A 144,179-nucleotide genomic window follows, 5' to 3' on the forward strand; every position below is an offset into this window, starting at 1 on the left:
GCTTGGCAACACTAAGTGACACAAGAAGGCTGTGGCATCTGGCATGAGTGATTTTTTTTAATGTTAGCTACCTACATACAGTGCAATTGTGGGTAAAAGCTATGTAGATAATTTGATTCTCTAAGGCTAAACACGATTAATGGCGATGACAAAATATATCTGGATTGAAACAACAAACGTTTTAAATGGCAATGTACTACTAAATGATGTGATGTAACCAACTGGCTAATAGGCTATCTGCAATCAACGGAGCCAGCTAATTTATACATAGCGACCTAGGGAGACAATGACAAGTCCTGTCATTGCAGATATAATACATTACATTTATTACAAATAGCCTATATAAATGTAAAAATATTTTTTTTAAAAAATTGGCTAGTGGCGTGGCCAGTCATTTGTGTGTGTGTGTGTGCGTGTGTGTGTTGGGGGGGCTGGCCACCCCTTGGAGGCGCCCCTGTTAGCTGTACTTTTTATATGCTCTTGTAGTCAGGTTCACAGTCCTTTTGGGAATCATCTGCCAACCTTTAGGTTAAAAAGCTGTTGGCAGGAAATATACAAAAAAAAGCACCCATGATGCGTGCATGTTGTCACTAGCAAATGAATATAGCAAGAATAAAATCTTTGAGAAAAGTAGTGTTTCCAGTGTGATTTGATGCAGACTAAATACATTAGCAGATGATGATTTATTTTCACATGGTGCAGGTCACATGAAAGTCTTTCATCAGCTGAGTCACAGGCTTGGGAGATTTGTGGATCCCAGAACAAGAAAAATAATCATGTGCGGTAGGCCAACCTTTGGGCTGAAATCTGTAAGCATTCATTGTAAGAGTACAGTTTTTAAGTGGAGGTCTTACAAAAACATTTTTTCTGACACAGAGGTATCTCTCAGCATCACTTGATGATGAGGTTTGTGGTCAAACCAAAGCTGACAGCAGTTGGTATGCAGCCATTTGTCCCAGCATTAAACACTGGAGGCCACAGGGAAGCTGAAAGTGAGCTGTTCCAATTCAAAGCTCAGTATCAGAGGGCAGCAGTCACTGACATACCCTGTTGTGAAGATGTCTGATCACATGGTGATATTTGGGATCAAATAATTAGTCAATTATGACAGGCTTGATGTTTGATGATTTCTATATGCACCTTATAATTATTAAAACAGTTATTAACAACTGAATCTTCACCACCTTTCTTTTTTAAATAACATAACACATTTAAAGCAACTTGGTAGTGTGTAGTGTTCTCATAGTTACTGTATGATATTTCCTTACTATACTGTCTGTGTATTCCTGTTTTCTGATTATCTGAAAGTGAAACAATGTCAGGTACTTTCCACTGGAAACTCCCAGCACCCTACCCTTTACTTCCCTGTTTAAATGAGCCACTGGGTACTACATGGTGGTGGTTTTCATTATGTAACCTAAATAGGCTTTGAGTTGTGTTGGTTTGAACTGAATGATATATTTGCTGGTATTTTTCTCTGCAAGTCAAAATCACATGCAGATCTCATACCTCTGAAAAGTTTCAGCTGCCTACCTGTTGTTGCATTTCTTAATTACTGATGTAATCGGTTGTTATTAGCACTGAGGGAGACATTGTCCGACTCAGCATTTAAATGAGAAATAAGCCTCATGAGTCAGGTGTATATAAACCCTCACCCTGCAAATATCTATTGCCATCACAATGAAGGGCTTTCCTATTGGCTGTGGCCATGTGAAATGGCCCTGTTCTAAGGACAGACCGTGCCCAGTCCAGTCAACAGATTTGGCTTTGTTGGGGGTCATCCTGTGGGTGGATTGCTCCCATCACACTCAGATGCTACACACAGTGGAATCCCGGGCTGGAGAGTGCCCAGAACCTCTGACCGTTTGATTGTGTCAGGCTGGGCTTTGTGATGGGAAAATGTGTTGAATTATTTATGTGTGCAGATCCTGGTGTTCTTCCTCAGAAGAGGTCACCCAGTTCAGTGAACCCTTTCCATTAGTGGGCAATGCCTGTGAATGATATCTGTGAATTCAGTCACATGTTTTTTTTTTTTTTTTTTTTTATGGTGTGCACACTTGGGAGGTATGTATCTCCACTGCCCTTTCTGGAAAAAATGAAATCATTTCAAAATGGCAAAAATCTACAGTGACAGAAAACAAGCAGCTCACCGAACACTGTATTAAATTACCACATACCTTATTTGTGCTATTCAGTAACCACAGTCAGCAGCCTTTGTATGAAAGACATGTTAAAGTTTTATTGCTGTACAAGTAGAAGACAATATGGACTTCAGGGAGCTGTACAAGTAGATGGGAATGTGGACATCCACCAGGTGTTTGTTATGGAATAATAACTTACCAAAACTCTTCTACAATAATTCCACAAATCTGTTTTCATGTGTTTGCTCAGGCCTGCTGGTTTTGAACATGGATATTTTTGCTGAAGATTGGGGAGGTTTTATTCATATTGGAGTTTTATTCATCAATTGTATGGTTTCTTACATCTGTTGTATGTCAGGGAATCATGATGCCATTAATGAGAACCTTTTAAAGAGTCAAATGTTGAAACTGTAGACTGAGACAGTGCAATGCTATGTAGACAGACTGAGGGGCCTCTGCACAGTCTCACTGAGATTCAGATTAATGAGCTGGCTTCATCATGCAGTCAGTTCAATCGATGCTGGGCACTCTAGCTCCAGGCCACAGACTCAGAGGAGCTATGGCATTTTGCCTTTCGTTACTCTGTTTAATGTCTGTCTGAGAAGTCACACATCCAGACCAAAGCCTAGCATAATTTTCTGAAATTGATAGAAAATATACTGTAAAGGAAAAGGCTATTAAAGTCAATTTCAGATTAATTTCTTATGAATCCAAACAAACCTTCAGTTTTATATGGCAGTGGAGAGGAGGAGATGTGTTTTGAAGTGTGCACACAATGTGGGTACCAGTTTGACTAGTGGTGTGTGAGACAGTATTACATGTCTAAGTGAAGCCACATTTCTTTCACAGAATTTAGGTCATTATTGTTGACCATCATGTGAACAATGACAATTTTTCCCAAATAAGGAAGAGTTTAGATTACAAAAGAGTTTTTCAGTCACACAGTTATAGAATACTATGGCAGAGTGTCACAATTTCACAATGTATGATGCATTGTGATTTACATCAAAAACAGAATTAATACATTTAATGGGTAATAAGAGGATATGATAATGTATTGTAGAGCATGGTATCACGTAACAGTTCTGTACTGTACACTGCAGTGAAGAGTATGTTTACAGAGAAGTCATCAAGAAACATGTGGTGTATTGATTAGAGCGCTTGACTTTAGGAACATGTGTTTGAATACCAGCCAGAATCCTAACATTATACCCTTGTTGCTGTACCCTTTGCTACATCAATGTAATGTTGCAAAAAAGATAAACAATGTATACAGTTATTGTATTGTATTGTATAAAATTGTTATCACAGGGCTATTACCCCAATGCATTTCCTTTCCTTTCATGGTGAGATGCCAGCAAGGGCAGTGTGCACTGTATCATCATGTGGATAGGCATACCTCCACTCTCTTGTAGTGCTAGCAGTCAGCATGCTCACATTGATGCTTTCCATAGTGCACTTTTCACCTTCTCCTCCACTTGAAAACAGGAAGTGGGAATACATGAATAAAATAGATCAGTATGGACTAAAGTTTCAATCCATTTCAAGAAACAGTGCTGGAACTGTAACATAGTAATGTCTGTATATAAGTATGCTGCACCTTGAAAAAGTATTCAGCCCCCAATGCTGTTTTCATAATTTATTGTCTCAGATTCAACATTTAAAATACATTAAAGTAGGATTTTATCAAAGACAAAACATTTAGAAAAAAAGAACTAAAACTTTGAAGCTTTAAAAAGTATTCATACCCTTCATAATTATAAGCCTAACTTTGCTCAGGTGCAATATAGTCTTAAACTCATCGGCTGCATCCGAATACTCAGTATGCACTAACGTCGGTTAAGAACGTATTACCCGACCATTACTGTAGTACGTCCTATGGGTATGCGAGCGAGTAGTAAGGACACAATTCGGACATACTCCGCCGCCATCTTACCTGTCCTTTGACCCGGATGTTTACACATGACGTATACCCACGTGTGCGAAAATTTAAAGTTAATTTGTAGTCAACTTGGTCAAGCTAACAAATAAATTGGCTTGTTACGTAACGTTAGCTTTTCGTTTTACCTTAGTTTGACAGTCAGCTAAGTAAAGCATGCTGATTTTTAAAACATTAATGATGAAAAAGGAAATGAAAAACATCTTACCCTGCTCTGTGTAAAAGCATAAAAAGCTGCCTGTAAGTCACTCTTCGCGAAGGTGTACAATGACGCCTTTGAGTGGCTCTGTCAGTGTCAAGTGCCATTTTCGCAGCATAAGACATTTTGTGGTATCATCAAAGATCACTACTCTGAGGTAAATTCTCTGAGGTGACTTTAAATTTTCCCGGGGAATTTTTCTTCTTCGGTTATTTGGGCTCCAGCTGACTTATGGCATATGCGTAGTGTGGTTTGCACACTTCAAAATTTCAATGGATGTAGTAGGTAAACCGTGCCACAGACTCTTGTACGTGCGCATGGGATTGTGGGTGCTTTAAGGACGCTGAGGATACGCGCTATGCATCCTTGAAAATTGTCTGAACGAAGGACTCAGTCCTTGGTAGAATTCAAAGGATCCTCAACATCAGAACAGTCCTTCGGCGGGATTCGATGACATAGCATCCTTGAAATGCAGCCGTTGAGGATCCTTCCTTGACTTTGAGAAACACCCTGAGTATTCGGACACCCTACGGATTGTGACGTACTGTTTTTTGCGTACTATATAGTAAGGCAGTATGAGTATGCAGATGCAGCCATCCAATTTGTTGATGGTCTCCACCTGTGTAGGAAATTAGTGGATCGCCTGTTTTGAATTACTTCATGAGCATGAATACCTTTCCTCTCTACAAGGTCAAACAGTATGGTTGGATTTTCCATTGAACAAACCAAAATGAAGAGAAAAGAGCATTCAAAACGGGTGAGGGATATAATTGTGGAGAAACACAAATCTGCAGAACATTTCAAAGGCACTGAACATACCTCAAAGCTTAGCGTAGTCCATCATACAGATCTGGAAGAAATATGGAACTACACCCACACAGTTTAGGGTAGGCTGCCCCCCCAAACTTAGTCACGCAACAAGACTGGCACTTGTCAGAGAGGCTACTGTGATGCCAACTGTCACTGTAACCAAGCTACAAGTCAGTGGCTGCAACTGAAAATGATGTCCATGGCTCAACAATCTCCAAGCTATTGCACAAAATAACTTTTATGGAGGAGTGGCAAGGAAGAAGCCCTTGCTGGAAAAAAGCACATGCTTTCCCATAAAGACTTTGCAAAATGTCACTTGGGAGATACTACAAAGACATGGCAGAAGGCCTTGTGGTCTGACAAGTCTAAAGCGGAAGTTTTTGGCTCAAACAGTAAGTGGTATGTGTGGTGTAAAGCTAACACTGCACATCAACCAGGAAATACCGTCCCCACAGTGAAATACGCTGGTGGTACCATCATATTATGGGAGTGCTTTTTAGCAGTAGGGACCGGCAAACCTACTCCCCTCTGCCAGAAAGTGTAAACTAGGGAGGAAGTTTGTGTTTCAGTAGGGCAATGACCCAAACCACACCGCCAGAGCAACACTAAAATGAAGAAAATTGACATCCTTGAGTGGCCCAATGTTGTCTATATTTATAACGCCTTCTTCTCCAGCCTCATCTGAGGGCGAGGGCATCTGAGGGTCAGTCTTCATCCTCCACATAGTCTTTAAAGTTTCTTGCTTTGACTGTGGTTTTGTTTCCCTTGTACCCTGTGCTTGTGGAATTTATGTCCCTCCCTGTGGATTTTTCCCCTGACCAGGTTTGGGACTAGGTTAGTCTGGGGTACCCTGTACACAACCACCCATACAAGGATTCGCTGTTAGAGACAGTAGGTAAGAGGTGAATGCCACCCCCTGTGTTTTTGTTAGTGTAGGTATTTAACCCTTGGTGTTAGGATAAGATAGAGTAAACTGAATTTTGTTTATTTCATTTCTTTGGCGTCATCTGTGATCCCTTCCCCTCTGTCAGAGCCCACCCCAACTTCCCTATGTGTACATTCTGTGTATATTTTGCATCTTTTTTGTAAATAGCCCACTCTCAATAGCACCTTTGGTAAATAAACACTGCGCACATTCCCACACTCACTGAGTCTCTTTCTACCCCAACATGCTGGGACGGTGTTGCCCCGCTGAGTTTTACCACTAGACAACCAGAGTGGGATGTAACACCTCATCTGAGGGCAAGCTGAACACAGAACAGTGGATACATTTTAGTATGCTGATTCTTACAGTGCATTATGATTCTGTAATATCCACACTGCTAGAGAAGTGTCACGACCCTGTCTAGGGTCAGGAGCATGAACAAAAGGGGTGAGACGACATTGCCGGCAAAAAGAAGATGGCAAACAAGACCCGGTATTTTAAAGTATTTATTATAGAAAAAACAACTAAGGCTCGCAAAACTACTAAGTAGGCTACACAACCAATGCCGGTTGTAAACAGGTCAAACAACAGCAACAGGGCAAGCCTCGCGTCTCAGGCCGTCAGCTCAGACTCATTCTGAGTACAGTGAATGCGGCTGTGACGTCAACGGTGGCGAGGTGTGGCTCCAATACGATGTGTCTCCGGCGTGTTCCCCGGCATCGCGAAATTACGCCCTTTTAATAGAACAGAACTCCCAATCGCACGTCCACAGGAGAAGCAAGCAATTCGGCGCCATCCGTCCACGGGACATCCTGCAACATACGGGAAACACAACAGAACAGAACAAGACAAAGCACGCAAGGATGTAACAAGCAGGTAGGGGGGTATGACCCAGAGGCCTAGATAAGGCAACTGTGACCGGGCTCCCGCTAACTCAATATCCACATGTTTACATCCTGTGTAACCGCCGTATTATTGAATAATTATTTCCGGGTTGTCTCAAGGGGGGCGTTCCACGCTAATCTGCTCATCTGCTCCAGTTAGTAAATATAGGTGTGGTAGTCGTAGGGCTGATGAAGCCGCCGTGTTGCAATTGAGTCTCGGTGTGCTGTCCGTTTGCCTTTCCTGACTCTGGAGTATGGGTAGGTTTTGGTTCTCCTGTGCCTTATGACCAGTAACATACGTTATAATTGAGGTATGCCGTATTCATTTTATTTTGTTCACGGCTGTATCACAGCAAGCCTTTGCAAGTGTCATGCTTTCAGTAAATGTGTAAACCATGTGGTGATTATTGTTTTAGATTTATTTATTGAGACTTGTTGCTTTGTCTCAACTTATGCAGATACAGAGCTGTGTCCTACATTGTGCAGTGGGGAGCTGCTAGTGGACGAACAGTGAGTATGGCTACGGTGTTAACCTGGTATAATTTGCGTACCTTTGTGGGTTAGTCGGCAGCCATAGTAGTTCAAATTTCTATTAATATTATAGTTTTGGAACTGCTTGTATTAACCTAATTGTCATTTGCAGAAAGAGTCGCTGCTGTTTTTGCCCTGCTTTATGGAAAGTGAATTGTTTAGGTTTTTGAGGGTTTAGTTTTTTTGTGGGTTGTACTGCTTGTCTTAACTCATTTTGTGATACATATCCGCCCGTGGTCCTTTGCATATGAGAGTCGTGTGTGTGTGTGTGTGGCGAGAAGGTGTCCTCTCCCTGGGTGGTGGTCTTCTCCCCCTGCAGGCGGCCTACCCTGTGTAGTAATTTGGATCTCCCTGTGTAGTAAGATAAAACACATAAGTTACTATCTTGCTTTTTTATACAAACTGCATGTTTGTATTATGTTGTTATAATACGTTGTACAATTGTTAGTTATCAATGTTATCAGTTATAAATGTTATAAACGCACATCAGTACACCCATTGAAAACTACTGTATGATCACTAAGCCTTCAACACGCACAACACCTTTTGCCAGTAGGGCAAAAGAGGCTCATCCCACCCCTTCCTACAAGTACCCTTTGAGACAATTGGCCAATATTCTTTTATTTTAAAGAATTCCACCTATGCAGAAGTGGTTATACTATAACCTGCATATCAAGATACAATAATTACAGTACATACTAAGCTCTTTGATTTAGATCTACGGGGCCAGGTTCATACATATGTCTCCTCTACCTCTATTCAGCACTGTTCAAATGGTAAGAATGAACTACCTTCTACATTGAAGGCATTGAAGGTACCAAATTCTTCGCTCCTATTAGCCTGCTCTGGTTCCATTAGAAATCCTCTTTCCAATTCTCCTATTACTACATGTGAGACAGGAGGGGTATCTTTAGTCCACACTACTAATTTTTCTCCCATTGCAGGTACTAGACCACACTTGGGTAGTGTAGCTGTGCTTACTATGGATGACATTGAGTCTTTGTCCCCCACATGATCTGACCAAAGTATTTTTCCATAGTGGAGCTGAGAAAATGGATATCTTTACAAGAACCTCAGAAATACATATTGGGAATAACAAAATGATGATGGGAAATTCCAGAGAAAATGATAAGCTTTCTGGTCTAACCTGATCTGAACATCTACATGAAGGTTCACTGAAGCGATTAATTCTTCACATGATACCACTGATCAGCTCCAATATTCCATGGCACATCTCCATAGCCAAAGAAAAATACACAATTGGAATTTCATAAACTCATCATGTTTACTGAACATTCTAATCTGTCTCATATCACCCATTATTCTGCCCCATAGGTACAGGTGGACAGTTTCGCAGGGGTTATGTTCCATCATGTTACTGGGGTTTTGAAAAAGTTCCAACATTGTTACTCAAAAGGTGACTCTTTGGGGCTTAACAATGGCTTACTTCCACAGCAACCAACAACAATAAAGCAACTACAACAACTGTTACAGTCCTCTGAGTTGGTGTTTCCAAATGCTTAGGTGTATGTTCCTATTGTACACTTTTTGATAGATTGCCTCTCCAAAATCTTTGTCATCTTAGGGCTCTTAATAAATACCTTCATACAAATTGTCTGGAGTTGGTGGGTATTCATATACTTCGATTCCAGGTAGAACCAAGGGACCCAGTACATTGGACTAGTTAAACTGCTGTAGACATATTGGTTGCAGCAGTTAAACAGGTCTGAGGGGATAGGTATGTAAATACCACTCCCCCTCATTCAAAAATCGCTAATCATTCCATTTCCTTTAAGCTCCTAGAACCAGAGCGGGAACTGCTGGAGAAGGGACTGACCTTTATTCCAATCCCTTAAAGAGATACACCAGGGAGAATTAAAACAGGATTTGCACATTTACCATAGAAAATGGATATTATTGGCCATAGTCTGGTTATAGACAAAATTTGGACTATGTACCATTCACAAGGCTTTTTACATGGGAGCCTAGATATCACAGAATGTCCCATAATATCCAAACCTTAATATATACAGACACACAATCTTTATCTAGATTTAGACACAGACTAAGTAAAGAGGACAACCTTACATAACTCAATGGAAAGCCATGGAAACCTTGAGATAGAAACCTGACATTAACTCCAACATTATTAAGCTTGTGGACAATATAATCTGTTGCACGATTGTCTCTGCCATTACAATCCAACACACACACATTGGTAAAACAAGCTTAATTTAAACAAATTTATATCAACAAAAATACTTTAATTTTAAACAAGTGGTATACCTGATGGACCCAGATATGCCTAGACCAAGTAAATTTTACTTATCACCAAAGATCTAATATTGTCCCAGTAGTGTTCCCCCTGGATGGCCTATTTCCCAAGTCAGCCTGAATTGCAGAGTACATTGACTACTTAATTAATCCCCTCTCTCAGCTACATCTGAGCTATATTAAAAGACACTTATACATTTTTACACAGACTTAGGGAAATGCAAGTACCTATTTCTACACAACTGTTCCCATTAGATAATGATGGCCTTTACACCAACATTGATACCCAACGAGGACTACAAGCAGTCAGAAGCATTTTCCAGAAATATCCAGATTCTAGTTGGATAGTTCTGTTGGAAATCAGTTTGACCCAGAATGACTTCCAATTTAATTCTTAACATTTCTTCCAAATACATGGTACAGCAATGCGAAAGCAATTCTCCCAGGCATATGCCAATATTTACTTGGCGGAGTGGGAGCAAACCACCTTCCCAAAGTACACACATCTCCCTCTGTTATATATCAGATATCTTGATGCTATATTTAAGCTCTGGCACCAATTTGATGATGAGTTTAAGCAATTTGTAGAAATCCTGAATAATCATCATCCAGCTATTAATGCTAAACATAAATTAGAGAACCAGAAAATTGAGTTTTTGGATACAGAGGTATTTTTCACAGAACTGGATCAGGTTACAAAATTGATAGCCACAAAGGTTTTCTTCAAATCAACTGACAGGCATGTTCTCTTACATAAAACTAGTTATCACACACACACACATACACACACACACACAGAAAAGTCTAATTAATTCATATATAGTCACATATAAAGTCACAATTAATTCAATTTCACAAATTTGCACTCATACTCAGAATGTAGAGGAAGCTAGTAGAACCGTTTTTGTTGCTTTGAGGCCTAGGGGAAATTCAAAGAGGGATTTGTATACTATAAAATCTGAGGTGAGAAAATCTTTTGAAAAGAACTATGCATATAGGGCAAAAGAGGACGAAAGACAGATTATCCCATTTTTCAGTATTTACTCCCACAGTACAAGTACAGTGCAGTTTAATTCAGTTATAAACAGTAATTTTCAACAAACCCAACAAAGTTTGCAGCCCCTCCAGCAGTTCAGAATTATTTCTGCGCACTGAAGGTGTCAGTGCTCCGCCTCCTTAGCTGTTGTGCTTTTGTTTTCCTTGTGTTTTAGTCCTGCCCCGCTCCCCGCCCGGTCTCCGCCCGCCTGATTGCCTGCACACCTGCTTCCCATCCCCTCGTCAGCCCTGCCCTATATCTTCCCTGCTTTTCCCTGTCCTGTTGCTAGTTCGTCACAGTGTTTTTCTCCTGTTTCGTCCCCGCCGTTTGCTTTTTGCTTCTGTCTGCGTGTTTCTCGTTTTCGACCCTGCTCGTACCCTGACCTCGTTTTTGCCTGCCTCCTTGCCTCGTTCGCCTGATTGCCTGCCTGTCTGGTTCCCGCCCTTGCCTGCTCCGGTTTCCCGATTCTCGTTCTGTCCACGGACTGCCTTCCGGTTTTCGACCCTGCCCGTTTCTGATTTGCAATCTGCCTTACGATTCCATTAAAGACGCTTGGAACCCGAAGCTCCCGTGGTCCGCGCCTGAGTCTTTGCCTGAGCCCTGACAGAAGGAGCAAGAACCTTGGCAATACCTTGGTGTGCTCTTCATTGGATAAACATACAGACATACAATCAAAGCATTTCAAGTGTCTCCACTATATCGATAATATACATGCTGGTACTGGTGCTCCTGTGCAGCAGACACCCCACATTTGTTGACCATTAATGTGGTTTATGTGATAGAATGTACCCATTGTCATAAATTGCATTATTTGAGAGACCAACAGTATTGGTCTATTCCCCTCCCCTCAAATGAATATATTATAATAATAATTATTTAAAATAATAAATTGGACATTTTACTCCACACTCTTTTGTACAAGTTGTTTACATCAACTTGTCTTACATAAACCCAACTTATTTACCTAAATTTATTTATTTCTTCTGTAGACCTTATCAACTTGACCTTATCAAGTTATGACCTTTAGATGATAGTCTTACTAACTTTAATGCTTTTTCTAACTGTAATATAACTCTAACCTTAGCCTTACATAACCTTAACCCCTTTCCTGATCTCAGCCTTAACCCAGAGTGGTGGGTGAGATACTGGCCCTAAATCACCTATCCCCTTGCACTATATTTTATTATAATCTCTTTATATTACCTATATATATAAATACCCAGTGGTGTCGTTAGGTCCAATCATTCGGGGCTATAGTTCCGAATATTTTAAGCCTAGCCCTGAATATTTTCGCCCTGAAAAAGGAGGTGTTTATAGCAAAACAACAGACAGACTGTGTAACAGAGCGGAAATTGACTTGCAGCGTCTAAAGGTGTGATAATATTTATTTATTATAAAGGTAGATATAACCTCCCCAACCTACTGATGCCGATCTCCCTTCAAAAAAAAAACAAGCCCCAGGCAAACTTGACTTAGCCCCTCATCTTTTCAATAGCTAGAAATGCCCCTGTAAATACCCATAAATATTTATTTATAGGTATATATAGGTATACCTTTATACACCTACAGGACCAGTCAAAAGTTTGGACACACCTGAATAAGATTATAGGAAACATGCATTCAAAGATACTTAAACCTAAAGGCTTATGCCTAAATGCTTGACATTTGTTTCTTAGACAAATATAAATTGTGGAAATGATGTCTATGTATGAATTTCTGTCCAAAAAACATTTTAATTTAAAAAAATATATTTTGGCTATTTTGAAGAATCTAAAATATAAGAGTTTTCATTTGTTTCACATGTCCAATCTTTTGACTCGTACTCTATATCCAACTTCAGCCATTTGTATATAGTCAATGTAGCATTGGTTATCTGTCAATTCTTGATTTAAGCACTAAACAACAAGTGTATTATCAGGTTGTCAATGGAAGTTAATGCTATTCTGCTCTTGAGAAGTGTAGAGTAACATATACAGTACCAGTCAAAACCACCTTTCTTTCTTTAGTTTTATTATTGAACACAGGTAATAAAAAGATGATATCTCCCTTGGTCAGTATTGGAAAAACAAATGATTGTGCTTAAAACTGAAGTGTAATGTCATGATATATGATCTAAGTCATCCTTTCATTGTTACAATGGAAGACAAGCCTTTTGAGTTTTTTTTCCAAATAGCAAACAAACTCTTGAGGTGATGTGATCAAAGAATCTCTCTTACGTGTGGAATAACAGACATTGGGAAATAAATCTATTGAGTCTCAAAGAGAAATGGTGTAGTTACCTTGAGACTGAAACATGTAAATGACTTAGTAATTACTCTCATTGTAAATGTGCTTAATTGTACTCTATAGATGCTATGCAACATGTGGAATGGCAATACATTACATCAGACTACTGCAGTTTTTGACTTGTAGATGAATATATTTAGATGGTAACACTTGTTCAAGGTTTAATAGAGCTAATTAATTACGCACAACACATTTTGACATTCTTCTTGTTTAAGCCTGTTTAAGTATGGCATGCCCCTGCATGCAGATATAAATTGACTAGCCTGGTACTTTCCAGCTGTTCATTCAAGGTTAGAGCTCCTCCCTACCTGCAGTCCACCCACAGGCCCTCCACACCAGCCTGAGCTTGACACATGTCAACCACGGGTGGTCTGGCAATTCCTACACACTGAAGTCATGCATGTTATTCACACTGGACCCCCAGTGGTGGAATCAGCTACCTGCAACCCATCAGAACTGAAGAATTGCTCTCAAACCCCTACTGCCCACTACTGACTCAAACCTCATCTCTTCAGGGTGCACCTTGGTTCCCCAAACCATATCATATTTTTTATGCTTAGGCCCTCACTCCTCAGCACCCCTTCCCCGCTCTGTGAACATACACCAGTGGGATGCACTGTGTGTGTACTAAAGCAATGAAAGCTGATGTAGAGTAGCACTTTTCTCTTTTTGGAACTTTCTAGGGTATGAGTAGGAAAGGCTTTCCTTGCAATCCTTTTGTATTTGTATATTTGTGTCTCATTGTAACATATTTGTGTCTTATTGCTTCTAATTCATTGAATGCTTGCCAGTTATTTCACCTGTTTATCATGTGTTACTTAGTATTCCATACCCATGCCCCCCTAACTTCCTACCTGAAGTGCCATGATGACCTTGGAAGCCTCTCTGGACAACAGCATTGGCAAAATGAAAAAAATAATCCTAAAGAATAATCAGAGAAATTTTGTTTCACTTTTTGTGTCTCATTGGTGCTTGTACTTTCTTCAGCTTGTTTCAAGGTTAGTCTCCACACATACATTTTCTTTTACTTTGTTTCTCTCCACTAACTCCCTGTAGCTTCCCGCATCAAGTACAAGGCCTTGTTGCTTGCGTTCAGAACAGCCAACAAAGCTGCACCTACCTACCTGAACGCTCTACTACAGGTGTATGTTCTCTCCCACCTTGCAGCACAAAATCACTATCCAGAGGAGTGACCTTCCACACTTCATCCGGTCTGCCAAATCCCTCACTATATTTAAGAATACACAACTCTTCCGTGCTCACCTGATCACCTGAAACACTACCACCTAAAGGAATTTCTTATATCCTAGACTCTGTTTTCCTTTAAAAAAATTTAATGGTTTAATGCACTTGTGTCTCTTCCACCTAGCTTGCACCTTGTCTGGCCAGCTATTGAAACTTGGTCATGCAGCACTTCTAATATTGTGATTCTGTATGTGACTTTTGCTTGTATTTGTCAGGGCTCAGGCAGGGACTCAGGCACAGACAGGGAGGGAGGATACACAATGAATTTATTAAGTCCAAATCAGAATCCAAAAACAAGGTCAAAACAGGCAAAGTCAAAAACCAGGAAAACACAGCAAACAATATCAAAAACAGATCCAAATAATGCAGTCAAGAGAAACAGGCAAGATCAACAAAACAGGCAGGCAGAACAGGAAAACCATATCAAACAGAGTAGATATAGGGCAGGGCTGATGAGGGGATGGGATGCAGGTGGGCCGGCAGGCAGGTGAAGGCGATCAGGTGATCAGGTGGGCGGGGACCGGGCGGAGAGCGGGGCAGGGCTGGAATACAAGGAAACAGTAAACAAGAACACATGGACAGGGAAACAAAAACAAACTGGCTAAGATGCTGCAGTAATGACAGTGTTGTACTCTGCCTCACTTGTAAATTCCTTTGGATTAAAGCTTCTGCCAAATGAATAAATGTAAATGTAAATCTTTTACTCATTACACTATTATGAATCTGTACATTTGGCAGGCTGAAGATAAATTTCAATAAATACCTGCACTTTTACTGTTATTTTTAAGTCAGGCATTATATTATTCCAGTAACATATCTCCATTGAATTTTTGGTTTTAAAATGTTATTGAAAAAATATATATTAAAATTTATTTTATATATATGTATTTATATACCCATACCCATGGGTATGGGATATAGCCAAGAGCACATATGGCTACAGGTTCAGAGATGGAACCACTATCAGCCACCTCCTCTACAGGGATGACATCACGCTATATGCCAAGAACGGGCGAGACATCGACTCAGTGACCGACCTCACGAGGATCTACAGCCAGGACATTGGGATGTCCTTCTGACTGGAGAAGTATGGCCTTATGATAGCAAAAAGAGGAAAGATGATTAAGACTGAAGGGGTGAAATTACCAGAAGACCACATAGCAGACATACAGGAAAGTTACAAATATCTGGGGATTCCACAGTCACATGGGAACCACGTTGAAGAAGTAAGGAGGACAGCAACAGGTAAGTAACTTCAGAGAGTTAGACAGGTCTTGAAAAGCCAGCTCAATGGTAAGAACAAGATCAAGGCCATCAACACATGCAATACCGGTCATTAGATATCCAGCCGATATAGTGAGCTAGCCAGTGGAGGGGATGGAAGGTGCTGATATCAAGACCTGGAAGCTCCTCCATGGGATGTACCATCGGCAGATAGCAGAGGTGGCTTACATTCAGAGGTCCTACCAGTGGCTGGAAAAGGGTTCCCTGAAGAACAGCACCAAGGCATTGGTTATAGCAGCACAAGAGCAGGCACCAGGTCAATGGAAGCAGGGGTGTACCATACCCAACAGGACCCAAGGTGCAGATTGTGCAAAGAGGCCCCCGAGACGATCCAACACATAGTGGCTGGGTGCAAAATGCAAGCCAGAACAGCATACACCGAGCGGCACAACCAAGTCAATAGAGTCTGGCTGCAGGCTCCACTGGTGGGACATGTCCTACCAGTGGAGGTTGCAGTTAGTGGAGGTGGAAGTGACGTAACAGGACATGTTTTTTCTGTGTATTTCATTGGTCAGTCGTGTTCTGAGGCTTGAGACTATCGGTTTGCCTCATAATAGCCGATATTTTCAATGTTTATAATCAGAAATGAAGAGTAATTGTGCTTAATTTCTATTGATAGCCGGACTAGCCATGTCATGTCTCATGTAGGTGTTGGCTAGGGCTAGACATGAAGGATAGTCTCCAATGTTTTTATTGATTAATTTGGGGAAAAGGAGCATAGTTGCTAACCTAACAATGGCTATCAGTAGCATAGCAATGTTGCTTGCCTTATGCATTTTTAAGGTTTGTAGCATTATTATTATTATTGTCATCGCTATTGTGCTTACAACTCATTTCATTTTAAAACATCATCAGCTAACAAGCTGACTAACTGCGTGCTTTTGTTAGTTTGGTCTGTACTGGAATTGTAGTCTCATAAACCAGCGTTTTCAAAAACCACAAGCAGAAATCGGGTTTATTAAATTGCAGCGGCACTGTCTGGGAAATGCAACTTTGCAATGTCATTGTTGTTTCTGTGTTTTCCCAAATGTTTCGCTAACGTTAAGCATTGTTAAAAAAATATATTGAAACAAAAAAACTTGTGATGAGTAGTTATTCTGTTTGTTTGTTTAAGTTTTTTGTTTCAATATATTCAACCATGTTTCATGTTTAATAAATACTATGACAAAAATGCATTGTGTTCTCAAAATGTCATAATACCATATATTCTCGTTATTTGTGTTATTAATAGTAGTGGTATTACCAATGCTGCAGCAACTTTCACGAAACGCCATGTAGCAGACGTTGAAAGGGTAAGTCTTAATGGAGAACACCTCAAAGGGTGGCTGAGAATGACCAGGTCAAGATCCTATGGGACTTCAAGATCCAGACAGACAAGTAGTCCTGGCAAACCAACCAGACATTGTGGTGGACAAGGACCAGAAGACAGCCGTGGTGATACACATAGCTGTTCTGAATGACAATAACATCAAGAAGAAAGAATATAAGAAGCTGAAGAAATATCAGGGATTGAAGGAGGAACTACAGTGGATGTGGAAGGTAAGAGCCAAAGTCGTCCCTAAGTTGGGAGAGTGGCTCCGACAGATCCCAGGAACAACATCGGAGCTCTCAGTCCAGAAAAGGGCAGTACTAGGAACAGCGAAGATACTGTGCAGAACCCTCAAACTCACAGGCCTCTGGTAGAGGACCTGAGATTGAGAAAGAAAAAAATACAACCCCAGGGGGTGACATATATATATATATATATATATATATATATATATATATATATATAGATGCATTGATGAGCCAAACCATTATGACCACTCACAGGTGAACCAAATAACATTGATCATCTCCAAACAAGGGCACATGTCAAGGTCTGGGTAGATTATATGGTAAGCTTATGGTAATCTTGTAGTCAACGTGTAAGATGCAGGAGAAATGGGCAGGAGTAAAGACCTGAGCGACTTTGACAGGTGACTGGGTCAGAGCAACTCTGAAACAGCAAGGCTTGTGGGGTGCCCTCAGTCAGCAGTGGCGAGGACCTACCTACAGTGGTTCGAGGAGGGACAAACCACAAACTGGTGACAGGGTGCTGGGCGCCCAAGGCTCATCAATGCGCGAGGGCAAAGAAGGCTATCCATCTGGTCCGAACCGACAGAAGGTCTACTGTAGCACAAGTCACAGAAAATTTTAAAGACGGGAGGAATGTGTCACAAAACGCAGTGCATCACACCCTGCTGCATATGGGGCTGCGTAGCCGCAGACCGGTCAGACTGCCCATGATGACCCCCGTCCACCGCGATAGCGCCTACAATGGGCACGCGAGCGTCAGAACTGAACCTTGGAGCAGTGGAAGAAGGTCACCTGGTCCAATGAGTCCTGTTTTCTTTTAGATCATGTGGATGGCTATGTACGTGTACGCCGTTTACCTGGGGAACTGATGGATGCAGCCAGCATGCACTGTGGGAAGACGAAGTGAAAGGAGTGAGATGCTCTGGGCAATGTTCTGCTGGGAAACCCTGGGTCTGGCCATTCATGTGGACGTCAATTTGACATGTGCCACCTACCTAAAGATCGTTACAGACCAGGTACACCCCTTCATGGCAATGGTATTCCCTGATGGCAGTGGCCTCTTTCAGCAGGATAATGCGCCCTGCCACACTGCACACATTGTTCAGAAATGGTTTGAGGAACATGATGAAGTGTTCAAGGTGTTGCCCTGGCCTCCAAATTCTCCAGATCTCAATCTGACTGAGCATCTGTGGGATGTGCTGGACCGACAAGCCTGATCCATGAAGGCTCCACCTCGCAGCTTACAGGAATTGAAGGATCTGCTGCTACTGTTTTTGTGCCAGATACCACGGGACACCTTCAGGGATCTTGTAGAGTCCATGCCCCCGCAGGTCGGCGCTGTTTTGGCGGCACACAGAGGACCAACATATTAGCATATTAGGCAGGTGGTCATAATTGTCAGGGCTCCCGCCCCCTAGCTGTTGTGTTTTTGTTTTCCTGTCCATGTGCTTTTGTTTTCCTTGTGTTCTAGCCCTGCCCCGCGCTCCGCCCTGTCTCCGCCCACCTCATCGCCTTCACCTGCCTGCCTGCACATCTGCTTCCCATCACCTATCAGCCCAGCTCTATATCTACCCTGCTTGTCTCTGTGTTGTTTGCCAGATCATTTCAGTGTTTCTGCCTGTCTTGTTTCCTGCCTGTTTCTCTGTTTGGATTTTGCTGGTTTTTGCCTTGCCTGTTCCTCGACATTGTCTTTGCCTGCCCTTCTGTCCTGATTGCCTGATCTGCCTGCCTTCACGGTTTGACCCTGCCTGTTGCTGTTTTGATCCTTGTTTTGCCCTTGGACTGCCTACCTGGTATTTTGACCCTGCCTGTTTTGGACTGCCTGCTTGTTTGACGATTCTGTTAATAAACGCCTGGAATTGGAGCACTCGTGGTCCGCGTCTGAGTCCGTGCCTGAGTCCTGACAATAATGTTTTGGGTCATCAGTGTACATATAAATATACCTTTTCCTTCTCAAAACAGTTTATTTCCAAACACTTACATGTTCTTACCACAAAGCAGTGCAGTCTGCCTTATTACACTAACACTCCGTTCATATTTAGAATGGATCGCTATGCTATTTTGCATTGAGGACTGTGTGTTGCTTGAAGGAAAAGGCAGGCCTAGCACTCTGTATTGTATGTGTCTGCCATGGCACAAGTGCCAGCATGCACACTTATCCTCCAGCCTAGATCACATCCATTAGACTGTCTGTGCAGACAGCTGAAAGGAGGGATACAGAGAGATCTCCTGGGTGCTTTTCACAGGGTAACATCACTCTTTTTCAGTTGTGTTGGGTATTTCTATGAGTACTCTGGATGGATAATCTGCAATTGCTTCCTGTTTTTCAATGCCTGTCTCTCACACACATGCTTCTCCCTTTTTAAAGCATAGCAGTAGCCTGTTTTGGCCTGACCTGCTATAAGCTACAGTAAACTCCCTCTCCAAAATATGTCCACTGATACCATAACGTTTTCTGTTTTAAATGCTCTGGTAAACTGGAAGCTTATTTTGCTGGGAGTTAGATATTTTAGGTGAGGAAATGATGGGCTGCTTTCAATAAACTGATTACATGTCTGTGTGAGCATTTCTGCAGAGTAGCACTCTGACACTTTTCTGTGGCTGAGGTGGCTGTGTGAACGTGATGCACTTCCTGTTGTGACATGACTGGCCAGAGCAGAGGGGTTCTGACAGCTCGGCAGGGGCCTCTCCAGCAGGGACACTCATGACCTTTCAGAACATCTTCCCACCTACACACTGTCTCATGGCATACTCCTCTTTAGAACAGTGCCTGGCATTTCTGCGTGCAGGTCTGTATGGCAGCCAATGGATTTTCACACCAAGAACATGGCTTATATTCTTCAGAAAGAGACCCTTCCGGTAAAAATGCTCCTTTTTATGATTTCCTTGAAAATAGCATTTCACGCCGAGGGAACTTCTGGTGTGGGAGTAAATTATGGGTAATTTAAAACTAAAATATGCAAAGGATGACTGTATACGATTGAGGATATGTTTTACAGAGATAGCGCCTCCAAGAGGGCATGCTGGGTACCACGGCAGCTATGGCCTTCACAATGGCATTTTTCAATGTACAAATCAATATGAAGGTTATTGCAGGTTGTTAATATTGACATTTTCTTTTACCAGTTCATTATCAGAGTCTATCTCCTCCCAGTTTCTTGACTACTTGTAAACTGCCCTTTTTCCTAGTCTGTGTATTTTTCCTAGTTAAAATTGCTGTAATAGGCTAGAATATCCACAACATAATCATGTCCTCTCAAAGGTAAGCCAGTGTTCTGTGAGGCCAAAATGCTCCTCTTTAATACTGCTTTACCGCTGTCTTTAATATTACACATCACATTACCACACATCATCAGTATTCAATTCAATTCAATTCAATTTTATTTGTATAGCGCTTTTTACAACACAAGTTGTCACAAAGCAGTTTTACATTGATCCCAGTCCTGAGACCCCCTGAGAGCAAGCCTAAGGCAACGGTGGCAAGGAAAAATGAACCAATTAACAGGAGGAAACCTTGAGCAGAACCCAGCTCAAAAGGGGAGCCCATCTGCTTCTGGCTGGCACTGGGCAGATAGAATTAGAGAGAGTCTTAAAGTTGTACAATGTACTTTAAGACATTTGGGTTAGATAGACAGCAGTAATTAACGACATAGTTATTATGAAATCAATCCTATAATGTCCGGTTCTTGCCATGCAGTTGGCTTGATGGGCAGGGCAGCGAGGTAGCAGGACTGTTCGGTTCTTAGCGTGCAGTTGGCTTGACGGGCAGGGTAGTGAGGTAGCAGGATTGGAAGTCGGGGTGTCACGCTTGAGCTACAGCTCCAGGCTGGAGCCCGGAGCAGGGGTAGGAAACAAACAGAGAACAGTGATTAGTGGATGTTAAGTGTGGGAATGGAAACAAAAAGGCATAAAGGCAAAGGGGGGAACAGAGTGGGGAAGAGGGATGCATGTGCGTAATAGGGAAAAGTCCCGGCAGATAAGGACTATGGCAGCATACCTAGGGGACGAGAGGCAAGGGGCCAGCACAATCATGAGGGTGACCCTAAGTATTCATGATGTGTAGCAGCGTGGTATAGTGGTAAAGTGCAGAGCTCATAAATGAAAGGTTGCAGGTTCACTTTCCCCTTGGGGCACTGCTGTTCTACCCTTGGGCACGGGGTGCCCAACCCACAATTGCCTTAATAAATATCCAAATGGAGCACATGTAAAAATTGTAGCCTATGTAAGTCATTTTGGATAAGAGCACGTGCTAAATTCTGATAAGGTAATTCATAGTTAATTTAGTAGTTAATTTAAGTAAAAGTTGTATAATTTCAAATCATCCTGAAAAATTACATTTCCATTCCATTTCTTGTCTGTTGTGAAATAAGTCTATCGTGACTGTATGAGGGATATGACACATCCAAAAGAAGTGTTTCACAGGAAACTCCACAAAGGAATCAGTAAGAAATATCTATTTTCCTTACACTTGATCAAAGTGTTAACATTCAGCATGTTATAAATTGCTAGTTTTCAGTGCAACATCAAGGATGGCAGTTTTTCTCTGTTATTTTCTGTTTGCATGAGTACATTCACCTGCATTATTTAACACAAATACAGAGGTGACCAAAGTCATTAAATATTTGCAATTCATTGTGCCTCTGTTTTTATGTGTGAATCACAGCCACATATTTGTAAATAACATCTGTTAGACTGTGCTATTATGGTTAATACCGGAAACTAATACTATTTAATGAAATGCAGTAAGGTATAATAGGGGTTCCTATGACAACACTTACTGGTATTAACTGGGACAATTTGGGAGAGGGAGCTCTTAGAAATGCATCTATCATCTGAACATAAACATGGATGTTTATTACAGAGAGATACAACAAGAATATTATTATCATCTGCTGCATTTCCAATGACCAACCTTAGCTGCCTGTAGGTCAGCTACTCCCAAGGAAAACCTGAAGCATTTCCACAGAAAATCGACCTGGGCAGAGGCTTAACTACCTACTTATTTAGATACATACAAAACCCTATTTAGTGCCCTATTCAATGTCGCAGTGTTTGAACAGAATACACGTTTGACATCCCAACTGCAGTAAGTACGGTTCCTGTGTTGTCGACTCATGTTGGTCTAAATTACAGATTGATGATTTACAATTTACTGTGTCACATACTCCATATTTAACACTTCAGAGTTAAAGTTAACATTTATGTTAATATGTCCTGAGATACTCCAATAGTAAAGTTAGCCAACATCATATAGCAGCTAACTGCTCAAGTATATAGCTGTATATAGCTAGTTAACTAGCTGTATATAGCTAGTTAACTAGCTAACTAGCAACCTAACTATCAAACTGTGATATCTTGCAGGCGAAACAATGAGGCACTCCAGACAGCAACTGGATTAAAGTAAACGCTCTTTTCTGCAAGACTTTTAGGCAGAGCAGTACAGCACAAGTCTCTCTCTAACATCAAATAATGTTGATCCGAAAATAATGAAATAATGCTGCTTCTCTTGGTGCAGGTGAAAATCTTCACCTGACCTTCACTTCTCCTGTTGTCTTGTGTTGGGGATACTCCTGATGCCTGCTCCCTTTGCCTCTGAACAGTGTGGGAAAGTCTTCCCCTTTATCTTGTTTGGCAATGATGTATGTGTTTACTTAGAGGAGTTAAGGAAAAAGCATAAGAGAGAAGTGCTTTGGAAGTTGCTCCGCGTGGACCAGCCCGGTTTACTGTATGTGATTTGCGCACATATACAATGAACCTATTGCATTAGACTCTGAAGATTATTTTTCGTACTTATTTTCTGCGATTAATTTTATTAACATTGTTTAATTCAGAATTGTTACAGCACAAATTTGGAGGGAGCCTCCAGTCCGATTAGCCTAGACTGGGAGAGGTTTTCCGCCACAAGGTCAAGCAAAACTTTTGTAGATATGTTCATATAGTACAAAGGTATCTTTAACAATGCTTGCTGCTAATTATGATGCATGGTTTTGTTGACATGTAATATATAATTCACCCTATACACAAATGAACTTTTTTTCATATGTTGTGAGATGAATCTGAGGTCTTCCTGCTTGGTCCCTTCAAAATAGTAATGACAAAACCACAAGCATCAAGGTTTCTGTCCCCATCAAGCAAACTCACAAATTTAGGGAGCAATCTCTTTTATTTATCTCCTAATTATCCAATAACTAAAATGATATTAGTGGGTGCAGGCAGGTCCAGAAAAGTTCAACTCAAAAGCAGCCCTTGAGAACCAAGCAAGACTCCATTATTTGCAAATATACTTGGTCACATCAAAGCACATATGCCCCCAGTCTATTGTTATTCAAAGCACTTTATTTCAAAGGAATAATCACCCTTTTTATTGCTGTAAATCACAAAAGCAAATTTGATTTTTTTCCCCCACAAAGCTTCATATTTCCCTCCACTGTAATGGAACTGTGGTGCTAGAGGTACTACATGCCCACAGCAAGTCAGTCAGACCACATCACGTGGCCCCCTAATGCTGAACAATGATTCTCTCAACATGATTAAAATTGCACTAATTCAATAAACCAGATGAAGGTGCTGTTCACTGAACTTTGTCAACTTTGCCTTTTAACATGGAGCATACTTCACACACTAGCTGAAGTACATTAGAATTTTTGGGGAAAAAAAGGTTGGAACCATACTAATGTATTGCACTATACTGGTAGTTAAATATGTCTAAATTTGTTTCTGATATGCAAACAAAATGCTTAGTGCACTGTCAAGTTTTAATATTTGATTAAATAGCAAGTGATAAGGGAAGTCAATTACAATGTACAACCCACTTTCCTACCGTTATCTTCTGAGAACAGCACATACATTGCCTATCCAATATAAACAGCACTGTCCTAGTGTGATTGTATGAGCTAAACACAAACATGAGTAGAGATATGAAAAATGCTGATAAATATCTAGCATTAGCAAGAGTACACAGCACACATACGCAATGAGCCTTTTTTCATTCACTTTTCTTACCAGGTGTTTTGATTGGATTTCAAACTTTTTTAAAAGTAACTGACACACCTACTGCACATTCAGGGAATATCTGGGAAAAGTCTCCATTAAGTGTGTGAGCCCAGTACTGGGAAAGCACTTGTAACCATGAGGTGTGGGGCACATGCAATGCTCAACTACGCCACCTTGGGAGTTTCGCCCAAGGAAATAGTTTTATGTACGTAAACCCCAAGTGTACACCTGCGCTACAAGAAAGGGTTCCCTCTAGTTCTTTTATAAGGATAAGACAGAGACGTGATTCTGGGAAGCACAATAAATTTATTGAAATTAAGAGAAAAAGACAATTTATTTAAATAAATTCCACAATTACACAGTTTAGATATATATATATATGAATACTATACTATTAAAATTGGGCTAAGAGCTGGTTGGGGAGAAGTATACTCACCACTAGGGATGCCCTCATGTGAAAGATACTCACCCAAGTGCTCTCTCAATCACTCTCAAACCGAAAAACGCGTGCCTGCGTGATGAAGTGCAGTTAGCATTAAGACACACAGTGAAGGGGAATACCAATATGCTAACCGCCCCACCAAACAGCTCCTTGCCCACTACACTAAAACCATTCTAAAAACAAGCGGTTAAAACTACCTATGACCAGTTGGTTAGAGTTAGATTGCGTGTAGGAACATAAAACACTAGAAGTTCCCGCCGTCTAACCTAGCCCACTCCACTGAGGGCTGAACTATCTAGAGGCAAAACAGCAGCTAGTGTTGCAGGGGGGGACAACCTCGACTAAAAACACAGCAGGAGACACTACTCCCAAGAGCTCAGAGACTGAGGCAAACTCTATGGCTCCAGTACTGGCCGACCAATACTCTATACACCAGATAGGGTAAAGATTACCTCAGTAGGCAAGCACAGGACAGCTGACAGCATGCGGTCCAACACCACTGTATAAACAGGAAACAGGAGATGCACAGATCCGGAAGCAGAAGCAGGGTCGCCAAACAGGCAGGTATACGCAGCTTAAATAGGAAAAGCTAAGTGGCTATGCTTAAACTACCACACCCCTAATTATCTAAGCCATGTAAAATAAGAGGACAGCCTACCCAGGTTACACACTGAACTCCCTTCCTTTCCTGCTCTCATGATAACAGTTCTGGGATCAGATGGCTCACCCCTTCATACCCACTCGCTCCATTACACTGACACTGCACTCTCCATTCCTGAATGGCAAAGGAAAAACAAAACTACACTTAATGGCCGTTAAATGTTTTCATATGGAATTACAGTATCAATAAATGTGACTGACAAAGGTTAATTTGTCAGCTCCTAAAAGTTGAGATAAATACAGGCTAATGCTAACTTTACCCTCTGTGTGTGCTCATTCAGTTTACAGTAACAAGTGTTGAATCAGACTTGCCCTGAAAGTGGCCCTGAAGTATTTTCCTACTCAGAGGTTTTCCTCTGGAGAATAAAGCTCACTGTAGTATTTCCTTTTTCTAACTGAATGCTTTTTTTCCTCAATCATGCCAATCAATCATTCCTGTATTTGACAGTGACATTGGCATGAGCTTGTGAAATAGTGAAAGGGCACTGATTTGACTGCTGCTATGGTCTATCATTAATATATACCTATTGAAATGTACGGTGCCATTTTTATGTTGATCAAGTTACACTCTACAGTTCAATAAACTTGGTTAAATAAGTTATGTCTTGTCCAACAACTAAATGATAAATTATATTTTGAGTCCTGTATGTTGTTCCTTGTCAGTACAACAGATAATATTCTAAATATTGCAATAAATTAATATCACAATGTCCAGGAACATTTAGAAATATTATGATGCCCTTAACATGATACCATGTGATTTGGATGTAAGGGAGTGATTGAAAACAACTTTGTGAACATAGACTGAATGTTTAAAGAATGGCGTAAAGTCCATAATGATGAACTAGGAACTGATAAGATGTGTTATGTGTGTGTTGATTCCACTATATTTAATTGTGATAGTATCATAGTCCAATAGAGCTGCAAGTCTAAGCAATCATGTGCTATACTGATAACCCACATATCTGCTCTCATATGAGGAACATCCTAATTATTCTATGCTAACCCAAGGCACCAGGTTCCTGAGGGAGAAGGGATCAAACCACTACAGAAACTGTATCAGAGGAAAGTCAACCCATATCAATGAGAGGCAAAGCAAAGGCCAACTATTACAATACATGTTGAAGTTTTTTGAGCTGTGGAAATGCATGTGTTGAATATTCACCTAAATAAATAAATAAATAAATAATTTTCTGAAATATTGTCCTCACCTCAAAAAGCCAGCACAGATTAAGCAGATTAGACACAGATTCAGTGATTTTTCACTTTATAGGTACCTATTCACTTTTGATAATACATTAAGCACAACTCCACACAGGCTGCAAACAGAATGTATGGTACTTTAAAGTTTACATTTACACACATAACATGTTGGAGTACAGTGTAGCGGTGTATAGTAGGTGCATTAGACTGAGCAGACCAGAAACAGAACAGTGAGGAACAGGGAGTAGCTCTACAGTCTCCCCTCACTCCTTCTCTTAAATTCAAAGAATTTACTCACTTTTATTTTTATTTGCTACCTGATATACTGTACTTCAATTTGTAGTATCTGAACAGTCAGAAGTCAGAAAATGTGATCAGAGCTAGATTAAACCAAAACTGATTTACTGTTCTTTTTCAGAAATATTATGTTTGTCACCTCTATCTCACCACTATTGTCCAAGGGAATAGAATGATTTTCACATAGATAATTATTCTGTTACTATTTCTGTTTACCTCTTGATGGGTTCATAATTTTTCCTCTCATGTGCCCAGAGCCGGCCCTTGGCATAGTCGGTATAGGCGAATGCTAGGGGTGCCGTCCATCCATAGGGGCGCCCCAAATGAGGGAAGAAAAAAATGTTCAAAATTTTTAACTTTTACTATTTTTTACTAATACTATTTTAATACTATTATTTCAAAATATTACAAAAAAGCCCACAACAACATAACTACCTAACCTATTTTCTGGGTTGCCCGCAGCATGACCATGAAACGTCAAATGATTAACATCAATAGCCTAATTCAAATATATCATGTCAAAAAGACCAGAGCCGTCTGGGGCCCAGGGAGAAAAAAGAAGAAGAGGAGGAAAAATGGGAAGCAGACAGAGGTAATGTGATGAATGAATAGTTTATCCATTGTATAGTAGTTATTGTTGGAGCAGAGTGTTACTAGCTTAGTTTGGATGATAGTAACGTTCGCTAATTTAACAAATGGTTTAAAACCACAATTAACCGTAGAGGTGGAATTGGCCGCAATGCAAGGGGCACCAGCTAAAATCTTGCCTAGGGCACCAAATTATGTCAGGGCCGGCTCTGCATGTGCCATATTCCTGCCTGGTATATCAGCATAGCGGTTGCATGGTGAACATACCTAACTATGTGGTCACTAAATATGTAGTTATATTGTCATAAATTTGTTAGATTTGTGAGTCATTATGTCTCCAAAACTACTAGTCAGGAGATTGAAACTTAGTATTAATGCTTTCTTTTTTACCTCTTACTCAGTTTTGTATTGTGATTTTAGGGAAGACGGGAAGCACAGTGTGGCAGCCAAAGCACTTTAGACATGTATTTGATAATTGTATATCCAAGTGTTGTTGTTTATATTACATATAAAGTTTACAGGGAACAGTAGCATTATCATAAACAGTAAAGAGCGTATTAGTTATTGTTAATACATAATATTCATATAGACGACACAGGTAAAAGCTGTATTGTTAATTTACAATTAATAGGCTTAGGACACCTTTCTTTACGTTTGTATTTATGCTCGTAACTTTTTTAATTCCATGACTTTAAGACAGGTCGGTATCGCACTTGCATTTTTCATTGAGTCCGGTTTTAAGGAGGGAGTTGGGGGTTTTTCGGCTGCGGAGCAGCACAGTTTTCTTACCATAATCGCGTGTCGTATCAGGAACAACTTAGCTTTAGAGCTTCTCTTGTTAGAGAAGTTTTGTTTCGACAAACACCTTTATCTTTTACATGGAGTCCTGTGGAAGTTTTTCCTGTGACGAGCGCATACACTCAAGTTGAGGAGTTGCTTCCTACCTCAGAAACAACCGTCAGATCCCACACACAGTATGTGTTAGGTAATGGAACAGGCTGGCTTAAGGCCCAATCTATTTAGTTGAAACACCTCTTTAAAAATGCAAGTGTGAATACCCGTTTCAGTTCTGTGTGTAAAACAAAGTGCTGACTACCTAAGGGAAAAGTGAAGAAGTGACTCACATAGATTTGTACCGTGTGTGTGTGTGTGTGTGTGTGTGTGTGGGGGGGGGGGGGGGGGGGGGGCGACACACATAACAAAAAGTTTAAAAAAAAGTTTCACATAACAAAAGTTCAAAAGTTACAGTTTTGTGGGGTCAGATCTATGCCATTTCTGTGCTATTGGATCTAGGACATACGTTAATAACATCATCCCTGATGTTCCGCATAAGGTTTTCAGGAAAGCTACATGTTGATGGCATGAAATAAAGATGTTTTCATAGACCTGGGTTTTAGGTCGGGTGGGGTGACTGCTCTCGCCCTTCGCTACACGTACCAGGACTTTATGGAAACCCTGTATAAGTAAAGCAACCCACCCATTTAGCTAACATTCACAAGTTATTCACTTGTAGCTAGCTAATGTGCTGTTGTTATCCAGCGTACATTGGATGCAAAAAGTCTACATACTCTTATGAAATTGCTGGCTTTTGAAATGTAAAGACAGAAATAACAACAATGTAAATGTCAGACTTTTTCCATCTGTAATGTGATCTTCCAACAAACAAAAATGGTAATTATTAGGAACATTTTAAATAAAAAACTACCACACCCTTTCATAATGGGGCTCTAGCTGTGTTCAAAGTTAACCAGTCACATTCAAAATCATGCCTGTAGGTAATATCACACCCGGTCCCAGTCAGCCAGCTCAGCCACGGCCAGTTCAGCCCAGTGCAACCTCACTCACTCATCAAGCGCACCTGTGACTCATTCTTCAGTCGGGTCCTGGCTACATAAGGACTCAGTTTGTGTTGCCTCATTGTGAGGTATTGTTTCTTGCAACGCTACCAAGCCTGCTCTCTGCCATTCTGTATTTTGAATGCCGTGTTTGACCCTCGCCTGTTCTTTGGAACTTGCTTGTGTTTTTGGATCTGGTTTTGTACTGCTGCTTCCCGTGACCAACCCGTTTCGTCCCTGACTACGTTTTTGTCTTCCATGATTAAATATATTATTGACCGCACTTGGATCCCAGTCTGTTTTCATTACAGGTAAATAGCATACACCGGCCATCAATGAAAATGATTCTGATTAAACCCAGATTAAAGTCAGCTGTTGCTGTAGGATTTGCTTGAATGTTTGAGGTTGCATCCTACTGAGAGAGCCATGGGCTGCAAAGAGTTGCCAAAGAACCTGCGAGAGATAATTGTTGAAAAGTACCGATCAGGAGAGGGATATAAAAAAATATCGAAGGCACTGGATATACCATGGAGCACTGTCAAAATCATCATCAATAAGTGGAGAAAATATGGCACCACAGACACATTGCAAAGATCAGGACAACCCTCCAAAGTTGATGAGAGAAGAACACTTATCAGGGAGGCTACCAAGAGGCCATCTGTAACACTGAAAGAGCTATAGGAATTTCTGGCAGGTACTGGTCACTCCTTGCATGTGACCACCATCTCTTGTATTCCACACATGTCTGGGCTATGGGGTACGGTGGCAAGACGGAAACCCTTTCTTACAAAAAGGAACATCCAAGCTCATCTAAATCATGCCAAAAGATTCATTCAGTTACCCCAAAATGTGCTATGGTCTGACAAGACAAAGGTTGAACTTTTTGGCCTACATTGTAAAAGATATGTTTGGCGCAAAGCCAATAAAGCTCATCATCCAAGGTACACCATACCGCCTTTGAAGCATGGTGGTGGTAGCATCATGCTTTGGGGCTGCTTCTCTTCAGCTGGGTCAAGGGCTATTGTCAAGATAGATGGGATAATGAATAGCTCCAAATATCAAGATATTTTGGCACAAAACCTGCTGGTCTCTGTCAGAAAGCTGAAGATGAAGAGGAATTTCACATTCCAACATGACAATGATCCAAAGCACACATCCAAGTCGACCAAGGCATGGCTTCAGAAAAGGAAAATCAAAGTCTTGGAATGGCCCAGTCAGAGCCCAAACCTCAATCCCATCGAAAACCTGTGGAATGACCTAAAGAGAGCTGGTCACAGGAGATCCCCTCGCAATTTGAAGGAATTTTAACTTTTTTGCAAAGAAGAGGGGGATAAAATTCCCAAAAATTAGGTATTAGTTGGGTGGGGTATGCAAACTTATGTAATCAGGGTGCTTTTTTTATTTATTTTTCCTAATAATTAACTCTTCTTTCCTTCTCTCGTTTTTTGCTTGTTGGAAGGTCACATTAAAGATGGAAAGAGTCTGACATTTATGTTTATTTCTGTCTTTACATTTCAAAAATCAAAAGAAATGGTAGCACAATTCAAGTATTATCCTGTAAACAAAATATTATACATAGAGGTAACTTGATTGTTTTTAACATACAATCACAGGGTTTCAGTTTATACTATTGTAACACGTTTTTTTTTTTTATCTTGTTATTATTCGTGATCAAACCAGACTGTACAAGACTGCAGGGATTACTTGTACTCTTACTCCTGTGTTATGTAAGTGCATGCCTTAATTGATGATATGATCCTGATAAAACAACATGTTATGGTACAGAGGGCTGCTCCTGTAGCAGTTTGTTACATGTTTATGACAGACAGGTGATTCTGAGATTGTGCAACATGCTGGGCGCCATGCCTTAACTCAGCATGAATTGCAAGCTTAAGGGCAGCAGAGTGGAGTAATGGTAAGGAGCAGGACCCATAACTCAAAGGTTGCTGTGCAAGCTATACAGGTTGCTCTAGATAAGATCAGCTGCAATGTAAACATAATTTAGTATCCATAGTCATCCAAGGACATCAACACTTGACATCAATGTGAATTGGTCCCAACAAAAGGAGCTACTGATTAGTCACTGACACTCTTAACAATTACTGGATCATTTTTGAAAATAGTTTTTAGTCACAAACTTAATGGGTGTTTTATGTATATATACACCACAGCTGGCATTCTAAATTCTCCGCTTTATAATTTAATGACTCTCATTTACATATTTCACCTTGTCCTACCAAGGTCATCTACTTGTCTAATTTAGCTCCACCACATTGAATGTGATTATTACTATATAATAATTACCGCACTGTATGGTGAATTGCTATATGATTTACGTAATATCAGTGCTTTTTTTTCTGGGCGTGCGCGGGTCATGTTGTTTGAGCGTGTCTTTTAAGGGGCACTATAAACAACAGACAAGAGGAAGAACTATGGCGATGACGTCTACGGGAAATCCCTCGCTCACGCCGCACAGGGTATTTATCGTCGCAGGCTGTTTATAGCCACAGAAACTGGCTTTTCAGACGCTTGCACAAAGCACCCTTGGAACTTGTGTTTTGCACAACCAACCGCCAAAATCATAAAAGTCAGAGTCATAAAAATGCAAAACATGAAGCAAGAATTAAACAAATCTACGTTCAAGAGCGAAGCCTTGAAAATGACTTGTAAAGGTAAGTTGTCTGAACCAGGGTTTAAATCGATGCAGATGTGTTAATTTCGACTCGTTGCTTATTTCTTTCGTCTATTTTTACGTTTCCTGAAACTAAAACAGTTAATCTAACCTATCTTTCTATCATCCTCTCCAGATCAAAAAGCCATCCTGGAATGTGCGCACCAGTTGCGCGTAATTGGAGAGGTGTTCAACTTGAAATATAAGCTAATGGCCATTTTAGCTAAAAATGGCATAACAGTTGTTAAAATTAAGTGAACAGCAATATATCAGAAGAAATGCTTTTCACGTCGAAGTATACTTAAATGGCTGGAGAGAACAGCAAAAGGCTGTGAAAGCTGAAAGCTGCGACAGCAGGGGCATCCAGGAAGCTGTCGCAGGGGAACGAAGGCGATTTTTGAGGCCATGGAACTCTGATCGCGCTGAGTGAAAGAGGTGCGTCTGTGAAGGTGCCGACAGCTTCAAGAAGAAAACGATTATGTTGCTCTCTTCATCATTTACATAAAATGTACAGATGGAGTCCTTGAATGTGTCCTTATTTACAAATAGAACTTTGTGGCATATTACTTGTGAATTGAGCAGATTCTGCTTTAGAGTAGTTATTCAGTGGTGTCCAATTAACATGAAACAACTGAACTGTCAGTCCAGTTACCATGGATTCTTCTTGGCGCTGTCTAAATATAGTTGGTGAGAAAAATGCCTAAATGATGCAGAAAAGCATGGGTATATTTTATTCACTCTTGGAAATACTCAGTCCATTATTAAACCATTGTTACACCAGTACACGCATGGCATATTGCCATTGAAAACTTTCTTAAACCATTGTTACACCAGTACACACAAGGCATATTGCAAAGCAAAGCTTTATTAAGCCACTGTTACACCAGCATACCGTATAACACATGGCATGGCACATTTTCCATTATCTTTATCGATTTTTTATTTCCGAAGACAAAAATAAATATCAAATCTTACTTGATGATTGAACGTGTGACATGTATTCAGTACCCATGTATTGCACATAAAAAAGAAATGCATGCAGACATATCTGAATTTATATACAATTTAGTTCATATAGGTGGTAAATTATATTATTTTCATTTCTCTTAACACTACCTGTACTGAACAAAATGTACTGACAATTGTATATAATACATGCGGAAAATGTATTTATCCTAAAAAGGTTAAGACAGTCTACCATCTTATTTAAAACAACTGTCCAGCATTTACAAAAAAGAAATGTGTATTTGGGTCAATGAAAAACCACATTCAAAACAATAAAGCATATTATCTCAAACCCAATGTACAGTTCATTAAAAAGTATGGTACTCATCCTGATAGAAAAAAAGAAGCACCAATACCAGTGGAATAACTATTTCAATTGGTGTAAAATACAGTACTTTCAAACTGTTCTATATTGCTTGTGCTTAATAAGGATTGGTGGCAAGCTATTCATTTCAGGCAGAATGGATCTGTGTCATTCACAACAATATGGAATATTAGGTGTGCAAAACTCTCCATGAGTAGTTTTTTTAGAGAGTACCAACAAATATGTTCACAACAAGTGAACAATGAAACTGAGGATTACTGCTAAGTCTGCATATGAATAGGAAGATATCACCAGACCCCAGCATGCTCCACATGGTATTGCATGGTACAGGGATCTGATTCCATCATCTTCCGTGTAGTATGTTAGCTGCTCAGTCAGAGCTAGGTCATTGGACTCCTGGCTAGCAGTGTTCCTGGCAGTGAGACTATTAATCAAATCCCTCCTCCTGCTCATACTGTACCAGTCAAAAGTTTGGACACACCTGATTAAGAGAATGGGAAACATGCATTCAAAGACATTTTCATCTGAAGATAGATGCTTAAATACTTTAAATGTGTTTCTTAGGCAAATATAAATAGTGAAGTTGATGTCTATGCATGAATTTATTTTTAAAAATTAACTTTAAAAAAGATAGTTTTGATTTGTTTAACACTGTATGGTCACTGCATAATTCCATTTGTGTTATTTCATAGCTTTGATGTCTTTACTATTATTCTAAATGTGGAAAATAGTAAAAATAAAGAAAGGCATGTGTATACTTTTGACTGATACTGTATATCATATAGTGCCAACTTCATTTTAATTTACCATATTTCAATCCAAAAATGTATTGCACAGCTTTGCAATGAGTGCAAAGAAACACAACCTTAAATTTGAACATCAGTGATGCCAACGTATGCTGAGAAAAGATGGCGTAACATACGATGCACTGATGTAGGATAGCTTACACACAACACACTGATCTCGGGTAGCTCATGTACAACACACTGATGTAGAGTAGCTCACATATCATTGCTCTAGGCAGGGTATCAAACCTGCTCAGTGATCATCACCCCTCACAATTTATCACTGTATGACCGTGGAATTCCGGATCTGAATTCCTTTCATTACAATGACACCATGTGACATTTCTCACTGGCAAATGCAACAATAAAATAAAGAAATCTCCTTAGACACAGGGTACATAAAACTTAGCCCATCTGCCTGGTGATGTCATGTGAAAACAACAGAAAGTTTAAGCTATGATTTAACCAGGAGAAATTCAACCAGGATTCACAGAAAGCAAAAATACAATTCAGGTAAGAGAGTGTGTGTTCTTATCATATTGGTGTCCTTATAAATTCACATTTTCTTGAAAACTGCATTTGTTTTAAATATATAGTATCTTTACAAAGGTTAAAACATTTTGGCCACATGTTTAGCTGTCATTCTTGTTTTCTATGCCCAGGAGCAGTTCAAGTTCAGCAGCTACTCCAGCTCATAAACCCATAAACTTCTGGTCATAGGCTGGGAACCATAAACACTGCTCTAGAATGTCATAAAGGTTTGGGTTGACCCATGCCCAGTCTAAGCTATTCTTCCTGGACTTATGATGCTGAAACCAGTATCAGGGTGAAAGGCTCAGGAAAGTTTAATTTCTGTTCTATATTATCATATACATATATTATACTTACATACTATATTACCATCATTTGTATTACTTATGAAAAAATGGCTTATTTCCAGAGAATACAATGATATTTTTTGGTGAATCATACTGAAATGCATTTTGATGGAGCATTACTATACTTACAGATACTTATAAACATTCATTCTCAGGGTGTGTATATATATATGAGCAGAATGTCAGGTGCAAAAGGACAAAGTCAAAGAGGAAGTAGATGGCTGACACTCACACAGTCCACATCACACCGGGAAGTATCTGAATATTCTCACTGCTTTGATAAACTTTCCATGCAATTCATTGTAATGCCTCAGCCTCAGGAAACACTCTGGGCCAATGTCACAGCTGGACTACATCCCATGTCACCGCTACATTTTAGCTGAAAATGAGTGGAAAAGGACTGAGCACATAAAAGACAAGAGTACACATAAAACCAGTCATTTTTTTTAATTTGGCCTGCTGTGAATCACAACCTTGAAATTTTTCCAAGAGAGAAATCATGGGAACCCTCCTCAAATCTTCATTACATATACCCCACTGCATTGTGTGCAACAGTGCTAGTGCCTTTGTTCTTCACACATTAATATAAATACAATACACATACAATACACAAATGTATAAAAGTGAAAATACTTGTCTTTTTATTTACAATTACAACTGACATGGACTTCGTCATTTTGGCACAAGTGAGATTTGGTTCTATTGCTAATAATGTACACAAACAATAGAGCAATGCTCTCGTCATACAGAGGTCCTGGGTTTTCTTATGAGCAGCTGGACAGGGCCCTCTGACACAGATTTGATAATGTTCCAGGCATCATAGTGCATAAGTCCCTGAAGAGACCTTCCATTAATGGCCAGGACCTCATCTCCAACATCAATGACTCTGGACAGCTCAGCAGCGCCCCCTGGAGATGGAAAGGAGGACAGGACTTAAGGTCAACAGCATGGCAACAGGAAGTACTGCAATATAGTTTGCTCTTACATCTTACAACAGCATATGAAGTTCAGTTGTCCTATTGTAGTTTTACAAAATTGCCATAATTTTAAGTATTATAATTTATTAACAATTAGTATAAATTCAGGAGAGAATAAGCATGTCTGTTATGCAAATAAGTAAGGGGTCATATTGACATTGAGTGCAACTACATAAAGCATACATAACGTTGATATAAGCACGCATAATACATCATACTATACTATATGCAAATGAATGTCACATCAAACCCTAGCAGTGTCACATGACATTGAGATAGCCGATATATGTCATATGACACAGTTGGCAGGGTTTTGAGATTCACTTCTACAAAACACATTACAATATTTCATAAAGTGTGTTGTGCACCATGCATAATGTTTTATGAATGCTTATATAGGTGTCATGTAGTAGTACGTCATGCACAATGTCACCAAATAATGTAATGTAATAACAAGTGTTCTTGTTCAGTTCCTGTTGAATGCAAATGGTGACATAATATCAAACTTTCAACAACTGAAATCATAAAATCAAACACAATTGATTACAAAAATGACTGTAAGTATAAAGTGAAAAGTTGACTTGTTTGAGACACTGTGGGCAAATGATAAAAATGCAGTTGATAAATAGCGATCTAGAAGATCCCTGGATCTTAGCAGTTGGATAAAACACACCTGCAGGAGAAGGCTCTGTTAAACTTACAAATGATGACTTGTCACCAGCTATAGAACATTGAGAGGCTGTTTCCTCGGTCTCTGTTCACTGTTTGAGAGTCGGGGGAGAATGGGGAGAGGTGCTAGTTACCTCTGAATATGCGCTTGACGTTGAGAGGTCTGTCCCCCTGGGCGGAGGCTTTGCCCCCCTCCAGGCTGAAGCCGAGGCCTGCAGAGGTCTTCTGGAGCTCCACACTCATGGCTCCGTCTGGTCCCACCTCCACAGCTGTGACATAGAGCAAATTATAATGAGCAGTGTAGCAGGAAGGAAATATGGCACACACACATGGGTGTGTAACTGCACCAGATCACAAGACAGTGTGTGTTTTACTTTTTTGATAAAAACTTTAAAATGTGTCCAAACTATAACAACCGGCATATTAAAAAGTGTGTAATGAGTATGTTCTCAACATGATTGAAAATTGGGTGACCATTTGCCTGTTTTAGTAATATAAGCCACTCTACTTTCCAGTATTTCTGAAAACATTTTTTCAACAGAATTCATGAGTACAAGGCATGTTTCCGGGCCCTGTTTTCTTGACTCATTTTCTCTACCTGGTGCTGTTCCCATGGTGATGTCTGTGGAACACTGAACTCTTCTTCCTGTTCCAATGGGGACTTCCTGTCTGGGTGGGGAGAGCTCACTGTCCCTCCCCCTCCTGATGACCACCACAGCTTGCCTGGGGAGGCGGGCTTGGTGGAGACAGGACAGGGCCTCCCCGTGTCTCACCCCTCCCAGCAAAGTGCCATTGATGGAGATGATGCTGTCCCCCCGCCGAATGGTGCCCTCCTTATTAGCCACCCCTCTGGAGAACACCCTGTGGACCTGGCCAGTACACAGAGATGTATGTTATGTAAATTCTGATAAATCACTCAATGTGGAATTCAGTTCAAGATTCCAACTACAAGGGTATCCATGTGATAAGAGTATGTAATCCTTTATTTGAGGCTGCCACTAAATTTTATATTTCTGAAACTTCTAAGCAAGCGTTTTTAAAGGCATTCATCTGATAAGAGCCACCAAACTGTAGAAAATGATCGAGAAAACTGTGCTACTTTCATCTTCATACTGTACTGTCAGAATGAAGGAAAAATCCCCCAGGCAATCAGCATTGATTCATATTGTGCTGTCAGTGCTCCGCCCCCTAGCTGTGGTGTTTTTGTTTTTCCCTGTCCATGTGCTTTTGTTTTCCTTGTGTTCTAGCCCTGCCCCGCTCCCCGCCTGGTCTCCGCTCGCCTGATTGCCTCATCACCTTCACTTGCCTGCCTGCTCACCTGCATCCCATCTCCTCGTCACCCCAGCCCTATATCTTCCCTGCATGTCTCTGTCTTGTTGCTAGTTCGTCACAGTGTGTAGCACCTGTTAGTCTCCGCCGTTGTTTCTGTCTGTGTTTTTCCCGTTCTCGACCCTGCCCGTATCCAGACCTCGTTTTTGCCTGCCGCCTTGCCACAACTGCCTGATTGCCTGCCTACCCGGTTCCTGACCCTGCCTGCTCTGGTTCCCGATCCTCATTCTGTCCACGGACTGCCTTCCGGTTTTCGACCCTGCCTGTTTCTGATTTGCGATTTGCCTGACGATTTCAATAAAGACGCTTGGAACCCGAAGCTCCCGTGGTCCTTGCCTGAGTCCTTGCCTGAGCAAGTGCAAGCATGTGCTGTTTTGGGCTTTGAGAAAGACATAGTAATCTGAGACACCATTATGCTGGGTGGATTCCTGTCATAGCGTATAAAGCCAGCTATCTTCATGTAAACAAAGAGCTGTCACTGCTTAATGTCAGAAACAAACTGCACCTATTATTCTAAAAGCATGCATCAAAGCACACTTGGTAATGGAAATGTGGCTAGAGGCTTTGAGATTATACCGAATGAGGCTTGCAATAAAACACCCTCTGCAATAAAATTCACCACCCTGACTGCAGTTTGTTTGTCCAACACAGAGGGGAGCCAAAGAACATCTTTTCAGATATTGTACGTATATTGTTAATCCAGACATGATTAATAAAGAATATTTCTCAAGATATATTATTTTTTTGTTTATGTAAGGGGCTCAACATCAATAGGCATGATCTGTCCCCAAAACCCCACACATCTCCCCAAGCCGATAAACTACACTTTACTTACGGTGATGGATTTCTGCTCCAAGTCGACTCCCCCAGCAATACTGAATCCCAGACCAGAGCCTTCCTCTTTAGTTAGAACCACAAAGTAAATATCCTCTATCACCTATGTGGTCAGACATGAACAGGGCATCAAGAAGAAAAATATGGTTACCTCGTACAGCTATACATAGTTATAGCTGTACATCTCAATGACAACAAAAAATCTGTCAGTAAAATCTGTTTCAACTGGCTTGTAATCAAAAAAATGTTTTTTCAAGAGGAGGGGAGAAAAAAGGCCTCCAATGGCTTCCTTTTGCAAAACCTTAATGCCTTTTGTCTCAGGGATTGGACCAGCTGCAGCTTCTGCCATGTGCTGGCATTACCAAGCACAAAGCCTGGTTTTAAATCTCTTAAGTAGTCACCAGTCATGTCTGTCACACAGGCTTCTGAAATAATGCAAGCCTTGCAAAGATTAATTCATTCAGTTATCTTTGCATTCTGTAATATTAACACAGAAGACTGTTTTATAGGTGAAGTAGTATGAACAGGCATATGACATATGACTAGACTTGCCAAGATTCAGTGTTTAAGTTGGTCAATGGTCTTGTAATGTTCCCTCAATAGTAAGCTGAGAAAAATAATTTCTTGATCAAAAATATTTAATCCACTAAGTAGCTTGTGAAAGAAGTGGACTACTTTAAAATAGTGTTTGTTCTGTTATAATCTAAAGTAGGTAAGTATAAGTAGAGGAAATTTGGCTGCACTGATCCGAATTCTGAATATAAATTGAACTGAATCATTCACCATCAACTTATTTTTACATCTGTATCTGCATGTAGAACCGTTTAACAACACTTGATTTCCTGTTACAAGGCTCACTGAAGGTAAGCTAAAGAAGTCTTAACTGCAACTATCTGCATAGTATCACTGTAATTAGAATGCAGTCACCACCTAAAGGAAAGTGTAGGTGATGAAAATATAACTCAGTCTCTGCCAGCCTTATCTGTATAACCCAAAGCTTAATGGTCAATGCAGTTATCTCTGTGCTTATTGGCCTGTGAAAGTCTTTTAGTCACTGAGTTGCAGTCACTGAAATGTTCTGTAGAGGGTGACAGCATGGTGGGATCAGACTACCTCAGCCAGAGCCTTGACTTCCTGAATCATGGTCAGCACATCTGTGTTATGCTTCAAGGAGGTAAGAACACTCTGCAGCTTACTCTGTTCCAGAGGGGAGGTGATCAGCTTGCTCAGACTGTCAAACAACAACACAAGACACAAGCACACAGACTTCAGTTTACCAATGCACAAACCTTCACACACACAAAAAAAATATATAATCAAATATGAAAAGACAGATTAAATGCGCAGTTGAAAATCTAATAAACCCTCTATTGATTTTTGAAAATGGCAAACTTTCAGAGGAAATTCTTTATTTCCTGTCTGCTGTTAGACCAATATATAAAATGGCATGACCACATTGTAAATTCCAAATTTCAGTACTAATTCATATACCTGTGGAAATGTTAGTCATTAACAAATACAGAAAGTGGCTTTACTACACTAAATTCCAGTCAGTGAGCCAGTATTTGGGCTGGGCTGGCCACATCAACACAGTGAGGGCTTTCATATACACTGTGGGCTGGCCATCTCTGGGACCAGCTGGCTCTGGTTGGGATGGTCACAAAAGCTGACCCTGCATGGCAAGACTAACCAAACTCAACATGGCTCTTCACAGGCTACACCAGCATCTCCCTTTACATAAATTGAAGGACACATTTAAAACCACTGCGACATTCAACTACTTTTTAGAAACCAATGCAAATTATTATTATTAAATATTTCCATTCTGAAGGAAATAACAGTACAGTGAAGTGCTTACAGTTACAGTACTGTTAAAAAAACAAATCAGTGCAAACACAACCTTTTCAAAATGGTGAAATTGTTTATCTGTACCTGAACCTTTTTTATAACTTCTTTTTTTTTAAATCTACATCCAGCATTAATTCCCCTCCAGGATTTGAGTCATCGATGGAGGTGGATGAATATTACACTCCTCAGACTAAGCCAAGTGTATGTGGTCGGAAATTGGCAAACCCACTCACCCTCCTAACACAAGCCTTTTAACACACTGTACTTTATTTCAGCCTTTGATCTCCAAAACCATTCAGAGCATAGCTTTCTTACTGAAACTGAGCATGCCTGACAATTGTTAGCCAACTGGCACTTGGAAAGTATGGAGGCTTATTTGCTGAGGTAAGGAAGAACACTTATAATGCACTCCTCTAACAAACTTCTTAAAGTTTGATAAAAGCTGCCATCTACAGTATAATTACAAAACAGTTAGTCCATTTCTATGGGATTTCCTTTTGCACAGGGTCACATTTCTAAATATATGACAAATCAATGACTCTTAACATTTGATTTATTTACCTGATGGACCAGCTAGCATCTGTAGACTGTGCACCATTGGTCTCTCTCCCCATGCCCCTGTTGGATGTCCCCCTGTTCGCCCGTGTGAGGTCTGACCCACTGGAAGATGTGGAATTTAACCACTGAGGGCCCCCAGGTGCCAAGGACTCCCTGGGTCGGCCCTCGAGCTCTGTATCGGCAGGGGCCCCGCCCACATCGCTGGAAAATTCGCCGGTGCACAGCTTGTCAAGATCAGGCATGCTCAGTGCCCTCAGCTCTCTCAGTCTGGTGCGGGCCAGGCCCGAGCTGGCCCGGGAGCTCCGGGTCTGCACCACAGATGGGGTGTGGAGTGGGCAGTCCTGCTTCAGCTCACCAGGAACACCAATATTCTTCCCCTCTGCTTGGGCCTCTGTGTGGCTGTCAGGTTCTGGCACATCAAAGTTCAACAGAGCCACATTGGATGGAGGAACTCCCAAGTAAGAGCTTTCTGGTGGAACCTCACTGACTTTGTCAGCATAGGAGCTTGTACTCCTTGTCAAGGACTGGCATTCAGTGGACTGAGGGTTTCCTGACCCCACGTGGCCAGATGATTTCCTGTTTAGGGGAGCTTTGCTTGGAAGAGCATAGGACTGGACATCAATGCACACAATGGCCGGCCTATCAGGGCCAGACAGGTTCTCAAAGGATTTGATTCTCTGCTGAACAGAGGAGGGATTGGGGCCTGGAGGCACACTGGTCTCTGTGGAATAACTCCGTCTCTCTGATCTTAAATGGTGTGATTTGGACCTGCTGGCTTTGGCATTCTCATCTGTGTCCAATTTGGTAGTGTATCTGAAAGCACCATCCATTTGGCAGTTGTTTGTATAAGCGTGCTGTTTTCTTGCTTGACCAACTGCATTTGACACTGCATTATTTATTGTTGTAGTAAATGTGTCTTCACTACATGAGCTAGAGGGTTTTACCTGACTCTGATGTACTCCAGCAGTTGACCGTGACAAACCTGTTTGTTCACTTAAGTCTTCCTCCAGTGAAGGCGTTATTGACCCTTCAGTAGGGTCAGAACCTATGTTGTTGACAGTTTTCTCCAGGGATTCCTTCTTGCCTGAAGCATGTGTAGATACTAAAGAGAAAGGTGAGGATGATGATGAGAAAGACAGCTGCACTTCAACAAATGTCCTCTGGGTGGCGCTTATATCCTGCTGTTGTTTTGAAGCACACTGAGACTCTTGCTCCTCATGGGCTGAACCAGGGTTCTTCTTCAGTTTTTCAGCAGTGGAATCTCTGCTCTTGTCCACGAGTGGTCCAGTAGGTAAGTGATTTGTCTGCGAATGTGCTGGTTCTGTGAGGAAGGTACCTGGACGGAACGAGTTCTTATCTTGTCTGTGGTTATAGGTTTTTGGTGACGTGGGGGTCATTTTCTCCTGCTGCTTGCTGGTTTTTAAGTTGCATGCTGAGGACATTCTCTTGGACTGGACTTTGGGAGATTGCAATGGGGACAGTGTGGATTTTTTCTGAAGCACATTTGCAGTCCCTGCCGGCTTTGTGACAGGTTGGTCCTGTGCCTTACCTCTACTTTTGATGCTGAGTCCCTTCAGCTTGGTGACTGAGCTTGCTCTCTGTGTTCTGTCATGAAGTTTGAGTCTGCTGTTTATCTGAGTTGAACTGAGGCTGTCATTTTGTGATTTTATACCTGGCATCCTAGGAAAATGGCCAGTGGCATTACCCTGAGTTTGTGACAATGCGGGCCTGGATTCTACACAAGTCTGCGCACGTTCTCTGTCCCTGTCTTTTGATGTCAGCACAGTTGAGGCTCTCCCACCAGATTTACCTTGGCTCTGATGGCAGCTGTTTGACACTGTAGATGATGTATGGGATAATGACTGTGTATTAGGAGATTTATTTGGGATTGGTGATGTGTGCACAGGCAACTTCCCTGTTCCATTCTGAGTCTTTGGCATGATGTTACTATTGGTTTGCATGGAAGCAGATTCACCTTTTCTTATCAGGGCCTGGTGCACTACACCCTGCTGTAAACTTGGTGAATCTGTAACAGAACATGACTGACTGCTAACAGTGGAGCTGTCTTTCTTGGCACATGCTGGTGGGGACTGAGTTTGCATATATTCACCAAGATTAACATTGTGTTTACTTGTGTGAGACGGGGAGGTTGGGCCTGAGGAGACGGATTTCTGCACAGAAAGAGGAAGCTCTCCCTGACACGGGTCAAACAAGTGTGATTCTTTCTCATGATTAAGGGATAACGCAGAGGACCTTTCTGTGACCTTGTGATCCTCAGTGTTGCTTCTGCTGTTTTTACGATAGCAGATCTCAACTTGCTCATCATCAGAGTCTGCCTGGAGAGGATCAGCGCAGGGTGATCTTGCCGCTTGCTGAATGCTCTCCGTGGCAGAATCACTCTCAGACTCACTATCGTCTACCATGCTGTACATGCACTTCAGAGTCATGTCATCTCTTTCCTCAGTGGTTCTGTCTGTCTCAGTCTCCTCTCCACTGAGATTGCTGAAGTTCCTGGAGTAACTGTTTAGAAATGTTTTACCAACAGGAACATGATGGCTTTTATTTCCTGTGTCCAAAACAGAGAAATCCAAAATGCTTGGTTGCAGTATAGGGTGAGATGAATTGTTTTTGTTGCCTTGGGGGGTACTGCTTTCGGTTGTAGCTCTGCTAAGGGCATTTCCACTCTCACATACATCAGGACTGGCAAATGTGGGCACAGGGTTTAAAATCTGATCTGATGAGTTTATCTCGGTTATAAAATCATCAATGTTGGTAACTGGCACATCGTTCTTGTGATTTGTTTGAACAGAGTGATTTGAATTGGCATCTGCAGCCTCTGATTTTTCAGGGGAACACTCCATCTCTGGATCTCCAGTGCTCTCATCCAAAGCAGTTTTGGAATAATCCACCTGAAAGGGTCCTTCACTGCCTGATGACATCTTCAAACTAGACAGTCGATCTACAGCTGTGGAATGAGAAAAAATACTGTAACTGTTTCAATCAAAATGTGCAAAAAGTCCTAATATCCTGCTGCCATTACTATTGTGAACAAGGGATAAAGCTCAACAATTCAAATGCAGTGGACCTTGTGTTATTAAAATAGGATTGTTTTTAATAATATTGAAAAAATGTGAAAATATTCTTTAAACTAATGAGCTATAGTTTTTACGTATAGCACTTACTATAATTTATTAATGATGTTTAAATTTAGCCTCAATGGTTCCTACAATTCAATCAAAACACAGAGCAGTTTGGGTTTGAATTTCAGTTTTGGTATTATTTGTAGATTTCAAATTGAGCTGCTACAGAAGATAGACAAGTTATGACCAAAATGAAAACTGCATGGAACTTGTATTTGAACACGAATGCAAAACCAATCCAACCAAACTAAAGCATGACAGCTTCATTTCTATGACTTTACTATCTAGCGGGTGGCCAAAAAGCTATCAAATTACACCCTAAATCAAATACCTAGTGTAATCTTCCATAAGTGAAACCCTTGATTGTTTCTAGGTGATCTAATAAATGCAATATAATTATATGAATATATGAAGAATATTATACATCAAAGTAGGATTACAGTGAACGGAAACCTTTTAACAGCCTTAGCATCTGTTTGTTGAGCTCTGTGGAAAATGATATGACTGCTAGTCTGCTCCTTAGCAGAGAGTTCCTCTGAGATACAGCGGTAATCAAAAATGCATCATCTGCCTAAAGATAGTATTTTTATGTATTTTTCATTAGGTGACAGAGAGAGGTCTAAAATCTATCAAACCACAAATGCTAAACTGCTGTGTTGCACTGGACAGTCAACTTGTTCATAGTTCAATCTCCTGACAAAACGGAATATATTAGCATTTTTGTTTCCAAAATAACCTGCTAGCAAAATGGCATTATTAGTTATAATTAAATCATTAAGCAGAGTATGAGGGAAACACACTCTGACAGAATCAGGCTATCTTGCAATTTAACTCTGAGCTCACAATGCAGCTTTTTAAGCTTTTCTACTGTCAACTCACTGGGCATGCTTACAGGAATTAAATTAATGCGCGTGGGGAAAAAAACACTTCTCTTGTTTTGTTCTCTTCCCTGAAATTCTTTTGCACACAAAACAAGTTATGCAACACTGCATATCTAAGCTGATTACGTATAATAAACTTGCCATCCAACTGTCATAAGTTTTATTCTTTTTGCTCTTGGAAACTTTGTTAAGGTAAAGACCTTACATCTCTCAAAATTGTGATTATGCATTGTGTGAAATGATCAGAAGCTCCATGGATCAAATGGTCGCCAGGACATTTATCAGGATTTTCTGTACTGAGTCCACTCGCTCTGAACAAAATCCTGACATTAAGATAGATCATGCACAAGTATATATTCCTTGGTTTATTTAAATTATTATTATTTCAACCACCCCAAACTGCTGAAGAATGATTCTTGAAACTGGGAAGATATGTTCTTGAAATATCTAATTGGCTCTATTTCCACAATTACTTACATTATAAGTTGTGTCACCTTCTTCATAATCAACTAAGTAAAGTAGCTTACAAAAATCACACCAAATGAAAGAATGTATGATCACGAGACGCTAGGGACTGATGACAAAGGAGGGCAAAGGAAACGCAACATGCCTACATCTTCTACTGCATCTGCTGCTGGCAGCTGCCTTTGGGCTGGAGCAAGGGGCTGCCAGCATGGAAAAGCCTGTTGTGCTCCTATTTCATAGTGCAACATGTAGAAAGACAGATATTAATCCATGCTGAAAATAAGCTTTTCTTTACAGGTCTGAAATTGGGTCTGCTTAGAGCACAACAGAACACCACAGACTTGGGAGGTGAATCTAGGAGCCTATGAAAATTTGACAGTAAAATCAGTTGCTGAAGCACAACATTTGAAGCTGATTAATATTGTCATTAATAACTGCAGGACACAGCACTCCTGTGCTACATATACCCTTTGAGAGGAGACACAGCAGGAGACACGCACTGCTTAAAAGATGTCTGTGACAAATGTGCAATTGCTATTGTAAATAAAAAAACATTTAAACATGAAATAGTAAATACCCCCTTCTGCACACTTTTCACCTAAGAAATGGGAACCTTTTACTGTTAATGATTGTCCTACCATCAGTGCATTTTCAAGCAATTTCTGAGCTTGCTAAAATTTAAGCGACACATGCTAGGGGTGAATATTTAACATAAACTAAACTTCACACTGGGGGTTTGAATTTGCTTTAAAGATGCGTTTTCAGCTTTAATTCACTCAATATTTTTATCTGCATTACAAATGTAAAACCACTGCATGCTGATCTTACCCTCTGGTATTAGCTTTTAGCCACTGTGGCTCCTTTGCAAAACTGAGTGAGTTCACACAGTGAGTCTATCAAGGCCCCACAAGTGATTTATTAGCTCTGTGCATGCAAACATATTGTACGTCAGCAAAAAATGAGTAAGAGAATATTATTCAGTTAATTATTAATGTTGCATGTTTGCATGAAAGGATTACATTAATAATAAATTCAAAGCAAAATTCTTAATTTCATTATTATTATGATCCTGTTTGACTTGACGTGCATTTTTACCTGCAGACACTATAGCAGAGAGTGACCCCATCTTATCACTTATGTATGTCAGTTGTTTAAATCTACTTGAAATAATTAGCTCAATCATACATATTACTTGACTGGTCATAGTTTTCAGTCATGTTTTTCCTGTCTGAACGTTTTACCTTTGTCAAAATCTAGTTATCACCAACAAATAATTAATATACTGTTGTCTAGTCAACACTCCTTCATCACCAATAATAGAAACATGTTTTGCATCTAGATAATTTGATGAATTAACATCAATGTAAATGTGTCCCTTCTTACCAACTGTAATAGGTTTGAATTTGAGGTACTACAATTTTTAGAAATTTCCAGTAAATGTAGCTTCTGAACTAGTTTTGACAAGTGAAAATGTTGGATTGAACACAGTGAAATGCAGTGATATATACTTCAATACAATTAATGAAACCAACCAGTCAACCCAAAAAGTCTACCAAAAAGCTATTAATAGGAACCATTACTTAACCCCCAAATCATTTATTCAAAGTACAACCAGAAGTAAGAGAACCCGGAGCCCAACTTACCTGAGACTGGCTTTTTGACCTCTAAGGTGAGGGTCACTGGAAGACTGTGCATGAGATCACAGATCTCCTGATAGGAAGAGGAACACACCAGGCTGTCTCCTATCGCCACAATCTCATCTCCAACACACAGCTTTCCCTTAGATTCCTGGAATGAGGCAGTAAAGAAGGGAGCACTGCATATATATAACACTGGCTTAACCTGGGGGTAAAGTCTAAAGAGAGGGTGTGTCCTATCAAAATACCACTGACAGAGGAATCTCAGACTTTGGTCCTAGCTCTTTACAACACTGGACACACACTGATGCGAAGGCAAGCTTTTTAATAACACTGGCTATATAATGCATAACACTGGGTTAACATGGGGGTAAAGTCTAAAATGAGGGAATGTCATCAAATTACCACTCAGAGAGGAATCTCAGACTATAGGTCCTAGCTCTTTACAGCACCGGACACACACTGATGAGAGAATGAAACTAATAAAAAAATTATTTTCCAGTTTTAATTTTCTTAGTTAAGCCAACATATTTCATAGCACTCTATAACATTCATAAATGTTATAAAACATACTTGAGGTAAAAACACCTAATAATGCACTGTGGTGTCTAAAGTGCGTTGCTGATAGAAGAATGGCAGAATAACATACTCTCTCTGCTGCTCCTCCAGGCCGCAGCCCTGTGATCACCACTTTTAGAGGGGAGGAAGTGATCTCCAGGTCCATGCCAAATGACTCTGCCTCGCTCCTCTGCAGGAACACTGTCTCCAAGGTATACACCCCAGCCAGCTCACCGGGCTCCACCTTCCTGCAGTGGGAGGGTGGGCGGGATTGGGGCCAGGCCCCGGTGTGGGCGGGCTGAGAGGCTGGCCCCTCCCCCTTTGGCCGCTGAGGCGGGCTCGGGCACTCGGTGCTCAGCATGCTCTTGACCCGTGTCACGGCCTTGTGCTCCAGCTTGGGGGAGTGCTTGGAGTCCACCTGCACATTTCCCTGGGGGTCCTTCTTCACCCCCAGGTTACTGTCCGCCCCTCCCCCCTCCTGGCAGCGGATGGGAATGAAAGGTGACTCCGTACCTGGGGGGTTAGGCTGTGGCCGGGGGCTGTCCTGGCCAGACAGCCCATTGGATTCATGGCTGCTGAAGTTCCTTCGCACCTGTCCCCTGTCCTGACCCTCCTCGGCCTCTAAGCTAACTGCCACACCCGGGTCGACGTCAGAGACCCCCCGAGGTTGCAGAGACCTCCTGCCGTCGACCTCAACGTGCCGCACATCCTCGTCATCATCACTGCTTTCATCCTCATAGCAGACGAGGTGTCGCTGGCGCTGCAGGGGGCTGCGGACAGAGCTGCTCTGATGAGCTGTGTCTGCATGCCTGTCAGACGGGCCTGAGGCTTTGCCACTGCCATGCGCACTCATACCAGAGGCTGTCAGAAGGGAAAGATGTTACTATCACCTCTACTTACACAATGCCCAGTTGTGCCCATACAATACTTATTTAATTCAGTTCACCTCAAAAAAAGTTTGTCACAGTGGTGTCACACCTTACATTACATTATTGTCATTTAGCAGATGCTATTATCCACAGAAACCTATACATGTTTCCATTTTTACATGTTATTTATTTAAACAGCTGGATATTTACTGAGGCAATTCCGGGTTAAGTACGTTGCCCAAGGGTACAACAGCAACGTTCTAGTGGGGAATCAGTCACACTGCCACCCCATACCTGCACAATGAGGAGCTCCAATACGGTCCATCGAGGTGCTGCACTTCTTGTGATGGTGTAGGCCGCCATTGCTGGTGCTGGTCACCATGGTTTCGGTGAGAGAGGACTGGTTTGTGACGTCTTGTGTGAAGTACTGAGAGAGCTCAGACTCGGAGCTCAAGGATCCCTGCTTTACAGCCAATAACACAAGAAGTTAAATCACACAACAGGTTGATACCAACTCAAACAACTATGAGACTGACACTCGCTTTCTCAGAATGTATAGAGACTTGGTAAAAGATGAGTGCAGATGGTATAGATGGAATTAAATGCATTAACAGGAAAATCAGGAAACCTTTACAGGAGAATTCAAAAATCAATTCATAAAACCAATCACATTCTATAAAAAAAGCATCGGGTCTATGTCTGAAGGTTGACAGCTCATGAAGAAAGAGACTATTCAGATTTTTAAGGAACAATATTGCCATCAACAACTAAAAGCTCCAGGATTAACATTCAGTACATGACAAATAAACAGCAAATATTTGCAAGCATGTAAGCATATATTTTTGATTAAGCTCCTTGTTACCCTGCTGGCTGGCTCCAGGAATCTCCTCATGGTCCAGCTGAGAGAGGATGAGCCGTCACCCTGCCTTGCTCTGACCGTGGGAGAGGGGGCCTTGGAGGGCAGTCCTGGCCACATGAAGCACAAGACCAGGGTTAGAATGCTTTACCTTTCCCCAGGTTCTGTCTCTAAAAGGATGACAGTATCTGTGATCACTGTTAAAGTGAGAGTTTGCATGCACAAAAAGAAAAGAAGTCATACAAGGCTTATATCCTGCAATATGTTTGGAGGACACTATAATTGTAATAATTTCATGCTTTCCTTCGAACTGTGACCTTCTGCTTAGATGCTCAAGGCCTAAAAATGACACTACAGATGGCAAGCATCTCATATCTCCAGCATTGCCACAGTCAGGTGTCCGCCACAGCATACCAGTCACGTGACATGAGTGGCCATCCTTATTCAGGCTCTCTCTGTGAGTACTGCGAGTAATTGCTTCATCCATCTCCTGCTCAGAAACCTGGAGAAACAACCAATCATGGAAAAAATAGCATTTATTCCTAAACCTAATTCATTACATTATTGTCATTTAGCAGATATTTCTAGAGTGAATTCTAGAGGGAATTACACAGTGTATCTAATAAAGTGGCATCAAAATTTGCATAAACAGGACATCATTAACTACATGTGAATGAATGGTAGAGTTTAAGACACTGAGATCACTAGTGTATGCTGAGATTGACATGTACAGTAAGTGCAAAGCAATGTGTATAAATTAAGGACAATACCATCCAAATAAAAGGCTAACCACACACATGCAATAAATAAGAAGTGGATGTTTTCATGATTCTGTAATTACAAAGACATTTTCTTGACAATTATTTGGTTAAATATATTTCATTTATAAAGCAGAGACAACAGATGAGTGAAGGTTCTGAAGGCGAATCAATTTCGTATATAAAAGAATGTGAGTTTTCAAAGCAATTAATATAATTAATGAACAAAATTAAAATAAACATATGAAATGTACAGCTACATACTTATCAAAGTAGCATACTTCAAACTCTTTGTTATTGATACATCTAACAACACATTTCTTTCCTTTACATGTATTTCCTGAGTGTAATACAAAATAAAAATGTGTGCTGAATCAGGAGGCATATGTACAGGGTTAGCAATGAAAAGCTAGACCACCACCAGGTGCAGGTGCCAGATTACTTAGATGTAAGAGGTGTGTGGAGGAAAGAAAAAAGTACTGGATGCCATTACGGAAACACATTTCTTTCACAATAAGTACATAAAATTAGTCACTACCTGTCTGCCTTATAAGACGGCTCCAATTTAAGTGTGGCAATATTTCAGTACTTAAACACATACCATGAGTAAGAGTTGTCCATTCCCATAATCCAGAACGGCATACACATACAATAAGTAACAACACAACACAAACATAAAACCTAAAACAGTATATTTACAAACATTTATTTACGTTCCATATTCAAATGATGCATGGTGGATTTACAGACATAAGCTATGAAAACCCGACTTTATGTTTCATTTTACTGATAAGTGACATCCAAGACAGAGTTTAAGAAATCTGCAGCCTATTTATAGATACACGGCCATGGACCACATGCTTCAATGGAACCCATTTAGTAAATTTATGAAATCCGTTTGTCTTCCTTAACTCTACCCAACCAAAACGCACCTAGAGGATATCTTGTTGCGGTTATGCAGAGAGAAATTACGCCTATTGGTGAGGTACAAATAGTGTTACTTTCTGTGGTTTTATGTAGCTCCTGTGTTGAGGGAATTGGCAGATTAGTAGGTTGAGTGTGGTCTTCAGAACAGCTGGAGTATGGCTGAAAGTGCTGGATACTTATGAAGACTCGGTTTTAGCCTGACGACTGAAGTCTTTCTCAGCACAGAAACTCTGCCTGTGGCCTGAATGCTTGTCCTGCATGACATTGTTTTGTTGTTCTGATTTACATTTGGAACTCCTTTTTTGGGTACTGCAAGGATAACGTTTCAAAAATAAGGATAATTATCGATCTGTATAAATGGATAAACCTGTTACCTATGTCTAAGTCAACTCTGGATGACTGTAATGTGATGTAATGCAACGTTATGTAACGTGACCATGACTGTAAAAAAACCTCACACTGATTAACTGCTTATCCATGTTTGTGGAGATTAGAATGGTAATGTTTTCTCATTGGGAATACGTTAGTGTTAGGATGTAGACTAGGGGGTGTGGTCTGAGTGTTCTGGGATGTCTTACTTTTGGGTTGGGGTGCCGGCTGATGATGAGGCTGACTGGGCCGGGCCCACATTCACTCAGGATGGCGTAGGCCTCACTCAGGGCTGCATGACGAAGGCTCACAGCGTCCACCTCCAGAATCTGGTCCCCCCGGCTGGGAGTGGATACATGAGGAGCAGGGAGGGAAACAGGGACACTCAGTACAGTCACCCACTGCGCTCACTGTGACCCACAGTCACACAGCAGATAGTTTTAAAGCCATACACACACACACGCATGCACACACACACACATGCACAAACACCAATACACACATTCATACACTAACACACACCCACATACACACACACATGCACATAAATATGTGCAGACACATACACAAACGCACAGCAGAGGGTTCATAGCTCCACAGGGAAAGGAATGTAAAGACCGTCTATAATGGTATATTTTTTCCTCCTACAGTTACAGTTGCTTTTTCTATGTGACTATTTCATTTTATTCAGGTATAATTGGATAAATGTTGCCATTCCCCACAGGATATTATATGAGAGGGGACAGAATTAAACAAACTCTTAAATATCACTCCAGTGTGACACAGACAGAGCCAGCAGTAGTGACGATAAAAGCCCTTCAAACCTGAGTCTGCCGTCCATCTTGGCGATGGAGCCAGGGGCCAGGCTGTGGATATAGATCCCGGGAGCACTGTTCTCCAGCGTGAGGCAGCAGGCCCCAATACCCAGCCCCACGCCAGGCTCTGAGAGGCAGGAGATCCACGGTTAGAGTCAAAACAGTAACCCTAAACTATGCCTCACCATGCATGACCTCAAACCAACCTCAACATGGCTATCACCTCATATAAAGTCATGCAAATAGTTTCCCTGGATGTTTAATATCTTAAATAAGAAACTTTCTTTCGCTATTTAAAAGTACAAAGGAGTAAGTGCACATCCTATGGTCTATTAAGAGGAGAGCTGTCATGAAATATAAATCAAAACTTGAAAAAGAGCTCTTGCTCTTTAACTTCTGCTTTACTGTTGACATTCTTTTATTAAGAATGGCCTCCCTTTTCCTAGAAAAACAGGTGCCCTGCAGTTCTGCCCATGTGAGTCCTGAAGTTTGGTCCTCGCAAAACTGAATGTCCACACTGACTAACTGCAGAGTGCCACTGACAGAGCTGATATCTTCCCTAAAACACAGGCGCTCGCTAACAGCACAATCTTTCCCCTAAAACACAGGCGCTAGCTAATGGCATCATCTTCCCCAAAAACACAGGCGGTCACTAATGGCACAATCTTTCCCCAAAAACACAGGTGTTCGCTAACGGCATGATCTTTCCCCTAAAACACAAGCGCTAGCTAACAGCACAATCTTTCCCCTAAAACACAGGCGGTCACTAATGACAAAATCTTTCCCCTAAAACACAGGCACTAGCTAACAGCACAATCTTTCCCCTAAAACACAGGCGGTCACTAATGACAAAATCTTTCCCCTAAAACACAAGCGCTAGCTAACAGCACAATCTTTCCCCTAAAACACAGGTGGTCACTAATGGCATGATCTTTCCCCTAAAACACAGGCACTCACTGGCAGAACAGAAAGACAGGCTGTGACGCACAGGGCCACACCTTTGGTGAGCGCCACCTCCATGACGACGCGATCCTTGGGCCCGGGGCCCTTGCGGTAGGCCACGGCCACGTCCGCGTCCTCGGACCCCGTGGGCGCAGGCGTCCCACCGCTGGCGCTGGAGTGGGGGGAGGCGGAGCGGCTGAGCAGCGTGGGGGTGGGGCAGGGTGTGAGGCTGGGGCTGCGCAGCCGGGTGCGCACCGTCAGGGTCACCACACCCTTCTTCAGCTGCTGGAGAGAGGAGACGCCAGCCGTCACACCCCACACTTACACACTCCATCAAACATTACAGCTCATCATCAGGAGAGGGAAGTTAACTCAGGAGGGAAGGACGACAAAATCCCATATACAGCAGTGGAACCAGGTGATTATGACGCTTTATGAGAGGAATCCTTTACAATAGTCTTCAGCTATATGGGAACTGTAAAATGACAGTATCAAAACTCTGCTTAAAAATATTCTCTGTTCAGAGGTCACTGCAGCAAAGTAGATGTCACATGGGATATAGAATTGCTTGATTTTCACTGAAACTGGGTTTCACACCAAAAGGCTGCAGTTTATTCCCAGCACAGATGCTGTGGTTATACCCTTGGGCAAAGGTCTTAATCAGATCACATCAGTAAATATCCAATATATTTAGGTATTTGGATAACATAATGGATATTTACATTATATGGATATCTACAGTATAGCAATATGAATGGATCAAATTTTAAACATAATAATTAAAGCACAGAGGGTGAAAGGCAAACAAATACCATAAGCAGGTAAACCTCATAAATGTATTCTTAATTCTGCTTCAAATGCAAAAAGGAACACATACAGGATATCATGTCGGTTTTAATGTCACTGAATGAAACACCATTTATGTCTAATATACAACACTGACATTTGTTAAAAAAGAGGGACTCAAAATAACAGCAGCACACAATCCTGGGGTAGAGGCTGCTGGTGAAACTGGATCCCAGAGAAATCGGGCTGATGTGGAGGAAAAACAGCAGAGCAGGGCTCTGTATCACCCAGAGCTCCTCAGCCTAGCAGGCTGCGGAAGTCAGTCTTTTTCAGGAAGTACCTTGAAGGTCTGGATGGCCTGCTGGTGGGTGAGGCCCTGCAGAGATTCTCCATTCACCTCCAGGATCTCATCACCTGGTACAGACACAAAGGCAGATCACACGTGTTGGCTCTACCAGGCTGCCATAGCCTACACACATACACTGGGGCGGGAAATACCAGTGTTACTAATTAACTGCTTAGGGGCTCGGATTAGAATTCCAAGTAATAGGTGGAAATCTGTTCTATTCACAACATTGATGAACCAGGACACAACTGCCAAAAGTGATGTCACTTCAAAGTTCTCCCAAAGCTAATTACCTCAGCATTACCTCAAGCTTAGACAAGAACCAATGTCCTATTAAAATACACACAATGTGCATTTGTGCAATTAGGTGTGGGTGCGAATTAGATTTTGTCTGACCTCAGAGAAATTCTGTAGTAAGTGTCTATTGATTACCAATCAGTAGCACCCCTTTTGATAAGCCATTGTCTTCCTTGCAAGTAGTTGATAGATGGCATGGAGCCACACCAGGGTGGGAGACTTATCACATCTCGCTATTGATCACTCAACTGTCTCGCTAGTCCTGCACAATACAGAAGGAATGTAATGTTTGAATTCAGGGCCTCATGTACAGCTTTCCTGCACTTGCACATATTGTGACACAAACAACACAGCAGCACTGTCTGTAGACAAACTCCAAAACACATTGAGTGAGGATTTTGCTGCGGTAACCTTTTGGCAGTGACAATGGCAGAGATAATAACCACTTAGATGTAATAACCAAGTGTCAGTTCTAACAAACTCAGTGGATGCAAAGAAGACTGCAAAAAACTGGCCTGGTGCACTCATCCAATTAACAGCAAATGAAGCTTGTAAGTGGCTGAATAACTGAATAACTATATAACTACCGCCAGTAATCTCAGAAAGTGGTTAGTTCCTATTAATTCAAAGTAGGCAGACTGCATATAGTACATACAGCAAGTCATTGTCATCTGTTGCTCAGTATCAACTAATATCAGTTCCTAAAAGTGAATTGTTACCCTTAGTGCCATCATACTTAATATAATCTAACCAGCTAGAGATTCTGTGATGAGGTAACAATCATGATTGATGGTAAAATTAACAACCAAATTAGCAATAGTATGTCACCTACTTTCATGAAAGAATGAATTTATTACTTTCATTCTGTATTTTGTAACACACAATGCAGCTGGTCACACAGATATCACTCCTAAATCCTAAAAAAAATTATTATTTTGCTGTGAAATATGGAAAATGGTTGACAAATTTGGAAGGTGCAGCTAATGAGGAAAGATATTTTGGTCTCCGTGGCACATTATCTCGAACTTTCTGCTTTCAATAATGTGGATATGTTGCAAATAACTTGATGATACCTATCCCCTCCAATCACATGGAGAGCATTCAGACAAACATCTTATCTTCCTCCAGTCACATGGAGAGCATTCGGATACCACTTCCTATCCCCTCCAATCACATGGAGAGCATTCAGACAAACATCTTATCTTCCTCCAGTCACATGGAGAGCATTCGGATACCACTTCCTATCCCCTCCAATCACATTGAGAGTATTCGGATACCACTTCCTATCCCCTCCAATCACATTGAGAGCATTCAGATACACATCCTATCCTCTTCCAATCACATGGAGGGCTTTCAGATACACATCCTATCCTCCTCTAATCATGTGGGAAAGAGGCTCAGCTCTTACCCTCTTTCAGCCTCCCATCAGCAGCAGCAGCTCCGTTGGGGAAGATCGTCTTCACAAAAATCCCCATTCTTCCGCGAGCCGAGTCCTGTCCTCCTACGATACTAAACCCCAGTCCCTGGTGCACACGATACACATTAATAACTCCACTGCACTGGCAAGGCCCAGATAACTAAAACTGCTGGCTACATCACGTGATGTTCTCGGTAAGCTCTCTCAATGCAGCAAATCCTAGTTTTACTTACTCCAAGGTCTTATAAGAATTTTTAAAACACTTGAGGGTGAAAGATATTTCTACAAAGTGTAGAATCTTAAAGAAAATCTTTTTAAAGGATTTACAATAAAACAGTGCACATCCATAAATGAAACAAACAGACAAAGGGATTTATATTCAACAATTAAACAAAACTTACTAGAGTAGCCACTCACAAACCTACACTCAAATAGAGATGACTACCATTGAGATCTTAAACATTTACTTTCATATGTAAAACTGGGCAGATCTTACACATCTAAGCATCTGATGTGGCTTTGCAAGGTGCCCCTGTCCCCAGGGATCCCGTGAGCAGCAGGCTCTCACCTTCCCTTGTCCTTTCATCAGCACTATGTTCGAGATAATAGACGGCTGGGCCAGTCGCCATGGGGACTCCACCTGAATGGTGCTTAGGGAACGTGCAGACTTCTTCACAATGTGACAATCCTGAGGGGGTGAATAAATGACAGACGCAGCCTGAATCAAAATGGGCCTGAAATACAACTACTGCACAGCATGTTGCAACATATTACATGAGGAGTCACTCTGCCATTTTCACACTGGCCTTGGCCTTCCTCCACACTATACTTTATAAATCTACCAGTCAAAAGTTTGGACACACCTGCTTAAGATAATGATCTACAGACTTATGCATAAGTACTTGGAATTTGTTTATTAGTCAAATATAAATAGTGAAGTTAATGCCCATGTATGAATTTATTTCCAAAAAAAAAATATTTTTGGCTACTTTGAAGAATATAAAATACAAGATAGTTTTGATTTGTTTAACACTTGGCCACTGCGTAAGTCCATTTGTGTCATTTCATAGTTTTGATGTCTTTACTATTATTCTTTTGACTGGTACTGTCTCTACCAGTCTAATTTGTGCTGTTGTAGTATTTGGTACATGGGAAGTTATAAAATGAAGCATCCATTCACATTACAACACTGCTCAGTCATACGTTGTCCATTTGTGCCTGTATACGAAAACCACAGCCTCATTGCACATTTACAGTGCATGCAAGTTCAACCTAATGTCTCCATTAAGGAGTTATGTCTCCATAGTTTCCAACTATGGAAAGTTGATAAAATGCACACACTAAGCAGTGGTTACACTTGGTCAATTCACCACCACCAACACAAAGCTGTTAACATACGTTAGTTACTTACACAGTGGTAAGCCATAATATCAGAGAACGTGCTGGTAGAAACTAGCACTAGTCCTAACAGGAACAGCCATGCCAATACTATAATGGAGGTAACTGATGACAGGGTCTCCACAGAGGCACGAGCCACAGAAGTATTACTGACACCTCTGGTTTCGGTGAGATCAGATAGTGTTCTCTGCCAGTCACCTGCCGGACACCAACAGTGTCGAGCTGTTGGGGCAGGGAGTGCTTGCGCCCGCCTCGTGAGGACTTCTCCGCCATATCACAGCCAGCGTCCCCGTTCTCTACGATCAGCTCGTCGTCCTCCCCGACAGACTCCAAGCGGCTGCCTCCCCCTGGAACAACACAGACAGCCATACTGAGCATACATACTCAAAACACACTGTTTCTACACAGATATCTCTACTGAGTGTACATACTCCAAACACTGTTTCTACACAGATAGCGCTACTGAGCGTACATACTCCAAACACTGTTTCTACACAGATAGCGCTACTGAGCATACATGCTCCAAACACTGTTTCTACACATACATATACATAAATCCTGCATGCAATCATGTGGTGATGACTTCAATTCCAGAACTTTATTAGAAAATTCTTTGTTGAGACTTCCTTTCCAGGACGAATTCTGCAGAGACTCGAGTTTCAGTTTCCCAAGGAAGGCATTCTACAGGGACTTGAGTCTCAGCTTCCTGGGGAAAGAATTCTGCAGGGCTTTGAGTCTTAGTTTCCCAGGGAAGGGATTTTGCGGGGACTTGAGTCTTAGTTTCCAGGGAAGGGTTTCTGTGGGGACTTGAATCTTAATTTCTGGCAGAAGAGATTCTGCAAAGACTTGATTTCACAAGCGGTGTGTAATCCCAACCTTGAGACCGGCTTCGGAATTTCATGGGCGTTGGGCTGCGACAGCATCCCCTGGCTCCCTCTATGTGTCCTCGCTCCTCTAGTTTATCCAACTCAGTGAACTGCAAGGAGAGAGTAGATTAGCCTGGCCACTCCCATAAATCAAACAAACAGACCCTCCAGTGTGTAAGATACTGTAAAGACTCATGCTGGAAGTTATCAGCCACAGACAGAGATATGGAAAATAAAGAGGCTAGGATAAATCCATGCAATTCTATGCATGAGTATCATGAAATATTTTTTCAGATCAAATGTTTAATGTCTTCATGAGAACTGTAAGACTTGATTGCAGAATATGACACAGTACTGTTAGGAAAATCAATGCCAAGACCTCACAGATGAGTGGAGAATCATTTTATAGAAACAGAGAGACCTTACAGGTTGCATGGGGTTTAGACTTCCACGATTTATAGGGGGAGTGTAGCTAAAATTCATAATAATGCATGGTATCCTGAAATGTCCAATTTCTGAAGGAGGACATGTGCTGGTACCCTTTTAAGGAGGAAATGTACCTGAAACTCTCTAAAGAAGGAAATGTGCTGGTCATCTTTAAACAAGATTGTCATTGTGTTATTCATCTTGGGCTTTCCTAGCTCTGAAGCAAGATAATTCCAAAGTACTTTGTTCATAATCTGTGTGAGTTAATGTGGATTCCATCTTACTGCAACGTGCTTTGTCTTTGATGAGTGTAATGAAGTATAAATTCAATCAAGTTGCTAAGTAATTCAACAAATTAATTTTAATTATGATCATACTTATGATGTGTAAGAAACAATACCCAAATCTTTAAATGTACTATTGCAGCAGAGGAGGAATGATGGTGGTAGGGCACTACCCGATTTGTCAGTCGACCCTGCTGGTGACACACTGCTATGGCAGGTCCAGTCTACCTGGCCAGCACACCTGAAGTCAATGAGCTATTACAGAAGCATTTAACTCTGGAACTCCTTCACTGTAGCAGCTCACAAGAGGAATGCCACCTCTTGGACTAGTGTGGAGGTTGAAGTGGAAAGAGCATTCAAAGAGGGGTTTGTGTTTGACCTTGGACTGGATGGTTTTGATGTTTTGTTTTTGGATTTGATGTATGTGGAATTGTTGAGACCCAGCAAGTAGCATAGCTACCTGGTTCTAGAGAAGGACTATACAGTGAATACAGGTAGACTCCAAAGCAGAGTTATGTTTTCCTTTTGTGGTTTTTGTTGTATTGATGTGTCTCCTTTCCGCTTGTTTAACCAATGTCTACTAAACCCCTAATTTTACACCATATTTAGTGGTCGGTTATTTTATTTGTACACCTCACGTCCACCAACCTGCCTATCCCCCAGTTCTGCTACAGCATGTATACAGATAAGGACAGAGCATGCTGTGGTCAGACTAAATAGAGCTCAAAGTCTCTGATGCAGCAGGAGAATACTAGCCAATCCCACTTAAGAGTTTGCAGTCAAAAGATTCTGGGGAAAATGTGGAAGGGTTTTATGAATCCTTAACAGAAACAAGATCCAATAATCATCCTTTTATGTCCTCTTACTGCATACAAAAGCAGGATTGATGATGTTCCCATTTGAATGTTGACAATGTAAGAAAATTTCAAAACATGTAAAATCAACTTTTTACACTCTTTTACATTAAAGCTGCTGCCTGCAATAAAACTAAGCATTGTAAACGGTTTTACATTAGACTTCAAGTTTTCCTGACAAATGATTTCTCAATACACTGGAGAGAAATGTCAGCCAAGAACAAAAATGAAAGACAGTTTAAACCTTATTTTGCATGTTCATTGCTGTGACTACCCCAAAGCAAATCATTTCTGGTTCCAAACACTCAGACGTTTACCAAAGCACTTTATTGCCAGCATATGAACCCCAGACCATGGGCAACAGTTCCAGCCATAGCCACCCATCCATCAGACATTAGAAACACTGAGAAACTCCCACTCAGGGAGGAACTCTCTTTTGAAGTGAAACTAAATATTCATCCATCCATATTTTAGATGTAAATGGTTGTATCTGCTAGGCTTGTAGCTCTGTTAAAGACAGTGTATAAAGTAAAGCATAATGAGAGCTATACTTCCTATGTTTAACAATTATTTTCCCCTCAGGTTAAGTGCTGGACAAACCAGCTACTATTCTTTTGAGCATCATGTGGAAACACTTCAGTATGAGAATATTGCGGTGTTACACATTAGGAACAACAGATCAAATATCCCACAAATGATCAGAAATCTGTCTTTGTCCTTCAGAAAATCCTGAAAGCAGACTTAGCAATGACTATAATCTGAGGAGCAGACAATGAGATAAATGATTCCACAACACATCTGATATTCATTAAATATAAAATCACCAATGACAATGGTAAAAAGTTATGGAAAAATGGTTCACTCATCTTCTCTTCAGTGATTGCGCAGTTTCAGTGGTCAGCTTTAGTTAATAGCCAAGAAGAAATTTTATTACTTTATTCAAATTCTTCAGTGTTGCAGTCCTCTGTTTCCCACACTTTACTTTGCGGCTCCATTTTTGTATTTCCATTTTCAATGAATCACCCCTCTCCCTTAGCTCTGCTTTCTGCTACACATGGTTAGCATCAGCTTTGGAATCCAGCCGCTTGTAAAGAACGGTAATACAAATATCGTTTCTGAGTACCACTAGGTCTGCTAACTCCATCAGCTAGGCCCATCCTTTGAATAATTCTCTGAAATTCTCTTATTCCATATTTGACTGAAACTAGATCAGACTGGAAAGACAGACATCTAAATAGTCACACAGGGATTCAATTCCCAGGGTGCTTTTTTCTGTATTCAGAAAAAAAAGAAGAAATGGAAGTTACTCCACAATAATGTCAAGAATCATGAAAGTAATACCCTGAAGTTTCAGCTACCAGAATGCACATCCTTGTGTGTGCATGTGTGTATAATTTTCAGGATTTCTCTTGCTGGAATCCAGAGAGGTCGCCGGTTTCAATATTTGCACCTGATCTGTGTAACCAAATTGCCACATCATTATTCCTCCAAGATCCAGGAAGTGGAAACTCAGTACGGCTTATATGACGTTTTTGAAGAAAGGCGACGCAGAGGGCCTCTCTGGGAAATTATCTTGTAACCGAACCCCCACTTGGCACCCGCTTGTGCTTTTGACATTTATTTTCATTTCCTGCTGGAGTGGAGAGAGAGCAAAAGGCAGCATGAGAGAACAGGGAGGGGGGAGCTGCACGTGTGGCTGTCTGGTGCCAGAGGGGTCATTCAGAAGGCATGGTTTCCGGGTCCAAGTGGCCACGCTGGAGGGGTGGAGAGCAAACCCAACAGTCGAAATCAGACTGGTTGGCCTCTCAAGTCTTACGTCCAGAGCTCCAGCACAGATGGGTCCCTGGCAAGACTCATGAAAAATGCTCAGATTTTTGGGCTTTGTCCCATTGTGATTTACAGACATGATCTGACTGAGCATCTTTGATGAAACTGACATTTCCTCGGCATCTGAAAGATGCGTGGGATTGTCTCATGTGCCTGGAAGGCTTTCAGTCTCACTCTCACTTCATGTCTCAGGAACAACATCATGTGATTGCCAGCATGGTCTGCCAATTAAACTGGTGGTGTTCACATTGTTCCCTGTTTTTAGATTTTTTAAAATATAAAAAATATTATAAAATAAAAAATAAAATATTTACGCTGCCAGTTACACTGCCAATGTTCAAGTTGTTACCTGTTTTTACATTATTTGAAATAATAATAATTAAATATTATATTTGAAAAAAATGACACAGTGTGCTATGTGAAAATAAAATTACTTGGCTCAGAGCAATTGAGTAACTGTTTTTGCATCACGACTGTTTTGTTGGAGGGCTAATTTTCAGATCCATACTGCAGAGCATGTGTGAATCCAAAGGTTGCAATTGAATTATTCAAAATCAGTGGAATAATTTTCAAATTTTTCTTTCACAAGTAAAGTAAACTGACATGTTCTTTCACAGGTAAAGTAAACTGAGGGAGGGTCTTGACGTTTTGATGGAGGTGGAGCTGATGTGATGTGATCTGGGCTTTGCTATGCTCCTCTTGAGTATGTGCCAGGCCAGTGGGCTCAGACAGGCCCTTCATCTGCACAGCTGGGAGGAAGCAGCGCTGACAGCCACAGCTGTGTGCGCAGTCTCCGCTGGGCTTCACACACTCACTCTGCTCCTCCCTCCCTCTTTCCCAAAGCAACCTCTGTCACTTAAAGGGCTCTGACAGGCGGAGGTGTTCTTCATGCACATAATAAAACCACAATAACACTGAAATCTTCTCCAGGCATTCTGTATCTCTTAGGATTTGTAAACTTTGCAAAACTTCAGAGATGCCTTCGGTCTGTCAACAGCAACCAGTCTATGTATTCTTCACCAATTTCATTCGGAAAGTAGACATATTACTTCTGTAGTCATAATGACATGTCTTGTTTCCAACAAATGTCACAGGAGTAGTAATCGCTGAGTTTGAACCTGCAACCTGTTCAAGCATAAATCCAGACTGTAGATGGGGACATGATTAGCTTACTTCACAAAAAGATCCTTGGAACAGGGGACTAATCAAGCTCTTATCATGACTCCAAGAGGTGATGTAACTATTCACAGGGGACTCAAATTCATCCTCAGCTCTGAATACATGTATAGGTTCATTAATAACGAAGCCAGATGTGTTGAGGCGTTCCCAAATAAACTGTGAGAGCTGAACAGACACTGCTTGCTGGGTTTGCAGAGTACTGAACCATACTGCTCCCCTTCCCAGGTGCCCACGGATGGCTCAGCATCATACACAGGCTCTGTGCGGTACAGCTGGATAGCGGGAGAAGCATGGGAAACACTCAGGAACAGAGATGGCCGCTGACCTTCTGCCCAAACCCTACCTCTGGCCCAAGACTCACTGAGACAGGAGCCCTTTCTGTCCAACAGCAGAGGAAAGGAAGCAGGCGCAAACGCCCATCTCCTCACATGCGCACAGCTGTCTGTGCATTCGCCTTTGTTTACGCACAACAGGGAAGACATCAAGGCCTCGGCTTCTGAAAGGTGACGTCACCACAACACCGACATCCAGCATCTCAAAGGCAGCCCCAGCTGTGTTTAATTGGCCCCATTGATTTGGACTATCAGCAGGGGCTGGGGAATGCTAATATAATTAAGCTGCAGATGGGTGAAGGACTCAGCTCTCTAGCTGGGAGAAGAAGCAGTGAGCACAGCAAGGAACAGTGCGGCTGCAGGCGGGGGGGGGGGGGTGACCCAGTTTGCCCGACTCTAACAAGGCTTCCGAAGAGCCAGGCGTGCACCGGTAACTGGCACCGCTTCCTCCATGCCCTCATTACTGGCTGTCAAGAATGGGTTGGACACAGCCAGCATGGGTAAACTGCACATTCATTATTCCTTTTCATTTATGGACCGAGTCTCCAGGCCATCCCGATTCATCATCAATCTTTAAACCAGGACTTGCCGCAACTAGTCGTGCGCTTTAAACTTTAACATGCAGCGTTAAGCACAATGCTCAGAAACCGCATCCCTGATCACTTTATGCAAATGCATCACTTCTTGTATTTCAGGTCATGTCAAAAGACTCAAGACTTTACAAGAGCCATATTTACAGGAGTGCATTCTTCCAACAAATATTTGCAAAATTAGTGATAACAGCCCCAGAAATAGAATGCACCTCAAGGTCACTTGGATTGGAAAAAAAAAAGATAAATACATCAAGCAGTGCCCTAAGTAAGAATTCCACACAAACAGGAAACCCAAACAGATTTTTTAAGTAGATATCTAGTTGTCACTAATGTAGCATTGAGGCCCAAATCATCTCCACTACTGTCCACACACTTGACACACAAATTATGGCTGGCAGAGTCACGTTAGAGGACCAAACAGGACAAATGGAGCACTTCGGGTATTTTTTACCTAGATGAAGCCACACAGAGGCAAACGAGGAGAGACACACAGAGGCGGCTGAGAGAAAGAGGCAGACTGAGACGGGGGTGAGACGCACCGAGTTCCGGGTGGGCAGGCAGGGGTGGTTCGCCGTCACGTCCTCTGTGTCCGGCTCCCCGCTCTTTCTGCTGTCCGGGGGGGGCAGAGAGGTGTCCTGGGACGAGCAGGTGCTGACCAGATCCGGCAGGCTGGTGGACGGGTATCTGTGGAAGTCGACATTGGACTCCTCCTGTATGAAACGGGAGAGAGTCGCTTACTTTCTCCTGTGCGTGTATGTGTGTGTGTGTGTGTGTGTGTGTGTGTGTGTGTGTGTGTAAGAGAGTATTTTTAACTTTATCTCAGAAAGCACTTTGCTGCAGCCCATTAAGTTCTCCTGTTCAATTTTTCAGCTCTTCCAGGCGGATGGCTGTGGCATCCCCCCCAGAGAGGTAAAAACAATGTCTGCGTGCAACACATGTAGTGACAGCCCGTGGATCCAGTACAGGGGTAAATGCATAAATTGCCCCTTGTCTAAGCAAGCAGACCAATAATCCATGACACCTGCAGATTTTAAAATTATTACTAATAATATGGTGAAGATTTCTGTGATTTGCCAAGTGAATATTTCTTACAGTGTCATTTTAGGAGCTTCCAGCTTCCATCTTCCCCCTCTGCCTCACACATTAATGTGGATGAAGCTCTTTGTTTTCATGCACAGGTGTCCTGTCTTATCAATGACTTAAAAGGGCAAGCTTGGCCATTCCACAGACAGACAGAAAGAAACTCCAGGGCAGGTGAGATGTCGTGGCTGGACTCACCCTGCTGGCAATGACCAGCTGGACCAGCCCTTTGAAGGCGCGGAGGACGGCCACCGCCTCTTGGTGTGACAGTCCAACTAGCGAGTGGCCATTGATCATGAGCAGCTCATCCCCAATCTTCAGCCTGCCATCCCTGTGAACACACCGTGACAAAGACCATGGTCAGAGACCCATGGGCCAGAGACACTGAGTGGGGTAGACTAAGACTAACTCATCACGCTATGCTTGATAGATTAAGTCTAACTCATCAACCTGTGTGCTTAGTAGATTATGACTAACTCATTAGATAAAACAGGGTAGACTAAGACTAACTCCTCATACTAACAAAGATAGATTAAGACAGATACTGCACCACAGGGCTATTCCAAAAAGTCAAAACAATGAGCTTCCCTGATTATTCTCAGGAAGCAAACTAATACCAAGGCTTTTAAAAACACATATAAGGGCTTTGTCATTTCTGCAAACTGGTAATACTGCACAAGGGAACAATAGCTTGTTAGTTTCCTTTGTCTGATTAGCTGCCATCAGGAATATAACACCCTGTGTGACACTCGTCTCTTTATGCTGACAGAGCATAGAGAGGGGAATGTCAGACAGGCAGTGAATGTGGGTAATAGATTCTCAATAAGGTCCTTTTTAAGTCAAATTGAGCCTCTTGTCTCGATAGGACACTCGCCCCCTGATGAGGGCTCCTTTCTGTCGCTGTTGATGCAAATCGATTGGTGCCATTGAAATCCTGTCCCCAGCTCCAGGGGTCAGTCAGCACGACCTCCAGCTAATGGCATGCAGCCTCGAGGATCAGTGTGAGCACCGCACAGAGAGGCAGTCACAGTCTGAGGGGCAGTAATTTGCTTTAAGTTGGTACAACAGATCTCTGCATTTCACAGCAAAGGAGCAGGGTGGAGGCATTTCAAGCTTCCTAAAAAGCAACAAAAGACCAGTTTATGTACAATAAAGTCCAACAAATCTACCGGAGCCATGTGCGTTATATCTGCCAGGGTTACAAAATGATACTGAATCAATGTTGCACCACTAGAAAGCAAAGATTCCTATGGTCTCTCCTTTTTCCTTCCAATTATTCTCCTCCTATGATTTCTCTTTATACCAAAGCTCATGGTACCTTAAGGTTTTCCCAGGATGCAATGCATTCTCTTTTTTGCACATAAGAGATGTGCAGAAAACAAGTGAAGCTGGACAGCAATTCTGATCACCGGATCATCTTAATTTGTAATTATTTTGAGCTTTGTAGTTGGTCAACCTATTGATGGAAGCCAGTATGCAGACAGTGTAAAAGCATTTGTTTTGAATGCATGCTGAATCTTACAGCGTGGGGTCAATTCCAGTTCCAGCCTGGAAGCCCATAACTGCCCATAGTGCAAGTGTATCAGAGGATTGCAGCATACAAAATAACTCTGCCATAATTGTGGTGTAAAAGTGATCTGACGACCCGAATATCTGTCTGAAACATCCTATTTGCTTGCAAGATGTCATGATCTCTTCATTTTGATTGTTGCAAAGTCAGATCTGAAAGTCACCACTGTTGAATCAAAAGAAAACTCTTGAAGAAAGCAGTTGTTTCATGAAAATTCATATGCCTTGTTTGCTTTTGATTATAATAAGTGTCATATGTCAGATATGTATAGAGTCAATGTAGACCTGCCAATCATATTATTCCAGGGCTGTGTGCTGAATATTCATGAGTACTGAGAGAGTGGGGCCTGGTACTGCAGCAGAAACAGATAGCAATGACAAATGCTGTGTGCTGTTTTTGAGATGGCATCTTTGGTTCTGTGATTTGCTTTTAGAGATAGAGATTGTGTCTTAGAGATAATTCACTGCATTTACCCTCCTGGGAGAGCAAATTATACTATTTATACCAACTAGAGGCACTGTGCAATTAACATACACTTTGTGTTCTAAGTGATAAAAAATGACCGAGTGAAATCAACCATATTCCCTCACTTGTCCATCTAAATGGTCTCAAACTATGTTAAATCAGTAGGGGTTACTAAAAGAAAATAACATATGTTCCTCCAAATCTGTTCACATAAAGTCATAAGAACATATAGATCATTAACATAAAGCCTTATATAACAAAGGAATAAAGTTTGAATCTGGCACCTTAAAAAATGTGCAAAGGAACACTTACGATCAATGAGAAAGGTAGTCATTGCAAATTTGTGTAAATGTTAGTGAGGTGGTTCTTATGTTCACATTTATTATCTTGAATATGGTGCTTCAGTCCTTCCAGTTGCAAGCTTTTCCTCTAATACTGTACTTCAGCATAGCTCAAGTGTCAAGAAGCACATCTAAGATCAGATATTGCACCGGTACTTAGATATGAAAACATCTGAGTCCATGTATAATTAAGATCTCATAAATATGCAACACCGCCAGGGAGGGATACACTTTTAACTATTCATGAAGGTAACTGGAATTCAGTGTTTTTTTGTGAACACTCCACCTTTCAGGATGCTGAATATTTTCCAGTACAGTTTAAGGACTGGCATCCTTCATATTTCCATCTCACTGTGATCCTGCATTTAGGAGCATTAAGTAGTTGTATTAACTCATTCAGCAAGGAGCTTATGTGTCCCATTCTTCCCACTCCCTGAAGGTGACCTAGGGACCCTCCCACACAAGGAAGTGCAACAGATGACCTGTGGGCAGATTACCTCTGTGCTGCACCCCCTTCTTCCACATGAGCCACAATGATTCCGTGGGGGGATCGCTTGGACCCCCGACCCCCAGTGATCTGGATCCCCAGGCCATCCTGGCCCTTTACCATGTGCATCTTCCAAATCCTGCTGCCCTCCTTGGGCTGTGGAGACATAAGGAGAGGCAGTTTTTATTATGAGTGCTGTGGGAGATAATGACTCTCTCCATCCCAGGACCATTTCGTATGACATCCAGGCCATGGTCCTGGTAATCTGGTAGAACGGTTACAGAGCTGGGCTGGTAAACCAGAAGTTACAGGTTTATCCAAGGGGCAATGCAGCTGAATGGAAAAAAAATAATCTCTGGAAACTGTCCTTAACAAATGTGTCTGCTATGCAGATATGTATTATCATATTGCACTAGAAAAGAAAATAAAAAAACACTCTTAACCCATCTCAAATGCAATTGCAGCCCCAGGATGTAACTGCAGCATGTTAGCTCCATTGTCTCGACACTTCAGTCTCCCTGATTGTCCCACAGTAATGCATATTAATTGTGTCTACTAGATGACGTTCTCCAAGTTGGGAATATGCATCTTTAAAGTGCAAAGTAGAGTAGCAGACAATGTCCTGTTAGGGCAGCAATACCAATATTAATCTAGTTTTTCTTCCATAGCCTAGATAATTCACTAAAATAGCTTTTGCATAGGGAAATCTATATAGGCCTTTTATTTTTTAACTGTAAGATATGAATAGGTTGAAGCCTTCTATAAATAACACTAGTAAGACTCTCAGAAATGCCTGTATTTGACAGCAAAGTGAACTCAATCAACCTCCACCCAACCACACACACACACACACGCACGCACACACACACACACACACACACACACACACACACACACACACACACACACACGCACACACCAGTGAAAAAATATGTGAGTAAAATCACAGCGTGATTCCTTCCCTGTGAAACAGCTACCAAGAATTGATCATTTACAGCTTTCTCTGATGTTAATATCCACATAAAAATAACACAAGGCACAGGGGAGGATTGGACCTGGCTTCTGGTATGAAGCTGAAAATACCAATTCCAGGAACTGTAATTAGAAAATTGGGTTTTGCATGTCAAAGAATTGGACTTAAATGATCGGTTTCACATATAAGACAGTGCATTCACTACCTTTTTAAAGGCTTTGAATAACTGAATAATAATATTTGAAACACAATGCAAATCAAGAACTTCCTCAACTGCGATCGTGGAATGTATAACTAAATTAGTTCTTTAACTGAGCCATTTCATTGTTTCTATCAGTCCCACGGAGTGGCTGAAGTCACTGGAACTTATAATGATGCATATATCTTTATTATAACAAAGAATATTATACAGTACTGTCTGTACCTGCAGTTTCAATACAAACACATTCCCAGAGGTCCCTAATTCTCCAAGTCTGTGTCCTCCACAGCTGAGGTCATCTGAGGTAAAACAGAATTAAACACCCATTTCCTGTTTCCTGTAGACCAAGAAGAGCAAACTGGACTGTAGCCACAGTACAGTCAACTGCATCATTTATCTGCCTCCTCAAGCACTCAAGTGGTGTGGCGTTTTGTTGAGTGTCAATTGTAAACTGAGATCCCAGGTTGTGCTTATCATTATTATTGAGCATTATTGTGTTTAATGTTGTCCTGTGCTGTGGACACATTAAAAGAGAAATAAATGCAGGGATTTCTTCGTTGTGGTAAGATCAAATGAGATCAAATGTTTCAAAGTATGTGGGATCAAATGTTTCAAAGTATGGTATAGTGAGATCAAATGTTTCAAAGTATGGTATAGAAAAAGAGGAATGACACCCTCCTATTTAAATGTTATTCTAAATCATTATGACCAGTGCAGTTCCGCATGGATGTAGGGCCAAGGGGTGTGGAGAGAGAAGGTCTTTTCAAGGTGTCTTCCAATCACAACATGATGGACTGTAGCTGTACACTACCTGCTATTCTTTGAGGTGGGATCATTTCAGGATATTGCAGGAAATATCTGGATTCATAATGTGAATTGCATATTGATTGGACTGTACAAATGCCTGAGTTATAGATCAATCTAACATAAACAATCAAAATAAAACCTCATATTAGGTGATTAGATAGATAAAAGAACATCCATCCATTTTATTACACTACCCCTAAATACATGCAAAGGTATAATAATATCTAAACATCTTCTCCCTTTTAACTACAAGCCTGTGTATTCACCCACTGTGCCCCTTTACCTACAAGCCTGCGTATTCACCACTACTCTCCTTTAACTACAAGCCTGCGCATTCACCACTACTCTCCATTACCTACAAGCCTGCGTATTCACCATTACTCTCCTTTAACTACAAGCCTGCGTATTCACCACTGCTCTCTTTTAACTACAAGCCTGCGTATTCACCACTGCTCTCCTTTAACTACAAGCCTGCGTATTCACCACTACTCTCCTTTAACTACAAGCCTGCGTATTCACCACTACTCTCCTTTAACTACAAGCCTATGTATTCACCACTACTCTCCTTTAACTACAAGCCTGTGTATTCACCCACTGTTCCCCTTTACCTACAGGCCTGTATACTCACCCACTGTTCCCCTCAACATTTCTACATTCACACATTTGGATGTTCCCCTCTACACTGATATACTTTTTCGCAGTGAACCTGTGGTTCCAATATAAAACATGCACACTCCTTCACCCTTGCACATATACTGTACCTACTTGTAAAAGCTTAAACAACACAACTTAAAGCCTTCACACAAACAACTCCTGTAATTAGCTGTATTTCCCTTACATATCGGTGGATAAATCATATATCTGCACTAGAAACAGCTGTGCTCCCCATAAGCATCAACAAAAATTGCCAACATGTAATTGGCTTTACATTTATAGGAATACGTTTCATAATCATGAGTACTGCACAGCTAAGACATAAACTGTAAAAAAGAAAAACAATCAAACCCCATGACCTTTCCCTCGCCCTATGTGGCAAATGTGTGCCAATATTTCAAGGGCAGGTAAACATTAACACTTTTACTTATCTTCCATTTACATTAGTATCCATTTTTGCTATTAATCTCTTACATTTGATGAGAAATGACAACAATAATATACTCCCAAACACTCCTTTTTAATCCGGCTTTCAAGGCAATTACAGTACAGTCTCCAGTAACTCATGGCCAGTCCAGCTGTACACTACTCGGATTCCTAAGCAACTCCATCACTGTTTGTGAAATGATGCCCCATACACTCCATCTCTGCTCCAGGATGAACTTCTGACAGGATTTACACTGGAAGTACTGTAGTCATAGTTAGATTATCACTTTCCAGAACAGACCCTTGGCAAGATTTCAGCTCTAAATTATACATATTGCCAGCCTGTCCAGTAATATAGTCTGGGGAGGGCAGTCATAATTGGATTAGGTATCACTAAATGACTAAATTATATTACCCTGTGCCTTCCACCCCTCTTTGAGATAATATACTGGTTTCCTTGAAGCCAAGTAAAGTGTAGGAAGATCTTGCACATTTGTTCAATAATCAAATGTCCATTTCATGCTGTATTTTATTTGCACAATTTGTTTAAAAACATTTAAATACAGAACAAACATTTTTTCCAACTTATGCATTCTACTTTTTTATTGAGCAATCCTGAACAAAATTTTATATTTTTTTAATGCATAATACCCAACACTGCACTGCATTATCACTAAATTATTAGCAAAATGTGTTCCCTGATTCTACTCTAAGACTAATATGTCAGTCCATACATTAACCATCATGGTAATATATGGACTATTTTGAGATATAAGCAGTGCACATTACCATAAGTCAAATCAGAAACATATGCAAGCAGTCACATGGCCATGGGCTACAAAAATGATCACAAAAAGTACATATAAACTCGTAATGTTTCATTAGGCTGTCTGATTACAGGTGGATGAGAAAATCAATTAAACATAAAATAAAATACGTAAAAATGTTACCCTATAGTTATTTTCTTGTAGACAGATGGAAAGCATCTTGTGTCACAGGACGATTGATTTTTTCAGGATACTCTGGAAATGCTATATTTTTATCTTAAAATGATTTAACAATAAAATGAAAACAATTTTACCATTTTATAATACAGTATGAGTCTTTGAATAGACTGTTGATTTCAACATCATGAGAAACATATTCTTTCTCTAATCAATACAAATCCCTATCCAAAATGGAATGATTCAGTTTATATCTATATAAATCTACAGACACACTGTGAGAAATAATAATCACTTGAGGTTGGGGTAGACATGCCTCATTTCCAATATCTCTTAACCAGCACTGCTACTGCAGAGAAGCAAGACTGTGCTATGTACCATGTGCAGTATATCTACAATACTCTCTCAGAGTAATAAGAATTGTTTGTGCTCCTCAAGACAAACACACACAAACACCAGATGCTGTCTTAATGCTATGTTTGGTTAGGCATATTTATTCACTGTGTTGGTTTGTGAAGGCAAGGCTGATGACATAATGAGTCCTGAAACACCAGCCAAATCATCTACCACCTTCCAGTGAAGAATAGCTCAGCAGCCTTGTTTTTGCCAATACAGGGAGAAGAGCAGAGAAACTACTTTTGGATGAATGACATCACACTGGAATAAGAAGCTATAGCATCCACTATCAGGAGCAGTGCATTTGTGGCTTGAGGTTGACATATTCTGCAGCTATTCAAAAAACCTCTCTCTTTGTTCTGGAATCAGACAAAACGCATGTTTATACTACAGAATGCAATTAAGACATATTTGGACTATAAAGAATATAACTAAGAAGCAGGATAAAAAACAATGAGAACTTTATCCTCATTTATAGTTGATACACCTGGGGTTTTTTTTCCATTTTAGACAGCTATCTCTCACCCCAGCCATCTCATTCTGCATATGAGCTGTTCTGTCAGCAGCAGAGTGCAGGTGCTCTTACCTGATAGGAAAGCTCGCTGTTCAGTGATTCGCTCTTGCAGCTCTCAGAAAGGCGGATATGGGGGAGAGGAGGCAGGGTCGCTGCAGCAGACCCCATGCTGTGCACTGCCACAGGTGGGACGGTCACTGGCTCCCCCTCTGTGGGCGTGTACTCTGGGATGCTGTCCTGAGATGGGGTGGCCTCTGCGTCCATGGAGGAGCAGTACCCATTTTCCCGCTCCGGGTCACCTCCGTCCTTGCTGTCGCGGGTGAAGGCGGCGCGGGAGATGACCCCGAACTTGCGTGTGCGCTTGCCGTTCTGCGCCGGGCTGCCTCGGGGCTCTGGGGGGAAGCTGCCGCTGCACTGTTCGATGGTGCTGACGCCGCCCCCACCCCCGCCGTTACACGGAGGGATAGGTGCTTTGCGTTTGATCCTGCGCAGCATTATCAAGTAGATGCAGCCGCCATTCCAGCACTGGTCAGCCAGATAACTGTACAGGGGAAGGAGAGAGTGTGTGCTTGAGTTTATGTTCAGTTTAAATTCATTGAGCTGAGGTCAATTCCATAAATCCATTCCAAATTAATTTTTTTCAACAGATCAATTCAATTCCAACTCAGTTCCACCTCTATTAGTTTCCACTCCAGGGTCAATTATTACAGCTTGACTTATTATAACTCTTCTGAAATTACAATAAATACAATCATGTAGGCTGGTGGACACTGGAGGGAAAACTTGCCAGGAAATGACAGACTACCTTTTTTCCTTTTGCGTTAACATTTCAAATGTTTTATTTTGAGAGGGTTATGAGGGAAAGTGTGATTATGCTACACATGTGAGGCCCTCAGAGGAATGTGAAAACATCTGTGTTGATGGATTTTGATATTTAAACTGAACAGAAGTAAGCCTTTTTGCCTTATTATTGCAGTTAATTTCAAAATACAGCTTTGCACTACAGCACATTTTTAAAAATAGAAGCTGGGCAGTACAGCATTCTGATCAGAGGAAAAGCATATGCTTTTTGAGGTGTAAAAATCTTGGTGATGGACATTAAACAGATTTTCTTATTATCCACAAAATGAACACACAGAGAGGGAACTTGATCCTCTGTGAAATGCAGTTAATGGACATAATTTTACACAACATATTTTCATTCTTCTTTCCCCATGTTTTTCTTCTAATACAACTTGGCATTGTGATGCTACACAGACGAAATCTAGCAACCAGTCACTCCAATACTTGCACCTTGAGTGAAGGTTCATGCAGACTTCACGCAGTCTGAATTTGGTCTCAGTTTACTGTAGAGCACTGAAATCCTTCCTGATGAGTCATTGCATTATGTGTTAAAGAAAATTCATGGTATGAGAATGATAATCAGAAATGCATTCGATATGAAGAACTATTAACCAATGCAAGAAATACAGTCCACACAGTTAATAGAAGGATAGCCTTCAGCTAAAGAATGTTTGAAACAGGTTTGCAAAATGTGACTTTTTGATATAACATTGACATCTCAGACAGCCTGATAAACACGCAACTTACACCAGCCCAGCGTTTTAAATAAATTTCTTATGTAACTCATGGGAAAAATTCCTTCCTTTATACTCTCTTGAAAATAGCAGAGCCCGATGCCACACATCATGCCTAAACAGGTGCAGGAAAGTATGTAACAGCTACATCACAAAAACAGGAACCCACACTAGTAAATGTGTTTGTACAGGGAAAAAAATTCTTTTCAGTTTGCCATTGCCATATCATCCTTTGCAACTGGCTTTTCATAAGAACTAAATAGCATATTCACACTATTTCTATACAATATATTGACAGTGCAGTTTTGTTATACGTTAAGCACAGATAAATTCAATTGGAGTACAGGGAAAGTAACAGTGTTCTGTTGGAAAATAAACAAAGACCCTTTGACACCTAGTGCAAGGTTGACCATAATGAAACACTGTGACAGAAAAACATACTAGCTTGTAACCGAAAAGTTGCTGGTTTGATTCCACACTGGGGCACTGCTGCTGTTCCCTGGGGTAAGGGTCTTAAGCCAGAATTGCCTCAGTAAATATTCAGCTGTATCAATGTAAATACTGTAACCTATGTAGGTCGCTCTGGATAAGAGTGTCTGCTAAATGACAACAATGTTACGTTACGTAGCTGAAAGTATTGTCCAACTTTCATGGGTTTAGCTGAAAAGCTGTAGGAGGAGTTACATAATGAAAATTGGATGGAATAATAACAAGAGAAGGAAAAAGAAGAAATAATAAGAAGAACAATAAGCTGGCTTTTTCAAGCCGACTTACTAAATGCAGTCATATTGCTAATTATGCATCACATATTGTTTCATATGAGCAATTCCTGTAATCCCAAAGGCCACATAATGAAAGCCATGTAAATAATCATTTTATCACATTCAATAAAACCTAGGACTACCTTTTTTTAAAAAATGTTTTCAGTGTTCATCTCTGTATAGGCAGAATAAGTACCCATTTAAACATGGAAATGACAAAGATCCAAAAGTCAATCTAATGTCAACTGTATCTAAATTGAATGTCTGTTATACACAGCAAGATGTCCAAATCTTTCATGTCCACCTAGCAATGTAACCAGATAGATATCAATATGAACACATAGACATGACTCATATCTGCAAAACATCTTGTTACCTCAATATTTTTACCTTGTTAAATCAAATACTTCTCTCACAGCCAATGTTTTCACAGAGGAATAGGTGGTGTACTGAATGTAACATCTGTCTCTAGCAGGCTCTCCACTGTGGACCACTCTGGCATTTCCCTGCAGTGGGAAGCTATAGCATCCAGAAGGAAACTTTCTAGCTTTCATCTTTCTTATATTTGTTATGCAGTGCACAAAAATACTGTTAATTTCAAGTGAAGCAAAACAACCCTGCGCTTGAGATTAATCAGCTTCCTACTGCAAATATGAGTCATAATTAAGTAATCACTGGCAGAAACTAAAGAAGAAACATACTGCAATGCAACTGTAAACTAAGAGTGCCATGCTAAATGAAGGATACTCGAAGTGATAGACATGACACACTCTGGGTTTCTGCTGAGGCCATGGAACCACCATGGAACGCTCCCAGAACTTGCTCCAATATTCATCGATATTCGTTAATAATTCCAAACTTTGCTGTTTTAGTCTGTTCTACAGGCGGAGAACTTATGATTATTCCACTTTAGGTTGCCATGAGGTTTTTGTTTTTTATCTAGGTTTTTTTTTGAGCTTGTCAGCAAAGACTCTCAAATTCCTGTTCTTCCACATGGGACAGCAGTCTGACAGGCTGCTGACAGAGCTGATGAAAAACACATCTACTTTCATGACAAAACTGAAGTTCAAACAAAGCAGGGGCCATATGGATTCAAAAAGAAGAAGCAAAGAGTAAAGTGAAACTCTCTGCAGTGGATGAAACACAAACGAGAACATGAGAACTGGCACAAAACACTTGGGGAGAAGACAAATACAATCCAGAAAATAATAAACCATGTCTTCCTACTGGATAAAATGTCAGGTCCAAGGCCTAGTGGATTCTGAGTCAACTTGGTACTGGCTATGACACACCAGCTTGGTTCAGAATCAGTCTATGTCTAACAACAAACTAATGGATCAGTAATGTAGAGCTGTAGGTGTACTTTCTGATGTGCGACAGTGGGTTCCCCTGTCGCCCTCCCATCATACTTCAGAACCACCAGAGACACACACGAGCCAAAGATTTCCCCCCAAACATTAAACTTTCTTTGGGGGTGTGACATAGCAGTAATGTCAGCACAATCCTTGGATCTTTCATAACACATACCATTGCACCAGTTTGGATTCAGCTTCAGTCTAAAATGTGCATGCACTTGAAACATGCATTCAAAGTTTTATAAATACATGACTTCTCAGTTCTCAGCCATTCAGTTCATAAAGTTCTTTGATTTAGCAGACCAGGCCATTATACTCTATTAGATATGCAGAATTGATATACAATGATATGTACGACATTAGGTTTCCATGAATTTTACTAACACTTTCCTCTGTGTGAACTGTCAATGTCTTGCAGAGTCCCACGATGGCACAGTAAGGGGTATACATGAAGTATGTTAGGTTGTGTAACAAAATCAGGTTTCAGTGCGTTTTCATTCATTTTCCTGGTCTGTACATTACTCCATTTCCAGTCCTGCTGGAGCTCATTTCCTTAGCCAGAATTTTTCCCCATATGGCAAACAGCTTTGCTGCTCTGGTTTTGCAGGGCACAGTGCTTTACGACTCTGAGGTTACAGCACTTCCATTTCTCCTGCAACAGTGGCCTAGACCCTGCAGAGACACTCCCCCCACTCTGTACAACAGGGATTCAGAGTATCTGAGAGAGACTCTTTGTAATGCCTTCCTGCAAGGACTGTCAGACAGGCAGGACACCATGACAGCTATTAAGAGAGTGTTAGCATATACAGAGAGGTAAACTGTTTTGGCTGCATGCAGAACATCACAAAACGGAAACCTTTCATTTCCTCCCAGTTACCAGGACAACAAGTAGGTACAAACACTGGCGTTTAAACATAAACACAAATATTGTGTGTAAACTATGGCACTGGAACCTGGCAAAATTGATCTGGCAGTAAAATCCATTTAGAAATTACAGTCATATTTTGTTCTAAACTTGCCAGCCAGTGTTGCTATTAGGGTTGGGATTGCAGAACTATGATATATAGAATATATAAATACATAGAAATAAAACATAAAGCAAAACATGAGTAAAGTTAAGTGGAAAGCTGAAAAGACTGGAAAGACCAAACTCTGAAAATTTTAAATGCAGTCAGGGAGAAGTCAGAATTTGTGGTAAATATTTACCATGCAAAACCCCTAATGAGCCATAATCCACCTCATTTTACTTGACAGCAGCTCTCATATTCATAACACTTATTGATACTTGCCTGCCAATGTTCCTTTGGCAGAACCTTTAATCAATCAAAAATAATTATGACAAGTGCTTCATAACTGAGGTCTCAGATTACACTTCAAGATGGCAGATTCAACAAGAACATATCAAATTCTTGTTTGCCTAATTGGAATGGATATATACGCTTGGATGTACAGTTAGAGGCATGCCAGAAAAGGCCAGAAAAAATGAGCGCAAGTCAGGACTTACCCATGCAAATCCACATTTCTCCTGGCTCCTCCTCAGAGTACATTGACCAGAATCTTTGGTTGGCCTTACAGTAGTTTTCCCACAGTTGTTCAATGTGGATGGCCTGCTGCTGCACTGAATGCTATACTTCAAATATATCAGATATAATTTGTGCTTCAGCAACTTTTCATTCCTTCAACAACATGAGGGAGGGAAAGTCATCAGATATATCCCATATTAAGTTACTCTTTTCATCTGAACAGATTCCTGTCATACCTCTTCATAAAAGTATGATCTAGATAACAAAGTCCTGATACTAACATTGCTATTCATAATTTTCTTTCATTATCTACTGTATGGAGACATGCTACTATGCTATTGTATGGCATTTGCAAATGAAAAAATAATGTAATATTTCTCCTTCTTTTCACAGGATACTTCAAAGTCATGAAACAGCTAAAAGTGCTGGTGAGTCAGTTAAAAAGGACAATCTTGTGAAATAAAGTTCGCAGCTAACTATTCAATACTTCTTAAAGTGCAAAAACAATAGTGACTTGTGGAACTACAGTCAAATTTCTGAAAAACATTGACAGTCTCAGGTTAAGTGTCAGAACTTACCACAGCCCATCAGTCTCAGCCCTGAAATTGGTAACATTGTGATAGAATGTATCCTGACTGGCTGTTTTGAAATTCTGATGCTTTTCTCAAACAGGAAAATTGCCTCAAATAAGATGTTTACAGTCTTTCTTACCCCATTAATTCAGTTTCTTTTTAAGATAAGAATAGATTAATATTGTCAATATACCAGAAAATTGGAGCAGATAAAGAGAACATTATTTTTAAACAGAAGACAAGCAAGACATGCATGTTAATAGTGATTTTTAGAAATCCACTAACAATAATTAACCTGTGCTAAAAATAAGGATATGTATTACTGCATAGTAATGCATAGTTTTTCTGTCCTGCATTAAGGTGAGCAATGTATTTAAACTTTTTGCAATTCAGCTACACTTATTTTTGATATAACCTCACTAGGCCTATATGCATGGATCATCTGTCAATATTGGTGAAGGTGTGAAAAGTAGTCCTCCAAAAACAAGAAATGAATAGGCACTGCTTAATGGCTGTTGGTTTTTCAGTCTCTAAAACAAGCCATTGGTACTCCTTCTCCTAAGATGAATTTGTGAATCCTGACATCCAATTGTTACAAGAAACTGACTGACAGATCATTGGTGCCTCCAAGAGCAACTGTAATAGCTGTTAAAGAAAGCCATCATTTTATCGTGAATGTGTCAACTACAAGTTTCAACTACAATTGTAGGAAACCTGTGGCTGTTATAAAGGCTGGATGAGCTATAAAATCACACTGTGTATTCTAGACTTAAGGCTTCTTAATTGTCCATGTCTGTACAAAATATTTCACAGGACAACAAATCATAAAAAGTATGCATTTCTCTGTTTGTTGTTGGCGAAATTAAGTGGTGGGACATTACATCACATTATATGATCATTTAGCAGACACTCTTATCCAGAGCAACTAACATAGGCTACAATTTTACACATTTATACAGCTGGATATTTACTGAGGCAACTGTGGGTTGAGCACCTTGCCCAAGGGTACAGCAGCAGTGCCCCAGGAGAGAACTGAACCAGCAACCTTTCGGTTATGGGCCCTGCTCCTTACCAGCATGCCACACTGCCACCCCCATACGTTACAATGTATGTAGAAAACAGATAATGAAATTACAAGCTTACAGACCTGCCCTGTGATTACAGGATTTATGTGTCTGGGAGCAAAGTCCACCACTCTCCATAGAGTCAGTGACCTTATGAAACAGAGCTATGAATGAGACCCGTGCCTCACAGCAACCTGCCTGTGATTACAGCAGGGACAAGTCCGCTAGGGAGCAGGATCTCCCTACAGTTAGCCATGATGTGTGTGCCAACATGAGTGAAGTAGTATTTGCCAAAGGAATGCTCCCCACATAGCATCTGCCTCAACCCACATAAGAGTAATCTGCTCATCACAGACCACAGCCCTATACTTAGTTGTGGGTTTTTTTATGAACAACAGAAATTAGATCCTTTGAAAGGCACACATTACATTCCGCAGGAGTGTACTCATTTTTTGTATGGGTGTGTCCGTTCTGAATACCACATAGGCCTTCCTGAAATAACTTTCACAGGTCACAACTGATATCTATCAGTGGGTTCACATTTAGATGTTAACTGTCCATTTCAGTATTACTGCCATGAAATTAGAGAAAGATGCACATAGAGTTAAGCCTGACATTGGGAAAAAACTGTACTATTACACAACACTTATGCAAAGTCTTCTCCTTTAAGGAATGTGTCCTGTCCTTTCATCTCAAATACAGTTTAACTCCTTCTCTTATGCCAAGGTGGCTATTTGTCCTCTGGAATTTGGTGAGTAAGGTGGAAATCTCTCAGGGTCTCGCCTTGCAGAGGACTTTGGCATGGGAGGTGTTTTCTTCCTTCCAATTATAGCAAGAGAAGTTTTTTAGGGATCCAAGCATCACTGGTGCATAGGCACCCTATTTATTCAGCCATGTTTTTCAATCAAAGACTTGGTTCATCGGAAGCACATGAAATTTGGAGAGTTTCTAGGTACCTATGGAAAGGCTATATACCATCAAGGAAAACCATATTTGTCCAATGGGTCACATGGTATGGTCGCCTTGTGGTTTTCTGTGAGAAACGTGAAACTAATTCTGACATCTTCCATTCATTTCACAGATTGTACTGATATTACTGACATACTGATGCTTAGTGTATCATAATATGTTTTAGGGTTATTACAATACTAGCATAAATAACTTCTCAAAAAAGCAATCTGTATGTAACTTGATGCACATCATATATGGCCTCCCACAATACAACATTGCTCAGATTTTTACTTCCAAACACATGGCCATCAAAAGCCAATCAGTTTGAACCACATCACAACATATTACCATGCATCATGCAAATGACCACATCTCATCAGCTGATTAGTCATTCAGCCCCATACAGACAGCCATACTCTAAAAAGGAGCCAAACTGTGAAGTAATCTGTTGTGTCCAAGACAGCCAATCAAACAAAACCATTTTCCCCACATTTTTTCATTACTCATAACACATTCAAAAATCATCTCATGAACTGCTAAATAGAATTCCACAACCTTGGTGTCTACATGGTCCTTAGAATGGTCTTCATCAAGTTTCTTTAAGAGGTGTTTCTATGTTGGGCAGAATAGCCAGCATAAACCTATCAATCTGAACATGTACTACAAAAGGCCAAAAATCCTGGACCGTTTGACCCATAAGTCCTGAACAGTATTTCAAAAACACACATTTTCCCAGAAATGTACTCACATATGTAATGGCTGAGCACCAATACTTTGGTGATTGTTCAAGAAAAGCCAGTGGGTGTATTCAATATTGGTGTCATTGAGTCTGCAACACTAATACAAAACTGAGAGATTGAAACTCATTTTGAAGATGATTTTTATGATCTAACATATCTCACAAGCAAATTCTTGCCTTATCTATGATTATGGCTTTTGCTTTCCATTAAATTCACAGTCCACATGCAATTTCTGTTTTACAATGTATCCAAATCTATTTCATGCCCCGATATAATATTTCAGGATCACCTCAATCGATTTGACCTGAAATGTATTAAATATCAGATATACAAGCCTCATGTGGTGAATAAAGAACTTCCTTGTTAATAGCACCATTAAGCATAACAAATGCAGCGTGATTAGGACACACTTCCCTTACAAAGGTGCAGACCAGTGTGGAAAGACCAGCAACACAAACATTAGTAACCTCTAATGTCACTGCGTCTCAGTTTTATTTTTTGACAGTACCATCACTTTCCAGGTAACATGTCTATATTACATGCAAAATAGCTGAAAGGTCAGAGGGCACAGCCTACACAACCATATGAGCAAACTGAGTGCTGGTCACTCCAATCATGCAGGTTGGATTGGATGCTGCAGGTTCATAAACTGTTCCTGTTGGTTGGCACATTTTCCAGAAAGCTGTATGTCTCAATATTCCTGGCTTTTTGGAGCCCTTGATAATTCAGCCTTGATAATTCTGACATAAGGAGAAGTGGGGCTTTGATGGAAGTCTCAGCTCCCACCTCTACCTTCACTCTCCTGCTACATCTATAGCACACATGTCTTTATCATCAGCCTCTGTTTGGGGTTGGGGGGGATGTTCACTATTCGGATAGATGCCTAGACCTGCTGTTAAAAACAACACACAACACAGTTTACCATCTGAGAAAGCCAAAACAAGAACAAAACACAAGCATGAGCTCAGTCCTGGCACACAGAGAAGGAATTCAATGTCTGGAAAATTTATGGGCCACAGGAAAGCTAAACAACAGACTTGGGGCCTGGTTTCCTTTTCAAGCTCCTTTTATCCAGAAATACGTTACAAAGACACAGCACACAATCAGAGCCCATATTGGCAAAAATGCTTAGTATACAAAATTGTATTGAAATGAAGAAATTTCTAAGAATAATTCACAGTTGATCGTCAAGAAAATGCCTAATTCATTCATAAAGACCTGTTAGGAACTGCATGTAGAGGAGAGGAGAAAGATCACGCAGACATCTAACTACCAGGGAACTGAGTCATGGAAATTGCCACTATGAGTTACAATCAAGTAAGTCATATTCAGTTTGCTTTCAGAAAAATATGTGTTGGAACATTATACAGAAATCTATCAAAAGCTACATATCACACCAAAAAGAAACTAATTAATTCAAGCATGTATTCTTTCTGCAACAAATTTAGCTATGGATATTCAGATTTGTCAAAGGGTAGAAACCAGCCACCCCTGAATTAAAGTTGCAAAGAAATAATTACAAGAGGTACTTAATATAGTCCAATACATACTGTAGATTAATATACGTAATATATGTAATAGATTTTTAGGCAAGCAATGAATCAGTTAATTTTTATATGGTAGGGGCTGTTTACAATTAGACTGTAAGTGCTTTATAGTGTGCTATTTTCAGATGGAATAAAAATATTGTTTAGAAAAAACACGAAACACCCAACTCCGATGGACTAGCAGAAACTTTTCGGAATCCATCTGAGAATCATGCTAATGGAGTTTCAGTGATGAAGCTCCAATTTTGGGATTTTGTAAACTGAAGCCAGAAGTGAAGTTTGCAGTTAGTGTGAATGAGCTTATTATATTTATATTTTATTATATTTTCATTTATTCATTGCTTGTTTACAAACTGTATTAACAGTTTTTTCTTAAATTTCAAGTGTGACCATCCCTTAAATGGAATACTCCAAAATTCTGCATTACTAAGCACAGTAATGCAGAATCACATTTACACTCTTCTTCCAGGCAAAGCCGTACGAAAGCGTGAAAGAGAGCAGGCACTATTGGGTGGGAACTCATTCCTGTCTGTTCCTCAGGCCTCCCGGAGGATGTCTTTCCCACGCCTAGAAATGGAAATAAATACTCACACATGTATAATGTATTTATACACCTGGAGGCTGCCAAGAGTGGCCCGCCATCACTAAGCACACCACAGGTGTCTCCAAATTTTTATACTGTGTGTGGTTTATTTTCCTTTTTCATTTGTGGTGTCAAGACCAAGGTTCGAACCTCTGTTCCCTAGACGCTGCTGTTTATTTACGTTACGCAGGGTTATGGTGGCTAAATGCACCTCCGTGTGTGTCTCTGATCCGCTCGACCTCCGTCCCGCACCTCAGGCTGAAAGCACAAGGAGTGGGCGGCATCTTTCAAAAGGAATGAAAACAGTGGCTCCCCTCCAGAAGAATTTTTCAGTCTGGAAAAAGACATTCCCCTACACTCCTGCCAGGGAGGGAGGGAAAGTGCAGCACATGCTGATGACCCTTTCGAAAGGAGAGTAAACTTTGTACATGATAAATACTTTTTAAAGCTCTGAACTGTAGCCCAGTCTATCTAATGAGTGTCTCTAGTGGCACGCCTACGCTAGAATATTTTATATAAAGTTCAGTAAACCAGTATTACTCAGTTGGGCAACACAGAGTGTGTTTTTCTTGTGTTTCAAACCAGGGGACTTCACAGAGCAGGATGTGCACCATACGCTCATAAGACCTGGGTCAGGTAGCAGCCTTGTAAGACATGCCTCCAGCCCCAATTATGTTTTTTAGGGAGGGCACACCATTTAGCACATTGTCTCTAATACCATCATTTTAAAAGTCTCACATACCTCTAGAAAAATTCCACAGCTCACACAATATCTCACCTTTCTGCAGAAACCCTATCCTAAAATATAAAGGATTATGTTTCTGCCAAGTGCATTAGCTCAGGAATTCATGGATTAAATATAATAGATGTAATTTTTTCTGTAAATGGTTGGTTTGAGGTCAGGCTGTAGCTAAATAGCACTAATGGGGCTCTCATTATTCCTCTGAGTTCTTTAAGACAAAATACCAGCTGGAATTTCCTACACACCCAGAATATTTAATCAATGTAGCAGCTACTGTAAACTCAGCGCTCAGGACATCCTGTAGCTGGCAGAGTAAACCCAAAGGGTTCACTCCTCAAGAGGCTGGTATAACACAGCTGGACTGAGGCTGCTGGTGGTTTCATTTGCTGAAGGTGAAATGCAAGAGGGCTGAGAAGCAGTGTAATGTGGGCTAACGTCTAAATAAACGCTGATCAAATAAAATAACGTGTCAAATCAGTGTTCCCACCTGAGTTGAATTGCCTTTAACTTTAAGAAAACTGAATGGAATTATTTTTCTTACCATACAGTTGTTTCCAAAAATCTTGTTTATTATAGAGTATAAATAACGGCATTATACCAAGACATCAGCACTGAAGCACGAAGTATCTAAACAAGTACATAAACTCCCCTTGGTCCCCTTCAGCATGTAGGTGTGAATGAGTCATGCTCAGTGTGCTCTGCAGAGCATATGACAATGATGCTATGCTGATGCTTCTTTACCTTGAGACAGTGAGCATGAGATCATCTCAGAATGCACCTACAGGAAGAGACCTGCAGCAATCTACTCATCCTCTGTATCCAACAGCACCTTCAACCTGACATGGAAAACCATGCAACTTTCCTCCCTCTGCATTCTGCCTGAACAAAGATGAACAAGATGCACCCACCACCTGCTCAGAGACGTAATATGGACAGTATTTAAAAAGGGGAAACCTTTGCTGTTAGACACCAGTCCCCACTCATTTAAAAGCAGGATCCTTCCCTTCCTCCCACTATTTACCAGCTACACACCATCTTTGAGAGGGGATATGTAACTGACAGGATGGTCTGTGAAATGCCTGCTAATTCCTGATGTATCTGATAAAGTTTTCCAAGGCCATGAGGCCTGGTCGAAGATTGTTTATGTATGTATATATATATATATATATATATATATATATATATATATATATATATATATATATATATCCCTATATAAATGTTTGATAAATTGTTTGTTGCTGATTTGATGCTCTGTCTCTAGATGGGTTCCTCACTCTGCTCATTCACCTGAGGCTCTTGGCACAGTTTCTCCCCATCAATGTGTACATTTTTAATTAAGTCAATGAGCAGCTAAATTAAATTGTCATTAGCTTTTGACAACAGATCAATCTGACTCATTCTCTGTCCAGCTGAGGTGCATTTCAGGCACTGTGAATGATTAGGCCAGGTAACAGCAAAAATCTCCATTACCAAAGGAACAGGAGAAGAGATCAGCATGAAAAGGACATATAGTGGCTTCTCAGATGTGATTCTCAACACTTAGATCACTCAAGCCACTCAGCTCCACCCCCAATTACCCCAGTAAGCTAACTCTCTCAATAGGTGTGTGCCAACTACTTGCAAAACAAAAGCATTAGCAGGACTTTCTTTTTTGCAAACTCTGCCTACAGTCCACTGTTACTTATCCACACTCACACCCCCAGCCACAAACCTCAGAACCCCTCATGTCTCATCACCCAACCACCTGTTCCTTGTATCTGCTTCCCTCTCCACTTTTTCAGAAGACAGCATCTAATGTTCACCTATTCTTGGCATCACTTTTCAACAACTCCCTGACCACTCGTGTCTCCTCTGTCTTCAAGCAGGCTCGTGTCACAACTCTGCTCAGCATCTTCAGGATGCCCGGCTGTAAAGGCACCCTTGTATCCTGGTCACATCTTCTGTCTGTCTGGGCCCCTATATGGCGGAACAAGCTTCCTGTTTCAGTCAGAACAGCCAAAATGCGGGCCATCTTTTGTCACAGACTAAAGATCTAGCTCTTCAGGCTACAATGCAACCCCCTTACCCCTGCATTATCGTTTGTCCTTCTTACATGCAATTATATATGTGGACATGTACTTCACAATTTTATGTAATTATGTATGTAGTGGTTTACTGGCATGGTTGTGGTATGTGTTAGCATTATATTTCCAATGTCTGTTCTAAGTAATGCTGACAGCTATGTGTTTTTTCAGTAACACAGCATCCTACTTGTGTGGCAACTAAATTCAGGACACAATTAAGGTTTACAGATTGAATTTGTACCAGCAGCTGACGAATTAAAAAGCAGAGTTTAATTTTGTACTGAGAACAACAAAGAAAATATGACACATATTCTTTACTTCCAAAATGGATGCTGACAAATATTCCATCAATTACACTGTTATTCATTCCCGCATTTCTGGATAGACAGTCAAAGTTTTTTTTTTTTTTTTTATAACAAATTAAGAGTAATTCAACTCACAGTTAATCACATATAAATCTACTTGAATTCTCCTGGCAAAGGTAATTAATTGAACCTGAGGACCAGGGACTCTGTGGACTCTTTCTCTCCAAAGTAAATGACCCATACGAGGCAGACTGTAAATATGACCAGCAAACTTTTGCTGGAATTTATTTTCAAGCACAGCAACCCATGGTGAATTTCAGATCAATGCTACCAAGACAAATTATTCTGTTTAATCACAGGCTTGCCTTCAACATCAGCGCTTTCTCACTGTATCAGTTTAAATGACGGAATTCACTCTAAATTCTTCCCATTCTTTATACCCTGATGGGATTATAAATGCAGATTGACAGCTATAGTTCTTCAACGAGATGGTCAAAGTATTTACATCCTCACACTCTGACCAAGTGACGTCAATGCATCTAACAATATTGTTTTAAAAAGCCCTAGCCCAAGCAATAACTTGGCTTATATTCTTTCCATGACTTTAACACAAGAAGAACGCAAGTGAGTCAGTTGATAAGGAATAATGTAATTCTTTGTTTAATGTAATTCCTAATATGCAAACACGATCAGCCAAGAGAGAAAGCGAGAGAGAAAACAACTGACATTTGTACCATACCATTTAAATGCGGGTATATCACTTGCATGCACCACATACTAATCTCTGTCACTCCTTAATCAATTCATGGAGTAGATTAAACTATGTATTTACAGAGCATAAAGGAAGAACTCGTAGCCCCGCATCCAAGTCGGGCGTTCGAGAGCAGGAATCCTGGTAGGAGCGGATCATATTTGCCTTAGCCGGTGGGCACACTGGATAATTTCTGTTATGCTGAGTAAATTTCTTGAGCGCATATAACAGAGAGCATATCTGAGCGATTAATCTCGACCATACCAAGTTACATAATACCAGTTTCTCATTTAGTCACGTTTCATCGTTAGTTATCCTCTACAGTTTCCAAAATTGACAATTGTATTTACGTATTAATTGCCAATTATTCTTTTGCCTTGAGTTTCAAGTAACATAGCTGAAGGGTGTTTTATATGCCATGTAACTACGGGACTTCTGATAAGCGAAATACACAACTGTGCGCAAATAACGTAGGTTTACCGACATCCAGTAGCATAACTTTTAAAGGAAGATATTACGCGCTGCACGTACCTTCAATGTCAACAGTATACATTTCAAATCACATATATCCTCTAATGACGACTTTCTAAAAACAACAGCTTAGTCCATCATACCTTCATCTCTTACTTCACCCTCATATTCGCTTCGGTGTCTCGGCGTTCCTCGTTTTTTCCATTAACCAGCTGGTGTGCGGGGTTAATCTAGGCTGAGAAGGGTTTAGGATCCCACGAGTACGTTAATTGGTATAATCACCTGCTGGCATAATTCTGCAGCTCGCTTAACGAAGCGTGAGAGACGGCTGCACAACGCACAAGGTACCTCCATCACTAGGTCTTCAGCCCAGACCCGCGGAATAATGCAAATTCCGTTTCATTCACTTGTGGTTTACACGTTGTCAACGTGCTCAGGAAATACCAAAGTATTCCTCGCATTTCCCATCTGCACATGTTCTCAGTAGTTTCTCCAAGAAACCGATGCTCCAAGCGCACCTCAGCGCTAAATCCGTCTGCATTGCAAGAAGAATTGCTGCATTTCAGTGCACTTGTTGCACCCTCATTTCCAGCTTTTTGCAATGGAAAGCACCACAGGGGTAAGCTTATGACAGTGACGGGTAGCCTACACGGGGAGACAACTATACCAGACCCTCTTGTTCGCAGTGACTGCACTGCTTCAGTAGCTCTCATCTTTCTTGGAAAAAAATCCGCCCTACGAAATCTATGTGATTCATCTGCAAAATATTTAGGGAACAGTCGAAGCAGCTAGATTGGTAAACCTACATCATGCGTCTTGTCAGAATATACTAGCCAAGGCTAAATCTACAATTTAATTATACAGGTAGTTACCAAGAATACAGTTCCTCGATTATAGATTTGGGGACTTTGTGAAATATCATCTGAAAACCCGCAACTTCAGTAAACGTGTTCTTACTTGAAAGAACAATAAGACTAAGTCTGCGTTGCACAGCAGGGAAATGACTGTAACGCATCTCCTTTTGGGTGGGTACCTCCTAGCTAGCCTTCACATCAAGGCTACGAATGGTGGAAAATATTCTCTAGTACTTTTGTAAACTGCTGATGGTACACTGGTTAGGTGCAATATACATTTACATTTACTTATATACGTAATGACAGGGGACATTCATGAATGAGAGAATATTAACGAAGAACAATATTCATTTGCATTTAACCCGACAAAATCTGATTCGTACACACAACATGGTTGAGTCTCCATTGTTAATGCTTGTTTGTGGATTAGCCCAATTATTACGCAGTCGTGCTCAAAGGATTACAGCACGCGGCAGGAAGCGAATGACCTGGTGAATCCATTCACTGCCAGTGAACAAGTGAAAGACACTTATTTATTTATTTATTTTACTCAGGCAAAAGTGGTACAATCATGTGTTTCAGTTACTACCAGTTCATTTCTTGATGAGGTTTCTATAGCTTTTCAGGAATATTAACATGAACATCATATGTGATGCGGCCTGCTTTTGGTCTGATGAAGATAAACGTTCATAATGTACGTTAACGTGTTTATTTTCTGCAAAACCACTTTTAAAATTAAAGATAGGTTTCATAGGAGAGGGTGAGATTTCTCCACCTTTATACCAGGAGAAAAATCTGTTTATTTCTGTTAATATCTGTTAAATTCCTCAGAGGGGATTTCAGTCATGTAATCCAGAAGACAGCTCCTCCGCGTGTAAACACAGAACACCCCGTGTTAAATTTGGACGCTCAGCTCCTAGGAGCTGTTTTCATGCCAGGCATCACAAAGAACTAAAAGGACATCCTCTACTGCCACCTTGTGGAAAATGCCACCCACTTATTCACACCGAGTTCTGCAATCGGGGGATAAGAAATGCCATGCATTACAGCTTTCCTTGTTACTTCCTACTTACACTCAAAGAGGGGGCAGGAATTATACTTCAATAATGAGTTGATCCTTGCTGGCTAACTTGTCTGGCTGGAACAAAAGGCATTGGTGATACAGTCCTCCAGGTCCAGTACTGAGTGGCCAAGGTTTAGTTAGTACTATAAGAGTAAATAGCACCATGTGATACATACACTCTTGTAGTAAACAAATAATCCTTTTCCCGTTATACCTTATGGACCCTTCCATGACCATGTAAGCGAACAGGATGTAGTCCTTTTTTTAAAAAAAAAAAATGGAGGCTGGAGCGATTCGATGCAGTACATAGCCTGGTGTTGTAATTAGGGTTGGTGTTGTAGCTCCCTTTACTGTCAGGCTACAATTACAGCAATCCTCACTTCACTCCAAAGTCTAAAATAACTATTTTACACATGGAACTAATTAAAACAAGCATGTCTTCACCATGTAATCTCGCCTTCCTCTGGCATACAGTTACAGTTAAAAATGGATCTGGATCAAGGGATGAGCTACAGTGTATGCCATAGAAGAAAATACGAGGGTATGTTAACATTAAGCATTAAAATACTACATCAGTTCCTGAGAAAAATGGCTTGCTATGCTGCCATAACATACAGCCCGTTCTATTGCTCCTACTTATGTTGACAGTTCAGTACAGAAATTAGTGACTTCCTAATCTCCTAGCATTCCTACTGTATTTACTGTTGTTCATATGCATTTTAGGACTTCACACATTCTTAATCATATTATGTTTAAAAGGGAATAAAGATCTTCCATCGGTGACCTGAAATTCCCTTTTATACCAACACTGGAAAGTTTCCCTTTCATTCAAAAAATGCCTCTCTCTGGACTGCACCCACCACTGGCTTCTTTACAGAAGACAAATAAAACTAGATATTTATAATGCTAATAATATTGCTCTTACCTTGTCAGTTTGCCTCAAAACATGATTCAAGTGTCTTCAAGTGTAATTCATTTTGAGAGACCTCATCTATTGTCATGCATGTTTTGGAAGGGTATTGAGCCTATGTGGGTGTGAAAGTGCCCCTGTTCCTCAGCATGTGGGAAAATTGGGCTGTCTTCACAGGTCTCAGAGCCAGCTTCTCTCATATGGAAAATGAAATGTGTCTCACTTCTGTTCCTGCTTCCAACCCACAGTCAGCTGGCTCAAGGATGTCAAATCTGCATGGGAAAGCATCAACCTTCAAAGTATTGAGTACACATGTTAAAACTGAGAAAAGCTTGGATCTTTTCTCTGCACTCACTACATTTCAAAAGATGTTGGTGAGCACTGGATGATTGCAGGTGATGTACACAGATGTACACAGATAATGCACAGCATATGCCAGATTACCAGACTAGATTTTGCAAGGTTTAACATTTAATTGACTGTGTAACTGTTGGCTCTCTGGTTTACTGTTCTGAGAAAGTACTCACAACTAGACAGACCTGTTTAAGATCATTTTTCAGCCAGTCACAAGAAATTCACAACTGACAAAATCAAGACCTAAAACACAAATCTAGAAATAAAAGAAACCACTTTCACAATACAATTACACTACATACCTCAGTTTTATAATTTAGCCAAACTAAAAATAAATGAAGCAGCATTTCACATACTCAGTACTACGCTTGACTTTTTTTTTCTGGATGAGGCGATTTACCATTCTGAGAGAACTGTCGTCAAATGCCCTCAAATGTTTGTTTATGTACTATTTGAGCACCAATAAAGGTCTTCAATCTGGCCCTTGTTAACCACATTTAAAGTGATCTGCTCTGACTGCTTGGAGGGAAGACTATTTTCCATGAGTGGCTGAGACAGATGTTGCGCCAAGCTGTAAAAGAAAATGGAGAGAAAACGCAATAACTATAAAACACATTAAACCGAAGGTTCTCTTGCGGTGAGCGCTTGGGCTCAGGAGTTTTCACTGAAGCCGTGGATATGAAAGGCGCTCATGGCTAATGAGGCCGGTGTCTTTCGCCTCTTTTAATTAAAACCCTCAGTCCAGATCTTTGGGCCAGTTGTCTGTACATGCTGCCAGTGCCTCCTGAACACCTCTGCACAGGCCAGCCTGGGAGAAGATCTGGTCTGAAATAGCATTCACTGGCAAAGCTTCAACTGACCAGCAGGAGCTTGGTCAGTTAACCTCTTCATCCAAAATGTTCCTTCATATTTAATCTTTCTGCCCCAAAATCTCTTATCTAATCACATTGTTGGTCTTGCTTCCCACTACACACCAACTTTTCAATGTCACCACAATGAAAGGGCATGCTATTTGATATTTGCTCCCTCTTTCAGTCAAAGCAGACCAAAGTTCCACTTTGTATTTGAAGAAATGGTCCTCGACTAAAGCACTATAATTGTAAAAATGTTTATTTCTCCCATTGAGCAAGTGTAGAGCCCTCTAACACATAAAAGAAAGTTCATAGTCCCATTGCTGTCTGTCTAAGCTACAGTATATCAGATAGAAAAGATTCCAAATGACAGAGGGGTCCTCACCCCCAAGTAGGGTTAAGCAGCTTCCAGCTCCCAGAGCCAGTCCATCGTTTCCATCGGGGCATTTGCATTTGCGTTTCCTCAGTGCGTGACATGACAGTGTTGTTTTATGCCACTGTTTTTGTTTATGCTTCCCTGTTTCTCCAACACAATCATTATGATTTGGCTCTGGAAACCCCACCAATACTATGTGATTCGCTGCTGGGACAGGCCTGTAATTACAAAGTTTGCCAAAACATCTTCAGGTCTCTCAAACCCACAAGCCGAGGCCAGAGCCTCCTCCCTTCCGTGCCGTTTGTGTAGGAAGAGCTTGCCGCTTGGCCTCTGTGTGAATCCGTCCCCTCCCACATAAACAGCCCATTGTTTTTCATTCTGCGCCTGAAACACTGTGCAATTACATCAACCTCACTTAGTGCAACTGGGTTTCATTTTGTCAGGGGCAGTATGCAGCAGCTACCACATACGCAACAAAAAGGAGCCACCAGGCACTAATTCAGGCAAATTACAGGCTGTGGAGAGAAAACTGGAGCAAAATTAAACTAAAAAACTAACAAAAAAGTCTTAATTATGCATTGGGATGTCACATCCACATATTTCACAAAGAGCAAACTTTTGGTCCAACTGAGACATTTGTTCCCACACTGGTGATACATGCAATGTACTGAATAGTTATAGTTTTTGTGAGGCATTTTTTATCTGTGGCAGAGAGAACACCACGTCTGCCACAGAAGGGTGCTATTTCCTCATTCTGTAGATCTCAGTTATTTTATTCTTCTGTTTCATTCATCAATACTCAGCATTAAGAGGGGTTCTGATATTTTGCAGAAGGAGAGGGCATGTTTTTTTATGACATAATCTGTTAGGTCCACATTTACAAGATGGGGTCCCCACTGTCACCGTGAGAAGAGAAGGGGAGGTGATCATTCAGAATATACAACAAAGAACAGCTGGTGGGACACTCCAGACAAGCTTTCAGGAAGCGCCCCTTTCCACCCACTCACGCCTGGAGTAAAGCCCTGGAGAGCAGAGGCGGCGTGCAGAGAGAGGAGGGAGAGTTACTGCTGCGAGAGGGTGGAGCGCCGCCACTCCTCCCGCCACTCCTCTGGCCGAGTGCTCCGGGAGGGGGGGGGTCAGTCTGGCCCGCGTCCAGGCCCCGCCGCCTCAGCGTGCCAGCAGCAGCATTGCTCTCACTCAGACACACCGCTGCAGCACAAAGACGTTCAGAGAGGAGGGAGAGGCGGGGAGCGCAATGTCAGCTATGTGGCAGAGTTTGGGAGCACGCCCTGCCTGCTGCCTCGCACTCTGGGCTCACAGAGGCTTACTATTCTTTACAGAGGCCTGGGGGGGGGGGGGGGCGTGCAGCTACGCTACAACACCACTCTCTCAGAGCAGGTGCTCCCAGATCATCTAGGGAAGAGAGTGCCAGAGATGGGATATGACACCACCAAGCTCAAGAAAAGAAGAGCTTATTAGTAGATATAGTATGTTGACCTGGCCTCTTATTCCGTCTTCCTCTCAGTTCTGTTTCAAAAAGTCACTTCTTTCTTTCTTTCATCTCAAAGATAAAATATACTTCTGCCATGCCCATGTCGCACAATGGCTATACCTCCATCTGTGTGAATTCATGCCACTTTAGAAAGTGTCTGATTGATGAGTCTATGCTGCTTTCCAAATGGAAAGAGATATTGAGCTCACAAAACTGAAACACAGTTGACTAGCACAAGACATTAAGGTTTTTGAGAAAAAAACAGTTTGGGAAAATGAGAAATGACAGGCCTAAACACCCATTAAGGCCAATGAAAACAGTAGCAATTCACACAAATCTTACCCCACACCTGGAATGCATTGAAAATAATACACCATTCTTTTGTATCATTCTCTCAAGTGATTAATTTCAAGTTGTGTAATAGTTATCACATGGTTAGGGGTTCACAGTTAGAAATGATTGTTTTCAGCTGTCCAAGTTAAATTGCTTCAACTTTCTAATGAATACAAATATGATAAATTAATTACTATATGTAAAAAAAAAGACTATGTACTCAAGGATTCAAGGTCATGTCATCAAGCAAAACAGTCATCACAGCAAATAATACACTATATGGACAAAAGTATTTGGCCACACCTGTTTTTCAGGGTTTGGGCTAGGCCCCTTGTCTCCAGTGAAGGGCAATCTTAATGCTTCAGCATACCAAGACATTTTGGACAATGCTATGCTTCTAACTTTGTGGCAACAGTTTGGGGAAGGCCCTTTTCTATTCCAACATGTGACTGTGCCCCAGTGCACAAAGCAAGGACTATAAAGACATGGTTTGATGAGTTGGGTGTGGAAGAACTTGACTGGCCCGCACAGAGCCCTGACCTCAACCCCATCCAGCACCTTTGGGATGAACTGGAACGGAGATTGCGAGCCAGGCCTTCTCGTCCAACATCAGTGCCTGACCTCATAAATGCTCTACAGAATGAATGGGCACAAATTCCCACAGAAACACTCCAAAATCTTGTGGAAAGCCTTCCAAGAAGAGTGGAAGCTGTTATAGCTGCAAAAGGGGGACCAACTCCATATTAAAGTATATGTATTTGAATACAATGTAATGGTCAGGCATTCAAATACTTTTGTCCATATAGTGTATGTGCTAATTTATGCCACAACCAGCTAGTATCCATAAAACATTGATTTTTTTAAACATTATCCACATTCCATTTTGTAATCCATTACACTACATTATATTACATTACAATCATTTAGCAGATGCTCTTATCCAAAGCAACTTCCAGCACAAAAGAACAGAAGTGTATCTATTCAAGCTGAATGAGCAACAGTGTCAGACCAGGCTAACACCACTCCCAGACCAGTGAGTGTGAGCATAGCGCCATTCCAACCCTACCACAAGTTAACTTGTCCAACCTGACTAGACGGGGGAAGCAAAGTACACTATTATACATCAGTCACTAGATCACAGAATCCAAAACACATCACAATACTACATGTAAAATAAACAGAAAGTAATACAAGTGGCAGATGTTACTTACTGTTTATTTTACGCATAATATCCCCCATCATAATCCATAATAATCTCCCATAATAACCCATAAATAAGTAGAACTGACTCAGAAATGCACTACAGAAATCCTTACAGGACTTGTGCATTCTACTCTGAATGCCTTGCAGCCAACATGTGCAGAGAGAATCAGACTCCTACCTGGCTCCTGTGACATCCACGCCCACCATCAGCTGCCCGTTGAGTGACAGCAGCTCGTCCCGGAGCTTGATCTCCCCACAGCGGGCGGCGGGACTCATTTTCCTCACTTCCGTCACCCATATGCAGCCCACGTCCAGCACGGGACCCCTGTCCCCCTTCCTCCTCCTCCTCCTCCCTCCCTTCTTTCTACCCTCTGGGTCCCCAAAGATGGGGATGTTCCCAAAGCTGAGGCCAAACTCCTCCCCGTCCCCCTCTGACTTGTTGAGGCAGATGGCGCGCACCTCGGCGTCCGCCCCCTCCCGGGGCAGCGACGGCAGGGCATCCGGCAGGAGGCCGTCTCCGTCCATGAAGTTCAGCTCGATGTACTCCACCAGCTTGCAGATGGCGGCCCGGCAGAGAGACACGCCACCCCCGCCTCCCCTCCCACGCTGCTCCTCCTGCGACCTCAGCCAGCCCTCCAGCACAGGGAGGTGGCTGACCGCATTCTCCTGGGTGATGGGCATCCTGGCTGGGCCTGCCTGGGACACCTCCGCATTGTGGGTCGGGGGGGCGGTGTCACCCCCTTAGTAGTGCAGACGCTGGAGCAGCAGGCGGCAGCCAACCCCAGGACAGTCGCAGAAAGCTCTGCAGGGCTGGTTTTGGGTGGCCTCCATCTCCGTTTGGCATGCGCTGTGCTTCTCTGCTCGACCTGCCCTTCGGGTTCAGGACCACCCCATCTCCTGCCATTCAGACCTGCCTCTGTCTGAGTGTGAGGTCATCCTGTGTGAAGAAACAGGAACAGCTGTGAGCCGGGAGGCCGGGTCCAGCAAGGCGCGTGGAAGCTGGAGAGTATGCGCTGTCGAACTGAGCCGTCAGGCCCAGAGGCCTCCGGCTGAGCCGAGGCGGAAAATACTGGATCACTGTGAGAGCAGAGCCCCGCGAGTCACTTCCCAGCACCTCACACATTCATCTGAAGAGAAAAGCAGAAAAGCTTCACCAGAGAAACATCCATCTCTGGATTCTTTTATAAATCACATGGCTTTTCCTCTGAGCTCACACAGCTCACAACCCTGCGTATTGTTTCAGCACTTGTGGCCACGCCTCATCAACTACTGAACTCTAAACTGTAAAGTAATGAGAGCCATAGAAAAATTTAAGCACAATCAGAACCAAAAATGCATGAGCTAAGAGAAATGATAAATCAGATCAGAAACCAGCGGCTAAGTGGAAACTGCAGGGCTGCAGGGGATGACCCGCTTTACTGCTTTGAACTGGGGACAGTCGCTGTGGAGGGCAGTCACTGTCACACTGGGGGACAGTCGCTGTCTGGTGGGCAGTCACTGTCACATTGGGGAACAGTCATTGCGGAGGGCAGTCACTGTCACATTGGGGGACAGTCATTGCAGAGGGCAGTCACTGTCACATTGGGGGACAGTCATTGCGGAGGGCAGTCACTGTCACATTGGGGGACAGTCGCTGTCTGGGGGACAGTCGCTGTCACATTGGGGGACAGTCATTGCGGAGGGCAGTCACTGTCACATTGACAATACATAGAGCTGCTGTTCAGCCACAGCTCATGTCTGAGATAAGGCCAGACCAACATTTATTTGCTGGCTGCTGGAACACAGGCCACATTCTTGCCATTTTCAGACAAACGGGTCAGCATGGACAGCAACTAAATGATTGTTTTAAAGCTTTGCCCCAAAATACATTTTCAGTCCAGTGAATCCATGCTTACATGTGTCATAATCCAGAACCTGTGAAAATGAGCAATACCCAAAAGACCCCAGTACATATTCAACTATCTGACAGATTGCGACAGATGCATCTTCAATTCTAAAGGGTGTACATTAGGGAAAGGTAGAATTTGAAACTCTAACATAATTCTACCATTTCCCTTTGAAGGAAATAAGAAAATGAGTAATAGTGAATTACATAATGATAAAGTACAACACTGTTATACCACAGTGTATTAAGAACATGTTAAGTTCATTCAGGTTGTCCTTCAAAATTTTGCAGTTGATTGACTGGATCTCATTCAGCACTAGGATGAAAAAACATACAAGTACCTGTGGTACACTGACAAAGGCTTCAACAGCTGCACCATGTTATTTGAGTGTTAATCTTAATTAACTGTACCGCAACTGGAATCCAACTGGAAATCTAACCCTACCTTATCTCTAACCCGAATGCCACCTTAACCCTAACCCCAACCCTAAATTAACCCTAACCCTACCTTTATCCTAACCTTAATCCTACTGTAACCTTAACCCTAACCCTACCTTAACCCTAACCCAATTTGTCTTTTCATCTTTCCTGCAATGCCCTCAGTTCAAATTCCTTAACTAAACACATCACTGGCAGTGCAATTGCTGTCGAGAGCACTGTGCCAGAGGGTTAAGAGGGGCATGTGGAGGCTCCAGAGAGCAGGACAAAGGGCTGCAGTCTGTAGTGCAGCCTGCATGAACCAGCCTGTTCACACACACACTGCCCTCACATCTGCAGCTCACATTACAGCAGCACGGCTCTGCACGGTGCTGACTTTATGTAGCAGTGAAGTACATATTGCAAAAATAAATGATCATATCAAGGATACATAATGTGAAGCCTTTCCCACATGACAGCATGCTCAAGCTCCCATGCATGCGGCTCAGTTTGCTTCACCCGTGTTTCACAGAGCCAGTCAGATAATAGAATTAATACCTTATCCTCCTCCTTGCCTTCCTCCTGACTAACACTGAGGGATTTCCTATGCTGTAGTGCTATAACCCAGCCTACAGCCCACACACACACTAATGCCCACACTCATACACCCACCCATCCAAACACATACATACATATATGCCCACCCACCCAAACACACACACACACACACACACACTCACACACTCACACACACACACACCCAACCGCACACTGACACCAATGCTGACCTGGTAAATGAGGGAATTGGTCATTTAGTTTAGTTTAGTATTTGCAGGCATATGTTTCCCACACAAACACAGGAGATTTCATTATGAAATTCTGAAATGAACAAAAGAGTGAACTGGAATTGCAATATGAGTGAATACAAGCTTGGAATTTTGCAGAAGTGGTTTAAGATTTTGATACATGAATTTCAACTACTCATCATAGTGTGTAGACTTGCAGTCACTGCATGTGAACTATTGAGAAAAACTGTAAAAAATGTTACAATGCTCAGAAGTACTGGAAAGAATGCTGGCATTTTTTTCTCTTTTTAATTTACTCCATAGGCTACCTAATGAATACAACTGAGCAAACAGAACTGATGGGTGCAATTACCCAAACTGGCTTTCTGCTAATATTTGTGAAAATGTGAGTCAAGCTACCCATTTTCCAGTCCCGCAGAGTAATGTATGCCACTACTCAGGTATCATTAAATGAGAATTCATGGTTATTGTTAAAATACTGCTGTTGTGAAAAATGTCACTATATTTTCACTTAGAAAATATAGTGACAAAAGAAAAGATTTTTATTTTTATGGTAGTCTATCAAACAAGAATTGATCAATTAAACAATTAAAATACTTTATCACTAATACAACCACTGACTGAATTAATAAGTCAAATTAATTTGTTTTAGATGTGTTTTGAAATAAAGATAAACTTATCATTAGATACCCTTAAATTATTTACAATTTAAAGTCGTAGAATCTGATACCAGAAAAATATCAGAATAGCATATAACAATTAAGTGCAAGAGAAAATACTAAGTCAAGGAATATATACAAATATAGTGGCTTCCCTCATCTTTCCTGAAGACTAAAGAAAGCAATGAATAAAGCTACAGACTAAACAAAGAAATCACAGATGAATCAGGATCAAATGATCAAATGTCACATAATAAGTAAAATTTCACTCAAGCACCAGTTTATGAACAATCACTCACTCTTTCATTTGTGTTGCAAGTGGTACAGCATTACTGACAGGATGTCTAAAACCATGCAGCATTTTCTGAGTGGTTTCTTAAAGCAGTTTTAATTTAAGTGTGAGCACAAAGTATTTCCAAATGTCTTCATCTGGATTCTCCTTTATTCTGTCAAAACACAGGCCAGGTGTGTGCACGTCTAGCTATGGTGCTCATCTGTGTTACCTTTGGTAACTACTTTAGGCTAACTCTGTGTGATGCTCCACCTCCCTGAAAGGATTCCTGAAAAAAATTTAAGGGACCTTCTCTTTGTACTGTTGCTCTTCCTTTATTGTCTTTCCTTGACTGAATGTCTTTACTGAAATGTCTCATTCTTCTGAGATGCACTTAAGCGCTGTCCTCTTAAACTGTAGTAATTAAGTCCAAAAACTCAAATGAGGAGTTCCACCAAGAGGTAACACAAAACCACGTGCTGTCATCAGTTTCAAGAAAATTTTCTCCTCATAGCAGTGGATCAAATTCCTCCTGTGATTTTTTTCCCTTGATTTCTTCAATTAAATCGTCTTTATTCACAATGCCATCACACTTACAAAATGGTTGATGGACAGAACAACAGTGGCATTGATGAATGTGACATCTGGACTTCGTCCAAAATCGGAATTCTGACCTGTCCACTGATCACTAATGACAGCATCAATGCTGAGCTGATGAGCACCCCTGCTGTAACCATTTGAGTTTTTCCCTTCTGTACAATCACTTTGTGCAGTCCGTTTACTTGCCCATTTCCACTCTTCCAGAGTAGGAATCCATCCATAGCCTTCCAGACCAACTCACAGACTCGTGTTGTGCTCTGCAAATTGTATCACACTGTCAGACACTTGAGGATTATTGGACTTTGAAGGGCAGCATATTTCCCCAAACTGGACCTCAATGGAACCTAATGGATCTGGATGGAATCTGAAACCACTGATGAAATGTAAAGCTGTCACTGCATATTGTAGTCATTTTACTTTAATTGCATTCAAGCCAAAATTGTTTTTGGCTTAGATTTTTTGTCTGATGTTCCCCAGATTTTCAGTTTTAACTCAGTTATTAGCTCAAATTTGTACTAGTGTATAAATAGAAAATGCTCATTTAACACTAGCTAATTAAAATTTGATCAAAGCCTTGTATGAATCTACAGGTTTTTGCCATTTTCTCAAAATGCACCATGAAAGGCAAATGCAATGTGTTATTCCTCAAATGTGTGCAAATGTTTGCTAAGCAAATCACAAAACAGCATTTAGGCCAAGCTGCACCAGACTATTGTGCAACACCTACTTTATTGGCCTCAAGGTCTGCTTCAGTTCCACTTCACAACAGACACAACAGAAACAAGCGCAGTACCAAATAAACAGCAACCAATAAAACTGACCCAGTTTTCACACAGCTGACCAGCTTCAAAGATCATAAACATAAAGTGCATAACAGAGCAAAGAATGCCTGTTTCAATGCAACCAAAATGAGGTCAGTGACTACCAGACTGGGTCCATATGAATGCCACTGGATAACTGCTGCTCAGTGTAAGCCTTTCACATCTCCACACAGGCCGAGAACAACTTGATTTACATGTTGTACCATAAAAAAAAAACATATTGTACCACATTCATGGGACTACATGGTACTTCTTGTGACAAACCAACTCTGCACTAAAGGCACAAATGCACACGATTTCTGAACACAGTCCACAATCTGTGAGGAGGTCGAGTAGTTTAGTAATCCTTTTATATTTGAGCCGTGAGGCAGCCTTTCTTATGTGTTGCAAACAGCACACTGGTGAAAACATTGTCCTATCCAGCTCTTAGTGAGATTTGATCCTACATTGTTTCATGGAGAGGAACTGCTTTTTTTTCAAAATGGCAGTGCTGTACACATGTGGACAAATACACAACCATTCGTATATTCACAATGATAATGAAAAATGATAACTGTGAAGATGTTCACAATTGATACATGATCTGAATGTCTAACATTTAAATATTTTAATAACTGCTGAGCATGAAGCACAACAGATTAAACATGCAAACATTGATTTCAGCTCTGGTTATAAATGTAAGTAATATGCAGAATATAAATGTAAGTAATATGCTACAATGTTACCTTCTGCTCATCGCAGCCCTACAGTATAAGAATATAGATATACCACCTTCCCACAAAGAAACTCATGGTACAGTATTTCCAAAAGACACACGTGCATTAGAAGTGGAGAGTGTAGTGATTTTCATCATCATTTTCAAGAGTTTAAAGGACAAACAGAAAAACCATTAAACAGAAATCAAACTAAATTAGTAAATACATTTAAATATATCCCTTTTTGATGGTGATGAAATTCAACTCAAAACAATTCTCTGATCACGCATTCATTTTGTCATTGATATTAATGACATTGTTCACCACTGTTCTCCAGATTACCTGGAGTTAAAAATGATAAAACAGCAAAGTATCAGATAAGTTCAAAATAATTATGTACAATACAAAGATACGCAAAAGTATTCATCACAGTATGTTAGACAACAAATCTGAAAAGACAATTCTTCATAGAAGCAGTAAGCATACAGTAGTAGTAAGCCCTAATGCATGGACTGTCATCACTCCCAAACATAAGTTTTATTGCTGCAAATTTATTTATAATAGCTCAGACTGTTGCATCCAGAGCACATACCACAACTGTGTAGCTCCATTAACTGTGGCACTGGTGTGTGGATTGGTTGATGAGTTGAATATATATATATATGTACTAGTAGGATACAAACTGGAAAATGATGTGACACTTACCAAGCTAACGTGGGGAATCACACAGCAGGGAGAAAGTCAAGTTGTAACAATGTGGAAGACATCGTTGGCTGTAATACCACATCAAAAAGCAGAAATCACCATGTATCACTGCTGTGGCAGGCTTGGGAGAGTTTATGGGACAGTGCTAAGCATTTCTCTGGGGCAGGGGAGGCACCTACAGCCATTCTGTCTCCTGATTGGTTCAGTATATGAGAGATTATTCAAAGTTCTCTGTTTCCATGTCAGAGCTTTCATGGACTTCTCTACCCTGAAAGGCCATATGGTCAGATCATTTGTATGCCATTAGTGCGTATTGTTTCCACATGGCAAATACGCAATAAAGACATTATTGCATAAATGGAAAAAATGTGCATTTCATTCAATGGGCACACAATATCAGGTGCCTAACGCAATTTAATATCACAGAAGAGTAAAAGCTCATGTGTTTTCCATGACATCTGCACACAGAAATAAATCCATGATCAACATTCTCTAACGCTGCATTCAGATTGCAACTTAAAGTGGTCCGATTCTGATTTTTACCTCATTTGTTACCCAGTTTGGTGTGTCTGAGTATGTTTAATATGGCCCAAGTGATTTGAACATTACTCTGCACCTAACACATTACCCTCATCATTATAATTCTGCATGACTAGACAGACAGTTTTTTGTTGTTGTTTTAAGGTCCATTTACACTGATATCAGATACGGGCCACTTTCAAAGATGAATATGAACAGTCAGACAAAAAAAAACTATCTAATAAACAATTTGGAATTGAGCAGTAAAGCCCATAGTGTGAATGTAGTGTACCTTGGAATAAGGTTCATGAAATTTTTAATCTGAATGCCCTTTCAATAAACATGCGGACAATGCAGACATTTTACCATGCATTTCCAACTTAGTGGCTGTGGCATTCATCCTTGGAGTAAAAAGTGAGGATCTTCACTCTGAATACCACTGGTGTATGCTACCTGCACCACACCTGCTTGTTCATCCAACTTTGTTGATGGATGAGGAGATGTTGCCTCACTGACATTCAGTAAGGCCAAAACTGGCTTTTATCTCCAGTAAGAAATCCCATCTCAGTCTGTGAACAAAAGGAGAGCTTCCTGCCTCCATTTAGGGGAGTGTAATTCATCCTCTGATTTCAGCTCTCTGGAAAACAGAGCCTGGCATTTATTCTTCAAACAATAAGGTTAGGGATTCTCTGTCTTTCAACAGCTTTGGAACTTGGCTTGTTACTTGCTTCAGCTCCAGATGTAAAAAGGAATGCACAACTAAGGGACTAACTTATGTTTAAACCTTTATATTTTGGTAAATAAACTCCAGCAGACTTACATTAAGTTTTTATGCTCCACACTCAAGTGATTAAGTCAAAATTCAATGAAACTGCATTGACTTTATCTGAAAATATGAGACACGTGGTAGTTCCAAATGACATTTTATTAAGTAACACAATAAAATTGTTATAGATAACAGTTTTATTGTGTTATTTCAAAGAAAGAGTAGTAACAGAAAACAGTAAAATGTCATACTTGTTTCTCATATTTTCTTAGCCAGAGAAAAAAATACTGTATTATCTTTTTGAGAATAGTAAATTGTCAGCGTGTGATGTTAGCTCTCATCCAGGTCAGACATACTGAAGTCCATCCCACGGTGAGCCTTGATAAACAGGCCTGGCTTTGGCATGCCAGCACATAGGTGGTTAGACTTTCATGTGCTCCCTTGGGTTCCAGTATCAAGCTCAACTATGCTGTACATTAATTCATTCTGTAAGATTGTGTTCATATATGCATGCATGCTAAAAATGGAACTGTCATTAGTCCATTGTCTTTAAATTCAATAGGGCACACAGTCACAACAGACAGACATTGGAACCCTACCAAAATACCAACCCTTAACCCCTGCAGAATGATGACAGTTTTTTCTGCTGCTGTAGGCTCTCGGTCACTGTTGGCAGTGTGACACAGCAGGAATTTAGCTTTAGGCTGGAATAATCTCAGCCAATTCAACATGGTGAACTGGTGGCCTGAGCTGTCAAGGTCATGCCCATGTGCCATGAGAAATAAGTTTGCCTAAAAACTTTGACAAAGCATGATATTGTTTGCTTACCAGTTCCACTTGAAAGTAGGGATGTCACGAGAACCGATGCTTCGTGTCAGGGCTCCGCCCCCCTAGCTGTGGTGTTTTTGTTTTTTCCCTGTCCATGTGCTTTTTGTTTTCCTTGTGTTCCAGCCCTGCCCCGCTCCCGCCTGGTCCCCGCCCACCTGATTGCCCCATTACCTTCACCTGCCTGCCTGCCCACCTGCATCCCATCTCCTCATCAGCCCAGCCCTATTTCTACCCTGCTTGTTCCTGTCTTGTTTGCCAGTTCGTCTCAGCATTTTTTGTACCTGTTTCGTTCCCGCAGTTTTCTTGATTTCAGATTTCTCCGTGTTGAATGCTGCCTCTGTAGTTGGTATCCTGCATGTATCAAAGGGGTGACCAACTACAAAATCCTGTGAAAGTGTTTAAGAGAAGGCAAACTTTACAAAAGCTGTTTTTTGCTTGCAATTCTTGGCTGAAGTTGGGATAGGCTTCAAGAAAAGTCATTGCCACCTCCACTCTCTGCTGATTCTCCATCACCTCCATTGAAACCTACTCTAGCACTTACAAATAAAAGGAAGTAGGCCTTATCTCCAAAGTGCATCTGTAGTTATCAGCAATAAGCACCTTCCTTGTTAGAGTACATCTGCTTTATACTGCCGCTGGGACCTTCTTGAGGTATTTATTCTCAGGTATTCTGAGGTATTAATACAGAAAAACTGGTTTGCTCTTGATGATTTGTGTTGCTTTCCTGTTGCTTGTCTAGAAGCTTTGTCAGGAAGGTCTATTGACAAGAAACTGTTCATTCTTTTCATATTTCAAATCAATCAATATTTCACACATCGACCAACAACTTGCTGAGAACTTGCTACTTTTGCTGTTAAAGGGGTTTTAGTGTGATAGGACCAACACTAAAAGACAAGTGTGGTCAGACAGTCTATTCGCCTTGCAAACGCTGAGCCATGAGTAGTCTGCTAACAGCACTGTGAATGTGGTTTACAGATATCAGCTCAACCACAGTTCCATGGCTAAACCCAGTCTATTGTTTCCCAGTTTTGCACAATGCGAGCAAAATGGTTGGTCTCTCAGTAAATGGCATTCTCAGCAATAAATTAAGTATTATTGTGGCCAAAAAGTCTCAAGCTAGGGAACAGAATTTTATGGGACTTGTAAAGTCACTTCTGTATGGTTCAACAGGTCCAAAATTAACACATGCCAGTCTGCTAATGCAGGTTGGTTTGCTTTTTGGTGGGTTAAAGTTGCAGGATCACTAGCCATTTTGGTAGGTGCTTTTTTGTGTAAATCAATAAATAATTAAAATTATCAAATCTATGTTAATCAAAGAGTGCTTGTAAACTGTGAGATTGTCAGGACTGCGGCTCCCTAGCCAGGTTTGTTTTTGTTTTTGTTTTCCCTGTCCATGTGCTTTTGTGTTTCCCTGTGTTCCAGCCCTGCCCTGCTCTCCGCCCACCTGTTCATCTGACTGCATCCACCCGCCTACCTGCACACCTGAACCCCATCTTGTCATCTGCCTTGCCCTATATATTCCTTGTTTGTTTCTTGTCTCATCGCGAGTTCGTCTCAGTTCGTCTGTGTCGCTACAAGCCGTTTGTTCCTGTTCTGCCTGCCTGCCTGCCTGCCTGCCTGCCTGCCTGCCTGCCTGCTGTTTATCTGTACTCTTGCCCGTTTTCTTGACCACGTTTTTGGATCCGATTTTTGGTATTGTTAGCCGTGCTTTTCTGGTTTTCCGACTTCGCCTGTTTGACTACATTTTCTGGATTCCCCGTGTTGGCTTACTAAACTTTGCTTCGTGCACCCTATTCCGCTGTCTGCGCCTGAGTCCCTGCCTGAGCCCTGACAGAGATGCCCAAACACACACCCCTTTCAGTCTGTTTTTCTCCCCTGTAAGTCAAAGGCAGGACTCTTCTTTCAGTTTTTTTTCACAGAAATCTTGTGTGGGCCATCACTGTATAATTTCTGGTTGTCCAATGAAAAGCTACATAAGACAGCACAATTCAAATTCTTCTATCTTGGGAAAATTCAGCTACAATTACAATTGACAGTTAACTGGCACTACTATTTATTTATTTGCAGACACTAAATACACAGAGTGAGCAGACTTCAGACAAATGAGGACCATGCTCTGAATATTACATGCCATTGGGAAAAAAATACAATGCTGCAACCATATAGATGGTTGGCTTGCAGAATCTAGCTGCAATATAGGTTCATTAGTAATAAAATATTTTGGCTGGTGAAAAGAACACAACTGGCTGGTGATTTTTTGCATCTATTAGCCCCCCTGGCTGGTGAATCAAAAGGTTAATTGCACACCCACCTATTGATCGAAACACCCAGGCATTCTGAAATAGATGCAAAATTACACACATTAATTGAAACAATTCTTCATTAATACTTCATGCCAATTCATTTCTGCATAATATTGAACAGCTGGCAACCCTATGAAAACACAAGATGCTTGATTAAAAGAACAGGACATTCAGTTCATCATTTTGTCTATAGTCTAGAGTGTACCTAGCACTAGCATTAGCACTTTATACTACCTTCCCCGGGATACAAACGCCCAGGCAGTTTTTTTTTTTTTTGTTTTGAGAGAGGTGATATATTGTATGCATGTCCCCTCCTCTCACAGTGATCACAGACCCCCTAAGTTTGGCAGTTAATTTGTGCTTCCTGTGTAGTGTAATCATGTGTCAAACAGTATGTTCCTCCCAACCCCCACTCCTCGTTATGGCTAAAACAATAACAATACCCCATATTCAACTCACATTAGCTCAGTCAACATAAAATTACATGGCCATGCAAATTATTTCACTCTAAAATGCTTGTTTTGACATGCCCTATTCCATTCTAAAGCACCATCTTCATTTGCAAAGGTCAATTCTGCAATTTCACAGGACATTCCACACATACAGAAAAGTAGATATATGCGACTTTTATATATGGTGAAGATATATACAACTTTTATATATGCCTCCTACCTCTAATGTTGATAATGCAACATTTAATTGGATTTCATATAAGAAGAGGGTTTGCAAAAATGTGATTCAAGCCAAGTAACATTGATTAATTAATACAAAATCAAGACGGATTGATTGCAAACAGACAGTTCTGCAGCTCTGTGCCCTCTGCTATGGCCCAACTGTGTGATCTCTAAGTGTGTGATTGGTAGGGACTCTACATCTGGATGTTATGGAAATAAAACCAAATCCAATGTACAAATATGAAAGCGCAAAACAAGGATTAAGAGAAGGAATGGACACACAACATGTACAGTATGCCTATGACCTGTGTGGCTAATATTGTTCGCCTTAGCAAATTGTTTTAATGTGAAGAAACTGTAACATTACACACACAGCAAGTTGATAGTCTTGTTCCAAATGCTATTTTTGCAGCAGAATTGGCTCGGAGGAAAAGTAAGTGCTATTGGAAAGTGTCCACACCTCAGAATTAATCTAGTTATAATTCATGAGTAAACGTATGACTTTTACATGACAATCTCCTGAAAAAGCATATGAGGAAAAGGAATCCAAACCACATTAAACCGTCTCCTTTACAGTAAAAATGTATTCCCCTGTGTAAGTACACTAGTTCTGAGAAAACTTTCCTAATTCAAGTGCAGTCTTTTCTTTTGAAGCATTCTGTCTTCTCTGAATGTGAGCTTGTTCAGGGCAATGTGTAGGATATCTACTTTATGAACCACTGCTGGCCTTCTATTTCACTAGTCTTCATTAATAACAACATGATTAATTATAACATAATTATAACAATGTAATAAAATAATAATTTCTGAAAGTCTCTTGTGAAAGTTTCAAAGTTACAATGGTTTTCGCAGTTGCCTTTCGATGCTCCTCTTGGATATAGGTCTTGGAAATAGGTACATGCCCCTGAAGGTCATGTATGTTTGAAGATATGCATATTTTAGTATCACCTGCCGTTTCATGGAGCGGTCATGTGTTAGCAGCACTACTCTCCCTTGAGAGCATCGTCTCTCACTGTAAGATGCAGCAGTCCAAGGACCACAATTCTCATTAATGAAGTATACACTATCCAGGAATGACAGCACACATTAAATTCGCTGCCATTAATAAAACACACTCTTCTCTTGACACACAGAACTGAGAAACTGGCCAGTTTGTAGATCTTCTCCAGATCTGTTCTTACTAAAAGCTGGGGTGACTCCACAGCGCTGTCATATTTATATTGTGTTTTTAAACAGGAAAAGCACTATTTTTCATGGATGAAGTGAAGACGCTTGCCATGACTCACACACATAAGTTGTGTGCATGAGAGCAACTTCAGATGAACTGTTTCATAAATATGTTAACGCACTGCTTTTGTCTGAGGCCTTTTCTTATACATCTCTCACAATAGCTTGGCTAGGTGGTGTTTAAGGCATTGGCTGGATTGAGAGAAATGCATGGTTCATTCCTTAATTTATGTGCAACTGATCCTCTCAACATCTTGGTGAACACTTTGATCAGTCTAGTAAAAGGTTTGGCACACCAAGGACGTACATATAATAGAGTGACATACATATGTCCAATGCCTGATCTCATATCTTTGGAATCTTGGAGTCTTAGCTGTGTAATCCAACAATGAATCCAGTTTTGCAGAATAGGTGGGGCTCACTGCAGAATCTGCAGAACATCTGCTGGCTGAATAATTCAATCACATTACACCTCTGAAGTCTGGAGTCTCCCTGGCTGGACTCATCTTGGATTCTGCACAGCTCAAAGGTGTCACCCTGGCATTTGCTACCTTGGCAAGATGTTTTAAAGAGTCACACTGTGTTAGAGAGAAGAACAGTCATGGATCTCTGTTCCAGCATTGTCTCAAAATGACAAGCACCAAGGACTTCTCTATTGCTTGGGCTAACTTTAGAATATCTCACCATGCTGCCTTAAAGGCAGATAAAGGTTTCTTGTTCATTTGTTTGTTGTATATAAGACACTGGAATGTTCAAATCTGTCCAAAGGGTTGCCAAATGTTATCCTTGTTCAAATTTGAAGTGGAAAACAAAAAGAAACAGCTTGAGTTTCAATTTTGCTATCAGTGTAAAACATTCAAAACAGAACAAGCTACCTGTTTTCCTGTTTTTCAATTTGAACCTCAAAAACCAAATAAAAAACAAGTTGTTTTCCTGTTTCTTTTTTGTCTGTTTCAAAACCCAAAAGTGACTGACTGTTATATACTCTGACCATGTATATTCCTTTTAAATCTATTAATTTGACATTAAATTCTAAAGGTAAATCAGATCAGTAGTCATGTTAATGTGGTAAAGTCAATCAGTCATAGCAAATCTGGCACAGTCTGCTATCAGAGATGTACTAGGTATTATCAGGTAAGAATATAAGTATTGCAAAATCCTTTAATACTGTTCTTTAGTACTGTTGCATGATCATTGTGCAGGTGCTGCTTATGAATGTGTCCAGACAAGAAAAGTGTCATGTCTATTCATGGAATTCAAAAACTGAAGTTGCATGTTACTATAATTATATAAGAGGTGAACCTTAACACTAAACAACCTAACCTCCAATCTCAGCTAATTAGTAAATCAGCCTGTAAAATGCTTGCAATGCATCTTTGCAATTCTATTCCATTATCCATCCATTTTGTACTTTTTCCTCTTGGGGTGGGAAGAGAACCATGATGGCGTGCTCCAGTAGAGTAACAAAGCATTGTGTCATACACTTCATTCTGTGCAATGCATTGTATCGTGAGATGTTCCTCAGTGTATATAAACAAACACTAATGGAAACATAGTGAATGCTGAATGAAGACAACATATTAAATTATTACCGAATGTGAAACTGCTGAAAATGTTTACTTCATAAAGAATTTATGTTCAAATAACTAAATAAAAGCAAACTTGAAATGGATTCAATGACAAAACTTGAAATGTTAATTTTTTTTTGCATTAGGTACAAGGAAGAAAATAGAAAATGACTCCCACTCCTGACATTCATACCAGATGGGAAACTTACTATGTACATGGTGGTTTAGTTGACTCATGAGTAGTCCAACTGAGGAAATTCTTGCAGAAGGAAAATGTCTTCTTTGAGAGGAATGTTTGACTTTTCTGTAATTACTGTGTGACCTGACTGAATTCAGAAATGTACGTCTGTTCAGAAAACATCAAAACCATCAAATCTGAAGTTCATGAGTATTGGTACAGTAGGTCATACTGTAACATATTATTTTCAAGTCAAATTAAAACAAATGCTGTGTTATGTTAAAAAGGAATGCTGCCTTAAATTTGTACAGTTAATGTATGCCCCACTATACATAATTTCTGCCTGGAGGCCCAAATAAACCCAAAAGTTCAGAGGCTACAGCACCTACTGACTGTTGCAAAAATTATAGCTCAACAAATGAGCCAGCAGCTTCTGCCAGACAGTCAGAATGTGTCCAATTTTCTATGGGCACTAGTTCAAGTTCGACCTGGAACACAGTGTTTTCCCAATGTACATTATGGCATAAACCACTACAGAAAGGACTGTAATATTCTTTCTGAGTGTTGTCTGTACAGATTAAATTTATGGCTGTTCATTCATAATACAACCCCAATTCTAAAAAATTTGGGACAGTAAATGAAATGCAAATAAAAACAGAAAGCAGTAATTGGTCAATTTACTTTGACTAGTATTGAAACAAAAACAGCATTTTGCCTAATCAGCTTCATTGTTTTTTGAAGATATGCGTTTATTCTGAAATTTATGCCGGCAACACGTTCCAAAAAAGTTGGGACAGGGGCAATGTAGGACTCATAATGATGTGACAAGTTGAAATAAAAAGGTGATGTGAAACAGGTGATCTTCAATAGGTGAGGCAATCGTGTTATAGTATATAATGAGCCTCCAAGAAAGGCCTAGTCCTTCAAGAGCAAGGATGTGTTGAGGCTCGCCAAGTTGCCAACAGATGCATCAGCGAATAATCCAGCACTTTGAGAACAACGTTCCCCAAAGACAAATCCGTAGGATTTTGGGCATCTCACCCTCTATAGTGCACCATATAATTAAAAGATTCAGGGAATCTGGTAAAATCTCGGTGAGTAAAGGGCAAGGCTGAAAACCACTTCTGAATGTGCGTGATCTCTGATCCCTCAGACATCACTGTCTTAAAAATCATCATGTGTCTGTAATGGATATCATGACATGGGCTCAGGAGTACTTCGGTAAACCTTTGTCAGTCAACACCATTCGCCGCTGCATTGACAGATGCAGGTTAAGACTTTACTATGCAAAGCGGAAGCCATACATCAACACTGTCCAGAAGCACCGCCGACTTCTTTGGGCTCAGTCTCATCTGAAATGGACAGTAGCACAGTGGAAGCGTATTTTGTGGTCCAACGAGTCAACATTTCAAATAGTTTTTGGACAAAACAGCTGTTGTGTTCTCTGGGCCAAAGAGGAAAAGGACCATCCAAGCTGTTATCAGCTTCAGGTCCAAAAGCCAGCATCTGTCATGGTATGGGGGTGTGTCAGTGCCCATGGCATGGGTAACTTGCACATCTGTGAGGGCACCATTAATGGAGAAAGATATATCCAAATTTTGGAGCAATATATGCTGCCATCCCCAGGAACGTCCCTGCATTTTCCAGCAAGACAACACCAAACCACATTATGCCTGGATTACAAGTGCATGGCTGCATAAGCAGAGAGTGAGGGTGCTAGATTGACCTGCCTGCAGTCCTGACCTGTCTCCGATTGAGAATGTGTGGCGCATTATGAAGCGCAAAATACAACAACGAAGGCCCCGTACACTTTGCGCAGCTGAAGACCTGCATAATAGAAGAATGGGGGAAAATCCCGCTTGCTAAACTTAACCAACTGGTGTCTTTAATGCTCAAATGCTTAATAAGTGTTATTAAAGGAAATGGTGATGTTACACAGTGGTAAACACTTGACTGTCCCAACTTCTTTGGATCGTGTTGGAGTCATCAGATTTGAAATGAGTGTATATTTTCAAAAAAACAATTAAATTCACAAGGTAAAACATCAAATAATGTGTTGTTGTAGTGTTTTCAATATAGTACAGGGTGAACAGAATTTACAAATCACTCCTTTTTTATTAGCATTTTCCATACTGTCCCAACTTTTTGGGAATTGGGGTTGTATAAATCTCAAAACAATCATCCTGCATTTACTGATTCGAGACTATTTGGTGTAGTGGCAATGCCATTGGCTGAACAACAGAAGACAGAGAAACTGTGTAGTATTCACATCCAATCTAATTATTTATTTTAGAATATCATGTTTTCTCATCTCAAAAAATTAGTGGGCCTTGATTCCTTCAAGTACTCACAACAAACAATCCTTAATTGCATCATTTGCTCCAGTTAAGAAAAAGAAAACAGACACTTGTTGAGATACATTAAGAACCCTTCATGTGCTCCTCCGTGCCTCAATGATGCAGTATTAAAAATGACTGAAATTTGCAATTTTTTTTTATAATCATTTGATAACAATCTTAACAAAACAGACACAATCCATGTGTCACATTAAATCTGCCCTGTCTGAATATATAGCCAGAGGTCTCAGCTGCTACATGTTTTCAAATCTATCATTACAGAAAATTTCAATAAAGTATGTTGAACTGATTAGCTGTATAAACTGAAAAGGCCTTGGTGAGCAGTGACCTCTCAGGGCAAATGGAATACAGGAGAATACAAAACATTGGGTATTTAACTCCATACTGCATGGTGTATTCGGACATTTGTATATCTTGACATCAGAGTAATCACGAACACCAGAAAAACAAAGCAGAATCCTTTAGCTCATGTTCTATGTAAGAATAAGAATAAGAAATACTTTATTAATCCCGAAGGAAATTTGAGCGTCACAACTGCACCGTCCGGCACACATCAAAACAACAAAAGAATAAATTGAATAAAATAAATAAAGAGGTATAAAATACAACAAATAGAAAGAAGTTTGTGCAGTTATGCGTTGAGAAGTTATCGTGCATGTGCTATGATTATATACATAGTATAAAATGAATTATGAAGCAAGAATAAACAAGGGTAAGGTTATTGTTATTATACAGTATGAAGTGCAGTAGAAAAACAGTTATTGTTGTACAATATGCAAAACAATGATAACTGTATAGTGCAAATCCTGACCAGATGGCTAGAGAACAGTTACTGTCCAATGTGCAACGATTATGTGTGTGTGTGGGGGGGAGAGCACAGGGCATGTCTGGAGGAGATGGAACGTAAGGAGGCAGGAAGCCAGGCTCCAACCGCAGCTGTCAGGTCCCAATCACACCGCAAGGGAATTCACTTGCCCTTCTGGCCAACCTCCCATTTGCAATAAGATAACATGGAACACCAGACATGCGAACATGAAACACCAGACATGCGAACATGGAACACCAGACATGCGCTTTATCAGCAGACACATGACACTGTCAAAGATGTTCACTTAGGATTCATCATTTACTGAAGTCCTAGAAACTCTATCACCATTAATAGGATTATGTGAAGTTGGAAGGATGGATGCACTAGTATGATGATGATGCAAGGTCACCATGGTTCTGCCTCCATCTTTAAGAACTACTGCCAATGTGTTTTGATGGGTGATGTCTGTCAATGCTATCTCTAACACACAACCTTTAAGAACAAGGAACACATGACTTCCCGATTTGATGCTAATTGCATATAAAAACACTTAGGCAAATTAGACTGATAATAAATGCACACTGTATATAAAAATTAAGTCATAAATGCATATAGCTCTATATAGACTATACAATAAGATCTCAATTATGCAATTCAAGTGACCGCATGTTGGTAACTAAATAAATTAGAAAGATTTTGAATTTTGTCATTGAAAGATGTATACCACCTTTGCTGGCTAGGTCAGAAAGATGTGCACTGCACTTTCATTCCCCTGCTCACTTTTAATGTATCAATATTTATGTAGCTAAAAGATGATAAAAGCTTGGTGCCAAGCCAGCACTTCAAACTGTACAGGCAAGACATGGTGTTCTAAAGTGCTCGTTACTCCTTACAAGTTATACTGAATAACTGCTATATACTGAACTACAATAAAACTACAACTCAGACCATTTCCATTTCACATCTGTTTTGTGTCACCCTGAACTCTGTTACTTCCTTTATCCATAAAACGCACAGCGCATCTAAATTCACAAAGGTTTTCTTTCACCAGATGCCTTTAGGATCAAATATTATATGCTGATTTAATGAAAGCTTTATAGCTTTCTTCAGTCATAGATCAAGCAGTTATAACTGAAAGTGGAATGAATGGATTTAAAATCCCCGTTATTATATAAATATACTATATATACTATAAGGCCTATAGAAGTCGTTGAGCATGAGGATAGCTCTGAATCAGACTAGTCAGATAGCATGAAAGCAAAGTGAGAATGCGTTGAAAGAGAAAAAAATACCCGCGACCACTTTCTGACCTCAGAACACCACTCACATTAGGGGATGAAAGGGACAACTTAGTTCTCCTCTTGAGACAATCAAATAAAGCACACCAAGCCAATTCATAATGATAACACGAACGTGAGGGAAAGGGGTTCAAGGAAGTGAGTTAACAGCAACCTAAATTTAACGCACCAAATGTACATAACATCAGAGGGTAAGTAATTCCCCGTTGTATTGAACAACGCTGTGAATACCGCTCGTTACTAGAATTCGGAACCAAAAGGCAAAGCACGGGAAAGTGTAACTGCAGCTATATCACAATCACTGAAACATTAAAATTAAGGAGTGCTACAGCACACAAAAAAAGTTTCAAGCTTGACGATATTACGTTTGATACATTGACACATCTGTAAAGGTTGCCAGCAAACTTAATTAATCATCTAGACTGCGACATGCAAGGTCTTACAAAGCACTGTCTGTTGTTAGTATCATGAAAATGCCAAACGTACCTTTCACTCGGTAACTTAGGATGTCCGATTGAAAAGAACAAGTATTTTCGTGTAAATATCCCGGTTTTCACACTGATGTAAATCAACAAATCAAATAAGCTGTCCTAGGAAATATGGTAATCTACAGCCTTGTTGAATGTCTTCTTGTGCCTTTCGGTATTGCCTACAGCTCACTTATTTCGCCGAACCCAAATAAGCTCTACACCCAAAACTAGATCTTCACTTGTCCTCGTCAGTCGTTTGTAGGTTGTGAGCACTTTCAGGAGGATGCAACCTCCTCAATTCATTAGTTTTCCTGGCTGCTTTGCTGGATGTTTCATTTTCTTCTTCTTTGTAAAATCCATAAAAATATGAAACACCTCAGAGAAAAATAAACTGTTGCGTTACAAATTACAAATAGAATACAAGCGTTGCTTTCACTTGATTGTGCGCAAAACGATGAAATATACGCCGGAAAGCCAAAGCTTGTGCGAAAATAAGTGTGTTCAAACTGTTTGTCCTTTCCCCATGCAAGCGTAATCGACGGTATAGAACCTGAGCTACTTTGATGATGTGGTCTGCATGCTAACCGAGCATAATATTCTGCAAAAGGAAGTATCAACCTTAACCTTTGAAAAATACGCCTATCGCAACGTAAAATTAGACATTGTGAAACGTATGATTACATTTTCGTCTGGCAATAAAAATAGAGTGAATTCAGTGCACAGCTCTCAATATAAGTTCTTACTGCTCCTTTTCAAGACATCCTACCGCGCATCACAGCAGATCGTTTTCTCGCAAATCCAGCCATGCACAGGAGAAAGCGTTTCCTTTGAATGATGACCACGGTGACCAATTGGATATAAGATTTAAAAGAAGGTGGGGATTTTACATATCAATATCCAATCCTAATTCCAACAGAGGACCGGACATACAGAAATAGTGTGGAGATAATGACTAAGACACTCCGCGCATTTGCCTCTAATTGGACAGAACGCGTTGGGACAACGCTGGAAAAGACTTATTCACTGAGTGACTAATTCGTTATATAACATCACGTCCATCCCCAGAGGGAAGTGCGGATATTTTAAAATGCAAATTGTTAATGTATTGAAAATCATTTATAATTTAAATTGATCGGTATTGTATACTGCACACCACGACCCACATGCACTTCCCCCACAGTTTGAATAACACTGCGACAGTTCTCTCAGAGAGAGTGATGTTCAATTAGTTTGATAACAGAAGATAGCTTGCTGATTGCTCTCACCCTACCTATCACATTGACATGGTTAGAAGGTGTGCCCTTTTGTGAGCAAGTTAATGTGGGCTAGGTAGCTATGTTTCTTTAATTGAGTTTATTATAAAGAAATGTCATAATCCACTTCACGGACCATCATATTCTATAGCGTCCAAATCACGTTCAGCAAGGCAGTTGCAAGTAGGGATACGAAACACATTATTGTTACTGTTAGGTGCTAGCTACCTTGGCAGAAAGTTGACTACCTAGCTAACGTCAAGTTGATCTATTAGCATTGCTAATAATAACTAATATGTCCTCCTTATTTCTTTTGCCATTATAATTAAAGGTAAAAGGCAGAACATCAGCTTGCATCAAGGACGTGACAGCAAAAAATTTGCAGCTGCTTGAGCTATGGTCGTCATCAGATAACCTGGCTAGAGTGTACAGAAGCTTTGCTACGGCGCTAACTTTATTAGTCAGAATTGCCGTTGTTATTGAGACAGATTAACTATGGATGAAACATTTAGCATTTCTCACTACCTCGTTTATGAATAAGATGTAGATATTCGAGGATGAAACCTGAAAACATTTATTTTTATGAAAAAAAAAACTTTTTAGAACAAAAGTTTAGCAGTTTCATTATTTTATTATTTAGGCCTACCTGACATTTTTGAGATAACTAACTATACCGTTATGGGTTGACTTTTCACATACCCCTATTGGAACTAAATTACAGACCAATGATGACAGTATACTGTATTTTTGCCAAGTATGTTTATGTATTTGTTGAACATGTGTATATAATTACAATTTCAATTTAGTCATATACCTACCACTCTTAAAAAATAGACTAGGTCTATTACAATGTTTGAAACGGTAACTCCTGGATATCTGTCAAAGTCAGCATTGATTCTCTACTACTTTGTAGCATAATAATCATTAGACACAATGTGACAATATAAACTAACTATAAACAATATAAAATAACTGTTGGTGAAACATTCCAGATAATGACAAGTTGGCTGACAGATCGCTAGCTAAGTGAAGAGCGAGTATGGTGGTGTTAAGTTTAGTGTGGTAAGCGAACAGCGACAGACTCTTGCCATTCATTGAATGAGTGAGTGGAGCTTCTGCATGCTCTAGCTTGGTCATCTAGTAATAACCCTTACATACCCATCTTGTTCAGTGAGTAGATGACTGAGTGAATGGATGAAAATAAGTCAAAGTTAGCCTAGTGACACCTAGTGCTGGAAGACAAGAGCAGGAAAATGAATCTGGGGGAAATTCTGGAAGATTCTTTGGTAAGGGTAATATTCCACAGATGATTCCATAGATGAGATTTTTCTGTGAAAAAAATCTGTGATCACAGAATCCCAGAAAACCAACTGCTTCAAAATGTGTACACTGTTTCTGCAATTAGCCTTTGTTCATTCTGGGAACAGCATCATGGTTGCTGATGGAGCAGAGCCGCTAAATAAAGTTAATGTGTCACCGTTCTGTTCTGCGTTTACTGCTTTCTGGTGAAGTTTACAGGAAATGGCTGTTCATGTAGATCATCATTTATAAGGATCCCATTCTTGTAAATAATGGACTTGTGAGAGAAATGTGTTTATTGGAAACCTAAGGGCAAAGAACATTTTCATCTAACAGAAAGTAGAGTGTGTTGCAAAGGGCATCAGTATTTAATGAAAGGGCCTGTCACTTCTAAATGCCATGAAAAACAAATCTTCCACCATTGTTAATCGATTAGATGTATTTAATGTCTTAATGAGTAATACATTATGTATTGTCCCAAATAATTATAAGTCCCAGATGTGGGACAGGAGTGTTAGCAGGAGGGCAGGGTATGCGGCTTACTCATCATAATTGGCGGCACATGTGAAGCCTCCCCTGGCTCAAAAAAAAAAAAAAAAAAAGTTGAAAATGGCTGTGAAAAGGAAAGATAACATAAACCTGATTGTGTGTGAGAATGTGGAAAAACAAACAAACCCAAAAAGTGGCACCAGGCAGATCTTCCGTTCCAAGGTAGTAAAGGTAAAGCTACTGACTGGGGATCTCCTTATGGGCTAGCTTCTTGTGGGCTCCACAGCCACCAGAGCTGCAGCCACAATCTACTTGTATTTAAAATCAATGGCATGGCAGCGCTAGTCCAAACCCTGCCTTCACAGAACCGACAGCAAACAGGTGACTCCCACAATGCCATCTTGCAAGTCCTAGTGAAATGAACAGCATGTACAAACAACTTACGGTAATGGTGGGCCCCAGACAAACCACCAGCATCCTGGCTAAAGCTTAAATTTTTAAAGATATGACCTAAAACGTATAAGCCCCAAGAAATCAAGATAGACGCCTATTACCTGTTTGACCTGTTGCCCTCTGGACGGCGCTTCAGGTCAGTCAAGCCTCACACGACCAGACTAACCAACAGCTTCTTCCCCTGGGCCATACGGACTGCTAACAAACACTGACACCGCCCCACCCTCTACCTCAATACAACTGTGCAATTCCGCTGTGCACTTTAAGTAGTTTTTAAAGACCATATTATTGCACAAGTTTTACTTTATATTTAAAATGTGTCTTCTTTTTAAATTTGTATTTTATTGTATTTATTATATTTTATTGTATCTATACCCAATGTCGTGTGCCTTATTTGTATTGTGTTCCACAGTGCACTGTTGTTGCAGACCACCCACAATTTCGTTGTACCCCACCGTGCAATGACAAAAGTCTATTCTGATTCTGATTCTGAAATGCTGTACTGGTTTCCCCATCCAGACTGTGTTAAAACTAAGCACTAATTTCTTCAGTTGGTCAGTCAAGTGTTAATCAGAGAAACCCTCTTGGACTGTGAGAACCATTGAAAATCAAGTCAGCTGCTCTCATCTTTTATGGTTTCTATACAGTTAGATGGGACTAACTGGTCTCATTTGTCTTGGCCTGCTGGTCTGCTGTTTCTCAGAGCCACTTGTGCCTGTGCTATACTGTATGCTCAGGCTCCAGGCAGGACACCATGTTGCACAGCTGATTCCTTCAAATGCATGGAAGCCTTCCCTGTATTTTTGCATTTTAATTTTTTCATATCCTCACCTAAAATATTTGTCTGAACACACAGGGCAAAAGATCTGCATGGTGCTCTCCAGATCTGAGTGACTTTAGTTAAAGTGACTTTTATGCTTCTAGATATTGATTTTGTTTGATGAAGTGGTCAGATTGCAGTATTCTTCTCAAATGAATACAATGAGAATACCTACTATTTAAAACACAGGCTAGCCAGGTGTGAACTGTGTATTAGATATGCTTTGAAAACAGGCAACCTCAGGTTAAAAAAAAATACTTGCACATGTAAGTATTATTGTTTCATATATTCTGAACTTAAATGTGTATGACCACAATCTCATGATATGACTTCTACTATTCAGGGGCTGCCTTTCTAGATGTGATTCATCAACCAATGAATATTTTCACTAATAAAGCTGATCATGTATATCAGATGGGCTGTTTTAACAAAGTGTACTCCAATAAAAAAAGCATATCCCCAAATAAACTGCATGCCACAGCTAGAATGGAACTACACAGTCTGTTCAGCACATGTGCAGTGGAAGCAACTTCGAACATTCTTCCAGTGTTTATAAACAACACAGTTGCAAACAACTTCCCACACATGCTTTTAAACATACAAGATGATTTCTGCAAAGTATGTGTATGGAAAGTTTATCTTTTGCTTTATGGCTATGTCATTTTTCAGTTAATTGTCTATGAGGCAGAAAAAGTAGCTGTATGAGAATCATGCAAGATGAGAGCTTGGGCTGTGACAGTGCATGATTCTGTCTGGTCATTATTTTTTTCTCATAGCAGACATCTAAAATTTATTTTCAGGTAATCATTACATTACATGCATTTAGCAGACGCTCTTATCCAGACCGACTTCCATCACAGTAGAACATAAATGTATCCATTCAATTTAAATGGGCAACAGTGTCAGACCAGGCTCACAACACTCCAAACCAGCGTACCAAACCAGTAAGTGTGAGCATAACACTATTCAAGTCATACCACAAGTTAACTCTGACGCTCTGACAAAAGCCAAGTATACTACGATACAACACTGCAAATTTCAAGCTCCAGACGGCTCTAGGTGTCCATTCATTCCTGCTACCAGACTCACTCCCCCCACCACCAACACCATCCATAACCCTATCCCCATTTCCATACACACAAACACTCTCACATACACCAGTGAGCGAAGAATCTATTAAAATGGCATGCAGCATATTTTTATTGCCACTGCAGATTCTAAACATGCAGTTCCACTCAGTATTCATTACAGCCTGTGCTTAGGATATTTACACTGAGCCCCTTTGTCACACAGTAATTTGGAGTATGAATAAAGTCTCTGCCTGTGGATACAAAGAACTTCCCCCGTTACAGTGCTGAAACTGACTCTGCAGCATGCTTTCAGCACTGTCTGTACAGTGGATTATTCTCCACACCCATCTGCAAAACAGATGTGTTACGCTGTGTCACATGAAGTGTGTCTGAATAAAAGTGACACTGACAGAGGGAAAGTCAGACTGGGAATAATGGTAGCAGAGCAGTTGCTGCCTTACTCAGTCATAACATTTGAAAAGTTTGGATTTGATGCATTGTTTTAAATCTTCTGGGGGAAATATAGAACAATCAGTGGTAAGGACTATTAATATAATATATTAAACACAGATTGCAGTGTGAATTAGTTTCACTAATGCTTATGGTACATTAATGAGTAGGATTCTCTCAGAGATAGGATCACTGTGGAAATTAAATTATTCAGTCTGAAAGTCTTGTTCTGTAAACTCACTCCTATCAGCGACAGAATTACAGCTATGCCAGTCATGTCTTAATATTGTCATTCCTGTCCAGCCTGCTTTACACTGACCTGCCTTTGCTGCATATGTGCCATTCTAAAACAATATGCAGTTCCATATATTGAGGAAGTGCATCTGACCTCAGAAAATCTTTAGAGTTCAACTTTTCTGATGCCACCTAAAACAACCTATCTAAATCCACCTAAATATGTTTGTTTGTTAACTGTGAACAAAATCTTGCTACCTGACTACCTTCCAAAACACTTCCTTTTTTCCTGTACACATGATGAACACTCACTTCTGCTTGACTCATCCACCCTAGGGCCCAACCCTCTATAACAGTGTTTCCCAATCCTCTCCTGGAGGACCACTTGTCCTGGATGTTTTAGATCTCTCCCTGCTCCAACGCAGCTGATTCAAATGATCAACTTGTTATGAACTCCTGAAGCTGCTTAATAACAAAGTGATCATTTAAATCAGCTGTGTTGGAGCAGGGAAAGATCTGCAACATGCAGGACAAGTGGTCCTCCAGGAGAGGTTTGGGAAACACTGCTCTATAAAATGTGAGGTCATAACATCAGCTGCAGTAAATTTGCTGAGGAGATACCTCTGGCTAACTTCATGTGTAGTTAACACACAGTTGATGCAGGTTTGATCTGAATCTCTACCTTCAAAGTCTCTGCATGACTGCTGGGGCCTAGAATCCGGACATGAATCCCTGCATATTACACTGCCATTTCACTTAATACTTTAATTCTGCACAAACCTTTAACTTCATACAGTGAAATACAGAGTACGCCAAATAGAAAACTGAACAATCCGTTCCTTTGTATTTTCTTCTCATTCATGTATTTTCATCTCAAAGTGCATTATGGGCCATTTGCAAACCCAAATCCAAGTTTGAAAATCCAAACAAAACAAGACTTTCATGTCAGGGAAGTGTGCATATCTCATTCAGCCGAACGTTTTGAGAAGCCTGATGACAATCTTATTTAGACTGGAGGCAAACAGAGGGAGCAGCCACATTCTATAAACGTCCAAGGACATGCTTCCACTTATGCACAAAGCATGGAAGCAATTACTTTACTTTTATGAAAAGGTCACTGATTTCAATATATAGCTAAATTTAAACTCCAAAATATGAGGAATACATAGTACACATCAAATGTACAACATACACTTACAAAATATAACTGTTGTTTTGATTTTCATTGGCAATTTTTTTTTCATTTTTCTAGACTATATGCTTACAGTTACATATTGCAAGAATTGACATATTTAAAGATAAATGTGGTACATTTTCAAGGTATTTGAAATGTATTCTGTAGTTTTCTTTTTTTAATCTTGCATTTGAAACATTTACCGTATCTGAAAAAGACTTAAGCTCTCAAGTTACTTGCATAAACTACAGTAATGTGTTACATTTAAAGCATTCCTTTGATGAATTTCCCTTCAGAGATGAAATGGTACTGCAGCAGAACTGTTGAAATGTGAAGAACAGACTACTCATCTTAGGCTTGTCAATGCCTGTTTTCAGCACTAAACTTATGTTATGTAATAGTAGTATGTATTATGTCTGGTAAAGGCACCAGTCATCACAAAAGAACAAAAGACATTGAAGTGAATTGTGATTACATGTTTTCTTATACAGCTTACTCACTGCATAACAAATGTGTTCTTTGATACTTTGTTCCATTGTTATAAGGTCACAGCCTACCTCCCTGGCCTGGTTTGAGAGAAACTAAGGCCTCATTTTGGTGTTAGGAATGTAACATGGGCTGTGTCATCATGCTTTCACATTTTTGAGATCCAAATATCAATATGGTCTTCAAGCCACAGAAGTACAACATTGTTCTGATGTGCACAATTTGATGACATACACAATATCACCATTTTCACTGTCTGGGCACTTGCTATACAGAATAACACCCCAATCAGCAAAATGTTCTCATGATAGCTTTTTATAGAGCTGTGGTCCTGGCAAGCCATGACAGTCTCAGCAATATAACATGCCTCAACAAAACTTTCTGTAATAGTAGCATGTGGTGTGGCGAGCGAGCGAAATAAATTTAGCACGCAGATTAAAAGCATTGGAAATCTCCAAGCCTTTTACATACTGTATGGAATGTATTGTAGCCTTGGGAAATGCCAAGCATATGAATAAAGGTAGCAATCAGAGTTGTGCTCTCTGTATTTACCAGAAGCTGAGGCTTGTGGGAAATGTACAAGTGGAGCTGTCTATCCCTCTGTGGCAAATGAGAAAAGACAACACAGATATCTCATAACATTGACAGGCAGCAACCACAAAAGAGTTGTGCGGTACAGAGTATTTTTGTGACACATCCAACAATTTATGCTCTGTACCATCAATTACAGACCAGGATCTTGCTGGTTTGTTTGCGGTCACTCCTCATTGCTTTTCCCATGCAACCCTTCCCATGCTTATGCTTATGACCCTTTCTCAAACCATGTCCTTCTTTATCAGCAGTGTAATTCCTCTTGTAAAAACAGTCAGAGAGGATGTCAGGTGCATTAAATATAGGTCAGGGTTTCTGTTGTACAACAGTAAATTAGCAAAGGCACTCAACAATGACATTGAAAGCTTGACCACTGAAAATGTTATGGAAACATCAGTAGGGGCAATTTATATGCAGGAAATATCAATAACATTCAAATGTAGGACACAAAAGCGTAGGAAAGGCTACAGAAACTGAAAGCGAATAAGGCATTAGGCCCTGATGAAATATAACACTCCTGTTGAAAAACACAACATGACAACATACTTCTCACACCATTTTGTTGGCCTTATTATGCTAAGCAGTATGGCATAGTTGTAAGCAGCAGGTCCTAAAGGTGGCCAGCTTGGTTTCCAGGTGGGACACTGCTGTTGTAGCCATAAAATAGCCCTCTGGATCATGTTGTGTGCTAAGCGAAGAAGTGATAAATATAGTAATATTAAGCATTATGCAATGTATACACCTGACTTCTACTTAAGCAATCCAGGGCAGAACAGTGCCCCACCTGGGAAATGAAACTGCAGCTGTCGAGTTGCAAATATCAATGAAATACTGTACCATTTCAATTTAATTCCCCTTCCAATCAAGACACATTCATCTTGCAGGTCCACATGTAGGAGCAGCTTATTACCTTCAGCTACATCAAAGTATCTTACATATGTTGAATGTTTATAATGGGAGTATACAGATGTCATAGTCTATGGGCTACACTTTTCAACCAGTGTTTACAACAGACAGAGGGAGGCTGATGATTCAAAGCGACACACTACAAGAGAAGGACATTTAAAGGACCATGACAGCTCAAGTTTTACACAGACAACAGAGTTATTCAGATTCAGGAAACAATAGCTGTACTGACTTTAACCTAGAAAACGTGGTCTCAGCCACCTGCAACTTCCATGGGAGGAGAAAATCATGTGGGGAAAGGAAAGGAAACAAAGTTAATAACATTTAACTCAATACAGAATAGTCCAGCAGACATGAGGATTGGTAGAAAATAAATACCATCCATAAACATAAAGATAAAGGATCCTGCTCTTAGGAAAATTTAATCTTGTCTCACCTAATTATCTGGAGTTGAATTTTATCCCTAGCCTGTATCCCAGTTACAACCCAGGCTCTAAACCCTAACCAGAACCCTATCCCTGAACCCAATCCCTAACCCCAGCCCTGCCCCTGAACCCTAGAAATCATACGTCTGACCCCACATCCTAACCCTAATCCTTCCAGAACACTATACCTAGATCCAATCCTAATCCCTAATCCTAATTCTCCTCTGTAACTCTGATCCTAACCCTATTCTGAACCAAAACCTGAACATTAACTCTAATCCTAACATCAACCTGGGTTGTATTCTAACCCTAATTTATCTTCTAACAATGAATAGAGTAAATACAAAATACTGACTTGTAGAATTTTCTACCACACAACTTTTGTCTTGGATATTATTAGCATTAATTATAGCACTTCATGCATAGATTGTGGGTGTGATATGGTGTGTGGATGTATGTACATTTACTTTTTGGCATTTACCCTCAGAAGCACCTGTGTGTACGATTTTGGTCCAAATCCCTAAATCAGCTCACTCAATGCAGCATAAGAGAGCACAAATCCTCACACTTAAGGTATGCAAAATACCTGTATTCGTTTGTCTAGATGACCTTATTGTAGCCACAGTGCTGCTCACAGACTTCAATTGTTACTTTGGCCATAGCTAGCCATTGCAGCAATTGATACTTCTAAAGGAACCGGTGATGGGTGATTGACAACTGTTTTTGCTAGGTAAAATAATCTAATTACCAGACCTCCTTTATTTCACCACATGTACGCTAATTATTGTCTGTCCTGATCAAAGTTCTGTATCAGTATAAAGAATGCTTTCACTGAGTGCTCAGGGTTCAGATTGACTCCGCTGAACCCAGAGTGCGTTTTCACGTATTTCTGACAACTGCCGTTCCTGTAAATAAAGAAGTCTTTTCCACAAAGATCGGAATTGTGTCCCTATTTCCTTACATGTGTGCAAGAGAAAGAGTATAGAATGGAAGCATTGGAAGATGTCAAATAATTTGGCAAAGGAGAAACATCATTAGGACAAGGTAATATACAACATATACCAATGTAATCAAAAGGTACCTTTGAAAAATGTAGACAAACACACTATGTGCTTTTTTAGATAAAATTTAACACAGCCTACCTGGCCAGTGCTCAGGGGAAATTCTAGGATCAGACCTTTAGGGGGGCTCAGCCCCTAATGAGAATGTGACATGCATACAGTGCCTTCAGCCCCCCTGCTAAATCACTCATTTCACTGGATAACAATTAATACATTAATATTTTCTATATATGATATTTTAATTTACAACAATACTTTTAATGAATTACTAGTAAGTAACATGAGTTTTACACCACAAAATATTTTTCTTGCTCTCTCTCTCTTTCTGCCGATTCCATCCTGCTCTCTTTCCTTCTCTCCCTCTCTATCCTCCTCTTCCCCTCTTTGTGATATAAACCAAAAGGCAAACATAACAACCCGATAATTTATAATCTAATAAAAGGTATAAATTGATCCATATCAATTCATAACATTATTCTAATTGAATATTGAGTTGCTGTGGGAAATGCAGTGAGGTAACGTCATTTTGACCTTACTCTCTCACCTGAACCTGGCTGTAAAAAAAAAAAAAAAAGTAATAATAATGATAATAATTAATTTAAAAATCGTATATCCATCTATGGCAAAACAGACATTCCCAATGAGTCCGGGTTTGTTCCTATGCTTCAATTCACTGTCTATAAATGTACTGTAAATAAACCATAAAGCCCAATCAGAATAAGAAACATTGTGACTACTTTTACTAAAATATTAAAGCGCATCAGTTAGCTCCGTAGCTGGCAACTGTGCGAGCGGACTAGTTCAGAAAGCTAACATTAACGGATAATCTCTCGCGAACTACGACACTATTCACACCATGCTACAATCAGACACTTTCTAAGTAAGGAGTAAACCACGACTGGCGGCGCAGTTCGATGGAAGTTCTAGGGTGGTGTGATGCGGCCCCGCGGCGAAGCCATAGAACTGCACCGCCAGGAGCGGTTTATTCCGTTTATACCACGGCTACTTACTAAAAAAATAATTCAGCACTCATATTAAATTAGGCTATTATTTTATTATTTTTGAACAAAAATATATATTACAATATGTGCACATCCACAGAATATGGTCCATTCATATAGCTAGCTTGACACATCCAAACTTTAATCATTTTAAAATGTACTATATTAGCCTACATTTTAAAAAAAATTACTACGTTACACATCTACGCCTCGGCTACTGAAACTACAGTAACTTAGCCCACTAACTAGAAATTTACATTCGTGTCCGTCATCTTAAACGTACGTGTGTGGGAACGGTGACGATAAGTTACATCGTAGTCATTTATTGAAATTAAACAGAAGGTTTCCATTTGTGGTAAAAAATTGACATTGAAAATGGAAAATAAAACGAGATGCGTGGGAGACTTGATGTTTGGAACTCTGATCTCGCTGTGCTGGTCGCCGGTGCTTCATGGCCGGAACTTAAAGGGTGAGCATTTGTTTCTGTCGATGACAGTACCCGGCTCCAGCGTTTCCTCTCTTCGACAGATGGTGCCTAGTAGCCTCCTCTCAAGGCCAAAAACTTGAGACTGTGCACTCTTGTCCGGTTGACGTTTGAACTGTTGCATAAAGGGACCGCAGCATCTCTCAGCATTTAATCATTCAAAATATTATTAATTAAATTATTAAAACAGAGGAGGGGAAACACGAGGACAACACAAAGAAATCAACAACATGGGCAATCTGGATTTTAATATTTTGAATGATTAAATGCTGAGGGTCTTGACAAGATGTTTTCCCCTCCTCTGTTTTAATAATTTCATCTTCACTGATGGTTTTATGCCTTTTGTTGTATTTTTCCACTTGTTCCCTCATTTTTCTTTTAACAAGCGCACCTCCTTTTTTGGACTGTCCAGTACGTTGGTTTTCATCCAAGTCTCAAAGTCTCAATTCTTGCCAAAAAGGTTAAATGTTATTTCTGAGAAATTCTCCATTTTAAGTGGCAAATGTCACGGTGTATTGGCGATGTCACTTTGTTGATACTCTAGCTATGTTGTTGCTGTTAACTGTAACGTAAGCTAATGTTATTACAATGTTGCCGTTATGTTCGGTTGGAAATGGAATCTTCACTGAAGTTTAATGAGCTTGCGTATTAATTTCGAACGGTGATAAGGCCACTTTCACTGGAACTACTTCATAGCCGTGCATTACCGGGAAATAATGCACACCCCTCCAGCCAATCAAAAATGAGTATTTAACCAAGCCGTGGTATAAGTCACAGTAATAATGACCAATTTGACCCAACGTTCTTAGAAAATTCAGCCATTTTATTTGCTAACGTTTCAACTTACTTGTGTTTTTAATCTGCGCCGTGAAATTCACTAACCTACTCCTTCTTCTCCTTCTCTTTTAACTGGCGTGGCGGACTACTAACGTTAAAGGTGCATATGCCGCATATATCTCCTATACCGGCGTGTGTAACATCATGACTTTATAAAGAATATTGGGTATTAAACCTGTTTAAATAAAGTCATTTGAACCTGAAATTGTTTGTACCGTCTCTAACAGACAAGTTCGCAAAATCTAACGTTAGGGGGCTAAAATGATTTCAGAAAATAATAATAATTATTATTATTATTATTATTATTAAGGGGTGCTGACATGAAATTTATGTGTGTTTATGCACCCCTAAAAAGAGTCTACAGTCGCCAATGCCAGTGCTGTCTGTTTTATCCTTCTCTGATTCTGTAATCTTTAACATTTATCACTTTGAATAAAGCATACAAATGATCTTTTAAAGGGAGTTACTCAGGCAACAAAAAGCACTCGTAATGGAGTACTATAGAGAGCTGATTATTGGATAAGAAGGTGAAATAATTTCTTAATTGGGTCATTGTAGAGGGGCCACTCAGATGTTTCAGCAGACTTAATTCTCACATGGGAAATTGGAGATGGCGCATTCTTCACATGGAAAGGCGGGGCAAAAACGCACACTGACTCTTACAAAATGGCTCCTTCAACAGTTCTCAAGAAGCACAGGCTGTCTGGCTTGTGCTTTTATTTTCCTTTTAAGAAATCCGGTTTTTAGGTCATGAGCACCAAGAACAATTTTATCTGCAGTTTAAAGTAATTATTTTATATATCTAAAAATGTAATTTTTAGTTTTGGGGAAAGGGGATTATTTCCAATTCTATTTCTTGAAAGCGAATTGGAATAGGTGGGGTGACCCTACTTTAGGAAGCCCCAGTTCCCTATCTGAAAAAGGGAGGAGAGGAACAATAAGCAGTTCCTAGAACTGGGAACAAAATTGAGAATCTGATAGTAGACCCAAAGTTGGTTTAGCAACTAAAATGGTGCCCTTTAAAAAAAAAAAAAAAAAAAAAAAAAAAACTTGCTGTTCTGGGTTTTTCCTGAAAATGGAAACCCATCACAATTCATAGGTGAGATCACAAGCACCTGCAGAGTTGGACAAGGGAAAAACAGCTGGCAAAATCCTGTCTATGGCTAATACATGCCATGCACCATCTAACCATTTTGGAAAAGGCAGTTGCATCTGTGGCCTTTTGTCCCAGTGATAAGACAAGTGAACAAATGGGGAACAAAGTGCAAACAAAGGAAGGATCCTTTTATAGTTATGTTTGTGGATGGTAATTGCAATTTATTACCAATCCTTGTCTGTTGGACCATTTGATATTAACCTGCACTGTACAGAATATGCATTGTGTAGCCTATATGCAATTTAAATATAATGCATTTAAAAGTACGAAAAAAATAGAATCTGTGAACTGAACATAATACGCATAGTAGACCTATATCTTGGAAATTACTAAATACAGAATTCGAATGTTTCAAAATAGGTTACATATATATTTTATGTATTTAAAGCTACGATATTTAGGATTCAGAATTTGAACATGCATAATATGCACTGTGCATATTTAAAACTACGACATACGGAATTTGTAATTTGAACATATGTAGTATGCATTGTGTATATTTGACACTACAAAAGATTTGAAGATTTCAGCATACGTAACAAGCATTTATGTTTAAAACTATGTGTACAACCACTTGTACAAACAGAATATGTGCTATCTATATTCAAAACTACGAAATACGAGATTTTGAAATTTCACTGAACTTAATTACGGACTGCGTTTTTTCACTGAACTCATAATTACGGACTGCGTTTTAAAAATTTCAAAACAGGAATTCGTATATTTCAACAAACGTAATATTCACTATGTATAGGCCTATTTAAAACTACATAAGACGGGATTCGTAGCCTATATTTCAACATAATATTTCAACGGACTCGCATATGAAATTAACTGTTAAAATACTTTGCAACGATTTATGTATTACATTAGATTGTATTGCTGGATATGCATTCTGTCATGTGCTGTGCAAATTTCATAATACAATCAACAGATATGGACATAAAATACGAACTATGGATTACAGAATAAAAATTGATACGAAATACGCATTTAAGAATGATTGATTTCAGCGTGAAACTAGACATGCATCCTTAAACGGGTGTGTAGCTGAAGGGAGGCGCTGCACACGTACAGAGTAGAAACTATTCGCTGTACGGTGGGACGTTTTCCTACAGATACGAATTTGGGAAACTGCATGTACCAATTCAGGCACGTGTATATACTGATTCCTGATTTCAAACTATGTGCAACAAACTAATTTAGATATTACATAAGTTAGATGCTATTACAGTGCATGTTTTTTTCATACATAATATAATTTTCCTGTTACAATTTACAGATATTGGAATGTGAATTTGAACTGCAGATTACGCAGAACAGAAGGGGTAAAATGAAATCTGAAAGAATGAGTGTAGGGCTCACTCCCAAGCATTTAATGTTTGGGCAGGAAAATCAGATCAATTTTCCAAAATAAAATGTTCATTGCTCTAATAGTTTCCTGCCCCATGTGGTATTATATGATTGACATAATATGTATCACAAAAAGTGTACATTCACTAAGCATAAACTACAGAAATCCATGTATCACACATCAGGGATAATAGTAAAGGGTATTAATTGTACTACAACAACATTTCTTCTAACCCTATATTACATTGTTAAACAGAAAAAAAAGCATTTTACATCACATGGTGTTGTGAACAAGCCTGGTAAATAATTAGTTCAATTAGAATAAAGCAGAAATATCTGTTAGGATGAGTATAAACACAGCTCCCGGGTGGCCGGCGAGCTTGGAAAATGCCCCCACTGCAGGACCTGGGAACGAATGGACTGGGGGACAAAAAGGCGGTTAGGGGGGCAAGAGCTGGGACCCGGTTCGTTCTGGAGGTGCGGTCTCGACGTCCCAAAGCGCCGCCGCGACAATGCATCGTGCGGGCAGGACGGTGCTGGGCTCCTGGGTGTCTTCAGCCGGAGCATGCTGGCGGGAGAGGGCATCAGGCTTACCGTTTTTACAGCCTGTGCGGTAGGATAGGGTGAAATTTAAAATGGGAGAAGAACAGGGACCAGCGGGCTTGTCGGGAATTCAGGCGCTTAGCCTATCGGATGTACTCAAGGTTCTTGTGGTCAAACCAGGAACGGAATACCCGCCCCCTCCAGCCAGTGCCTCCACTCCTCAAGCACCCGTTTGATAGCCAGTAGCTCCCGGTTGCCGATGTCGTAATTACGTTCTGTGGGCGTGAGGCAGTGGGAGAAGTAAGCGCAGGGGTGGAGTTTGTTGTCGACAGGCGAGCGCTGGGAAAGGACAGCCCCCACTCACGTCCGAGGCGTCCACCTCCACTACGTACTGACGAGCAGGGTCAGGCTAGGTTAGGACAGGCGCTGAGGTGAACCGACCTTTCAGGTCGCGGAACGCCTTCTCGGCTGCCGGGGACCAGGTGAACCCCCGATTGATGGACGTAAAGCCGGTGAGGGGAGCCGCTACCGTGCCGTAATTGCGGATGAAGTGGCGGTAGAAATTGGAGAAGCCGAGGAATCGGTGCAGCTCCCTGCGGGAGGTGGGGCGAGGCCACTCCTCGACTGCGCGAACCTTCTGCCGATCCATGCAGATACTTCCCGCCGTGATGACGAAGCCCAGGAAGGAAGTGGTGCTCTGGTGGAAGGCGCACTTCTCCGCTTTCACGTACAGGTGATTTTCAAGCAGACATTGGACGCGGCGGACGTGCTGTACGTGTTCTGGCAGGGAGCGGGAGTAAATCAGGATGTCGTCCAGGTAGACGAACCAGTTCAGCATGTCCCGAAGGACGTCGTTGACCAGGGACTGAAACACGGCTAGTGAATTCGTTAACCCGAACGGCATAACCAGGTACTCATAGTGACCGGATGGTGTGTTGAGCGCCATCTTCTACTCGTCCCCCTCTCGAATCCTGACCAGGTGGTAGGCGTTGCGGAGGTCGAGTCTGGTGAAGATGGTGGCCCCCTGCAGCAACTCAAAGGCGGAAGACAGAAACGGTAGGGGGTAACGGTTCTTAACCGTGATGGCGTTGAGGCCCCGATAATCTATGCAGGGATGGAGGGAGCCGTCCTTCTTCCCCACGAAGAAGAATCCGGCTCCTGCAGGCGAGGAGGAGGGGCGGATGAGACCGCCCGCGAGGGACTCCCGGATGTATTTATCCATAGCCTCTGTCTCCAGCGGAGACAAGGAAAACAGGCGCTCCCTGGGTGGGGACGAGCCGGGCAGCAAGTCGATGGCGCAGTCGATATATGGCCGATGAGGGGGTAACAAGGTGGCGCGGGACTTGCTAAAAACCGGCTTCAGATCCATGTACTCAGGCGGCAGCGCCGACAGGTTCGGGAAATCTTCGGGAGCGGAAGCAACCGGCGATACAGGGACCATGGCGTCCCGAAGGCAGTGGGAGTGACAAAAAGGGCTCCAGCCCAGGATCTGGTTACTCTCTCAATCAATGTGGGGGTTGTGTCGTGCTACCACCCCCAAGTCAACTGCGAGAGGTTCCAGGATCCCCCGCATATGACTTGGGGGTGGCAGCCGAGGCTCCCGACTGGGAGACGTGGGCGGAACCAGTGGGTAGGCAGCAGCGGGCAAAAAAGGGTGGTTCTCCTGACTCAGCTGCAACTGTTGCATCTGAGCAGCTACCCCGGCGAGGCTGGTGGCGAAGCCTTCCAGAGATCGGCAGATGGAGTCCAGCTGGCTCTGGTGCCCCCCCAACAGAGCACCTTGGAGCTCCAGGGCTGTTCTCAGCTGTGGTAGGTCCGCTGGGTCCATGCTGGCTAGTTCGTTCTGTTAGAACGGTGGTTGGGACACAAACGCGGACCACAGGGTATTCCGGTTCCAGGCGTTTTATTGAAATCGGCAGGCGGTTCGTAATTCCAGAGACAGGCAGGGTTCGAAACACGGACAAGCAGTCCGGGGGAAAATCCAGAATCGGGAGTCGGGGCAGACAGGGTCAGGAACCAGGCAAGTGAGTGGTAGCAATCGGGTCCGAACAGCAGGCAGATATCGTAGTCGGGAAACGTGCAGGAACGGCAATGCGGCAAACGATCAGGGAAACTAAAGCGGGGACGAGACAGGTAAAAAAACACTGAAACAAACTAGCAACGAGACAGAGACAAGCAAGGATATATATAGCTGGGGTAACGAGGAGATGGGATGCAGGTGAGCAGGCAGGCAGGTGTAGGTAATGAGGAGATCAGGTGGGCGTAGACCAGGCAGGGAGCGGGGCGGGGCTGGAACACAAGGAAAAACAAAAACACTGTGTGTGCTACATGCTCCACAATATGCCATCTCAGAGGAGATTACCCATTCCACCTGTACCTGACAACCAGCCTGAAGAGGACATGCCAGTGGCTGAAGAACACCCACCAATGAGGGGGGGCAGCATGAGTATGCCAAATGATTGTTGACCAGCATTTTATTTAGGTGGGGGAGACCAGGTACAGCTGTAACACTTTTTTTGTTTTGCCTTGTATTTTGCCTTGTTGCAAAAAATCAGCAGAAGTGACTGCTTTCATTTTAACATATATGCAACATACATCTCTCGTCTCTATATTTACTTCACCAAGTCAAGCACATGTGCCTTACCTTTCTCTAATTTCATCTAAATTCAGTGAGTGCCTTTGTTACAACTGTCCCTGTGGTAACAGGGGGACAGAGGGTGTCCAGGGAGGAGGACAGCACAGAGAGGACAGTAGAGGGTTTCTCCTCAACAGAGAGAAGTGAGAAGGATTCAGCAGAAGGGAGAGAAGAGCACACAGAAGAGAAGAGAAGGCACTTGACCAGAGGGTGCGAAGGTTGCCTCGAGCTGATACTAATGGGGTGGGAGCAGAGGGAGGGGAGGATATGAGTGGAAGGGAGAAGGATAGGAAGTAGTGATGAGAGGTGTGACTGTGAGATCAAGAGCAGGGCAGCCTCTCGTGAAGACAAGCTGGTTGCCAGCCTTGTGTGTTGGTGGGGACTCCACTAGGGTGAAGTCAAAGGACTGGAGGGGAGGGGGGGGAGACCAGCAGACTGAATGGAGTTCAGTGGAAGATTGAAGTCCCCAAGCAGCAGGATGGGAGTGCCGTCCTCAGGGAAGGAGCTGAGGAGGGTGTCCAGTTCATCTAGAAATGACTGCAGAGGGCCTGGTGGACCATGGAGAACAGTCCTGTGCAGTTTACAAGGGGAAGAAACAGTAACAGCGTGGAATTCAAAAGAGGTGGAGGAAATGGAAGGGAGGGAGGCAACACGGAAACTCCATGAGGGGGAGATCAGGAAACCAGTTCCTCCATCCCTCCCTGAGGGTCTGGGGGTGTGGGATAAGGTGAAGGCAGAGGAGAGGGCAGCGGGAGTGGCGGTGTTCTCCGGTGTGATCCACGTCTCAGTGAGGGCTAGGAAGTGCAGGGACAGCATGGAAGCCTGAGCAGAGATGAAGTCGGCCTTCTGTACTGCCGACTGGCAGTTCCAGAGGCCACCGGAAATGACAAAAGTAATATCAGTAGGATGACGTGGATGAATAAGGTTAGACAGGATACGACTGCAAGGTTGCATAGGTTGCTGCCTGCAAAGATTGGGAGGGGAGGTTCGGACAGGAATGGGTAGATGGCACATGATTAGTGTATGTGTTGGAGAGGGACAAGATGATGCAGAACAATAGGTGTTAATAGCACAAACTCGGGTAGATATACAAATGGATGAATGAACCAGAAAAACAACACAACAACTAAAGCATAGAGACAGAGAAAAACCAACCACAGGGTAGCTAGTGAGCAGACCGCAGTAGTGCCCCTCGTTGTCCTTCCTCATTGGACTCCTGCAGGTAGACTCCCTTGTCTTAGTCCGACCGAGTCTTCGTACGTCGAGACAAGGAAGATGAGACTGCTACAGCTGCCGCTTAGTGGAAACGCAACTAAAGAGCCTTGTGGCTCACAACACACGTGGCTTACAGGCTGGCTACAGCCCCGCCCCCTCAGAAACCAGAACAAACCGGAAATTTGGCCTAATTAACAAACAAATGCAAATTAGCAACTCAACAGCTAATGCAACAGTAACTGACACTATCAAGTAGTAACGCAACGCAACCAAACAAGACACATGGTTATAAATTGACAAAGAATCCTAACCAAACAAGCAAACCCAATTGAACCTACCACAAAGTTTTGCTAGGAACGACAACAGAGTAAACAATGCACAGCTACTCTAAGCAAATTAAAAAGGAAAGATCCTGCTCTGATGAAGAAGAAATCCAACCTTCAACGATGCACACACTTGTAACATTTACAGCAACAGCCATGCGTTTTTCAAACCAAAACAGTGGTGGATAAGGGTTTTTCTGTAAGTTGTAGTCTTTACAGCGTTTGTTTTCAAAATGCCAGTGAGTCAGTCACTTACAAACCAAGGGTGTCACATTTTCACAAAAGTGGCTAGCCTATTTCACTTGCTAGCTACGCTTGCTGTTGCAACCGATTGTATGTAATGTGTGTTACAATTGTCCCTAGCCAACCTCTCCTAATATTTGATAAGATAATTGGAATATAACACAATGTATGCAGCTAATAATTATACTAACATCTAGATTGGAAATCACTGATCACAACCACCTGTTACTTGTGTTCCTGCCAAAACACATCAAATGTGGAGTCAAAATCTTGCGCAAGTTACAAATTTGCCCCACAAAATGACTTCTATCTATAACTTTTGACAGAGATTGAGACACAAGTTGAAATTTTGAGTGTAGCATGCTGATGCCAGCACACATGTTGTCTGTGAGTGTCATCACATTTTGTTAGACACGAGCTGAGAAATTAAGCATGTTACAACTGTCCCTTTGTTACAGCTGCACCCGGTCTCCCCTATGTTCCCTGTTAACATTAATTGCACTGCACCAGATGACACCAGATAACATAAGACAAATAACAAGACAATGTAATGAAATATCTTATTTGCGCTGCCTGCCCCTTGACATAACATCTGCCAGTGCCCACAGCGCATTAATTGAACTTAGAGTGGCATCTATACTGACGAATGTGCTGCTGATGAACTGGCGGAACTGCTGTTAGCACTCCCTTTCTTCTCGCTCCTCTGCCAGACTCTCCTCTTCCATTTCTATCAGGCGGCGATATTCTGTTGCTGGGTCATCTGGGTGTTGCTGTGCAGATTCGCGCTCCAAACTGCAAAACTCCACACTCCAAACTGCAATGTATCCATTTGTGTTTAAGGTCGGAAATGCCGCGTTTTGCATCACTCCACTCCTCCTCCACTGGGGGTTAGTAAGACGATACGCATGCAAAGACCCTACGTCTCTGTGTGGTATCTTAACTAACGCTGCACGGTGAATAGTGTGTGACAAATTAGTTAGGAGCAACGAAACATGGCTAGTTACATTACTCGTAATGATCTGAAACACACGGATGTACAACATTCATCAATGTAGCTAACAATCGGGTGTTTAGCTATGCAAAGTCCTCGGCCCAGGGTTAACCTACTGTAGCTCATGAAATGAGGTTCCAATCTTGCGGTTCCGTGGATGGTTTCGCTGGCGGTTTCGTCATCGGGGAGCCAGGGCTGGTCTAGTTCGGTCTGTATGAGGGTTTCTTTCAGGAGGTGCGTTGAGGTGGATCCGGTGGAACCTTTATCTCCAGCTAGTAACAAGTTCGCGCTGCTTTGATTGCTGGCGCTGAAACTCGGCTCTTGCGTTATTGATCTCCGCTAGTAATTCAGTGCTAGCTTGGAGAATCTGCTTTGCGTGTCCAGTCTGCATGGTGCGGCCTCCGGGAGAGAGTGAGACTAGTTCCCAGTTAGGATGTCCTGCAGCTACAGTGGGGTATCTCTTTTGTGCTAACAGTGGTGCACAAAGTTGGATTTTCCTCAGTAAACAACACTGTAAATTGCCGTGGAAGTTCAGGTTAATGACTGTTAACGGGAATTTGTAGGCAGCACACAAAACTGCCGAGAACTGCCAGGAATTGACAATTGATGAGATTTGAATTTCTGGCAGTTTTACAAGCCTGAGAAGCTTGGCAGTTGACCTCCCATCCCCTAGGTCTAGGGGCGGCTTTCACGTGTAAATGAAAATGCTGTGAGCTATACAAATGCAAATCAGGGCAGTAGGGGGATTTTTACTCACCCCTGGTCCAGAGGTGACAACAAAGGCGCTGAGGTCTTCTTTTTCTTTTCTTCTTCAGTTTTGGGGCTTCAATCTTCCATCTAAGATGTATTCCATGGCACAATGGAGAACGTGTCTGTGTTTATATGCTCTTGTCTAGCGAGGTCCTCTGTATGACCATGACCTCGCATGTGATTCACACAGTTGTTTGTGCATTTGCTATTTTTCCTATATATCAATAAAGCTCTTACTTTTAATCAACATATTACTTGCAAATGTTTTTTTTCTTTCCCCAATAAATTCATTCATGTCCTTGATTATAGTGTAGCCCATAGAATAACAATAACATGAATATATACAACATATAGCATATATCACATGAATATACTGTATAGTCTTCAGTGAAGGGTTTATAACTAAACTGGCATTGATGATCAGTCTCATTTAATTGCCATTCCAATTATGTTAATTTTAAGTATTCAACAAAATTGATTTAATAAATCAACATGGTTATTATTTTGAATCAATATTCAAAATAGTAACGCGGTGCTGAATCTTAGACTAACTTTAGCACGGGAGTTCTTTTATGGTGAGTTGGCTTAATTCAATGCAAGAACAACATTGAGACGGACGCAGGTTTCAAGGAAAAAGCAGTTTAATACAAAACATATTTAACTAACACGGCTAACTATAAGGGTGGATGTGATGGATGTGGAGTTGTGGAGAGTGAAACAAAGGGGAACAAAGGAATGCTCGTGCACGTGAGTAGAGGGAACCAAAGGGAAAGGTGCGTGCACGCAAGTGCACGTGGCGGAATGAATGGTGAGAACAAAAGGAGGGAACGCGTGCACGTGAATGCACGTGGTGGAATGAATGGAGGAGAAAGGAAATTGGAGGGAATATGATGTCACGAGGCTCAAGCGAGGACTCAGGCGCAGACAGGAAGGCACGATGAAACGAGTTTACTGTATCCAAATCGAAATCCAAAAAACAAAGTCAGAACAGGCACAGTCCAAAACCAGAGAAATCGCGGCAAACAAATCCGAAAAACAAAATACAAAATCGAGGTAACAAGAACAGGCAGGGTTGCAAAACGGGCAGGCTAAACAGAACAAAGAACGGCTTGGTAGCGAAACAGGAAAACTGAGACGAACTAGCAACGATCACACAACAAACAGGGTATATATAGGGAGAGTCTGATGAGGGGATGAGATGCAGGTGTGCAGGTAGGCAAGTGATCAAGCATGGATGGGCGGAGACAGGGCGGAGAACAGGGCAGGGCTGGAACACAGGGGAAAACAGTAAACATGAGTACATGGAGAGCGAAAACAAAGCCGGCTACGAAACCGCCGTACTGACAGTACCCCCCCTCCTACGGACACCCCCAGGCGTCCTGGCAGGCAGCCCAGGATGCCGCCGATGGAAGTCAGTGATGAGGGAAGGGTCAAGGACGTCACGGGCCGGGACCCAGCACCGTTCCTCTGGGCCGTAACCCTCCCAGTCCACCAAGTATTGGAGTCCGTGGCCCCGACGCCGAACTCCCAACAGGCGACGCACTGTGTACGCTTCTGACCCGTCAATCAGGCAGGGAGGCGGAGGAGCCCACGGAGCCGGGCAGAGAGGGCTGCGGATGACAGGCTTGATCCTAGAGATGTGGAACGTCGGGTGGATGCAGCGGAGAGTAGGTGGAAGCCTGAACCAGATGGCAGCGGGGCTGATGATCTTAGCAGTGGGGAGCCTTGGTCCGGAGCCAGTCAGCAGCCCGCTTGATCCGGGCGGACGCACGCAGGAGCGTGGTCTGGGTGTGCTTCCATGTCCGCTGACAGCGGCGAATGAACACCTCCACCGAGGGGACACTGACCTCCTCCTCCTGAGCCGGGAATAGAGGGGTTGATAACCGCGGCAGCACTGGAATGGGGACATGCCGGTGGAGGAGGATAGCAGGGAGTTAATGGAGTACTCTACCCAGGGCAGCTGCTTACTCCATGAGCGGGGATCCTGCGAGGCGAGGCACCACAGCACCGTCTCCAGTTGCTGATTAGCTTGTTCGGTCTGGCCGTTGGTCTGCGGGTTGAAACCTGAGGACAGACTCACAGATGCCCTCAATAACTTACAGAACGCCCTCCAGAAGTGGGAAGTAAACTGGGGCCCCCTATCCGACACCACATCTATCGGCAGCCCGTGCAGTCTAAACACGTTGATCAGGAGCTCGGCGGTTTCTTTGGCGGTGGGTAGCTTGGGCAGAGCATTAAGATGCACGGACCTAGAGAACCGATCAACTACTGTAAGGATGGCGGTGTTACCGTCGGAAGGGGGCAGAGCTGTGACGAAGTCCAGGGCAATGTGGGACTAGGGTCTTCTTGGCACCGGCAGAGGTCGCAGCAGACCTGCTGGAGGGCGATTGGAGGGCTTGTTCTGGGCGCAAACCGAGCAGGCAGAGACAAAGCTGCAGACATCCTTTTCCACAGTGGGCCACCAGAAGCGCTGTTCGATGAGGAGGAGGAGGGACGAGAGAGGGCATTGGGTTTGCTGTTCTTGGATCCTGGGCGATACGAGAGGACGAAGTCGAATCGGGCAAAGAACAGAGACCAGCAAGCCTGATGGGGGTTAAGGCATTTAGCGGTGCAGAGGTATTCCAGATTTTTGTGGTCTGTCCATACCAGAAATGGTATACTAGCTCCCTCCAGCCAGTGCCTCCACTCCTCCAATGCCAACTTCACCGTCAGCAGCTCTCGATCACCGATGTTGTAATTGCGCTCCGATGCGGAGAGCTGCCGGGAAAAGAAGGCACACGGGTGCAGCTTGTTGTCCTGCTCTGACACTTGAGAGAGCACGGCCCCCATGCCCACCTCAGAGGCGTCCACTTCCACCACAAACTGCCGGGCAGGGTCGGGTTGAATGAGCACCGCTTCGGTGGCGGCCGGGGTCCAGGAGAAGCATCGGGCGGGGGATGTCAGAGAGGTGAGTGGAGCGGTGACGGAGCTGAAGTTGCGGATAAACCGCCGGTAGAAATTGACAAAGCCGAGGAATCGCTGGAGCTCGTGGTGGGAAGTCGGTCGTGGCCACTCCTCAACCGCCTGTACCTTGCACCGATCCATTAGGACCCCCTCGGCAGAGACAACACATCCCAAAAAGGCAACTGTCCCGATAAAATCCACATTTCTCTGCTTTAATGAACAGATAGTTCTCCAGCAGCCTCTGAAGCACTTGATGGACATGGCGCGAATGTTCAGCGGGCGACCGAGAGATGAGGTTGTCATCTAAGTACACGAATATGAACTGGCCCAGCATGTCACGGAGTACGTCGTTGACTAGGGCCTGGAAGGCAGACGTTAGTCTCTAACTTAGAGCATTAGTTAACCCGAAAGGCATAACCAGGTATTCGTAGTGCCCAGTCGGAGTGTTGAAGGCGGTCCTCCACTCGTCCCCCTCTCTGATGCGGATCAGGTGATGGGCGTTGCGGAGGTCTAGCTTGGTAAAGATTCTAGCCCCCTGCAGGGACTCAAAAGCAGCCGAAGGAAGAGGAAGGGGGTAGCGGTTCTTTACCGTAATGCTGTTCAGGCCGCGGTAGTCAATGCAGGGACTGAGCGAACCATCCTTCTTGCCCACGAAGAAAAAACCCGCCCCAGCCGGCGACGATGAGGGGCGAATGATGCCGGCGGCCAGCGACTCCCGGATATACTTGTTCATGGCTTCCGTCTCCGGTGGCGACAGTGAATACAGGCGACCCCGGGGCGGGGTGGTGTTGGGCAAGAGGTTGATGGCGCAATCGTAGGGTCGATGAGGAGGCAAGGAGGTGGCGCAGGACTTGCTGGAACAGGGCAGGGCCGGAACACAGGAGAAAACGGTAAACATGAGCACATGGAGAGCGAAAACAAAGCCAGCTACGAAACCATCGTACTGACATATGGTTTCGGTGTCACCCGGTAGTGGCGGATTTGATTATCTGGCTAGTCCTACCTAGGTTAGCTATGTTCCCACAATGTGGAGCTCACGTTGTTAGGAGCTTCTTGGTGAAGCTAGATAAGGATCTAGGCGGATTATGCCGCTGGTTAGTGTAAACCCTGAACTAGTCGCAAAAATGTATTCCTACCAGATTAACGGAAGGAACGAGAGAGAGAGAGAAATGAGAGAGAAGATTACAATATGGTTACAACATATCTTGGCAGTTATTACGAACAATATCCTACAGATGGAGCATCAATCCTAGCACATTCTGGAATTTCATCAACGCTAATGCCCAGATCCACAGCTTTACTTGAGTGTTTGATTCGGCCGATATCAAACTTGAGTCTCAAGATGCCGCGAATTCGTCCGACCGTCATCGGGGGCACGTTCCGTTCCAGATGCGCTCCGGTGTTCCCAAGGGCCTCGTCGTCCCAGGGCGCGTCTCTGGCTTGACCAGGGGGAAGAGGCATCGTCGACAATGCGTGGGAGGTTCAAAGAGAACCGGTCGTCTTTGTATCCCAGGTTAAAAAGCTGCAGTCGGTATAGCAGCCTCTGATTTAAATCGGGTCCTTGCAAGTGGGTTTCAAATTCAGGTAATTTAGAATTAGGAGTCTTTGTCGTCAAACCCTTGGTCGCGGGTCTTGAAACAAAGATCTAATTCTCAATTAGAATGTCCTGTAGCTACAGAGGGTGTCTCTTTACTGCTTACAGCGTGGTGCCGTGTGCGAGAGAGAGCGAACTACCGCTCGCGTGCGGTTTTTCTGTACCATCCAGATGTTGCGTAACCAGGGGGGTACGAGGGGTGTTAGCGAGTGAGGAATGTGAAGATAAGTGCATTCCTCACTGTCCACTTTTGTGCCACATGTTGTAATCTTTATTATGGACCCATCGTACCTCCCTGCTACATACATCTTTGACATGCATGTGAAATTAGCTTTTAAATGACACCAAACATGATTATGTTGCACCTAAGGATGACCATATTCCATACTTTTGACAAGAGATGAACAGAGTCCATGAGTATGGCTGTGCTGTAGGTTGCCTGGCAGCAGACAGAATCCAGAGTCCAGGATGCAGCTGCCCTTAGCGTGACCTGCTGACCAGAGACTAGCAACAAGGATTGTGTAAGGAAAAACAAGGCGCAATTCCAATCTTCGTGGAAAGGTCTTCTTTATTTACAGGAACGGCAGTTGTCAGACATACGTGAAACGCACTCTGGGTTCAGTGGAGTCATTGAACCATGAGGGTCCACTGAAGACATTCTTTATACAGATGCAGCGCTTTGATCAGTATGGACAGCAATTAAATAACTATCAATAAGGATGGGAATACATGTGGTGAAATACTGGGGCTTTGGTAATGAGATTATTTCGTCTTTGATCAGGATAGACAATAGAGTACCTGTGGTGAACTACCAGAGGTCTGGTAATTACATTGTCTTCCCTAGCAAGAACAGTTCTCAATCACCCATCGCTGGTTCCTTTAGAAGTGTCAATTGTCGCAGCAGCTAGCTGTCGCCAAAGTGATAGCTGAAGTCTGAGCAGGACTGTGGTTACAATAAGGCCATCTAGACAAATGAATACAGGTATTAGCATACCTTAAGTGAGAGGATCTGTGTTATCTGGTGCTGCATTGAGTGAGCTGGTTTAAGGATTTGGACCAAATTCTTACAGTCCCCCCTTTGATGCTTATATGCCATAAAGCATCACCCATTCCAGGTATCCTAGTGGCGGTGCTGTCCTGCCTTAGGTTGTCATCCTTTGCATCTTACCCGTCATTGGACCAACACCTCTTTCCACTGGAACACTCTAAGCACTACATCCTCGGGCCTGATGAAGCTTTATTATAACCAGAGACCAACCATACTAACTCTTATGCAATTATCTTCTTTTAACCAGGATAGAAGAGAGAACTACTCCAGCCAGGGAGACTCCTTAATAAGGCTGTTTGAAACAAGAGCTTTGGTGTAGGAGTGAAAAGCAGGTTATTTCCTGAATCCGGGATAAAGATCACCCCACATGATGTGTTACACTGCATTGGTGGGAATCTGTAAGGTGGGAATGGGAGATGCCTGACAACATACGGACTGTGGCACACTAAAATAATGGACTTTGATAGCCTATATGACATGGCTGGTCAAGGACACGATAGGGAAAGAGTAGAGCAGGAAGTCAGGGAGACCCTGGCACTCTTTGTAAAAGATATCCTCGTTAGAGTACAAGGCAAAGGCTTAGCTCTTACGGCGGATAATAGCCAAATATTAAATTGGTATGCTTCGGAGGGCCGCAGCCTACCATCCAAACCTAAATATAAAAACCTCACAGCAGTCATTGTGTATTTGCTCCGCCGAAACGACCTTAAAACTCTAGAGGAACACGAGAGAACCCTCATTAGCATGCGTAACCTAGAGAAGATACGATCAGAGGAAATGCAGAAACTTCGCATGCAAATAGACAGCTTTGCCTATGAAAAGCAAAGCTGGGCTAGGCAGGGCGAAGCAATGGCGAGTCAAATTGCTAGCCTCCAAAATAGGTTACAGCATGACTAAAACTACGCCTCCACTCTTGAGGAATGCTGTGACAATGCTGGTTTTCCTGTTGCCGCAATTCAACAGGCCGTCATGGAATCGGTTAGTTGCAGGCGACAGGACGAGAGTGATGATGAAGAGGTCTTTGTGGCCTCTATAAATAATAATGTTGCACGTGCCGCTCGGTCTCGCACCCGAGCCCAGACGATCAATAGCCTGCATGACCGTGCCACACGGTCAACTAGTCGGAGGCACTCGGTCAGTCCCCAGGACGACCTATACTATCGCCCGTCGCACACCACCCAGCGAGAGCGCAGCCCGATAATGGCTAGGCGAGAGTGCTAGCACAAGACCACGGGGGCAAACTGCACCCAGTTGCGTATTACAGCCGGAAGAAATCTCCCATCAAACAGGGTTTTGACCCATGCACACAGCATGTTCTGGCGGTGCGCTGTATGCTTACAACAACGGAGCCCCTTGTAGGCTTTCAA

General features: G+C 41.4%; 1 protein-coding gene across 1 annotated transcript; it reads right to left on the reverse strand.

Moving 5' to 3' along the window:
- Window positions 1-35,534: 35,534 nt before the first annotated feature.
- On the reverse strand, window positions 35,535-95,811 carry LOC118777611 (PDZ domain-containing protein 2-like). Its single transcript, XM_036528708.1, has 26 exons — window positions 95,309-95,811; window positions 72,759-73,227; window positions 67,784-67,929; window positions 65,109-65,241; window positions 64,370-64,540; window positions 58,346-58,445; window positions 57,668-57,816; window positions 56,640-56,759; window positions 56,063-56,177; window positions 54,352-54,425; window positions 53,282-53,510; window positions 52,293-52,410; window positions 51,678-51,810; window positions 49,829-49,916; window positions 49,421-49,524; window positions 48,853-49,021; window positions 47,781-48,550; window positions 47,138-47,282; window positions 43,056-43,973; window positions 42,345-42,464; window positions 41,012-42,110; window positions 39,716-39,833; window positions 38,604-38,705; window positions 37,038-37,308; window positions 36,574-36,708; window positions 35,535-35,701 (listed from the first exon to the last, which is right to left on the reverse strand). Exons 1-26 carry the CDS (start codon window positions 95,809-95,811, stop codon window positions 35,535-35,537), a joined length of 6,666 nt encoding a protein of 2,221 aa, XP_036384601.1.
- Window positions 95,812-144,179: the final 48,368 nt, after the last annotated feature.

The sequence above is a fragment of the Megalops cyprinoides genome, chromosome 5, assembly GCF_013368585.1.
Source record: "Megalops cyprinoides isolate fMegCyp1 chromosome 5, fMegCyp1.pri, whole genome shotgun sequence".
NCBI lineage: Eukaryota > Metazoa > Chordata > Actinopteri > Elopiformes > Megalopidae > Megalops > Megalops cyprinoides.

Excerpts from the sequence above, each read along its gene's own strand:
- LOC118777611 (XM_036528708.1), bottom strand. The coding sequence starts at position 95,811 with ATGCCCATCACCCAGGAGAATGCGGTCAGCCACCTCCCTGTGCTGGAG. Across the intron at positions 47,283-47,780 it reads CTGGAGGAGCAGCAGAGAGA|GAATCTAAGGGAAAGCTGTG; the intron begins GTATGTTATTCT and ends GCCTCATTCCAG. Across the intron at positions 42,465-43,055 it reads AGACAGCTCCACTGTTAGCA|TCCAGTCCAAGAGAATGTCC; the intron begins GTCAGTCATGTT and ends AATCTCCCAAAG.